The sequence below is a fragment of the Trichosurus vulpecula genome, chromosome 1, assembly GCF_011100635.1.
Source record: "Trichosurus vulpecula isolate mTriVul1 chromosome 1, mTriVul1.pri, whole genome shotgun sequence".
Lineage (NCBI taxonomy): Eukaryota > Metazoa > Chordata > Mammalia > Diprotodontia > Phalangeridae > Trichosurus > Trichosurus vulpecula.
The window spans coordinates 205,531,033-205,661,839 of NC_050573.1; the positions used below are offsets into that span (position 1 = coordinate 205,531,033).

Here is a 130,807-nt window from a genome sequence, read left to right on the forward strand (position 1 = left end):
GAGTTCATTGTATCTTCTGGATGGCTATTGGAAGGAAAGACATTGGTGGGGGCTCATGACCTATATTTTTATGAATGTGGAACCATAGAGTACTTTGATCCTGGTGTAACTGTCTGCTGCGGTCTCTGATCTGGGTGTGTTAGGAAAAGAGAAGTTCAGGGGTACATAGTCATATTTGAGCTACATCAGTGTAAACCATAAATTACTTAGGGAAGTTGTGGATGTCAGCAGAAAGATAGATGCAATGACTGTGGGAATTTTCAGACATGGTAGACATCCTTGGTATGCCAGCATTCCTGGGACTAACTCCAGTCTCTTCAAAGTACTGGCAGAATACTGGTGGAAATCTGGGACTCAATGTTCCTGATAATCCATGCTTTTTGTGAGGAAGCTTACTAGAAGATAGAAGAAAATGATGATAGAGAGGCATCTCAGGTGAACTGACTCTTCCTTTTCAGAAGGGAGTCTAAGGACATTAGACTTTAGTGATTCTCCAGTAGTCAAATAGTGGAAGAATTGTATGAAGAACTCAGCATGAGGACTGGTGGGATTTTTTGCATGCCTGGGATAAGTGATGTGCCCAATGGAGTACCACACAGAATCCACCTTATTGATTCATGATCATTTCCAGATTGGCCTCAGAAGACTGCCCTCTCTGAAATAAAAGGCTTAAGAAACTGTCTGAAAAACTGTTAACCAATGGCATCATCCTATGACTAGTTGATATGGAAGACTTGGAAGATCAGGATGTGTATTCAATACTGCATACTGAACAAGAGAACTAAGGTGGACCAGTACCAGTATACTACGGCATGAATCTAATTTATCTTCTATCAGCTTTCAATGGCAGAGGAAAACACAGAGAAGATAGCCTTCATTAGGATTTTGGCAGTTTGAGTATATATCTGAAGAAATATTGGGAGCATCAGCAACTGATGGAAATAGTATTTGAAAACATCAACTATCTGAATGGTTGGTGTCGATGGATGGCATCTTTCATTATCTTTGAGAAGACTCTGGAAGTTCATACAAATCAACATGTGATCTCTCTGAGGCATCATACAATGTTATCTGCTGATATTTGAACGAGTCACATTTGCCTATTAAATTATGGTTTAGAGCAGGGGTGGGGAACCTGCGGCCTTAAGGCCACATGTAGCCTTCTAGGTCCTTGGGTGTGGCTAAGTTTTACCAGAATTTTACCCTTTTATTAAGGGGATTTGTTCTGTGAAGTTTGGATTTAGTCAAAGGGCTGCCCTTGAGGACCTAGAGGGCCACAGGTGGCCTCAAGGCCACAGGTTCCCCACCCCTGGTAGAGTCTCAGAATATAGAAAAAGATAGAGAGACAAATAAACAGTAATCACATAATGGAGAGCTTGGTTGAAAGAGGCCAACTTCTGGTCTATGGCCTCAGCTCAATAAAATGCTAACAGAAACGAATAATGGTATAATTCCCAAGTTCATTGTCAAGATTTTTAGCAAGGTTATAGAGGAGGAATCTCAGTGTGCAGTACTCAAGATAGTGGGCAGATGAGAAGCCATTCCATACCAAATAGTTGAAAGAATGGATGATAAAAATAGCCCTAGAGAATGATCAGGGCTCTACAAAGACAATGCATCATTACCATCTATTCCCAAGGGCCATACCTCACCTGTCCCTGACCTGCTGACAATCCTGGAGGTTCACTACCTTCTGAGTTTCTAAAGATGTCTTTAACATTCATGAAACTTAGGTCCTATGAATTTATCCAACCATATTTACTCTAATCTCTTAGTTCTTCCTTCTGTAGCAGGCCAGAAAGGAGGGTTATACGGGAAAAGAAATCCTGGATGAGCACCTTTGGCTTAATTTGTGGAATGGTTTGTAATTTAAAACATTTTATCAAGCTTTACAATTTCCTCATGAATTACATTGTTGTTAAATTGTAAGGATTAATATGACTATGAGAAGCTACTTCTTAATGTCATAAATAAATGCTATCAACATGCCAGTGCTGTATAAATTATGTACAATGGCATAGCTTCTCATATTCTAAATAGTCACAATCTGGGAGACATAATACAGACACTTGTTATACCAGCAGTGAGCAAGACACATCACAGAGTATAAGTTTTAATTGGAGAATTTATTAGCCAGCGGCCGTCTGGGGCACAAGCAACCCAAATCAGAGCGGTCCTGAACAGAGCTCAAGGGGAAGCTTTTATACAGAAGCAGAGGTTCAGTGGTTAGATATTTTCTTAACTGTATGGGTGTTGCACAAAGTTTTTACAGAAAAAAGGTCAAAGAACAGGAATGTTAGCAAATGTCCATCTCTGCATAACCTTATCCTTTTAGCTGACAGGAACATTCATGTTGCCTTATTATTTTAGTGTTTGGGGGCAGGGGCCTTGAGGGACATACCTATAACAGGACTTGTTTGTTTACTTTGGGTGTAGGTCAGTTCCTTGTTCCTAAAGCCTGAATCTTGAGACAGGGTCTTGTGCTAATTCAGGTTGAAGCAAGAGGGTGGGGGTCCCTTGGGGGATTACAGGAATGTGTGGCAAGGCATTTTCTTCTTGGTACATGGATGTGTGCTGTAATGCAGGGAGGGGTCAACAACTGTCCTAAAACAGGGTTCTTTATTATAGATCTAAACTGCAATCTTAATTCCAAGTATCACACACTAAGAAATGGCTAAACAGACCATCGAGTTCTACATAAAAATCTTCCTCTTTTGACCCCCTACCTCTACTATTGATTACTTAGTTCTTCTTATTCTGGGCTCTCTCTAATGTTATTGACTAGACAGTTATATAAATTAACAAATATATTATTTGGTGGCTAATTGGTTAGAACATTGTGCTGATAAGGTCAATTTATAGTTAAAATCCTTGTCTGAGTCATTTAGCTTCACTGAAATCTGTGATTACAGACAAACAGCAAGCATCTTAATATTTACATACTACCAGCCATAAGGAGAGTGTGACTGGCCCAGTGCAAAACATCACCATTGGTCACAGAAACAACTAAAGATGAGTGACATAGTGATGGTGAGTCAATATCCTCATGGTATATAAAGGCAAAACATACATAATTTATGTCCTAAATGCCTGATCCCAGAGTGGGCCCTAGAGTAAATATGGCTGAATAAATTCATAGGATCTAAGTTTCATGGATGTTAAGACATCTCTAGAAACTCAGAAATAAATTGTGGCATTTTATTCAATTGAGTGTCATTTATTATCTAGTGTTTGACTAGAAGGCCCAGTCCAAATCTCACAAGCTGTCAAAAAAGAGCTTTCCTTACATTATAATTATAGGGCCTAGTACTATGTTTTGCACATAGTAGGAATTTAGTAAATGCTTGCAGATTGAATGTTATTATGGGAAATTAGATCAAACATAAGATTTATGTTATCTGGAGCATTATTGAGTATATGAAAATCAGATGCCTATGTCGAAATGGATTTGCTATTGGACTTTGAGAAGCTCTCTTTGAAGTATCAACAAATGAAAAACTTCTATGCATCACTCTGAAGTTTCTGCAGACTTAAACATGCAGCTAGATGACTCAGTAGATACAGCAGTGGGTTTGGAATCAGGAAGACCTGAATTAAAATCTGGCCTCAAACACTTAGCTGTGTGACCCTGGGCAAGTTACTTAACTCTGTTTGCCTTAATCCACTGGAGAAGGAAATAACAAACCACTCCAGTACCTTTGCTAAGAACACCCCTTGGACAATATGGTCTGTGGGGTCATGAAGAGTCTGAGATGACTAAACAACAAAACAACCAAATGGAAATTTGTTCAGCCTTATAATTCTTTGTTTAAGCAAATTCTAAACCTGTAAAAGGGTATTTCATAGTCTTCAGTAAGCAAATGTGCTTCCTGGTACATCAACCATGTATGTGAACAATAGGTCAGCTACCTCTTCTGGTTTTTTACTATTTGAAGAATTCAAATACAATAAACTTTCATGAAGTTTCTATTGTGTGCAGATTGATTGACTGCGGAGAGCTGTACTAGGTGCTTGGAGATTTAAAATATGTGATTCCCTTCTCATGGAGTTTATAGATGTTGAAGAAAAAAATTAATACTAATAATATATTCTGTGTTCTTAGGCTCAAGTCTGCCAGAAACAATTTTATTTAATTTATGTCTAAGCTATTTCTAGCAGAGAGGGGGAGAGAGAGAGAGAGAGAGAGAGAGAGAAAGAGGGGGAGAGAGAGAGAGAGAGAGAGAGAGAGAGAGAGAGAGAGAGAGAGAGAGGTCCAAGTTGACACAATTCCCTATGCTCTCTGACATGACCCTGCGCCACAAGAGGTTGTCAGGTAACATTTATTGGAGTCTTGAACAAGAAAGAGATAATTTAAAAATATAATTTGGGGTTAACATTCCAGAACTGCTCAGTTGCTTCCTGAACCAGTCCCCTAAAGGACTGAAAAAAGTTCCTTCCTATGATCAGTTTTTAAACCTTGAATATCAAAAGAAGACTGATACTCTTCTTAAGTGGGTCCTGGCACAAATCACTACAGGTGATGGGAAGGAAATCACACCATCTAGACAAATTTGTTTATCATACTTACTCTATTTCAAAGGAAGGCTCTAGCCTTTGTTCTTCCCACTTTCCCAAGTGGAAAAATCTAGAAAGGGTTTTAGGCTGGAGAAATAGTATTTCTTAATATTTCCAGACCAACTAAAAGCTGATTTAAATGTTTCCAGCACTCCTTGTGTTTGGGTATTGTATTTTAAATCCATCTACTTCTTTATAAGTTTGTGAGATTTTGCTAGTGAATACTTATAAAGTGCTAAACATTATGTGGGTATGTGGGTATGTGGGTATGAACCCACATACATGTTGACAAATATGAGATTTCTGAATTCAATAAATTTAACAAATCTTAATAAGGTCTGTTATATTTACAAGACACTTAACTCTGCTTTGGGTGTACAAAGATAAAAATGACAAAATACCTGTTCTCAGGAAGCTTACCTTCTACTAGGAATGGATATGGTGGAGGCAAATATGGTGTTTAGAGATAAGCAAAAAACAAGGTCAGGAGTGAAAGAAAGAGATTCAGGGAATGGGCTCCAGGAAAATGTGAACAGAGAGAAATACTTTGAGCTAATGGATCAGAGAAGGCTGTACAGAGGAGGTAGCACTAACCTTACCTTGAAGTAAGAGAAGCTGCCGAGCTAAGGGGCTCCTGGTGTGGCCTGTAAGAAGGAAGGGGACAGTCGGGAGGGAAAAATAGAGGAAGATATTAGGGTTGCTTTCTATTGTGATTTAGGGCATGCCATCTAAACTGTCTCTGCCTCTTTAAATGACTGGCTTTTTAGGGCTTGGTAGTCAGATATCTATAGAAGTAATTCTATCACAAAGATGTTCTTGGTGGAATAGATCTGGTCATATTTCCCTATCACCTCCTGCACTAGGATACCCCTTTTCTCTTGTGTCTTTCCCCACAGAGTTATTATAAAAACATTCCCAGAACTCAGAACTTTGTTTTCTAGAAGGGCTATTCACACTTCTGTAGGTGGGTCGAATGCACAGAAACTATGAAGTTATGAAAAACAAAACTTGGGCCAAGTCCAACCTGGGTCAGGTTGAACACTTAGCTAGAGTTCTGAGGCACTTAATTTGCATTATGGCTGTGGATTAACATTAATATTTCTTATTTTATTCTAAATATAGCTAGAAAGACTGATTTGGTTGCTATGGTTCCTCTGGCTATTTTCAAATGAAAGTCACTTATCCCCAGCTCTTAACAGTTCAACTCCACTAGACTCTACAGGTGCTATCTATCATCCTTAGAACCCAATTTCTTGCATTCTATTTACAACAACCCCCACATATACTATTATAGCCTTGCAAATTGCTACTTGCTATGATATGATACATTATTTCAACAGAGGGGAATTTTTAAAATGGTACACTTGTATATCCTCTAAAATTTTGTGGTGATTTCTCATTGTGGTATGGAGGTTCTCAAAGGTTATACCAAATGGAACCCAAGTTATAGCAGGAAGTACCAGCCTGAAAAGACATTTAATACTGGCCTGCTGGCCTAGTGACCATTGTATATTGGCTATCTTAGGACCGGACTAGCTAAGTATAGAAAGTTCATTATCAGAAGGATGGCCAACACCAGGAAGCAGACAGTCTCTGAGAGGAAGCATATATAGCTAGCCAGATGTTTTTTCTTTTGTGACTCCTTGACTGAAGCAGGGAATATAGTCAATGAACTATTGACAAATAAATTGTTTCTAAAATTCTTTTAGAATTTAGGTTATAATGCCCCATGCTAAAAAATATCTTTTTCAAGGTTCCCAGGATAGCCCATAGATGCCTATTTAGGTCACCATTTAGCTAATAATGTAGCTGAACTGTAATACTAATGTTAGAAATCTGAGTTGTGGGACCTGGAAACACAGCTGAGAAGGAGAAAGGAGAAGAGAAAGAGAATTTCCTTCTCATGAAAAGAAGACTGAATCTAGAGTCAGAAAGATGGGTTCATGTGCTGGCTTTGCCACTCAGTTGTATCACCTCAGACAAATCCCTTCATCTTTCCGAATCTGTTTCTTCATCTGTCAAATTAGAATAATAGATCTGGTCACTTAACTGTTGTTGTTTGTCCTTTGTTTTTGAAGAGGACCAAGGATATCACAGGCAATGTCTTGATTGGTGTGTGAATTGGATTTAAGTGAGGTAGAGTTGCACAAAGTTGTCAACTACACTCTCTCTTCCAATCATTGAATTCCAGTGGCAAGACAAAAGTCAAAATAACTGGTGATGGCCTGGGATGCAGTGCTGACCTTGGCATCTTTGATATCTAACCGAGCTCTAAGTGTTCCACAGTACCTGCTTCAGCCACCTTCATGGCTGTCGGAACAAATTGTTCTCATCTGCCTATTCCACGGGAGGAAGTCTTCACATGCTTGGGGTAGACATTCCCCTAACTCATTGACAGGTTTGAGGGCTGTTAGCTTACCCTCAACTTGGTTTAGCGGTCTGCTGAGATGATTTACCAGGGTATAGCTGATGTATGTGGTACCTCTTCTTGGAGCCACAGGTGAGAGTTGAGTGAGGAGGGGATACCAAAGGTGGATGAGAAGCCCTGAAAAGATGTTACAGTTTAAAAGTTCTGAGAGACATAGTTTCTGGATAATTTAATCATTTTATTAATAAGGCCAGTATGTTTATTAATAAAAGCTTGGTCATTTGGCCTTCTCTCTTAGACGAAAGACCCTCGTGATGGTAGGCTCACAGTTTATACGCCCTTTGAAGAGGAGGTATTCCTGAGGGTGACAGTCAACTCTCATTGGTTAACAATTAAGGAGAAAATGGATATTATAATGAGAGGCTGGATTATATTACTGGGAGGGTCCTGGGGTATGTGACTTGGATCACTCAAATCTTGGTTAAAGAGACATCAATTTCCATATCACTTGTCTGACAAAAGGGAGACTCAACACTTCCCAGACCTGAGGAAACACAATGAACAAGAATGCACCAGTTAACCCAAACTTAGAATTTCTTTTGCTGTCTGGTTAAATCTTGGCCTCCATAACTCTCTGCCTAAGATTTCCTACATTGGTTGGTTTCTGGATGAGAAAGTAGAAAAGGGGAAAAGCCTAGGTCCTAATGCAGATTTCCCACAAAAGACTTGGCAAATCCTCATACCAGTGGTGCTATTCTTCTTTGAACACCCCGTAAACACCTGGCACTTAATAAATAATGTTTGATTGATTAATCAAGTGAGATAACTCATTTAATACACTTTGTAATCCTTAAAACAGTTTAAAACTATAGCTAATGTTGTTATGGTTTCTGGGAGTAGGGGCTGACCCTGATGCAAATTTTAGAAATGGGCAAAGTTTGTCTTTGGCACCCTCCCACCTTCGTTTGAACACATGCCTCTCACTGCCTACTACCCTCTTCCAAATTCTCTTATACTTTTATAGAACCTAAGACTGTCATTGTGGCAACCTGCCTGGGACTGTCTTACCCTTATGGAGTAGTCCATATGCTCAAATTACTTTCCTCTAAACACCCCTAATCAAAACTCTCATTTCTTTAATGCAAGTGATCTCAAGTGGGAGGAAAGCAATTTCATTGAACTCTGTTATACCAGGGTAGCTTAATATTCCTCAGAACATTTCAGAGCCTCATGGAAGAAATTTGTAATCACTTAAAAGGAGTTTGGCCTATTCATTTACATAAGAAAGACCAAGTAGATGCAGAATGTCTATTACCCAGATTTTATCATGGATTTGGTAGACAAATTATAGAGCTTGTCCATCAGTATGTCTGTCTGGGATAGACAGTACAGAGGGACAATGAGTTGGCCTTAGACTTGAACATGAGGAGCAGGTAGGATTTCCTTCAGGAAAAGACAGAGCTCCTTTATTGACCCCAAGCTTGTTTTGAAAACAAAAGCTTGTCTTTTTAAACTTCAACATTCTATTGAGGTTTCTCTATGGCTGTGAGATATAGAATACATATGTCTGCAAAGAATGAAAAATAAAATCACATGAAAGGCACTAGCAAGGTACTTGGTGGATGTGAACGCAAGGTTTTGAGCTTCTGGGGCTAAAGGAATGATTGTCATTGACACTGTTATATTTATATCTACATACATATGTAGATATTTACCTAGATTCTTCCAACTCTAATCAAAAGGGCAAATTGAAAAAGAAGGTAGAGTGAAAAAGTATGTGTGTGTGTGTGTGTGTGTGTGTGTGTGTGTGTGTGTGTGTGTGTGTATACATATATATGTACTTACAGCTAGATTTCATAAAGAGTGGTTAAAATATAGGAAGAACAGCATTAGAAACTCACAAAAGTTCATAAGAAACAAAAATCCAAGAAAGAATCAAAGAATAAAGCATATGGCCCCAGACGTACAAATGCAAATGTCCAAAATGTAGGGAGAACAACCAAGATGAACTAGAGACACTAGCACAAGGAAGCAAATAATAGGGAAAAATTGTAGATTAAAGAGTGATTGGAGTAGTTTTGTATTAAGAGAATTCAGGAACCATGACTATGGCCAGGAATTATGGTTCTGATCATTTGGGTGAATATCAACAGAGGCAGAGAAACATAATATTATTAGCAGAATAAACTGTAGAATGTAGACACCTAGGCCAGGGGTAGGGAACCTGTAGCCTTGAGGTCACATGTGACCCTCTATGTCCTCAAGTGCAGCCCTTTGACTGAATCTAAACTACCTAGAACAAATCCCCTTAATAAAAGGATTTGTTCTGTAAAACTTGGATTCATTTAAAAGACTGCACCCAGGTTCCCTACCCCTGACCTGGGCAGAAAGAGCAAATATATAAAGAATTTAGGAAAGCAGTCATAAGCATGGCAAAGTAGTAATATAACAGTGGTGAGGTGTCAGTTATTTGGGCACCTGCAGAAAATTTCTCTCTGTTAAAAGCAAAAACAAGTAATGATTTTTTGGTTGTATTTAATGATAATTTCATCTTTCCAAACATGGAAGAATCAACACAGGGAAATTCTATACTAGATCTGATTCCCACTGATAAGGAAAAGCCATTTTGTAGGGTGGAAATGATGACATTAGGGTAGAAGTGGCCACTCTAGGATTTGTGATAGAGGAGAGAAAAGTTGGTCAGTATTTGTCATACACTCTAGATTTTAGAAGACTTCAAAGCATTCATGGGAAGGATAGATAGGATCCTGCGGTCTAAAATTCTATACTGAAAGTAATAAAATTAACAGATAGCTTTTATATGGTGCTTTAAGGTTTGCAAAGTGTTTTATAGATTTTATCCTTGCAGCAATCCTGGGAGGTAGGTTCTATTGTTTTCTCCATTTTATAATTGAGGAAACTGAGGCAGATAGATTAAATAATTTGCCCAAAGTCACACAGTTAATAAGTGTCTAAGACTGTATTTGAACTCCTGTTTTTCTAACTCCCGGTCCATCGGTCCATCTTTTTTACTAACTAGTTGCTATCATCTCATCAAGGATAGAAAGTTCTCAAGAATGATATTCTAATAATACAAAAAACCCTTAATTTTGATGAGGAGAAAAAATGGGAGTTGCCTAAAGAGAATAGTGGATGAACAAGGAGCTAACCAATCAACCAACTTAGATTTTTAAAAGACATGTGCAGAAGATAGAAGCAAGGCCAGATGTTGAAGGATATATCAAAATATGCCAGGATCCTGTAAGAAGGGTCAGGAGTGCTAGAGCTCAATAGGAGGTGAGGTCATAGAGGAAAGGTAAGACTAACAAAAAAGATGTTTTCTAAAAATCTACGTGGGGAAGGAGGAACATCAAGGAAGGAATAAACAGTTGCTTAGGGTGGATGAGACAATGTATGATTAAGAGAAGGTAGAACTACTCAAATTTTATTTTTCTTTTGATGAGCTTAGGACTAGAAAGATCAGACCAAAAATGGTAGTAATTCAGGTCAGCAATATGAACTCCATCCTAAGCTTCTGAAAGAGCTGGTACATATGGTTGTTGAGCTGTTGACTTGGGATCATGGATTTAGAGCCAAACAGGGCCTTAGAAGCCTAGTCTAATAGTGTCATTTTTCAGAAAAGGAAACTGAAGCCCAAAGAGATGAATTGACTTTCCTAAGATCACACAGGTAGTAAATAGTACAGCTGTAACTCAGAACAAGGTCCTCTGACTGGAAATGCATCACTCTTTTTTTGCTGTTAAATTAATTAATTAATTTTTAGTTTTAGTTTACAACATTCAGTTCCTCAAGTTTTTGAGTTTCAAATTTTCTCCCCCTCCCTCACCTGCACCTTCCCCCTCCCCCAGAGGGCATGCAATCCTATATAGGTTCTACATATACCTTCACACTAAACATATTTTCACAATAGTCAAGTTGTAAAGAAGAATTATAACCAATGGAATGAACCATGAGAAAGAAGAAACAAAACAGAAACTAAAACAAAAACAAACAAACAAAAAAAGAGAGCAAATAGTTTGCTTCAATCTGCATTCAGACTCTGTAATTCTTTCTCTGGATGTGAATCACTTTTTCCATCATGAGTCTTTTGGAGTTGTCTTAGAACCCTGCATTGCTTAGAAGAGCCAAGTCTATCAAAGTTAGTCATCAGAGATACCGTGTGTCTGTAATTGTGTATAATGTTCTCCTGGTTCTGCTCCCCTCGCTCATCATCAGATCATATATGTCTTTCCAGGTTATTATGAAGTCCGTCTGCTCCTCATTTCTTATGGCACAATAGTATTCCATTACATTCATATACCACAACTTGTTTAGGCATTTCCCAATTGATGGACATCCCCTTGTGGAAATGCATCACTTTTTCTACCATAGTGATCTATGAAATTGGAGAAATACTATAGGATTGGAGAAGGGCACAGTGCTTGGCACATTGTAGGCAGAGAAGTACTTACTGATTGATTTATTGAAAAGAGGTGAGCTGGTCTTTTTTGACAATGAAGAAAAGGTGACTTCTAAGGTTCTTTCCAGCTCTGTTTCTCTAATCCTATCATTCTAAGAACATTCTGGTTACATAAATGCAGTATAGATACCCATGAGATGTTAGTAGACCTAGAGGAAGGTCTCTATCACCCTGAGTAGATCTTCTCTGAAAGATTTATGGGAAGCTATGGCCAAACATCACACAGGATAAAGAAGCTTTGGTTGGGCTCCATACCATTGGAAGTAGTATCTATGTTAACATCACAGAGCTATTGAAGTTGTAAAACAACTCTTCAATCACTTTTTATTTTCTTGTGTTTGCTTAATGTCATTTCAGTAATTTTTTTAGTATAAAAGGATAAAGATGAGATTCTCTTATCCTGTTACATTTATGCTTTGTTTTGTTGTGTTTTTACAATTTTATGGTCCAAATTTCATCACTAACCAGGTAACTCCTGCTGATGAAAGCCTTCTGTTAATGCAGGTTGGCAACAGCTCTACAACTTAGAGTCTTAGAGAGGTGCCTGGAGCCCCTAAGAGGTTAAGTGATGTGCCCAAAGTCACACAGGCAGGATGTTCAATTCAGGACTTGAACTCAGCTCTTCAGGATTAGGGTCAGCTCTCTTATCTAATTACATCGAACTACACATGTTCTCATTTGTCAGTTGTGTTACCTATCTTGCAAGTGTTTTAGAGGATTTTGGTGAGGCTTTTGGATAAAATTCAGAAGGAAAGGAGAAATGTTAAAGAGATTAAGATAACACCATTTAGTTCTTTCTAATGTGCTGTTGTTGAGTGCTGGAAACGCAAAAGCAAAAAGGAAGTCAGTTCCTACCTTCAAGGAGTTTATATTTTAATCGAGGGAGGTAATGCATAAAATGAACTTAAAGGGGGGAAGGAGGGAAGTTGGTGAGGAAAGGAGAGTTTGTGTTCATGTATGGAGTGAGATGGAAAAGTCAGGAGGGTAAGGAGTGGAGCTGTAGTTGGCCCAGGCACTCCCTTACATGTGTATCCCTGGCAGGAGCTCACCATGGGGAGGAGAGTACTGGCTCCAGGAATGGAGACATCTCCAGGTTGAGAAGGCAACTGGGAGGAGCCGTGGAAAAGACTGGAGAGTCAGGTATCAGCTGGGGTACTATTCTCAAATAGAGGTTAAATGTTAAGTCTCTGGTTTGATGTTTATTCTAGGCAGCCCAATGTTTCCGTGCTGTGGCTGTCAACAATAGGAGAATAGAGTAATCTTTGAATGCATCGCTTTATACTACCTTGACGTGTATTTTCCATTTTGAAATAATGCAGTTGCCAGGGATTCAGCTTATGCAGAGTTTCAACGCTGAGGAACACGTTTGACATTTTGATTTTACTTATGTGTTCTACACAATTTGTCATAAACCTTTCTTTATTGATAAAGTGAGTGCACTTAATTCTACAAGTGCCAAATTTGGAAGAGGAAGAAAAAAGGGGAGTGTTACTTCCCCAGTCTCTCAGAGGTGGGGAACCTGCAGCCTCAAGGCCTCATGTGCAGTCCTTGACTAAATTCAAACTCCACAGAACAAATCCCTTTGACTGAATCCAAACTTAACAGAACAAATTGTTCACAGAACAAATACTGTCTCAAGGTCTCAGGTTCCCCACCCTGGTATCTAGACCAACCTCTCACTCATTCCTTTGCTTTTATAAGTCTTCCTGAATGAGTCCCTGGGCAGAGTTTTCTGGGCTATTATGTATTCTTTAAATGCTATATCAATAATAATTGAGCAGAAAAATAAGCCCCATGGCCTGGCTTTTCATGTGGAAATTTATGAGAGTTCGTAGAGGATTTGTGAAAATGTTATAGAATAGAGCAGAAAACCTATATGGTAAAAATGCTTAACTAAGAAGATAATGAACATTCAACCTTTCACAGAAAATTAAAAGAAAATCATAAGCAGCAGCTTCAGATCTATTCTATGAAAAATGTATATGCTAGACTTAATATATAACCTATAAAGGGGCTTCTGTGTGCTTTTGTGTGTGTGTATGTGTGCGTGTGTGTATATTTTTAACATTGCTTTCACCTCTATCATCTGAGTGGAGTCTTGTAACACCTACTCTACTGTCTTTATGCTCTAAAGAAAATGATGCTTGTAAAGGTCGCACGTTGCTTTCTCATAAGGCTCTGCAATAGCTATAAAGTCACATTGTGTACTCAGTTTATTTTGGGGGTCATCCCGTAGAGCAAGATGCTTCACTATTCCTGACATTTAAGACTACAATAGACTAGGCAGAATAATTGAACATATACTATAGAAAGCTATCTTTTATTGGTAAGAGGATAAAGTGACTGATTCTGTGGTATCTGTCACTGTGGTACTGAGGTGTTTGTGAAAAAAATACACGAGGCAGGTTTTAATAGGTCTGCCTTACATCATTTGCATGTGCCTAGCACTGTGCTTAAAAATATGGGGCATACAAGAAGTAGAACACATGGTTCCTTACTTGTAGAAAATGACAATCTAATTGGGAATATAAGACTTCTTCAATACTGTAATGGATTTTGTGACTTCATGGATGTGGGCTCTACCTTAAATACTGCAGACAGCAACCTACCTATGCCTTATTCTATGACACTTCATCCATAGCTTCACGTAATCTTCCACAGGGGTTCTGCCTAATGAGAAGGAGACTTTCCTCTAGGCTCATCAACATTCTTTGGGTACCAACTGTGTAGAAACATAATATATAAGGAATATATTGGAGATAATATCAGAGAAAAGGCACTAAGATTAAGGAAGCCCAGGAAAGACTTCTTGTAAAATGTGGGTCTTGAGCTAAGACTTGAAGGAAGCCAAAGAAGCCAAGAGTTAGAGATGAGGAGGGAGAGAATTCTAGGCATAGAGGACAGTTAGTGAAAATGCCCAGAGTCTGGAAATGGAAGTAGCTTGTATATAAGGAATAGTAAAGAAGCTAGTGTCACTGGTTCATAGAATACATAGAGGGAAGTAAGGTCTAAGCAGACTGGAAATGTAGGAAGGGCCAAGCTGTGAAGGACTTTAAAAACCAAAGAGATGATTTTATATTTGTGTAACCCTTGTCCCAAAGCCCATTGGAATGGGACTCTCTCCTATTTGAGGGGTGGGGTGAAGTTGGCAAGAGGAGAGAGAGCTACAGCTTCTTCTTTCTCCCTCTCAAAGCTGGAAGCCAGGAGCAAGTATCTGAATAACTTCTGCTTGAAGGGAGACCCTAGAACTGGCAGTGGGGAACCAGGAATATCCCTAATCCCCTCACCACAATCAGTAAATTGGGGTAATGAGTGAAAGTGCAAGCAGTGCTGGCAAGAGCAGCCAGGGAGTCTGTGTTACCAGGACGGATCCAGGTCTCACTGAGCTCAAGAAATGCATTCCAAAGAAAAATACTTCAGCTCTTAATGGCCAGTGGTTTAATATTGTTCCTAAAGACAAAGGAAACATTTAAAACAAAGAAAAGTAAACAGATTTCTATATTCCCAAAGGAAAAGTTTTCCGGTTTCAGTGAAGGATCTCAAGGAGTGAAAGGAAATACAGTTATCTCTTCTACGTTCCCCATCATGGTTTCAATATATCTCGGGTCTGCAAAAGAAATTAAACAAGAATTTTTGGGGAGTTTTGCAGAAGCTGCAGACTACATGAGAAGGCCAGGAGATGACACAGAAAAAAATTAGAAACTCGGAAATGCACAAAGTATAGGTATAGTATTGTATAATTTCAACATATTTTATCTTTTTAATACCATAATAATTCAGACTTCTTCTCTGGTATGAAGAGAGGGCCACAAATTTTTATGCAGAGTTTCCAGATCTCGAGGGTGCCACACTCTAGTCCCTGAAATATGAAAGGGATAACTGTACAAGATTATCCGTCATCCAGGAGGTGGGATTCAGTAAAAGTTTCTATTACGATCCAACTGATTGCCTGTTGGCCTGTGAAACCTTACTCACAGAGACTTTTTTTTGAAGTGGTTGTTTCTTCCTGGGTTTCTGCTCTTTCATCTCTACAACACTTCTTATAGCTTTCCTTTCTTCGGTTATGAGGATCTTCTATTTATCCTTCCAGGAGCTGAGCTCCTCTTCTAGTCTGTTCCCAAGACTCACTAAACCGATTGTTAAATGTCAGCAGGACCTTTGGATACCCAGGACGAGCCTGGTCTGTTATTCTTCATCCTTCGGTGTTGTTTCCTTTCCAATTCACTAAATGGACTTACAAGGGGATCACAATAGCCTGGTCAAATTTTTAGTTGAATACATATATCATTCAGCCTTTCAACAACCATGTGATGTAGGTAAAGCAAGTGTTATTGTCCTCTCGCTGTTGAGGAAACTGAGGCTCAGAGAATGTAAGTACATGATCACACAGCTAGGAAGTGTTAGACCATCAACTGCCTTTCTATTCAATGAAACCATCAAATATTTGTCACCTTCAGGTTTGGTGTCTCAGCTTTTTCTGATAATTGAACGGATCGAACTAGGTTCCTTCCAGCTTTAAATCCTTTCCCCCTAGATTTAAATTCCATGCACTGCTAAATCTGGGGGCATAGATTTTAAGTGCAGTTGAAGTTCAAAAAAGGGGTAGAGCTAGAATACTTTGGGAAGGCTTCACAGAAGCACAGCTTTTTTACATAACAGACAAATGCTCATTGAATTGAAATTGGATTGAGCTAGGACTTCAGGACTTGAATTGGGCTGTGATTTGAATAGGCAGAAATGAAAGAGGAGAGTACTCTAAGTGGGAGAAAGAACACAAGTCTTGATTTTCAAGGCAAAAAAAATAAGATTCATAGAATTTTAGAGCTGGAAAGAATCTTAATGACTCTTTAAAGACTAGACTTGATTTTTGAAATAACATAGTACAGACAGTAAAGTTCGATAATTTGTTCAAAAGTAATTTAGTGCTTCTAAGGAGTATAATTCAGCCCAGTACTATATCTATTACAATATGAGTCATGGCATGTTCATAGAACAGTAAAAAGAACAGTCTATCTAGAGTAAAGTGAGGCAGCTAGGAGGTACAGTTGCTAGCTAGAGTGTCAGTACTAGAGTCAGAAAGACTCCTCTTCCCGAGTTCAAATCCAGCCTCAGACACTTATGGGCTGTGTGACCCTGGGCAAGTCACTTAACCCTGTTTGCCCCAATTTCCTCATCTGTAAAATGAGCTAGAGAAGGAAATGGCAAACCGCTCCAGTATCTTTGTCAAGAAAACCCAAAGGGGGTCACAAAGAGTTGGATATGACTGAGCAACAACAAAGAGTATGTACGTTGGGAAATAATAGACTGGTGGGGCGGAAGGAAGCAGGACAGAGGTTGCCGGTTTCATAAAGTAGCAATTTGGTTTCTGAGGGTGGATGTGAGGAAAGCTGAGTGAAGGGCACTAGCTCTACTCAGCCCTTTTCAGTCCTGCTCCCTAGGTGACTTGCATTAACTTAGCTTTAAATATAGGTTTAAAGAATCTCTTCACCATAGCTCCACTCAGGGTTGAGTTTTGCTAAGTGTAACTCACAGGATGATTTTCAATAACTGGGGCTTTCAACCAAACGTATGATAAAAGTAAAAAGGTATTTTCTGCACCCAAGTTAAATAAGAGTTTAGATTGACAAACATTTGAGTAGTAGTAGAGTTCAGCTGAAAAGACAGCCTCATATGCTTAAGGGCTTTTCCATGGCGCTGGCTAGGGGCTAGGAACTGAAGTCTTAGAATCACGCAGGAGGAGATGAAATAGCCCTGGGCTTAAGACCTAAAAGGATTGAGATTCCAGGAGTAGCAGCCACATTTCTGAGAGATGCCAGCAGATGGCAGCAGAGAGCAGAGAAATCATCCTAGTCTGAGTAAAATTGGGTATCAAATGACCCTAATTCAATGGAGTGAAAATAGCTCTTAAAGCCGGAATTCACAAGACGGCTTTGGCTCTTTGAGGGAACAAGCAGCAATATCAGAGGGAGAGGATGCCACAGCTATTCCTTAGTCACTCCTGTTGTCTGACAACCACTGAGCAGCTACAGGCTACTTAACCTGATACACAGAGGCTGACCCGACTAGGCAGTAGAGGGGTTTCCTCAGCAGCCAAAGATGTTACAAGAGAAGCATTTGTGTAGAATCAAAGGATCAGAAAGTAAAATCCAAATAATTCCTTGACTCCCTCCCCACTATTTCTGCCTGTGCTTGTTCCACAAGCTGAGGGTAAGTGTAACTTGTGGCTCCGGACTAAAAGACTGGATTCAATACTGAAGGCTTCTTAACAATAACTCTGGCTAATCTCCGCCCCCTCCCTCACACACTTTTGTTTAACTCTGATGAGGTAGATGATGTTCGGAGTCAGGCTGTCCAGAAAGAATTCAGGGGGCAGAGGTTCTCCTAGTCGAGGACTTCATTGACACAAAAGCAGTGGGCTAGTCCTTAGGAGCACTGGCAGTCTGAAATAGGACAGGGGCTTACTTTTATACATAAGTTTTGGGCACTCAACTAGGGGTGGGGGCATGCTCCTACTATCCACGTTGGAGTAGCAGCAGTTAACCATAGGGAAGGATGTCAGGAAGGGGGAAGCACGTGTGTTGGGTACTTTACAAAACAGTTTAGGAATGCGGTCACAAAATAGGGAACTTTACTTACAACATTCAAGGATATGGCCACAAAACATAGGGATCAGTCACATACACAGAGAATAACAAGGTTTTCATGTCAACACATAGAGCCCCCTGTTCCTGGGCAGATTTAGATTTAGGCAATGCTCTCATTGTTCCTGGCCAGAAGTCAGCCTCATCAACTCTAAATGTTAGGAAACTTTACTTACTTCAAGCAGGGTGGTGTAGTATATGGCGTGCCATCAGAAAGAACTAGGTTCAAATCTTGTGCTGGTACTTACTGGCTCTGACTAAAAGTAGAGTTTTTTTTTAGTTGTGTCCAACTCTCCATGACTTAACTTGGGCTTTTCTTGGCAGAGATCCTGGTTTGCCATTTTCTTCTCCAGCTCATTTTACAGATGAGGAAACTGAGGCAAACAGGATTAAGTGACTTGCCCAAGGTCACACAGCTCATAAGTGTCTAGGGCCAGACTTGAACTCAGGAAGATGAGTCTTCCTGAGTCCAGGCCCAGCACTCTATCCAAGGTGCCACCTCGCTGCCCTGGCTCTGACCAAAAACAGGTCACTTGAGTTTGATTTTCTTCATTTGTAAAATAGAGATAATAATATTCACAACCCTGTATGGGGTTGTTGTAAGGCTCAAATGAGGTCATGTATATAAAGCATTTTGCAAACTTTGGTACAGATGTTGTCAAGTATTGTCATCTATTATAATATTGCATGAAGCAGGGGCTTTACTAGCTGGTACTGTGAGTTGTCATATGTAACTGAATCCCTGGGAGAGAAGAAGAAAATGGCATTTTATGGAAGGTGGGCTATAACTGTTCCTTTGCCAACCAGGCTAGCTAGTCTCTTTGTTCTTCACATACCTCTTACTTGTACTAAGTTCCATATATTTTAACTTCAACGTTTGTAGGAAAACTGAATACTTCTAGGCTAAAGCTAGTTAGTATCAAGTCAAATTCTTATTTTCCTAGGTAGATTTCTGTCTTGGTGGGGGGTCGGGGGGGGGGAGGGAATTAGCCAGAGTTATTGTTAGGAAGCCTTCAGTATTGAATCTAGTCTTTTAGTCTGGAGCTATGGTTTTGAGCCACAAATTACACTTCCCCTCAGCTTGTGGAACTGAAGCACAGGCAGAAATAGTGGGGAGGGAGACAAGGAATTATTTGGATTTTACTTCTTTCTCCGAGGAAAAAAGGTATTCTAGGACAGACCAACTTTGAGAGGTTAAAAAAAGGGGGGGGGGGGAAGGAGTGAGAGATTTCTATGGAAGTCTGGGGTAGTGCTTACTTTGGGTATAAAATCTAAAAGAGACTTCAATCAATAAGAGGGAATTAAGAAAGACTAATTCCTAGTTTCCTCAACATATGTTTGGAATATGACCCTATTTGGAGTTTTCTTGGTAAATATACTGGAGTGGTTTGCCATTTCCTTCTCTAGCTCATTTTACAGGTGAGGCAACCAGGGCAGGGTTAAGTGACTTGTGCAGGGTCACACAGCTAGTGAGTGACTGAAGCCAGATGGAGATGTCTTGCTGACTCCAGGCCTGACACTCTATCCACTAAGTCACCTAGCTGCCCTCTCCAATAATTAAAGAAGGAATTTAGGGTCTAAGGCAGGAGAAGGGGGAGGGAAACTTAGTGGCCTCGTCTACAGGGAAAGCTGGGTGGTGACCCAGAGATGCCTCAGACTCTTTTATCTTTATTCTGAACTTCCTTCTTTCTGTCAAGGTCACCACTACCCCTCCAGTCACACAGGTTTGCAGCCTTGGAATCATCCTTGGGGACCCCCTCTTTCTTACCCCTCACAGCCAATCAGTTGTCTGGTCTTGTCCATATCATCTCTCACATCCGCCTCTCCTTTCACTCAAATGTCCACAACCCTACTTCAGGTCATCACCATCCCTCACTGGGACTAGTGCAATAGTCTTCCAATTGGTCTTCCTGCTCAAGTCTCTCCTCCCTCCAATCCTTTCTCCACATAGCAGTCAAAATGGTGTTCTTAATGTGTACCTCTCTTATACCACCCCTCTCTTCATTCAATTTCATTGGCTCCCTATTACCTTTAGGATAAAAATATAAAGGTCTCTGTTTGGCATTTAAAACCCTTCATAATCTGTTTCCAATTTGCCTTTCCAGCCTTGTATGTTACTTCTAAATATACTCTTCAGTTCAGCCAAACTTGCCTTTTATACCTCACCCAGGACATTCCATGTTCCTTCTTTGCATAGCCTATGAATCCCGTGCTTGGAATGCATTCCCTCTTTGCCTTTGCCAATCTTAGAATCCCTGGTTTCCTTCAAAACTCAGTTTAAGTTCCAGCTTCTCCATGAGACCTTAACTGATCTCTCCAGCTGCTAGTACCCCCTCCTCCCAAATTACTTTGCATCTGCTTCTTTCTGTACGTGCTCTTTCTCCCGAGAGAACATAAGCTCCTTGAACACAGGTCCTGTTTTGTCTTCTTGTTCCCCAGTGTCTAGCAAAGTGCCTGGCACATTAAGCACAAAGTGACTTAACAAAAGCATGTCAAGTTAGCACAACATGCTGACTGACTGTCTGATGGAAAAGCTAACAGCAGGCAGAAACCAGAAATAGGTTTTGAATCAAGTCCCAGGGTTTGCTGGAGGAAGAAGTGGGGTACAGTGGCTTGGAGAACCACATTCCTAAGTCACGGCTTCACAATGTGCATTTTCCCCTCTTGGCACTAGACAGCATATGCCTCTCAGTCCCAGGTACTTACGCTTTGGACACAAAAAAATCAGCATCTTATCCAGGTGCTGCCGGTAGCCACTGAGCCAAAGACAGCTGGAGAGCAGCTGATCAGAAAACCTGGAACCCATTGCCTGGATAAAGGATAACGGCGATGGCCTCCCCAGGTCAAGGAAGGATTTCAGGGATAGTGAGTGAGTCATGTAGAGGTAATTCAGGCCATCCAGAATACTCATGGATCACCACTTAAGCTCCAAGCAGAATGAAACACATTATGAGGGATACTAATAACAAGTGACATTTACACAGCACTTTAAATTTTGCAAAATACTTTTCAAATATTATTCTCATTGAGTCGCTGCAATATTCCTGTGGGGCAAGTGCTGCTGAAACTGCTGTCTCCCTTTTCCAGATGAGGACAATAAGGGTATATGTGGCCAGATAGCTTTTGGAGGGTCATACTTATATGTTTGAATCAGGATTTTAACTTCAGGGCCAGGGCTTCATATTCACCGGATGGGATATTCATATTCCATTGGGTGGATATGAAGGGCAGAGTCTAGGATGGCCCTGGTCAGGGTCGGTGTTCACAGCCTAGTCCAGAGCTGCTGGTAAAGCTGAGTCTGATCATTGGGACTGGAGCAGGACAAGTTTTCATGACATTGCTTCTAAAACGGGTGAACTGCCCCGTTTAGCCCCACAGGAGAGTACCAGGAGGAATGGCTAGAAGTTACAAGGAGGCAAACTGAGGCTTAATGCCAGGAAAAACTTTAAAATTAGAGAGCTCTCATTTTAGATCTGGAGCTGGTTAGGATGGATGGATGCTGAGATCCCTTATAGCTCCACGATCCTGTGAATCTATGGCTGAGATTTAAAGGGCTCATAACCTGGAGTTATGTGAAAAGACTAAAAAAAATACTGCCTCAGTTGGGCATGTTGCAAATCACTAAGAGAGCTGCAAAATTATATGCCACCCCTTGTTTACACTCTCAGTTCATATCACAGACATTGACAGTAGCATCTGCTCCTAGCTCCAGGTTAACTACTAATATTAAATGCCCTGATGACAATTGTATTGTTTGAGAAAAAAAATCTAATTTTCATTAGTTCTGTACGTGGTCTTTCTGTGCATATGTGGATCAGTGGAGGTGGGGGAAGTGCCACTTTCTATGAAGGGTGGCAGATGCTGTAGTGTTAGCAGTCGGCTTTCTCTAGTATCAATAATAAAGCTGGCAACTACTGATACCTTGTACGCTAGCTTACTTAGGTATCTGTAGACTAGAAGTCTGGACCAAAGTAAAATGAAGCAGCCTGGATGGACTTTTGTTGGTGGGGGGAGGATTATATGACTAGACTGAAGGGACCATTTTCTCTTGGTAACAGGATCCTTTTGATTTTAATTGGCCCAGTCCTATTAAAAGGTTCAGTCCCCACCCCTCAATCCCCAAAGTGAACCTAGGAGAGAGCTAGCAATAGAGGGACTTGTAATTTCATCTTCCTCTTCCTTCTCCCTAGCTATAGAAAGAATTGGCAGCAGTATTAGGCTGTAGTGAAACTAGCAAGGGAAACATAGGTTGGAGTCTCTTCCCTGTGACCTGGCTAGCTTGGAGGTAGTAGGAACAATGGGCTCTCATCCTATTCCTATTCCAGGGGTGGGAATATGTGGCCTTCTAGGTCTTTGGGTACTGCCTTTTGACTGAATCCAGTCTTTACAGAACAAATCCTTTTATTAAGGGGATTTGTTCTGTGAAGTTTGGATTCAGTCAAAGGGCTACACTTGAGGACCTAAAGGGCCACAGGTTCCCCACCCCTGTAAGACTAACCTGATCTAGTGTAATAGCTGGCATTTGTATAGCATTTTAAGGTTTGCAAAGAGCTTCTTAAATATTATCTTATTTGATCCCCACAACAGCCCTGGGAGGTATATGTTATTACTATTCATAATTTACAGGTTAGGAAAACGAGGCAGACTGTGGCTGACTTGCTCAGAGTCACACAGTTGTAAGGGTTGGAGACCAGATTTGTACCTAAGAGTCTTTCTGACTCAAGGTCCAGCGCTCTATCCCCCTGTACCACTTAGCTGCCTGGTATTATTAGTATCATAGATTTAGACCTGGAAGTGACCTTAAAGGCCATCAAGTCCGTACTTTTCCTTCTCTTCATGGACCCTGGATCAGGTGTCTGTGCTCCTTAGTTATTCCTCTTATTGCAAACAGCAGCTTCTGCTTTTATGCTGTAGTTTATTCCTGTTTTTTTTTTTTTTTTTGGCTCTGGAGATTATGCGATCTAGGGCTTTTTTGTTGCTGTTTTTTGTGTATGGGGAAGGAGGGGATGTAAAAAAAGGATTGCTGTTTATCTGTCTGGTTTTCTTCCTGGATTTACTTACTCGGCTCTCCCTTTCTTTGCTTTTTCAGGATTTGGGAGAGCTGTTGGGTCATATGACCTTATATCATTTCAACCCAACAGGGCAAAGGGAGTAATAACTAATAATCTAATTCATAGAATCTCAGTTGAAAGGGACTGATCTGTACCTTAATAGGAATTTTCTTTACAGTGTCAGAGTTGGGACTTCAGAGGCAATCTATTAAATCTATACCTTAATAACAATCTCTATACCACTGCTGTATACTGGTCACTCTGCTTTTGCTAAAAGTTGGAACCCATTATGTCTTGAGACAGAACATTCCACTTTTTCATAGATGTAATTGTTGGGAACCTTTTCTTTATATCAAAGCAAGAGCCCAAATTTGCTTTCCTACAATTTCCTCCCATTGATCCTAGGTCTGCCCTCTGGGGCCAAGCAAACAAGTCTATTTTCTTTCCCAGATGACAGTCTGGACAACTGGATGACAGACAACAATGCTGTACTCAACTTCGTTTCTAGGCTAAGAATCCCAATTCACTTCTTTCAACAGGTCGTAATCTTCAGTCCCTTCATCATCCCGGTTGTCTTCATTAATTCCATCTTTTTACTTGAATGTGTAAGTGGTATCATATTTGTTGCACCGTTGTTATGGTCTCAATTTATAGAAGCTATTTTCCATAGTATTTACATTTGAATTGAGTTAGAATTTTCCCTAAATAGTACATGTGCTTTATAGTTCAGTAAGACTTTTAAATTGCCTCCCTCTCTCAAATAATTTACAGGGTTTATTTAGAGACTAAATCTTTATTGATCTCACCCTACTGGCCAAAAGCAAAAAGACTTCAAAAGTGTGTTGAAGTCTTCACAGGCACCATTAGGGGACCCTCTCAGAATCCAAAGTAACCCAAAGGACAATACCTATATAAAAGACAGCATATGCTTTATTTTGAGGCAAAATGATATTTAAATACTTCAGTGTCAACACAAATTTATGTATATGTTTCAAACTCTGAATATCACCCTCAAAGTGCTTTGAAGACCTTAAAGTACTATGTAAATGCTAGGTATTATTATTCTAACACTCTGTGATACTCCACATCTCTATAAATAAAGGTGGTCTCACAACCACTAATACGTATAATACTTTAATGTCTAAAATTTCTATAGCATTTGAAGATTTACAAAGTGCTCTATGTACCATAGCTTATTAGATTCTCACAATAACCATAACAAGTAAATAATATGAATATTATTTCCATTTTATAGCTGAGTAAAGTCTGAGAGAGGCTATCATGTATGATCACATAGATAATCAAACCCAGGACTTCCATGACTCTGAATCCAGTGCTTTTTCTCTCCATATTCAACCGCCTTTCTTACAGTTAAAACTTGGGCAAGTTTTATTGGTTTTATTTTAAATGTTTTGAAATAAGTATTGCCTTCTTTTAGCAAGGCTATATCAACATTTTAGTCACCAGAAGGCCAGCACTTGGATCTCACACTTTGCTCTGTACCCAAGATTTTAGGAGCAGATTTAGCAATCTTTATCCCTATTTGGGGACAGTCAATTCTTTCCCATTCCCCACCAAAAAATAAAACAAAAACCTTCATACAACACAGATTATTTATAATTAAAGGAACTGTTATTTACACTAACTTTATTTCCAAGGTCTCCTTTGGCCATATAAAGCAAAAGAGCATATTATAAAAGATGGCATATATGAAGAATACCTAAATATTATGATTAATTGAATATAGCATCCATTCGTTGTTAATTTTGAACAGCTTTACTTCATTATTAGTTGGTGTGCTCTAATTCCTAAGTTATTTCCTCATATTTGTCACACTGAACTCAGATTTAAAAATATACAGCAAGATAATTTACTTTTGACATCTTTTTTCCAAGTTTAATTTTATTTCGAAGGTTTTTTATAAGGTTGCATAACATAAGGAAAAGCACAGAGTCCTATAATTCATCTTCCATATTTCAGCAGCATAAAATTTTAATAAAAGAATATTCCTATTTTGAAAGATGGCATTGTTCTAGATGAAGCAAAAATAATGTCCATGAATAACAATTCACTTGGATAAAATACAGACGTACTTTATTTCATGATTTTCTGCCCAACTGAAGATCTTTTATATTATCATTCTAATGCAACATAAATCCCTTCATTATTAAACATCCTTTTTTATGTCCTATTCATAATAGGCTCACAAAGAGAACTGTGAAAAATCAGAATAGTTGTGACTCCCCACTATGTGACATAGTAGAACATATTAGAGTTGCTTATTCCTTTTAGTTAGTTATCTCAGGATCGATTATCTTCAATAACAATGGTTCTTCTAGGAAAGGCATCAACATCCACAAATATATAGCGAAATTCATATTTGCCACTTTCTGGGTTCTGAAAATAGGAAAAACATACTTCAAGGTGCTATTCTTTCCAGCAATGTCAATTTCTAAGAATTCCGTTATCACGTCATCCATGGTTATTTTCATACCTCTTTCACTTCAAGATGCACAGTTCCTTGCTTCCCTGGTTCTGAGCCTTCAATGTAAAATTTCAGTCGCATATACTTTAGCCCATCTTTTACATATTCAATATGACTGCCAAGAAGATAAGCAAATCATGTTTGAATGTGTTTAATTTTCATAATTACTTAACTTCATTACAAGCAAAGTTATCCTACCTGACATGCTGTCTTCTACCTCGCCTTGTTGACTCCCCATAGCCTTTAATACTGTGACCAAAAACACTGACTACCTATGGAAAAAAAAGAAAGTAGCTTAAAAGTAAATGGCTTTTAAGAGGTTCCTCATATAAAATGTTTCTTTCAGGAAGCTTGAGATTTATTCTACCCAAAATCAGTAAGCATAATCCTATTATGTCACAACTCCAGTCTTAAAGTAAAACAAAGACCTTGAAAGAAATGAGAAGAGTTGTTTTTGGGTGATTTTTAGTTTTTTAATGATTTTGATACACTGGCTTAAAATAGGTAACAATTTTATATAGTTTCATTACAAAGCCTCAATAAAAGTTGAAGTGAAAATTTATTTTCAACAACCCCCACTAAACACAAAAAGTCTCTGAAAACAAAATGTTCAGGCATTCAGATACTAACAGCAGCTCATGATGTTAAAATCAAATGTTCAAAGGTTTTAATGTGATTTAAAGAACAAAGTTTAATATAAGACACTATTAAAACAAAATACTTTAAAAAGCAAATGGTAGGGCAAGGTAGAAATCAATTAATATTGACATGTTTACAACAGATTAGGTCTAGATGTTTTAATAAACTACTTCTAATGGGAAATTCATAGTGAAGCAGCTATGCAGTTTTTAAACAGAGTTTTAAATTATGTTCCTTTAGAAACCTTTGCTAAGGCAAATAAATTTTTTCATCCAAAAATGCGAAAATATTCTTCCCTTAGTTATATTACTTCTCTCACCCCTCTAATACTCTATCTCTTTGTTGAGGTGGATATTCAGTTTCTTTGCTTTCTGGCATAAACCAAAAAAGAGTAATGTTATAACATGTATGCCCCAGAACTGTGAAGTTGGAACAGGTGCTTATTCATATAATTAACTTCAAAGAGCAATAGATTAAATACATCACAATAATTATTTCTTTTTAGTAACTGTTTGGCTTGGTTAAAGCACCAGTTAGTCTTTTAGATTATACAAATTCTCACTGTGATGTCAGTCTTAGCTTCATTTTATGAAATTCTGCTTTGCTCAACAACAGTGGACATCATCTAAGTGGATGAGTTCCATAATATAATCTTTCTAGCTACACTGTTATCCATACTGATTATTCATATTATTTATACTTAGTTCTCTATACACCAAAGACCCTCCAGGTTGTACACTGGCTTCTAAGAACTCAAAGATCAATGAAAAAGGGAAAACTCTGGAGAGGGCTCTAATTCCCACCATAAAATGGCTAAGATTGGGCAGATGGGGAGCGAGAGATGGCTTTTTGATGTTAATCTTTGGCCATGTATGATGATACCTTAATTGATGTCAATGATGCCAATACCTTTTTCAAGTTACTCACTCAAGTCTTAATCATCTCTCTGTAACTGAGCTATTTCTAGGAAGTAAGTAAATCTAGCACTGTAAGTGAAGGATGAATTAATATTTTTCTGCCACTAGTATATCGAGCAAAGTAATACTTTTGGGCACTAAAATGAGCTTTGGAAAAGTCAATACATCGCAGTTGAACACTCTGGCATATTTTAACCATATAAGACTACATTTTACATCACTTATAACTCTAGCATGAATTTTTGTTTGAATTTCACTTGGAAGGGCTCAAAATGCTTCCTATACAGGTTCATAGATACAGATATGAAAGGGATTTCAATGGCCATCTATTTCAACCTCCTCTTTTCTAACTCTAAACCATGCATTCTTCATTATACCACTCTGCTTCTAATATAGAATCACATTTTCCCCTTGGGAATGCAGTATTATAATCCCATGAAGTTAGGTTGCATTCAATTTCAGTCAGTACTAGAATCCTGTGTGACACGCCTTTCTTGTTTCCATTTTATTTTCTAGTTCATATGTGGTCACAGTCTTAACAACTAACCTCTGGATGAGATCTGCATTTTTCTAAGGCTTTTCCAAAAATCTTACTAGGACTGGACGAGGAGAAAAGTTCGTTGAAAACCACATAGAATAAGCCACCTGAAATCACAGGATAACCAGGTGAAAACAAAATAAGATCTAATTGAGGCAACAGGTAAACGGAGAAATTTAGAAATTGTACTTGCTATTTTCTCAACCTGTGACACCGATTCCGATAAGCACTATTATTAAATAGGTAAAATCTCTTCCAGCTTCTTTCACTGTAAAGGGAAAACAACAAAAGTTATACACGAACTATACACATACCAATAAATAAAATTTTGGTACTACTAGGAGTAGAAGGCCAACTAGGTGGCAAAGAGGATAGATAGAGTGCCAGGCCTGGAGTCAGGAAGCCTCATCTGCCTGAGTTCAAATCTGATGTTAGATACTTACTAGCTGTGTGACCCTGGGCAAGTCACTTCACCCTGTCTGCCTCAGTTTCCTCATCTGTAAAATGAGCCGGAGAAGGAAATGGCACACTCTAGTATCTTTGCCAAGAAAACCCCAAAAGGGGTCATGAAGAGTCGGATGCGACTAAAAGCAACATTTTGATCTGTGCCTAATGAAGCCTACAGACCCCTTCTCGGAAGAATGTTTTTAGATAATGGAGGGAAATGCTAAATTTCAGTTAGAGGTGGGTGAAAATAAAGATAGTTATCATGGTTGAAACCTGCAAGCCCCGCTGCTACAAGGGGGCCCAAATATCAGGGGTTACATGTGTGGAAATCAGCACTAAAGAAATTTGTTTTAGTTGTTAAGTTTTCAAAAAGTAAAGTCAGTCTCCAAAGTGCTTTACTTAAAACTGTTAAGACACCACGATGCCAGGTAAACGGCCGAATCTCCACACATTTTCAATGTACAAATACAATTCTTCTTTCTGCAGTTCTCATGATAACTGCTACAATATTCTGCCCAGAGTTGTGTGAATTGTAAACTATTATAAGAATACCACACTACATGAATTATGCAAAGAGGGCCTGAAAAATTGACTTTGGTAATTTGTTTGTTAAAGAGTGAAATAAAGTCTTGGCTTCAACAACTTAGTTTGTCATCATTTTCTGGTAATGCCACCCCCCACTGGATAGGCCAGAGACTCATTTCAGTAAGCAAGAATGGAAATTGGAAAGGGAATTTCGGCATCCCAACCGATTTGTAAACTGAACAGATGTGGGGAATGCCCTGTACTTTCCATGTGGCTTTCTCAACACAGATAAAAATATTCACTATACTTCTTACAAACAGGATCATTTGTGAAAAACGACGGAAGTTTCCTGAATGGATTAAATACATGTCTTGAATTCAGCTAGGCTACTTCTACAAGCAAAGGCATGGGAAAATATAATTTAATTTTAAGGAACATTTGATATTGAAAACTAGCTTACGTTCTGACATCCATAAACAAATTTGTACAGGATTAGTTCCTTCTTAAAAAAATAACTAGGATCGTACACTTCACTCTCATGGTCTGGAACACAGGTTGAGATGAGACAGTAGGTATACCTACTTGGTTAAAGGTAACCCACCCGTCTAAATCATGGTTTAGATGTATATAGTTTACTGTATTGTTCCAAACAGGTAACTCTCACCACACACCCAGGGTTGTCACCCCATCTCCCAATGGTTTCAGAAATGGAGAAAGCTTCAGGGAGCTTTGTTCATCTTCAATATTTGGATTTTCACAAATCCACTTTTCTGGATGCTAATTCTCTGGTTAGGTAATGGCTTTTTCCTTCATCTTTCAATGAATGATACTTTGTAGTACAGATGTGGAGCTGTGGCAGGGCCCAGACTCAAACCTAGGCCCTCCAGCTCCAAACCCATAGCTCTTTCCACTAAACTAGGGTGTCTCTCCAACATAGGGCAACCCACTTTAAGACCCGGTTCAAGTACAACTTCCTCCGTAAAACCTTACTTAATTTAATGAGTCTAACCCTTCCTAATCTCTCCCCTTTATCTGTAGCATGCCTTATTATAGTCTTACTTTCAAAAAGCCATGGTTGCCCTTTATCTTCTCACTCTGGAATTATTTTATGATGTGTATCCTGCTTCCCAAAGAGAGAGTGCTTTAGAGACAGGGAAAGGCTGCTTTTGTACAACTACAGAACGTAGGCCGCTGTTGGGCTCCTAGAGGGGGCTGCTAAATAATTCTTGAGTATAACTAAAATAATCACATGAAAATTAAATGGGAATATTTTTTCTTTTTTTTTTTGAGCTGGGTTCTAGTCATTTTTTTTCCTAATGGATAACAACAGTCTATTAAGTAGTAACTCCCTTCTCCCTCATTATTTTTTCCAGGTGTAATGGGGCAGATTATGATCAAAGATAATTAGAATTGAAAAAGACTTTAGCAATCTTCTGAGCCAGTGCACGGAGAGATTTCGGGGATCCCAGCACTAGGATGGGAAAGTCTTTAACTTCAATACAATGATTTTCTTTGTAATTCTGCATACTTTATCTGATGCGATTAAAAATATCATTTTGAGAATGGGTCCACAGGCTTCACCAGACTGCCGTAACACACAAAAAGGTTTAAAACACCTCCTAGGTCAACTCCCTCTTTTTACTGAGAAGCGGACTGAGGCCTAGGGAGATGAAGTGACTTGACCAAAACAACACCAGTAAGTCGCACTCCGGTAGGATTTTGATATTATTAAACGTGTGAAGCGTTCGAATTTGCCGAGGAAGTGTCTTCTATGACTCTGGTTGTGTTCGTATTCTATCTTTGTGTCAATTTTTCTTTCTTTTTCTAACATTACATTAGATTTAAAAGGCACAAGCAACTCACTGATGATTACCTCTCTGTGAAGTTGAAAGGGCAGGTCCTCCTCTCTGACTTTTCTGCAGAGACACTTGTTTGCTGCCGTCCTCTTCTGCTCTCGGGGGTTTGTTTCCCTGAGTCCAGATGCCTCTCTGAGTGACCCTAAGCATGCCTCTGGGTTGCCACACAACTTCCCTTTGCTCCAGGAGCCCCCACCTCAAACATGGCCACGTCCTAATACAGGCTTTGTTAAAGGGGACCCGCTGGAGCAAAAGCAGTCGCTTCCCAGGGGAGCTGTGCAGCTTCTCTGTGCACTGAATAGCTCGAAGTAAAGACGCAGAAATCATGCTGGAAAAAGAAGGTTCCCCGGCCGGAACGGACCACCAGCCACACTTTGCACGAGTTTAGAGTCTGCACGCCCGCTCTGACCACCTACCGCGGTCCGCAGTGACCCTTAGAACCACAGGCAGGGACGCAGGGTTCATAGAGATCTGTGAGCTGTAGCGGTTTCTAATTAAAATGAAGATTTCTACTTGCTTGCCTTTATGGCCTTCCTCTTACTCAAATAGAAACGGCAACTTTTACCCGCGGCAATTGACATTCATATATCCCCCCGCCATGGTATTTCCAAAGTTTCCTGGAAAATATCGAGGATCCCTGGGACGAGTAGTTTGCAGACGTCGTTATTGGTAGACTTACCCGCCGTAGGGAAGTAAAAACGGACTACAAATCCCACAATGCAATGTGTGGGAAGCTCAAATTAACCCTCTCGTCACCTCTCAGGTTCTCATTTGAAAGTGAAGTTGGAAGTATTAGAAAGGACTACACTTTAAAAAAAATTGTGGCAAGTTTAAAATTTTCTTTCTCCCCATTCTCTGCAGTTCAATTATGCACTTTCCCTTTAACCTCTTGCAAAATCAAGAGTTATATGGATATTTAATAACTATAAAAGGCAAATCTCCTAGTACCCTAAACTAAAAGGATTGTGTAAATTGAATCGACTTAATTTTAATTCCTGTTCATTTACTTTTTTTTTTCTGTGATTATGGGAAAATTACTTAGGTCTTTGGGTTCCCGTACTTCTTCCGTAAAATCAAGATAATGAACTTCACCAGATCAATCGCAGATTAATTAGCAGTAAAGCTTTCTGTTAATACTTTGTACTGACATAGCATTTTTACGCCAATAGTTCTCGCAGCGCTCATATAAGCACTAATCCAACGATTCCAGCTTTAACAAGCCTGTATTATTGGCGGTAACTTATAATCATAGACTGTTAAACGCTGGAAGAAACAGGGGAAGCCATTTAGCCCAACTCCTCGTTTTACTGATGAGGAAACTGAGGCATAGGCCTGCGTTTTGAATCTATCTGCGTATGATATATGAAATTCAAGACTCCCTCACGTTCTATCAGTTGTACTATTAGTAAGAATTGTTATCCTTTATTAGTGCTTTATTTAAAAACAACAACAAATGTTTTGCTCCAGTTTACAGAAGCAATTGCATAAAAATTCTCAAGACTCCTCATGATAAAGGGCACTGGTTTAGTAGAGACTAGAGAAAGTAAACTGCCAGACTGGAAAAGCTGCTGGGCGTAGGTTTAGGAGTGAAATAATTACGAAGATGCGTGAATGAATTAATCGACACTTTCCAGCCCCCACCAACGGCCAAGGCAAGATTGAAAGTTTCTGACCTCTAAGAGCTTACACACAACATAAGATGAAGCCCAAGCCTGGCAGCACAGAGGCGCGGCATCGTTCCGGAACGTTTAGGTGCGTTTTATATTTTTGCAGACATATGTCAGTTTCCCTAGAATTCCCCGTTTTGTAGCCCGTATAGTTGTGTAAAGTGGTTTTTAATAACTTTAAAATTTCCTTTCTGATGTGCACTTTATCCATTTTATTTGCCTGTTTGACCTCTCTCTCTCCCTCCTCCCAATCAGATTAGCTAATGGTTTATCGATTTCATCAAATTTTAAAAAAAACAAACCAAAAACCTAACAGCTTGGAGTTTTTTTTTCATCTCTTGTATGGTCTTTTTTATTAGGGACTGTTGGTAAGGAGCAAGGTCAGGACTCTCTTTCCCTCTCCTCCCACTACGCTCCCCATCCGTTAGTCGCTCCAGGGCCTCTGTCAGTTCTCCGTAAATTTGTCCTAGGTTCCTAGGGGGCAGCGACCTTATACACGAGCCATTAAACCACCCCCACCCCACCTTTCCTTCGCCAGCTCAGCCGCCTAGTACCTAAGAGCGACCTGCGCGCCACCGGCCAGCGGGCGGAGGAAAACGGCCCGGCCTCAGGCGGTGATGGGGCCGGGCGCCTGAGGAAGAAATTTCCGCGGAGGCCCGGAGTACTTCGGCGAGTGGCGGCGGGCGGGGGCCGTGAGCACGGAGTCGCTGACGGTCGTTAGAGCGGCGGCCTCCTCCTCTTTTCCTTCCTCCTCCTCCTCCACAGGGGGTAGGCGACGAGCCCCTCCCCTCTATCTGGGCTCCGGGCCGCCCTCGGGCTCCGTCCCGCTCCGGCCGGCGTTCTAGCGTCTCCATGGCGACCGGACGGGGCTGGATCCTCCGGCAGCACTGCAAGGGGCTGGTGCGGGCGGCCGAGGAGATCCCGTGGCAGCTGCGCCTCCCGCCCGTCGACGCCGCCTGGGCCTCCCCTCCCGCACCCCTCGACAGGGCCCCGGGGCCCTATTTCTTCCGGAGGCCCAGGTAACCTAGCCAGCGGGGAGAAGGAAGGGGAAGAGGGGGAGGGAGAGAGAAAGGAAGAGGGAGAGGAGGGGAAAGGAGTGGGGGAGGGGAAGCGAAGGGGAGCGGAGCGGAGGGGAAGGGGGAGGGGAGAATGAAAGGCTTCTCCTAGTCGGAGTTGGCCTCTAGGCCACGGAGACCTCCTGACCCCGGGGGAGAGAACCACACCCCACGCTTGCGCGTGAGGGGGACTGGAGCCTGGGGTCTCTCACCTCCACCTCGTAGCCTCCGGGTTTAGTGGAGGGGTGTGTCAGGGGCCGGAGGTGTGGGGAAGTTCCTACCTGGGGATCTTAGATCTAGGGCTGGAAGACATCTCAGGTGGTCATCCAGGACAGGAGGATACCGAGGCCCAGAGACATTAGGAGAGTGAATAGGAATCTCCCCTTTTGGGGCGTCTCTGTTGTTTCCTTTGTGCCAGCTATCTAGCAGAAGTTCCTAACCTTTATTTTTATTTTTGATGTCATGGACCCCTTTGGCAGTCTGGTGAAATCTGTGGGCCCCTTCTCATTATATTGTTTTTACGTTTATCTGCTTATCTATTTATTTCGTATATTTATATATTATTTTTAACATTCATTTTTTTTTTCAAATTTTGAGTTCCAAATTCTCCTCCTCCCTTATCCATTGAGAAGGCAAGCAATATATCAATTACACATGTGGAGTCATGCAAAACATTTCCATATTACCCATGTCCCCCCACAAAAGGAAAATAAAGTGAAAAAAGTATGTTTCAATCTGCCCTCAATTCATCAGTTCTCTCCGAAAGTGGATGGCTTTTTTTTTAATCATGAGTCCTTTGGAATCGTCTTGGATCATTGTATTTTTGATTGGAATAGCCAGGTCTTTCACAGTTGATGATCGTTACAATTTTGCTTTTGCTGCATACAGTGTTCTCCTGGTTCTGCTCGATTCATTTTGCATCAATTCATACAAATGTTCCCAGATTTTTCTGAAACCATTGTGCTAGTCATTTCTTACGGCATAATAGTCTTCCATTACAATCATATACCACAACTTGTTCAGCCATTCTGCAATTGATAGTCATCCTCTCAATTTCCAATTCTTTGTCACCATGAAAGAACTGCTATATTTTTGTACTTATAGGTCCTTTCCCTTTTTCTTTAATCTTTTTGGGATACCGATCTAATAGTGGTGGTATTACTGGGTCAAAGAGTATGTACAATTTCAGAGCCTTAAATTGTTTTTAAATGCAAAAAAAAGGAGGTTTACAAAGGAAAACAGTTATATTGGAATACAATTACCCCAAAACAACATCAACAAAAATAAGTTTGTGGGCCCCAGGTTAAGGCCCTCTGGCTAGTGTCTTTTTATTCTTCCAGCATTTTCAAATCACTTGCTGAACTCTTGGAGAAATCTCGAGGAAACTTGAAGAAATATACTTTTTATTTAATGGAAAGCTCCAGTAAGGCCCAAGGAATTTCACCATCTCCACATGACTGGACTGGGAGGAAGAAAGAGAGACCCTGGCTACCAGAAATCTGTCAGTGAGGCAAACCTGTGTTTCTTAGCATCAGTCAAACTCCAGGGAAGCTTATGCTGGTGACTGTCTAAAAGGAAACTGTTGCCCAAAGTCTTTTCTCTTTTCTCTGAATTAAGTTCTGTGCCATTCATTTGTGCTTTCTTTTACACCAAATACGAAAGGGATCTAGGCTGAGGAGGAACTTGGGACTTCTGCCTGTCCTCTTTTGACTTGTATTATTAAAACCTGGGGGAGGGAGGGTCTGAAATGCACCCATCCAAATCCTTATGTGATTCCTAATATGCAGAGCAAAAGAAGACATATTTAATAGATGACATTAATTCAATTCAACATGCATTAAGCGCCTTCCTTGTGCTATCTAGGTGTGGCTATGGGAGAATATGAAGACAGAAAAAAGCATGTGGATAATACAAAGACAGAAACCTAACGTTCTCTGCTACCAAGACATTTATATTCTACTGGAGGTGAAACAAAATATATACAAAATAATTTCCTTGGGAAAGGAGGAAGAGGAGAACACCAACAACTTGGGCCACTAGGGAAAGCCTTGTCTAAGAGGTGACAGCTGAGTTCAGCCTTTAAGGAAGGTAGAGATTCCAAGAGATGGAGGTGAGGGGAGAGATAGCATTCTAGGCATATGGGACAGCTTTTGCAAAGCCATAGAGGCAGCAGGTAGAATACCGTATATAGGTTGTAATATGGAGGATGTATCGAAGAAGAGAGATCATTTAGCTCTTCTGCGGTTTGGTTTTTAAAGCCTGTCACAGTCTGGCTCCAGCCTAATTTTCCATGTTTATAGTATATTACTCTTATTTCTGGGGTCTGCATTCTAGTCAGACTGGCCTGTTTCCTATTCAAAAATATGATGTTGCTTCTCCTGCCTCTATTCCTTTATAAATGCTATCCCCATGCCTGGAATGCACTGCCCTATCATTTCTGCCTCATAGAGTCCTTGGCATCCTTCAAAGCTCAGTTTGAGAGTTACGCCTTATAAAATGATCTATCTTGCTTCTTCCCAAACCCCAGTTGCTATCCTTATCTCCCCAGAAATAACTTGGTAATGTTCCATATACATGTTCCCCCTACCCCCACTAGAATGCATGCTCCTCAAGTGCAGGGATTTTTGTTTCTTACAGGATAATCAGGTGGTCATATCTAGATGTCTCAGCAGGCAGTTGATTATTGCAGGATGGATCTCAAGACCAAGATGAAGGTTGTGATGAGATTACTGAAGAAGTATGCAAAGAAAGAGAAGAGGGCTTAGGAGAGATCCCTGAGTGCACTCATGAGAAGGGGCAGGGAAATGGGTTGTGGTTCAGCAAAGAAAACTCAGAAGTGACAGTGAGATAGGAAAAGCAAGAGGTGGTCCAGTGTCAGATGCTACAGAGAAGTCAAGAAGGATAAGGAGGGAGAGGAACCATTGGATTAAACAGAGTTAACCTTGGACAGTGTAGATAAATGATGGAAATGCTCATGACATCGTATCAAAAACTACTATTAACATGCTCTTTGAATTTGCTAACTGCGCATTCAAATTCTGCTTTGCTCATTTCTCCCATTGTTAGTGCCTCCTCCTGAAATTGCCTTGTTATTTTGTATATGTGCACATGTGTGTTCTCCCTATAATTTTGTAAGCACTTGAAGGCACAGACTTTCATTTTTGTCTTTGTATGCCTAATACACAGTGCCTGAAAACATACTAGATGCTTATTAGCTGCTTGATTTACATGTATTTTTGTTTGATTTTTACAATAACTGAATAAGATAGTACAAATGTTATTTTTCCTTATTTTTATCATTATTGAAATTGAGAGGTTGAATGATTTTCCCTCAAATTACAGAGTTAGTAAGAGTATAGATTTAGGATTAGAACCCGCATTGGTAGCTTTTTTAGTTTGAGCAAGTAGGGCTATCTATCTATCAAAATTTCCAAATACTTTGGGAGATTACTGTATAACTTTAGTGCACCTTTTTGGTACAGAATATCTCTGAATAGAGGCAGCTAGATGGGGCAGTAGATAGAGTGCTGGGTCTGGAGTCAGGAAGACCTGAGTTCAAATCCTGCCTCTGACACTAGAAGTGTGGCCTTGGGCAAATCACATAACCTCAGTTTGCCTCAATTTCTACAACTGTAAAATGGAATGGGGATAATAATAGCTTGTACTTCTAGGATTTTTGCGAGGATACTGTGACTTAATGTTTGCAAAGAGCTCAGCATACTGACTGAGACATAGGCACTATATAAATTTTTTTTATGATGATTATGATTATTATGGTATGCCAATTCTGCACGATACAGGGGTATGTATCTCTTTACATTTGGTACTTTTATTTTTGCCCCTGCTGTTCCTTTTCTTTGGTCTTATTTATTTTTGAAGCTTCCTGTGTTCCCCGGGGGGTACATATTTGAAAGATTTGGAAAAGAAAGAAGGGTAGGGGTATAACCAAAGTAAACTTTTCCTACTGTTCTAGGTGACCTTAATGAAGACTTTTTCCACTCTGGAGGAGGTAGCTCTCACTTGGCAGAGGTGGCCTCTGAATCTGAATGCTTTTTGAAGTAAAACTATAATTAGAGTACTCTTTTTAGACAATGTCTGTCTTGTCTTTTACTGGCATTCTGATGGCTTGTCTTTCCCACTGGGTCAACAGATTTCACAGGGTAAAGGGGTGCATTACTTCCCGTATTTTCTAGTTCAGAGATAGTAAAATTATTCTGTGTTCTTAGCATAGTTATCAACTAGCCTCAGGAATTACAAATACCACAAACTCACTCTTTGACAAGTAGCATATTGAAAAGGCCACTAATAACTTGTTTAGAAGAAAAATGCCCTGGAATTCAAATAGGAAATGTGGATTTTAAATCAATTTGCCAAAGACTTTTTTTGGTGGCCTCTTTATACGGAAAAACAAAGATTTCTATATCTTCAACCTTTGAATACTTTTTAAGTTGAGTGAACTTAGTGACAATATAATATGATTAAAGTGCCTTTTATTATGTTTGGCACAGGAAGCTTGAATATAATACGTGATTTGTGTGTTCAGTTTGATAAAGGAAAGATAATTACTACGAATCATTTTGTTGACTGATTATTGTCCAAGCAGTTGGTAATTTTTAACATATCAAGACAAAATGGGAAAATTAGATATTAAGGAATGCATGATTCTCTTTTTAAAAAGTGTGACTTACGGGAATCCACAAATTTAAAAATGCTTAAAATTTCTGAAATATAGAAGAAATATAATAGAAAAAATTATAAAAAATTTTTTTTCTATTTGGTATAGTTCATTTTGGCATAGTGATATTTTAAAAACTAAGATCCAGAACCAATTTTCTTTTCTTCTTTATTGTACTTATTCACAAATACCAGATTAAAGGGTGTCACTTAAAAACATGAAGTGACTTATTTTTTCTTTCAACTCAGATTTTCATTTTGTATAGAAAATATGCTATTAATAGTGTCCAGGAGTCAAATATACATCTTAACCTTGTGGGCTACATGGACACACGCACTTAGAAGACATAAAGAACCTGCTGTATTGCTAATTGGCTAGCTCTTGAAATAGAGGGTTAATAAATTTTGTGCCATCAGAGATACATGTTTTTAATCGTACTTTAACAGTTAGGAAAGGATGATATGCTGGGAAGAATCTAGGAATCAAGAGACACTGATTTTAGTACTGCTTTGCTGCTAGTTATCTTTTCGCAAATTACTTTTCTTGATCCTTTTTTCTTTAAATGAAGGGGCTAGACAAGATGAGCTGTACATTTTTTTTTTTAGCTCTAAAATTCAGCTTTGTGTAAAAAGATCATTGGATTTGGAAAGGAAGTTGGATTTGAGTTCCAGTTCTGCTACTTACTTCTCAGATGACCTTGAGCAAGTCTCCATTGTGTAATTGTGAATTGGGACTAAATGGTACCTGTAGTACTTTCCTCACAGGGTTGTTGTGAGGAAGGTGCTTTGTAAAAAATGTAAAAGAACTTCGTATGTGAAATATAATTAAATTTGAAATGTTATTAAAAGAGGAGTAGGAATATTTAGTTCTTACTAAACTTTTCTACCTTTGTTGTACTTTATCAGTGCTTGAGAATGCTATCATGTATAGATGGCCTCATCCATATTAGTTCCATTTTGGAAATACTATTAATTAGGCCCTTAATTATTTATCATAACTATACTGTTTCCTTTATAAAAGAGAAACAGCAATTATTTAAAAATACATATTTACAAGGGGATATATACTCCAGTGAATTCCAGGGGCCATGTGGTGAAATTGTATATGAATTAGAAGTCTAGATTTGTATTTTTCTGGGAGATTCCCTAAAAGTGAAAAAGCAGGAAAAAAGTAAGCTTGTTTTAGTTTCCATTACATACAGGTAAAAATTGGTCAGTTTTAAAATAATTACTTCTTCTTCTGCCGTCATATAATTGTTACAGCTAGAGTTGGAACTGGTCAGCGTCCCAACAGACAACTGTGAATAAAAACATGTTGACAGGTTTCCAGTTTGATACTTTATTTTTATAGTTAACAATTTCTGTAGCTCTTGAAGGTTTACAAATTGCTTTCCTAATAGTAACCCCGGAGGAAAGTAATCGTATATAATCACTTGGATTTCACAGGTGAAAAAGTGATTCACTTGTCTATAGTGTCATAGATAGGGTTAGAGTAGGGATTTGAACCCAGATCTCTCTTGACTCAACAAGTATTTTTAAAAATGTGTTCTTATTTATTTCATTAAGTATTCTCTGTTACATATACATTTTTATATTCATTTTAATAAAATTTTGAGTTCCAAATTCTCTTCTCTCCTCCTGCTCCTCCCCTTCCGCTCCCTTGAGAAGGTATTTTATCAATTAATACTGTGAAATAATATAAAATATATTTCATATTAGCCCTTCAGCAAGTATTTTTAAAAGACCGACTATATACTGGAGACTATACTAGATACAGGAAATAGAAAAACAAATCATTCCCTGCCTTCAAAGATTTTATATCCTAACTTATATCATGCTATATTGTGTTAGGCCATGTTAGGTCAGCCTTACTCCAAATCCAGCATAATTTCCTTGATGATATCAGACTGCTAGGTTTGTTAGTTTATCCTCTGGCAGTTTTTATTTTTAATGAGTAAGTGAGAAAGTTTGCTTCTTCCCCTCCCCACTTAGGTATTTTGAAAACAGAAAAATCACCATTTTGTTGTATGAGGAACCCTGAATAAGCAGTTGTTCATCTCTCAGGGTGAGAACTGAAATGTGAGAATTGACTTTAGTCTATTATTTACTCATCTTGGAAGACAACATTTCATAGACTTCTTAGCTACAATATAGTTATGTGAATGACGTTCATAGTTTGAGTCCTTCAAGTTAATATTGTAAGAGCTTATATTTACATACGACTTTATAATTACTAAGCTCTTCACATACAATATGCTATCCTATTTGAGTTTTCTGTCAGTTCCAAGGCAGATATTTTACAGATGAGGATACTTGGGCCCAGAAAGGTGATTTAACTTGTCCCAATGTCACCCCAATAATGAATTTTAGGGCCATGGATTTTTAGTCCTGTTGGAATATTTTTTTCAACTATACTTAATATATATTGCCTTTTCTTTTTTTTTTGGATGCATCTGCAATCTCCATTTGGTAATTGTATAACTTTAATTTCTTCCGATTATTTTCAGTAAGGGATCAGATGTCATGCTTAATCCTAAGCCTTCAGAGCAGTCTACCATGTGTGAAAGACATTGTGCAAAGTCATCCTCAAAACTTTCTATGCACATAGAAGGGTAAGTAGCAGAAGTAGTCTGTCATTTTGATTGCTATTCCTTTTAGGAGGGAAGGAGATGTTTGGTGGTGGTGGTGGGGAGGGGGGGTATGATACTGTATGTATCAAATTGCTATTTTGGTTTTGAGCTTTTTAAAAATAGAAGGAGGGGTGTGGGATGAATGTACAGTACAGAGGGGTTGATGTGAGTCATCAGCCTGTCATCATTATCATTTAGACTAGTTTTCTGAAACTAAACCTTTAAAAGTAGCAACTAAATTTAATTTTCCTGTTGTTAAACTTCTTTTAACATTGTTCTCTCCTCTGAGTAGAGACCAGTGGAAAGGGGAGAAAGGGTAGCATTTTTGCTTTGGAAGCGGAATATTCTCTTCAATTATCTGACGTTGGATAGTTTGGAAGATCATCTTCCCTTTAGAACTTGTGCTTCAACAGCAGGTTTAGCCTTTTATAGATTTCCTTTTTGTGACCAGATATAATACTCTGTGAGATGTCTGGAAGCAGTATACAATTTTCTAATATGAATTAGAAAAATAATTGGATGCCAGAGAAGAAAAGCTAAGGACTTCAGTTTTGTATTTAAACATTGTAATCTAGTATAGATGTTAGTAACCTAATAATTGGAGAAATTCAGGAGATATTTTTTTTGTGATAGGTTTTTGAATTGCTATACAATAATATATGTTAGGAAAGAAAGGGGAAGGCATTTCTATATTCAGTTTTTTATAAGTGTTTTAAAAATATGTACTTTTAAGGTTTACTTTATTGGTGAAGAATAGATTTTGCTTACTTCATTATTTAAACTTCTTTTGTAAAGGAAGTGACCTTTTCCTTCCATTTCTCTTCTACCACACCATGTAAAATAATTAATCTGAGAGTATAACAAATTGTTGATATGAAGTGTTGAGTGAAAGGTGAGGGAAGGAAATAGGCATTGATTAAGCACCTATGTGATGGGCACTGTGTTAATCACGTTATAGATATTATCTCCTTTGATCTTAGGAATCCTAGGAACCCTAGGAAGTAGGTTCTGATATTATCCTCACTTTACAGTTGAGGCAGTTGAGGGAAGCAGAGATTAAGTACTTGCCCAGGGTCACATAGTAAGAGTCTAAAAGTAGATTTAAACTCAGGGCTTCCTGATTCTAGGCCCAATACTCTATCCACTATACCACCTAGCTGCCTCAAATTTTATAGAAACAATTGAAGGTAATTAAAAGCAGCCTCTTTGGAGATTTATTAATGTCTTGTGAAGGCTTTCTATTTTAGCTTTATTTGGAAATGACATATGATTAGTAGAACTATTGTTTGCTATAGCATTTCATGCTTCATTGCTTCTCTACTTCACATCCCTGCCTGTTCTGACAACTAGGTGAATTATAACAAAGTAGTGGTCACTTTCTGGTTTGTATTATTGACTTCTGTGCTAACTGAATCTCTTTGTTCCATTCTTTTTGGTTCTAAGCTGCTTACCTTTAAATTTGTGGTCAGTAGTTCCATTTATAAATACGTTAGTATGATCAGTAGGAACATGGTATTACATCTTTACTTTTTAGGTTAATGCTGAACTATATCTGAGTTACTATAGTGAGATGCAGATATAAGATTTGAGCTGTTTGGTCCATAATTTTAGTCTTTTCTGTATTCCAAACAACTAAGTATTTAGCCTTGATACCTGTTAACTACTTATATATTCCTGTGCAAGTTAAGTTTCTTTAATTTCCCTTAAGGGTACGGGGATAATTAAGAAATGATGTAAAGATTTGTGAAACCAGGATAGAATTCTGTTATTTACAGAAGTTAATATCATAACTGGTCAGTTCTGTGTTAATGAAATGTAAATGACTTAAAAGAGAGATCCACTTTTAGTAGGGGTTATTCCTTTGAACATGGCTAGAAGTTGAAAATGTTTTATTATAAGTCACTTAATTGATATGCATTGTTTTGAAATTGGTTATTCATTGTATTTATACATTCCATCCCAGAACCTGTTGTTACAACTGAAGTTTATCTGGTAACTTATTTGTTTACTTTTGTTTTAAAATTTACTTTATACTTAAATACAAAATAAGAAAAGAAAAAAAGAACATTGCCATGTACATGGCAGAACATCAGAGAGGATTCAATGTAAGGCAATATCTAGTAACTTTTAAATGAATTCATTTTTTATTAGAGTCCATCTTACAAAAAGTGTTCTGTTATTAATTCTTTAGCGGAATCTCATCCTCCTGATGGGGAAGTGAATAATGCTAAGTGTAAAAATTGGGTTCTAATTTTTTTGCTTGTATCTGAGTTTCATATCTATGTCTATATACATATACATGCATACACATATATGTATATATGTACACACATGAGTGCACAAACACACACACACACACACACATACACACACACAAACATGTGCGCACGACAATTAACTAACCTAAAAATGTAAATTTCCTGGTCTAAAAGGTTCTAAATTTTACTGACAACAGAGAAATAAAGTTTGAGCTAATTTTCATTATTTGGCCTGGTTATTGGCAAAGTAAATTTAATGTGTTAAGCCCAATTATGTAGGAAATTTTTAGCAGAGACGACCATCTCTACAAGTGACCTGAACCAAAGATGAACTGCTCTAAGACCACACACAAACCAGAAGCTCCATCTGATGTTTCCAAAGAACCAGAGGGACCTGACTTTTATTTGCTGTTTTCCTTTTTCCCTTTTCACCTTTTATCTGTAAAGTCTCCTTATCAAAAGGGATGGCCCCCTTTGACTTTGTCAAAGTGCCTGTCCATTTTTCTTCTTTCCCCTCACATTGTTTCCCAGTATAAGCTCCATAGTTAAGAACTCTTGATACAATGTTTGTGATATCAGTTAGCTATTCATTGGGGAGACTTTGTCTCTCAATAGAATCCAGTGGGGAAATGTGAGAAATGATTATGTCTCTCTTGTACTTAATAACTAATTATTGTACTGGGATCAAGGTTTTTCCCCTTTTCTACTTCCTTATCCAGAATTGGATGAGGATCCTTAACCAGTATTGGAAATTTTTTTAAAATTTTATCATTTTTATTTAATATTTTAGTTTTCAACATTGATTTCCACAAGATTTTGAGTTACAGATTTTCTCCCCGTTTCTACCCTCCCCCCCATTCCAAGATGGCATATATTCTGGTTGCCTCGTTCCCCAGTCAGCTCTCCCTTCTTTCACTCCACTCCCCCACCCCATCCCCTTTCCCCTTACTTTCTCATAGGGCAAGATAGATTTCTATGCCCCATTCCCTATATATCTTGTTTCCCAGCTGCAGGCAAAAAACAACTTTTTTTTTTAAGCATCTGCTTTTAAAACTTTGAGTTCCAAATTCTCTCCCCTCCTCCCTTCCCACCCACCCTCCCTAGGAAGGCAAGCAATTCAACATAGATCACACATATATCATTATGTAAAACTCTTCCACAATGCTTATATTGTGAAAGGCTAACTATATTTCCTTCCATCCTATTCTGTCCCCCTTTATTCAGTTTTCTCCCTTGATCCTGTCCCTTTTTAAAGGTGTTTGCTTTTGATTATCTCCTCCCCCATCTGTCCTCCCTTCTATGATCCCTCCTTTTTTTTAACCCCCTTCCCCTTACTTTCCTGTGGAGTAAGATACCCAGTTGAGTGTGTATGTTATTCCCTCCTCAAGTTGAATCCAATGAGAGTAAGATTTCACTCATTCCCCCTCACCTGCCCCCTCTTCCCTTCCCACAGAACTGCTTTTTCTTGCCACTTTTATGGGAGATAATTTACTCCATTCTATCTCTCTCTTTCTCCTTCTCTCAATATATTCCTCTCTCACTCCTCAAATTTATTTCATTATTTTAAAAACCATCCCTTCATATTCAATTCATCCTGTGCCCTCTGTCTATATTCCTTTCAACTCCCCTAATACTGAGAAAGGTCTCATAAATTACACACATCATCTTTCCATGTAGGAATGTAAACATAACAGTTCAATTTTAGTAAGTCCCTTATGAATTCCCTTTCTTGTTTACCTTTTCATGCTTCTCTTGATTGTTGTATTTGAAAGTCAAATTTTCTATTCAGCTCTGGTCTTTTCATTGAGAAAGCTTGAAAGTCCTCTATTTTATTGAACGTCCATATTTTGCCTTGGAGCATGATACTCAATTTTGCTGGGTAGGTGATTCTTGGTTTTAATCCTAGCTCCTTTGGCCTCTGAATATCATATTCCAAGCCCTTTGATCCCTTAATGTAGAAGTTGCTAGATCTTGTGTTATCCTGATTGTGTTTCCACAATACTCAGATGTTTTTTTTCTGGCTGCTTGCATTATTTTCTCCTTGACCTGGAAACTCTGGAATTTGGCAACAATATTCCTAAGAGTTTTCTTTTTGGGATCTTTTTCAAGAGGCGATTGGTGGATTCATTCAATTTCTATTGTACCCTCTGGTTCTAGAACATCAGGGCAGTTTTCCTTGATAATTTTTTGAAAGATGATGTCTCTTTTTTTGATCATGGCTTTCAGGTAGTCCAGTAATTTTAAAATTCTCTCTCCTGGCTCTGTTCTCCTAGTCAGTGGTTTTTCCAGTGAGATGTTTCGCATTGTCTTCCATTTTTTTCATTCCTTTGGTTCTGTTTTATAATATCTTGATTTCTTATAAGTTCACTAGCTTCTACTTGCTACAATCTAATTTTTAGGGTGATATTTTCTTCAGTGGTCTTTTGGACCTCCTTTTCCATTTGGGTAATTCTGCCTTTCAAGGCATTCTTCTCCTCATTGGCTTTTTGGAGCTCTTTTGACATTTGGGCTAGGCTATTCTTTAAGGTGTTGTTTTCTTCAGTATTTTTTTGGGTCTCCTTTACCAAGTCCTTGACTTGTTTTTCATGGTTTTCTTGCATCACAATCATTTCTCTTCCCGATTTTTCCTCTACTGCTCTTAACTTGCTTTTTCAAATCCTTTTTGAGCTCTTCCATGTCCTGAGACCAATTCATATTTTTCTTGGAGGCTTTTGATGTAGGCTCTTTGACTTTGTTGACTTCTTCTGGCTGTATGTTTAGATCTTCTTTGTCACCAAAAAAGGAATCTAGAGTTTGAGTTTGAGTCTGTGTTTGAGTCTGAGTTTGTTTTCGCTGCCTGTTCATGTTCCCAGCCAACTACTTGACCCTTGAGCTTTTTGTCAGGATATGACTGCTTGTAGAGTAGAGAGTACTTTGTCCCAAGCTTTAGGGTCCAAGCACTGCTGTTTTCAGAGCTACTTCTACTCCACCATCACTCCAGGCTCTGTCACAGCAGTGCTCCTCCTCCCCCAAGAACCACCAACCAGGAGCGCAATCCAGATCCAAGCAGGGCACAGCCAGGGAATCTGCCTTTGGGCCCACAAAGCGGTCCTTGCACTCCTGCTCTGATCCGCTGCTAGATTCCTCCCGCCATGTGAGCCAGGGATATGGGAAGCAGCTGATGCTGTAGCTCTGGAAGCAGCCTCAGAAGTTTCCTGCTGTTGCCACTGCCACCGCAGCACCACCTCTGCTACCCCCAGGGCTGGTAGCTGGACCACTCTGAACTCGATTCTGCAGTTTCCCTCTAACCTGCTCTTTGGTGTTTGTGGGTTGAGAAGTCTGGTAACTGCCACAGCTCACTGATTCATGACCCCAAGGCCTGTTCAGGCTGGCTGACTCCAGATCTGGTCTGTCCTGAGGTGGCCCATGCTGGGCTGTGCTCTGCTCCCAGCACCGTGCGATAGACCCTTCCTGGCCACCATCCAGGCTCTCCTGGGCTGGAGACCTGTTTCCCTCTGCTATTTCGTTGGTTCCGCAACTCTAGAATTTGTTCAGAGCCATTTTTTACAGGTGTTTGGAGGGATTTGGGGGAGAGCTTAAGCAAGTCCCTGCTTTCCAGCTGCCATCTTGGCTCTGCCCCCGGAAATTTTTCTGAAATACTTACCCAGCTAGGATGGCTAAGATCTAGTCAAAGAAAGTAAAAGAAGTTCTAAGTTTGGGCTAATGGGTACATTCCTGCTCTTTGTGTTTGCTTAGATAGGTCTGGTAAGTGTTGATTCTCTCTTTTGTCAGAGAGGCAACATGGAAATTGAGAAGTCTCTTTGACCAAGATCTGGGTGACTGAAGTCGTGTACCCCAAGATCCTCATTGTAATATAGCCCACCCTTTCATTATAATATTCATTCTCTCATTAATTGTTAACCAGTCAGAGTTGATTGTCACCCTCAGGAACACCTCTTTTAAAGGGTGAGCCCACCACTATGAAGGTTGTTTGGTCTAAGAGAGATGACCAAATGACCAAGCTTTTATTAATGAACGGGCTGGCTTTATTAATAAAATATTGTTACCCAGAAAAAATAAATATATTAGAACATTTTTAGTAAAGTTAGTGATCTGTGTCTTATGAGATGAGTTATATAAGGATTTTCTACTGAATTGTAGTTAGAATTATTTAATGATGGTACTAAATAATTCTATTTACTTCTTTTTCAAAGAGTTTTCTTTGTTTCAGATTAGCTTCCAAACTTCTTTGAATCATGTTGATTAAAAAAAACAACTAAATGCATTCAATATTTCCTAAAGAGACCTTCTCTGTGCTTCTTTGTGGTGTGGAAGTGATCCTGAAATCTTGAAGGCTGTGCTAGTGGAATTTAAGGTCTTGTAGTTTGTATTAAAATGAGAAGGCTCTGTTTGAGTACCAGTACCTCTGTAAGTATGGAGATACTTATCATTAATAGACCCACTAGGTAATGAAATTGGCCTTGGCAAGTCAGGGAATGAAGAAAAATGATCATCAGTTCTGTTTAGAACTTTTCTGCATTTCTAATGTCAGAAAAAGGGAAAGAGGAGAGCACTAAGAAGAACCCATTATAAAAACTATAAATATTTAATTAATTGTTGGTTCTTTTGATATGTCAACAAATGAGATGATATGCTATGGGAGAAATTGAGTTACAAAATTAGGCATTTCTGTTATAAACAAAACTGGAAGACAGCAAGTTGCTTTAGGATACTGAAAGAACCCACAAACTGCTACAACAAGCAAATACTTGATTTTGCCAAGCAGAGACATGTTAGCCAAAGGCAAAACTAGTTTATAGTATTAAGTCATTTGTAAAATATTATGGAGAATCTTGCAAGATTGTAATATCTCACAAAATAATGAAAAAACAGTGGAAGGACAATAAATTTTTAGGAAGTTTAGTGTTAGATCCAACCAAGCCAGACTATCTGAAGAACATTTTCAGATTAAACTTGGAAGGAGAGAACAAACAGATGGAAAATGTAACAGATTTGTCAACATTTCTGTAGTGACTTAGCAATGGAATTGTCACAGGTGAATTTGAAACTTAATGTACTGTTTGAGAAGTGGAAATGACACTTAAGAGGACAAGAATTGGTAAAAGCTGTTGGACCAGACCAGTTATATATAGAAGAAATTTGTGCTTTAGGTGACATAACTGTAAAAGCATTGATGATAAATTTATATGATATCTCAATGAGAAGAATGTATCAATTGATTGAAAATAATGCCACCAAAAAATATCAAGCCACACAATACAATAGGACCTCTTCAGTGATATTTACAACCATTCGATGTTGAACCATCCAGAAAGGGGAAAAAACCCCAACAAAAATTAAATTGTTCTGGTTATAATACGCAATTGAGTAGGAAATCCTATATGTTTGTCTGCAAATATATCTCTATTTGATAGAATTGATTAAATGAGAGAAGATTTGTAAAATGCTGAGAACAGTGCCTGGCATGTAGTAACACTATATAAATACTTATTCTGTCCATTCCTTTCCCTGTTAGACAATGACTGCAAATGAACAATGAACAGGAATAAAAATTGAATAAGAAGAAAATGTGGGCACAATTGCGTAGGAGAAATACTGTAACAGTTTTCATTAATCTCAAGATACTTCCTGATGCAAAACACACTCTTTTTAACTGTACTCTTCTGTCAGTGCTCAATACATGGAGCACCATAATATCCAAAGTATCAGAATGGTATGTGAGCCAAATGGTAATGGACACACACACTGTGGTCATAAGCAATCTTGCAGCATATTACCATTGAAGATTTAGGTGCAAAAAATGGCATGATAAATAGCGTGCAGAAAATATATAACAAATCAGTTTATCAAGTGTTTGTGTTTCAGGCAGCATGCTAAGTACTAAGGATACAAAGAAAAACTAAAATGAGTCCTAGCCTTTATGGACTTTAAATTGATGATGGGAAGAGCATATGTAAATAGGAACATGCAAGATAATTTCAGAGACTGAGGGACAACACTGATGAATAGCCAGCATTGCACTGGTACCTATAGAATTTTAAAAGACCTAGAGGAAGGGATGACTAGATGTGTGTTGGGTATATCACTTACGCAGAATTCATGCAAGGATATAAACCAGAATTGCATAGAATAAGAAAGTGTGGTTGGGATAGACCCAGTCTGTAAACTGTTGGAGGAGGACCCATATTAATGAAATCACCGTTCCATTGAAATATTGATAGGTTAAATGTACATTGGTGCATATGTGTATGTACATGTGTTAATATATATACATTTATATAAATATGTATATTTTTCCTACAGTGATGGAAAAAAATACTATTTCCTATCATTCACTGTAGCTTCTCACAGGAAGAGAATCTAGCTTATTTTCTCCAGTCATCGAGGTTCAATCTAATGAAAGTTTAAACAATTCCTAAGGAAAGTGAATCTCTCTGAAAAGCCAAGACAGAACTTTCTATAATAGCTTTCTGTAACAGCAATAATAGCTGTTAGCTCACTGATGAGAGTAAATGTGGCATATGGTGACTAGAATGTGGGCTTTGAAGTCAGCAGTCTTATTAGTCAACAGTTATATTTCTAGATGTCTACTACATGGCAAGCACTGTGCTAGGTTCTGGAATTACAAAAAACAAAAATGTAACAGTCTTTGACCTTAGGGAGCTTCTGTTTTATTAGTGGTAAACAGCATACTCACATACACATCTATACAAAGTAAATACATGGTATTTTGGCTCAATGGGGAGGTACTTAGAACCTTGAGGGAGACCTAAATTTAAGTCCTGACTGACACATACTGGCTATGTGACTGGGCAAGTCAGGGCACCAGATGACCCTATAAGAAATAAATTGCCAAATAGTCGCTGATATACACTGATAGAGGGAATTTCCTCACTACCAGTTATTCTACCAGTGCAATAAATCACAGGTCAGCAACAGTGACCAAAAGTACAGCTTTTCCTGCTTTGTTATTAGATAGGAGTACTTATTCTAGTGCACATTGAGAAAAATGCTTCAGTACTTCCAGGAAATGTGGTTTTGTTGTGGGACTGTGAGATTTGTCATGGTTGAAAAATCCATCACTCTTTGTTCAACCTGGTGATAGGCATCAGTGAATTTTTAACTAGGTTGGTTCTTGGATGACAGGTATCTAACCTGTCGCCAGATTGTTACTTGAAACTCTTCTAGCTGGTAGAGCTTGCCAGATCTTGTCCTTTGTTGGCTTAATCTTTGGCCGCCCAGATCATCTACATGCCATTCAAAGCAAACGGAATGAGCAAAGGGATAAAGGTACTAAGGTATAGGATATGTAATATGAATAGTGGTATGTTCATTTTGGCCAGAGTGTAGATCTTGAGGGGAACAGTTTAGCATGGTTCTAGATTATTGACAGTCTTGAATCCCAGGCAGGGAGAAGAACTTTTAACTTGCCTCAATAATCTGTAAAGAACCTTTGAAGATTTTTGGGCAGAGGATAGTACTGATGCAGTTATGAATAGGACTAGAGCAGGGAGGAAATTGGAACCACAATCACTCATGATGTCTTGGTGGACTAACAGTGTAGAAATTCCCCAACTACCTGGTGGCATAATAGTGGAAAGTAAGGAGAAATAAAATTGTTGGTATACTATAAAGTGGTTAGTATCATCCACTGCTTTAATTATTTGTCCTTACACAAGAGACACCTACAATTTTATGTAAATGGTTATCTCATTCCTGAAGTTTTGTCTAGAAGGACTCCTTTCACAACTGTAAAAGTATTTGTTTACCTTTTCTTGTTTCCTGTCTTGGAACAGGGAGTATCGTCTCAGTCTGATAACAAACCCTGCCAGCTGCATAACATATTCCTCCAGAAGTCCCTCTTTTCCACCTTGTTTGATTCTCCCTCCCTTTCTTGTAAAAAGTATTACTTCTCAGTCCTAAGTTTCCAAAGAATGCTGCTGATTTGCTGTGTACTCTAAGGAAGCCTAGAAAGTTATAAAAATCTAAAATATAAAAATCTGTGCATTAGGAGATTGAAGCTGCAATCATCAGTTTCCTTAGCATGCTAATACATTTTTTTTTTGCTTTCAGTTTGTCCTCCTATCTTTGACTGACAGGTATTATACTCCCTCTAATGGATACCCTCTACAAAGAAGTTACAATCCTCTTGGTTGAGAAAAGTCCCTGACAATGGCTTCTCAGGTTCTTTCCGTCTTAGATGTCCTGTGAAAACATCCTGCATTGATTGTATATTCCGAGCCTATACTTTAAAAAGAAAAAAAAAAGCAAAACAAAACCTCAGACTAGCATATTCCTGTAAGATAGTTGATCAGTATTTTTTCGTAATTAAGGTTTAGGAAAACACACATTTTCTCCTTTTGAATCACAATAGGGAGGCAGATGTGTGATTCGGGTAATCCTTTTATGTTGGTCAGAGTTCATGTTGTCTGGTAGTTTTGTCTTTTCCACTTTGTACTTATCCTTCTGTTTAAGGTTTACTTAACCTGTTCCTATGGCCCTCAATGTCAGGAACTCCCCACAGGCCATCATACAATTGTAATGTATAGAATCCTAGGATCTATCCATCTGGAAGGGACCTTGGGAGAACATTAGGCCCAGCTGGTTGCCTTAGCCAAACGAATGCTTAAACCGTCCAGAAAATCCGGTAGGAAACTGATTTCCTAAGCACCAAGAAAGTAATCTGAAAGGTTTGGGGGATACTCTTGAGGAGGACTGAATGAAAAATGGATAAATGTAGGAAAGGTAAGGATGGTCAAATGGTAAGTCTGTAATCTCTGATTGTAACTAGTATGATTTCAAATAAATTGGGAAAATATTCAACCATTTTCTGGTAGGCTTTAAAAAATAGTTTTCTTCATATTAGTCAAGGTTCTATTTTCCAGTTTATGATCCCATGAATGCTGATATAAACTGATACCCTTCTTGTGAGAGTCTCTGAAATCCTCTGAGATAGTTACTAAATTGTACTGATTAAAATGTGCCAAAACCAGTCAGTGGATATTTATTAAGAACCTATGTATGCTAGACACTGTGCTAAATGCTGGGAATTAAAAGAAAAAAAGTGAAATTGCCTTTAAGGAGTAAATTAGGGGAGACAACATGTATAAGCATACATTCGTACAAAATTAATGTTTAAATACAATATGATTTTCTTTGGAGAAGATATAAGTGTCTGGGGTAGGGATGAGGAAAAGTCCCATGTAGAAGATGATACTTGAGCTGAGCTTTGAAGGAAATTAGGGAAGAGTTAAGGAAGAAGTACATGAGGAGAGTTTCTGCAAAGGCCTGGAAATAAAAGTTGGAGTCTTGTTTGTGGAAAACACAACTAGGTTTTTTTTTTTTGGTTATGCTTTTAGGTCACTTTATTGGATTATTGAAAAGTTCATGAGGAAAGAAGGGTAATTATTTTAAAGGCAGCTAGTTGGTACAGTAGATAGCACTTATGCAGAATTCATGCAAGGTTATAAACTGGGCTTGGAGTCAGGAGGACCTGAGTTCAAATTTGTATTATAGTTGAGTCTTTTCAGTTGTGTCCAACTCTCTGTGACCCCATTTGGGATTTTCTTGGCAAAGATACTGGAGTGATTTGCCATTTCCTTCTCCAGATCATTTTACAGATGAGGAAACTGAGGCAAACAAGGTTAAGCGATTTGCCCAGGATCACACAGCTAGTAAGTATCTGAGGCCAAATTTCAACTCAGGTCCTTCTGATTCCAGGATTGGTACTCTATCCACTTCACCACCTAGCTGCCCATTACTATATCTGTGACTCTGGGTAAATTACTTAACTTCTGTCTGTGTGAGCAACTATAAAATAGGAATAATAATAACATCTGCCTCCCAAGGTTGTTGTGATGATCAAATGAGATAATATCTGTAAAGTTCTCAGCCTAGTGTCTAGCACTTAGTAGGATCTTGATAATGTTTGCTCCTTCTCCCTCTCCTTGAATTTTGCATTCATTTACAGTTGGTGGGAACTATTCTTAGTTTCTTTAGCTGAGAAAGCCAATTTGCAGATTAAAAACTAATATTTTTTTCCTGTCTACTTTTTCCTCAGTATGCCCTCTGAGATCCTACTGAAGATATTTTCTTACTTGGATGCTGTTACCCTTTTGTGTATTGGCTGTGTGAACAAGCGCTTCTATTCTTTGGCCAATGACAAGTAAGGAGAAAATCATAACAATTCAATGTTGTAATCTTTTATTAATCACCTATTATGTATAAAGGGCCTTGTGCTAGATCTTGGGTCTTGGGTCCGTAAACTTTAGAATCATGATCACTTTAATTAGGGGTAGGACACAGGTATCCATGATACACAATAAGAAGTAAGGGTTTAGAGACATGAAACAGACATCTGTGACATCCAAGGTGATGAGAGGAATGTCATTCCTAGAGGCACGAAGGAAGGCTTCGTGGTGGGGGATGGGGGGTGGGGGGGAGGAGAAGGGTAGCATTTGAATTTAAAGAATGGCTGTTAGGGTCTGATAAACTTAGAAAAGGTATTCCACATAGCAGAAAGCTTGAGCAAAGTCATAATTGCCGGAAAGTAAAAAGTATCTTACATATTTTCATATGCATGTCATAAGATCCCCTGGTATAAGGGACATATTGGAGTAGGGAGAGTTAGAGTGAGAAGACCTATTGCCTTTGTAGTTTTCTTTTCCTTTTTTTTTTTTTTTTTGGCCTTCAAAGAGCATACAATTTAACGAATTAGACTGGAATAAAATTTTATGGCACAGTAATACTCCATTATGTTCACGTATCTTAATTTATTCAGCCCTTCCTAATTAATAGGTACTCCCTTAGTTTAAGTTCTTTGACATCACAAAAAGAGGTGCATACCTTTTTTTTTTTTTTGCAAATCAGTCAATAAGCATTTATAAAGAGCCTACTATGTACCAGGTACTTCACCAAGCACTAGGGATACAAAGAAAGGCAAAAGACATTCTCTGCCTTCAGAGAGTTCACTATCTGTAGAGGGAGACAGCATACAAACTACTACGTACAAAAAAGTTACATGCAGGATGAATTAAGAAATAATCAATGGAGGAAGGTACTAGAATTTAGAGAAATTGAGAAAAGTTTCCTTTCGAATGTAGGATTTTGGCTGGGACTTAAAGGAAGTCAGAAGAGGGAGATGAGGAGGGACAGCCAGCAAAAAGGAGAGATGAAGAGTCTTGTTAATGGAACAGCAAGGAGGCCAGTGTCACTAGATGGCAGAATACATGGTGGTAGGGGTGGGGGGCAGGCAGGCCCATAAGGTGTAAGAAGACTGGAAAGATGGAAAAGGGCCAGGCTCTGAAAGGCCCTGAACATCAAGCAAAGGATTCTTTGATCCGGGAGGTAATAGGTAGCTACTAGAGTTTATTGAGCAGGAAGTCCCTTCCTTCTTTTTTGCAGGGAGTCCTTTCTCTCCTCTTTTTTTTTTTTTTGACAGGGGGTTTATTTTTCATTTTAAAAAATTATTTCACATCTCATTTTACAGATGAGGAAACAAGCTTAGAGAGGTTAAATAACTTATCCAAGACCATGCAGGTAATAAGTAGCAGAACTGGGATTTAAATTTCATTCCTCTGATTGGAAAGTCAGAATTATATTTAACGTTCCTGTGAGACAACTCTACCTACTTGCAATTGAAGGATGGGTCCCAAAAGGGATGGCTTTTATTGCTGATCCTATGGGTACTGTTCCTATTACCAGTGCCCTTCCAGTTAACAAGTCAGCAAACTTAATTAACTTTGTTAGCAACAACATTTATTAAGGTGGCATAGTTAGAACATTCCCCTTAAAAGTTTGGGGTGCACACTTCCACACATATACACACATCCGTGGACTCAACAAGTGAGTGGACTCAAATTTAGAATTTACCTATAGTGAAGCACATGTGTACAATAAGGGGTCGGGGTGGGATTAGTAACTCAGTAACACTGCTAACATCTCCTATTTTCAGTCCATAGCTGGTGCTTCTCCCTGACACTAGGGGTTGTACGCCATGGGTGGTGACTATTTCTCTACATCTGCCTGTCCACAGTGTACTTTCTTTGCTCCCAAATAGATTCTTTCTCTCCTACTTGTGCAGTCTGTCCAACATAGCCGTTTGGGGAAGGGAATAAATACATTCCTCTCCATTTCCCTTATCCTCAAGTTCAACGGGAATTACCAGTTTCCTCTCTGGTTTGATTCTTCTTCTGGCGCCCTTCTCTGTGTTACCCTGTCTTTGAACTATTAAAGTGTTGACATTTCACCTAGCTGTTTAAAGTACCTAGAAGAGTTATCTAGCTTGTTTATACACACAGTTTCCTTTCTTGACCCAATCAGAGAGTTTGATGCCTCATCAAAAAATCATAGGGTTTAAATTATCTTATTTATGTATTAAAACTTGCTTACAGGTAACAACTTCAGTTGTTATTGTATAAGTTGAGGAGATAGGGAATCTTATTTTCCTTCCTTTGCAAATACATTTGTCATTTCTGTGAAAGTTAAAGAACAACTAGTATAAAAGCAAATACCCTAAAACCAAATAGTGGCTAATGCCGTAGGAAGCTCTTGGAATGATTTCAATTCTTTGCATTCATATCTTGCTTTAAAAATCTATGTGCAGTTTTTTTAGCATAGTTAAGAAGATGAATAGTCATATTTCATAGTGTTTGTAAGAATTTAGTTGATAAGCTGAATCAAGCAATTCAGTGGATGTTTCTAAGAAGTGCCTAGAGAGGGAAGAAAAGGTACTGTGTACCATAATAAAATATCGTATTGATATTTTAAAACTACTTTTCCAAAACAAAGCTTAATGTATATTTTATAGAGATGTTTTACTTTGGGTGAGGTATCAATTTGAAACACAAGCGTACATTAAAAATCTACAACACCTTTTGTGAACTTCTGTGGAATAAGCCTCAGTACACCAAAGGCTTGACCAACTTGAATCTTTAACATTTTTTTTCCTCTCTAAGGTATATAAGTAGACCAAATGAATAGCCTCTAAGGTTATTGCCAGTGGTAAGATTCCATGAAAAAAGTTAAATCATTAAAAGAATACTTGATGTTAGGAATAGTTTTAAGTTTTTTTAAACTTTACATTTTTAAAAAGTAACATCTATCTGGGTTTGACCTTTAGATTAGTATGGATCAGAGCTGCACAACTTGGTAGTAGGTAGGGGCCAAAATTAAAATAGGCTAAACTCCTTCAAGCTGCGGATAGGTTTTTAGTGGCTCGTTTTCTGAGTAAAGGTATAATTAATGATTAAACTATTTTGCAAATAAACCATATTAAAAAAGGGAAATTTAAATTAATGTCAGTTAATTACACTTATTACTTAAGATTTTTATTTATCATGAAATCATTCCTCAGACTAGACAGACTGACGATGGTTGGTTGCTGCAGGTCACATGACAAACAGGAGAGAGTATGCAGTGGCAACCTACCTGGCAAGTTACATGACGGGCACAGTAATGACTAGTGGAAAGCGGGTTAAGCAGGGCATGGACAAAGCACTCCTTACATCTTTACTTTCTTTTACATCCTCTACGTTTTTTGAAGGTCACCCAAAATCCTTTGGTGAGCCAAGAGTTGTGCAGGCCTGGTATAGATCTTCCCTTGGTCTTCCACAATTCTGTGAAATGGATGAAATTTATCTTATTTTATTTTATTTTAAACTGGGTCTCCCTGTGTCATCCAGGTTGAAGTACAGCAGCCACTGCCATATCCACCCACATACACAGAAGCTTTTACTTGCAAGGTTTGCCCCTGCTTAGGCAGCTACTCCTAAAGGCTCACCATATTGGTACCAAAATTAATGGGATCACTTGGTCAGCTTTAGCCCTGTTTCAGTCAAAACTCCTGAGTTCCAGAGACCCAACAGGTTTAGCCTCCTCCAGCCGAAGGGATTACTGGCATGGCTAGATGAAATATTTTTCCCCCATACTTTTCACACCCCAACCTTCACTCTCCTCCTCTGGCGTATCTTGTCTTTTTACTATCCTGGGCATTCCATTCAGGAAGTAAGGTGAATTAATTAGTAAATTCACTCTAAGCTGACTTTAATGTAACAATCCATCTTAGATTATTTGCATTTTGAAGGAGGTCTGCTTGAGGAGGGTAATACCTAACGCAAAGGAATAGATTTTTAGAAGGCATCTCAGCACCTAGGTAATCATTTTTTAGTAGCGTGTCTTCTCTTTAATCTTCAAGCTGTATTTCAGGCAATACTTCTGAAGATAGGAACCTTGAAACCAAGGGACTTGGGTAGGCAGATCACTTAATTTCTATGAGCCTCAGTTTCCTTATCTGGAAAAATGAGAATAATACTATCTGTAATCACTACCTCACAGCATGGGAAGCTTTAAAGTATTGTGCAGTGTAAGTTGGTATTAATTGAAGTTTCTCTGTGCCTTGATCATCAGATGGAGTAGCTGAAGCTAAAGTAGCGCTTGCACTCTCTCTCTCTCTCTCTCTGCTCTCCTCCCTCTTCTCCCCCTCCTTCCTTCTTTCCTTCCCCTCCCCCCCTTCTCTTTTTGCTTTTGAATTCCCTGGGGTATATATACTTAACAGTGGGATCACTGGGTCAAATGGCGTGGATATATTAATCATTTTTTGAGCATGGTTCTGGATTGCTTTTCAGAATGGTTGAACAAATTCAGTTTTATAGTGAGCTAGTCATCTGATAGACCTTTCAACACTAACTTTCCATATCTTTTCAGATTTGCTGGTTGTGAGGTAAAAACTCAGGGTTGTTTTGATTTGATTTTCGTTTCTTAATTATTAGTGATTTGGAGCAGTATATCTTATAGTTAGATTTTAGTTCTTGGGGGAACTGTTTCATTTCCATGAACAGTTATCTAATGGGGGAATGTTTCTGCTTTATATATATTTTTGTTAATTCTCTCTAAATTTTGGGGTCGCAGCCCTAACAAAGAGATTTTATGCAAAGATTTTTTTCTAAATTAAATTTCCTTTCTTATTTTTGCTGCATTGATTTTGTTTGTGCAAAAGCTTTTCGGTTTTCGTGCAACTATTTTTTATCTTGTGATATCTTCTGTCCCTTGTTAAGAATTTTCCTTCTTGCCAGAGTTGCTAAAGCTATTTGATTTTATTCTCTCCTCATTCTTTGTGGTGTAACCTTTTATATTCAAAATGAAGATCCATTTTGAGCTTATAGCATAAAATGTTGGTCTAAACCTAACTTCCCCTAAACTCCTGTCCAATTTTCCCACCTTGTTGTTGTTCAGTCATTCAGTCTTATCTGACTCTTGGTGACTCCATGGACCTCAAGAGGCTTCTTAATTCCTCTTCACTGGTTATCGTCTGCATATCTGAGATTATTGCTGTTTCTCCTGGCAATCTTAATCCTGGCTTTTGATCCATCCAACCTAGCATTTTGCATGATATACTCTGCATATATGTTAAATAAGGTGATAATATACAGCTTTGTTATATTCCTTTTCTAATCTTAAACCAATCAGTTATTCCATGTTTCATTCTAACTTGCTTCTTGGCCTGCATACAGCCTTCTGGAGACAAGTAAGGTGATTTGGTACTCCTCCCTGTTTTAGGACTTGCCACTTTTTTTGTGATCCCCATAGTCAAAGGCTTTATTGTAGTCAGGGAAGCAGAAGTAGATGTTTTTCTTGAACTCTCACTGGCTTTCTCCATAATCCAGTGAATGTTGGCAATTTGGTCTCTAATTCCTCTGCTTCTTTGAAAACCAGCCTGCCCTTCTGGTAATTTTTGGTTCACATTGTGAAGCCTAGCTTGCTGAATCTTAAGCATAACTTCGCTTCCATATGAAATGAGCACAGTTGTCCAGTAACATTCCTTGGAATGTTCAAATTTACCAGACAGTTGCATTCATTTAACATGCCAGCAAGGTTATGCTTAAGATTTGGCAAACTAAGCTTCAGCAAAAAATGTGTGAACTGAGAATTTTCTCAGCAGTTTTTAATCACGTGGGAATTTCTCTAAGTAATTCATTCTTGTGTTTAGGCAAATATGTGACTATTGAGTTCAGTTACTTTTTTATTTTTACTTATCACATCTGTTTAATTGAACTACTTTTCTGATTTTAAACCAGTATCAAATATTTTGCTAAGTGCTTTGAAGTGTTGTTTTCCTTCATTTCTACTCCCCCCCTCCATTGCTTCCTTTCAGATGCCAGTGTTTCCTATTAAAATTACTCCTAGCTTTTGTTTTTAAATACATGCCTTTTATTAGTTTAAAAAATGAGCCTTCTATCTTAATATTTTAGAGAGTTTTTTGCACATTCAAGTGTTGTACTTTGTTAATATATCATGATAGCACATAATAGTTATGCACATATGTCCATGAATGCATATAGTATAATGCAATGTAATCTTTCCAGTTGCATGCTTTAATTTGGACAATGTGCATTTCTTCTCTTCCCTTTTCCTCAACCTTTACTACCAATTTTCCCTTTCTTTTACTTGATGTTGACACCTCATCTCTACTTCCAAGGAGGAGGGAGTCTGGAGTGCCTGCTATATTCTGATCTTTAGGTCCAGCTTCCTCTATTCATGGGATTAGGTCACTCTAGTTCCCTTTCTATGTCCAGACTTACCATCTATCCTGCTGATACATTGAGAGACCTTGGGTATGGAATTTGCCCTGCTTTTGAACCCAAAGGACCATCAGCTGCTTTGCAGCTGAATCCTCTTATATATTTTGTTTTCTCTCAATTAGAATATGAGTTCCTTGAGAGCAAGGACTGTCTCAATTTTTCTGTTTGTGTATACCCAGCACATGGTAAGCCATATGGCTTGGCATACAATAAGTACTTAATACTTCTTCATTCATTCATCTACTTTATTTTTCTAGTATGGCTAGGTGGGCCAATCCTTTTTAAATAACTATGGTTTTCACCATAAAGGCCTTTTGATATTCTGGGGCTTGATATAATTAGCCCAGTGTACTTATAGGAGCATTTGGAAAACAATTGATAGGAAATACTTCTTCAGTTTAGATTTTATGCAGGACATTTCTCATAATGCTGATGAACACTTAAGTGAGCAAAGGTTTCCTTCTGCCTTATTCCTCTCCTGACCTTGATACTTGGTGGGATGTTGATCAGATTTATCTCCATAGTCCATTCTTCCATTTAGAGCCCACTTCTTCATATCATCTATTTTCATGTATGGAATGCTAATATGTATTTGGTTCATTTCCTCAAGTAGAGAATTAAGTTGTTGGTTATTGAACAAAGATCATGTATTAAAGAGTACCAATAGTTAAACGAATATTTTTAGACTTTCTGAGGATGTATATATAACTCTTAGCATTCTTCACCCTTTTTTACCACTGATACAGCATGAAGTTGCTACAGATGACATGGGTTTGTTGTCCATCTTAATTTTGTTTCACGTGGCCAAAAATTTAATACGTATTGTGTATGGCCTTATTGTACATCACGAGCCTTTCTGAGTTAAGGTAGGTTGGTCCTCAAACAGCAGATGTAATTTGTTGCTGGTACCATGCTCAAGGGGGCATACTCAATAGAGTGCCAGCCTGGAGTCAGGAAGACTACTTTTCCTAAGTTCAAATTCGGCCTTAGACACTGACTATGTGACTTAAGTCACTTAACCCTGTTTGCCTCAATTTCTCATCTGTAAAATGAGCTGGAGAAGGCGATTGCAGACCATTCCAGTATCTTTGCCAAGAAAACTCCAAATGGAGTTATGAAGAGTTGGACAGACACAACAGGAAAAATGACTAAACAACAACCATGCTCGAAGTGTTACAGATGGCTTAGCTTTCTGGAGCTTAGAATCATGGCTATCCATGGGAGTGAAATTTTTGTGGAGGAAGTAGAGATAAAAGATGGATGTTTTTTACCCTTAAAAACAACAACTGTATTATGAAAAACTTGGTTTGGTCACAAAATGATTGTTCCTTGAGGGTAAGGACTGTTTTCATTTCTGTCTTTGTGTCCTTAACCTCTAGCAAAGTGCTTGGCACACAGTACACAATTGATAGGCTTGTTGAATTTATTTTAATTTATAGTACTTTAAGCATACATTTTTATTCAGGCATAATTACATGTTTACTTTTAAATACTTTTAAATTATTCTTACAAATGTAGATGAATACTGTTGAACTTTAAAGTGGTCTTTTCATTCTCAGTTTTTGCCAGATTGTGAGAAGTAGATTAAAGATTGGGTGTAAAAGATGTCACATTTTATTATGGTAAACTAAACATGTTGTATTTTGGGGACTTTGGATGATTCCACATTGCCAGGTAGATTCATCTTTAGAAAAGAAATTGCAGAAAATAAAAAGGATTCCTGAACTCACAGATTGTAATTTTTCCTCTTAATTTTGTCTAGTTGTCTTTTGCCATTTTTGTTGTTCTGTTGTCATTTTGTTGCTTTTTTTTTGAGCTCTTTTGTGAATCTCAAGGTCATGGGATCAAGAGAAGTCAAATTCTAACATTTTGTAACTCTGAAACCTACATAGACTTAGTCTCTTTCCTGAGATTTTGAGCAAGCAATTTACTAAACCCCTTGTTACTAATAAATAGTAATAAATGGATTGTATTGCTACTGTATGGTTTGCTCCTAGACCTTTGAGGGCTGGTTAGGAGGATGAAAACCTATCCATTTACTTTTTTAGTCTGTGGGAATTACAATGATCTGACACTGTAGTTTCCTGTTTCATAGCCAGTAAGTTAATAAATGTAATTTATTATATATATAAATAAATGTAAATAATAAATATAATTAAGTGCCTCCTGTGTGCCAGGAATTGTGCTAAGCATTGAGAATACAAAAGAAAGGCAATAGGCAGTCCCTGCCTTAAAGATGCTCATGATCTAATTGGGGAAGAAAATACATAAAAGGAAGCTGAAAAGCCAGGTTTTGGGGGAGTAGAATACTTGGCTCAGGGACGTGATGACAGTCCAGAGGATTACAGCTGGGTATAAAAGGATGAGATGGTTGCTCTGGGTGCCCTCCTTAAATGGAGGATCTGGGGAGAGCTCTCAACTGGCCACTTTCTACCCTCTCCAATTAGAGGGATAGAGGAACCCCAAGGGCAGTGAGTGCTGTGGAGGCATGAGTTTCAAAGTTTGTGTGATCTTGTGGAATGATGAGATTTTGGGGGGGCCTGATCAAAGTGTACAAGAGTTCAGCCAGGTGGGAGATTATTAAGCTTTTAGAAATCATTTTAAGGAAGTAGAGGTAAAGTATGATAGAAGACAAATTTTGCAATCTGGGTTTAAGTCTTGCTTTTGAAACATGTTATGGAATCATGGAAGAATCACTTAGACTCTCATTACTGCAGGAAATTTTCTGAAGATGCTAAGATACAGGTGAGTTGCTTGAATTGCTGGAGAGAGTTTCCATACCAGAAAAAACAAACAGGTAGCAGTTTATGATTCAACTCAATTAAACATTTATTGAGTACCTCCAGTGTTTAAAGACTGCACTTGATTTAAAAAATATTTGTAATCTAGACTATTTTCCCTTTTTAGTTAAAGCACAGAAAATTTCTCCAAAGTCCCCACAGTAAAGCAGAAACGGTACCCTTCTCCCTCACTCCAAAAAAATTTTCTTTGTTTTTGAGTTCCTCTGCTTTTTTCCTTTACATCTTCAGTACAAACCAACAGTTCTTTTTCCTTCGATATTGTGATAATTTATATCCTTATATATTATAGGAAAATCCATTGCCATAACCAACATTGATACTAAGAAAAGTGAGGTTCTATGAATTTATCATTGTCTACATATTGAAGTTACTTTTTTTTTTAATGCAGAGTTTCAATTTCTTTTAACATTTTTTCTGCCTTTAATCAGGTTGTGATCTATGATTTCATCAGTGTGGGAAGTCCTTCCACCTGTGTAGATTGCAACTTATTGCTAAGGTAGGCAACATGTTTTGGAAAGTTGTCTGAAGCTCAGAGAAGTTAGTATCAGAGGTACAATTCAAACCTAGCTTGTTCTGACTTTGAATCCAGTGCTCTAGCTATTATTCAGGGCTGCCTTTCACCTCTACTGGGACAATTGCAACAGCTTCCAATTTGGTCTTCCTACTTCAGGTCTCTTCCTTCGTCCAGTCCCTCCTCCACACGATTGTTGAAGTTATTTTGCTAAGGTACAGGTCTGAGCATGTCACCACCCTACTCAGTAAGCTCTTGCGGCTCCACATTTTCTCTAGGATCAAATATAAACTTCTGTGTTTGGCATTTAAAATTCTTCACAACGTTGCCTCTGCCTACTTTTCCAGTCTACTTAGATGCCCCTCCGCTCCACATTCTGCACATTCCGGTCATGCTATTCTACTGGTTGTTCCTTGTACATAATGTGCCATCCCTCATCTCTGTGCCTTTGCACTGATCTTTCCCCATGCTGGAAACACTCTTTCCTAACTTCTGTCTCTTGGAATTCTTACTGTCCTTCAATATTCATGTCAAGAATTACCTACTATAGGAGGCCTTTTGTGGTACTCCCAGGTACTATTTTTCCCCTTCAAGATTACCTTGTATTTCATTTGTATATATGTTTTGTATATCTATATATGAACATGACTTCCTGTTAAATGTAAGCTTCTTGAGGAAAAGGGTTTGATGCAGCACTTCTTAAACTGTGGGTCATGGAGGGGTTGCAAGTGGAAAAAGTTTTAGAAGCCCTACTTTAATGAATTCTTGCTCATTCATTGGAGGATTTAATTGTGGTTTAGTGGAAAGAGTACTGGATTTGGAATAAAAGGAACTGAGTTAAAATCCTGGCTTTTCCACTATTATGCTTGTGTCAGTGACCTTAGGCAAGTCACTTCTCTCTAGGCCTTAGTTTTCTTAACTACAAAATGAGGGGGTTGGGCCAGAAGGTATCTAAGAACCTTTTTAGGTCTGAAATTAATAACCTGATCAATGTCATAGGTGACTCAGTTATTGTGGGTTTGTCCTTGGCTCTCAATAATCATTTTGAGTGTCAAAGTGTTTCCTTGCTTGCTTTCCACTACTAATAGGAAAAGGGAACTTAACATTTATTTTCTTTAATTTTCCCCAGTTTTATTTGGTTCAGAATCTACTCCGCCTCTTTTTCACCTAAGAGATCAAACTGGGAAATGAATGCAGTAGAAAAGACAGCTGTATCTTTGAGCCATACATCACTTCATGACAAAGAAACTGGATACTGGAAGAAAAAATATATTGTGAAACAAATAGCAGCTGGAAAAACAGCTGTAACTCAGCTTCTCAAACCTGTAAATCCATACACAGGTCTGCCAGTGAAGACCAAAGAAGCCCTGAGGTAAGCAACAAATTACAGAGTGAGGATCACAGTTCTCTCCCATAGTATGAGTTTGAATGTTTAATGGTTGATTTAAGATTGGTGATATACTATGTAAGTGCAAAGAGTATTTAACTTAAGCTGATCAGATGTTTTGTAGAGATATTAGCAAAATGTTGTTCTTTAAGCTATAACCCATGGCTCAGGATGCCCAAATCTCTGAGTTTACATGAACTGGATCTGGTCTTGGGGGCCATACCAAAATTTCAGTGTCTGTTTCTGGCTTCTTATAACTCACCCCAAAGTTTATTCTGAGAAATCTCCAAATATAGTTTAGGTATAGTTCATTTATCGCTTTCTATAGATGCGGATGGGTCCCTAGATCCCATACAAATATTTAAAGTAACAAATGCATATAAGATAGAGGACATCCTTTATTTCATTCCACAGAAATGCAGAAGGTGTACAGGACTCACAGGATCCCATGAACATATTAAAAAACCACAGCGTTCTGGGCTGGTCCTGACTCAGGCTAGATTTTTGGTAGTTTAGGTTGGATATTAGAACAAATGAGATGTTTGTAGGTCAGTTAAAAGTTAAAAGGAGATTTAATTAGCCATAGCAGGAGAAGGATATTCAACAAAGATATTAAAGTCAGTTCACATTGATTCAGTTGGTCCATCAACCAAGAATCAGGAAGAGTGCCTGAAACTTGGCTTTTTTTTTTTTTTTTTTTTTGCCATGGTCATAAGGAAACAGCTTGAACCCATAGTCCTCTCACAAAACCAAATCTTGAGGATGGTCTCAGTACCTTTTAAAGAAACATATGCGTAACTCACATGGGGGTAGAAGTTCATTACTCATACCTTGAACACAGAGCACTCACAGTAGGTAGCCCAAAGGTAGTCAGCACACTTTTCCCTGGTGGGAACTCGTGTAATTCCACAGTACTTGAGTGTTTCCAACTCTGTCTGTACCAGGGGTTTTTAATCTGAGTTTCATGGACCTCACAGGGTTCTGTGGATAGATTTCAGAGAGGGTTCTGTGAACTTAGAACTTTTAGTATTTTGATGATAATTATATTTGAATATAATTGGTTTCCTTAGTAATCCTATGTATTTTGTTTTATGTATTTATAAACACAGGCTTCATCAGACTGCCAAAAGGGGGTCCGTGACACAAAAAGGTTCAAATTGTTTAAACCAAACAGATCGTCATAGGCCATTTTACTGAATTCCTTCTCCTGGAACACACCAAGGGGCATCTTAAAAGCAGCTATTTCATCTGAAAGTCATTGAGGCTTAGGAGTAGTCTTTTGTCTGATTAAAAAGGTGCTAACAGGTGTCCATATCCATGTCCATAGGGGGATGTGTGGATAATCAAAGGTTTGAAACAAGGGTTTGAAACAAAGGTTTCATTACTCTATAAGTTAATGAGATGATTAGAAAATTCTCCAGATCAACCCTTTATGGGTTAATAATGAGTATGATGTAGAAATAATACAGAGAACTAAAGGAGTCATATTACTTACCTCCAAGAAATGTGTTAAATCAAAGAAGAAAAGAATTGATGAATATGCATTTTTAGCTAAGCAAATCTTAGGAACTTTAATTTTAGCTTGTTGGAAACAGGAGTGCCAGCACTTGTGGCTACAGGAAACAAGGTCCCTTCCTGGGTAAAGACCAGAGCACAAGCCAAGATCGTACTACCTCGAATATACTGAAACCTCACAGACACTCAGAATTAGCTCTGAAACCAAAGCATCATGAAAAACCTGAAGATTGGGACAATGCCTCCTCCACCCTGGGAATAGAGACCCAACTGTAACATGAAGTTATAAGTCAGAAAAATAGGCTGGAAAAATTTAGCAAACAACAAAAAAAGACCCTGACCACAAAAGTTACATTGAGGATTGGGAAGAACAAGACACAAATTCAGAAGACAAGATGTTAAAACAGGTACAAGCAAATTCTCAAAGAAAAATGTGACTTGTACACACGCCCAATAAAAATTTCTGGAAGAGCACCAAAGGGGTTTTAAAAATCAGAGAGATAGAGGAAAAGTTGAGAAAAGAAATGAGGGTGGTGCGAGAAAATTATGAAAAGAGAATTAACAGCTTGGTAAAAGAGGCACACAAAAAATACTGAAGAAAATAACACCTTAAAAAACAGAATTGACCAAACAGTAAAAGAACTACAGAAATCCACTGAAGAGAACCCCTTAAAAAATAGATGATCAAATGGGAAAAAAGTTTCAAAAGCTTGTTGAAGAAAATAATACTGTTAAAAAATACAAGTGGGCAAGTGGAAGTTAATGGTTTCATGGACATCAAGGAAAAAATAAAACAAAATTTTGAAATATGTCATTGGCAGAACAAGTGACCTGGAAAATAGATCAAGGAGAGAGAATTTAAGAATTATTGGACTACTTGAAAGCCCCAATTTAAAAAAGGATCTAAACATCATATTTCAAGAAATTATCAAGGAAAACTGCCCTGATGTTCTAGAACCACAGGGTGAAATAGAAATTGAAAGAATCTGTTGATCATTTCCTAAAAGAGATCCTCAAATGAAAATTTCAAGATGTAGACCAATTCTAGAACTACCAGATCAAGGAGAAAATATTGTAAGCAGTCAGAAAGAAACAATTCAGATATTGTGGAGCCATAGTCAGGATGACACAAGATTTAGCAGCTTCTACATTAAAGTATCAGAGGGCTTAGAATATGATATTCTGTAAGGCAAAGGAGCTAGGATTACAACCAAGAATTATTTACCCAGCAAAACTCAGTATAATCTTTCAGGGGAAATATATATATATATGTATATATGTATATGTATGTATAAGCATATATACACATATATTTAATGAAATACAAGACACACATTCAAGCATTCAAGCATTCTTGATGAAAAGACCAGCACTGAATAGAAAAATTGACTTTCAACTATAAAGAGAAGCATAAAAGAAGAGAAGCATAAAAAAATGTAAACATGAAAGAGAAATCATAAAGGATTCAAAAAGATTAAACTGTTTACATTCCTACATGGGAAGATGAGACTTGTAATTCTTAAGAACCTGCTCATTATTAGGTCAGTTAAAATAATATATATGAACAGCGGGGATGGATGTGAGTTGATTATGATGGGATGATTTTTAAAAAAATTAAGGGGTGAGAAAGAGGGATGCACTGGGAGAAGGGGGAGAGAGGTAAAATGGGGAAAATTATCTCACATAGAAGTGTAAAAGGAAGAGCTTTTATAGAGAGGATGGTGTGGTGGTGGCAACAGACAATGCTTGAACCTTACTCTTCAGAATTGGCTCAAAGAGGAAATAACACACATACTCAGATGGGTATAGAAATCTCTTACCTGACAGAAGTAGGAGGGGAAGGGAATAAAAGAAGAGAGAGAGCTGACAGAAGGGAAGGCAGATTAAGGGAGGCAGTGATAAGAAGTGAAATAGACTTGAGGAGGGACAGGGTAAAAAGAGGCAAAAATAAGCCTGGAGAATAGGATGGAGAGAAATAGAGAGTTAGTAATCATAACTGCAAATGTGAATGGGATGAACTAACCAGATTTCAGAAAGTATTAAAAACCAGAATCCAACAATATGTTGTTTACAAGAAGCACATTTGAAACGGAGAGACACATAGTATGAATAGGGGCTAGAGCAGAATCTATTATGTTTCAGCTGAGGTTTAAAAAAACCTCAGAAGATCACAATCATGATTTGAGGCAAAGCAAAAGCAGAAATAGATTGAATTAAAAGAGTAGAGAGAGCTACGTTTTGCTAAAAGGTACCATAACTTCATTATCTATGGATAATGAAGTATCCAATGCTAGACATGTGCACCAAATGGCATAGTATCCAAATTTTAAAAGAAGTTAAATGAGTTAGAGGAGTAAATAGTGAAACCATACTACTGGAGGGCCTCAGCTTTCTCCACTCAGAACTATCTAACCATAAAATAAGAAAGAAATTAAGGAGGACGAATAGAATTTTAGAAAAGTTAAATATAATAGAGCTCTGGAGAAAATTGAATGGGAATGGAAAGGAATATACTTTTTTTTTTCCAACTCTACATGGCACCTTTACAAAAATTAACTATGTATGAGGTTATAAAAACTTGTAGAAAAATATTAAATGCATTCTTTTGAGACCATAATGCAACAAAAATTATATTAAGTAAAGGACTATGGAAACATAGATTAAAATTAATTCACAACTAAGTATTCTAATCCTAAAGAATGGGTGGGTCAAAGAACAAATCATAGAAACAATTAGTAATTTCGTTAGAGAGAATGACAGTGAGCAACATAGCAAAATTTCTGGGATGCAGCCAAAGCAATGCTTAGGGGAAAATTGATATCTTCAAATGCTTACATCAATAAGATACAGAAAGCAGATCAGTGGATTGGGCATGCAACTAAAAAAACCAGGGAAAACAAATTAAACCAAATTGGAAATCCTGAAAAATCAAAGGAGAGATTAATGAAATTGAAATAAAAACTCCATTAAATTAATAAAATTAGGAGTTGGTTTTATGAAAAAAAAACTAATAAAATAGATAAACCATTAAACAATATGATTTTAAAAAAAGAGAATGAAATCACTAATACAAAAAATGAAAAGGGTGAATTCACCACCAATGAAGAAGAAATTAAAGCAGTTATTAGGAGTTATTTTGCCCAATTATATGCAAATAAATTTAGCAATTTAAGTGAAATGGGAGAATACTTATAAAAACATAAACTGCCCAGATTAACAGAAGGGGAAATAGAATATCTAAATAAATCTATTTCAGGAAAAGAAATAAAACAGGCTATAAGCTTCCTAAGAAAAAGGCATCAAAACCACATGGATTTACAGGTGAATTCTACCAAGCATTTAAAGATCAACCGATTCCAATGTTAAATAATTTAGAATAATAGGTAGCAAAGGAGTCCTGCCAAACTCTTATTATGAAAGAAATATGGTGCTGAAATCTAATCCAGGAAGAACAAAAACAAATTACAGACCAATTTTAATAATAAATACGGATGCAAAAATTCTGAATAAAATACTAGCTAGGAATCTACAACACCATATTACAAATATTATATATTATGACCAAGTAGGATTTATATCAGGAATGCAAGGCTGGTTCAGTATAAGGAAAAACAATGTAATCGATTATATTGATAAGAAAAGTTTCATGATTATATCAAAAGATGCAGAAAAAGCTTTTGACAAAATACAACACCCCTATTAAAAACACTTGAAAACAGGTATAAATGGATTATTCCTTAAAATAAAAACTCTACCTAAAACCATCAGCAAGCATTATCTGTAATGAGAATAAATTTCAGGCTTTTCCAGTAGGATAAGGAGTGAAACAGGGATGCTTATTATTGCCAATATTATACAGTATTGTCCTAGAATTACAAGGCATAGAAATGAGAAGAAAAATAAATTGAAGGTATCAGAATGGGTAATAAGGTAATAAAACTCTCTTTTTGTAGACCATATGATAGTATACTTGGAAAATCCTAGACATTCAACTAAAAGCTAGTTGAAACAGTAATTTTTAGCAAAGTATCAGTATATAAAATAAACCCACTTAAATCATCAGAATTTCTACATATCACCAATACAACTCTCAAGAAGAGATAGTTTATTTAAAATAACCATGGACAATATAAAATACTTGTGAGTATACTGAGGAACTATAAATATAATTTAAAAATACTTTTTACACAAATAAAATCAGATTTAAATAATTGGAGAAATATTGTTCACAAGTGGGCCGAGCCAGTATAATAAATGACAATCTGCCTAAATAATCCACTTATTCAGTTTCATCTAAATTAAATTAACCAGAAATTATTGAGCTAAAAAAAAAGATGACCAGAGTTCATTTGGAAGAACAAAAGGTCAAGAATATCAAAGGAATTATTGAAAAAAACTGAAGGTTTAGCATTGCCAGATCTTATCAAAGCTATCTGGTACTGCCTAAGAGATGGAATGATGGATCAATGGAGTACAGTAGCAGCTATACAATACACAGTCGTAAACGATTATAGTAACCTTATGTTTGATAAAAGTAAAGATTTAAGTATTTGGGATAAAAATTCACTATTTGGTATACATTGTTGGGAAAATTGGAAAAGAGTCCGGCAGAAATTAGATACAGACCAGTATATGACACCATTTACCAGAAGGTCAAAGTGGATATATGATCCAGACATAAAGGGAGATATCATAAGTAAATTAGAAGAATGTGGAACATGATACTTATCTAATTTATGTATAGAAGAATTTCTGATAAATGAGATAGCATCGTGAACTGTAAAATGGATAATTTTGATTACATTAAATCAATGTTGCCAAGTTTAGAAAGAAGGAGAAAATTGGGAAAAATTTTTATAGATAATTTCTTGGATAAAGGCCTCATGTCCCACATATATAGAGAACTTTGTCAAATTTATAAGAATAGAATCATTGCCCAGTTGATATGAACAGGCAGCTTTTGGAAGAAAAAAATCAAACATATAGTGATATGAAAAAATGCTCTAAGTCATTATTGATTAGAGAAATGCAAATTAAAACAACTTTGAGATACCATCTCACACCTATCAGATGGGCTAAAATGATGGGGAAAATGACAAATGTTCAAGGGTGTGTGGAAAAATTGGGACACTAATACACTCTTGGTGGAACTGTGAATTACTCTAACCATTTTGGAGAGCAATCTGGAATTATGCCCAAAGAGTTATAAAACTGTATACCTTTTGGCCCAACAATACCATTATTAGGGTCTGTTTCCCAAGGTGATAAGAGATAAAGAAAACAAACAAACAAATATATATGTTCTATAGCAGCTCTCTTTTTGGTGGTAAAGAACTGGAAATTGAGGGTATACCCTTCAGTTGGGGGATAGGTAAGTAAATTGTGGTATATTATTGTGGTGGAATACTACTGTACTGTAAAAAATTATGAGTTTGATTTTAAGAAAACGTGGAAAGATTGCATGAAAAAATGAAGGTTGAAATGAGCAGAACCAAGAGAATGTTCTCAATAACAACAGCAATAGTGTTCAAAGAGTAAATGTGATTGACTAATCTGAGTTATGTTAATATTCAAATCAACCACAAAGGACCTATGAAGGAAGATTCTGTCCACATCCTTAGAACTGACATATGAAACTATGTATTGTATAGTTTCATACACATATATATGTAACTCAATGTAACCAAAAATATTAAAAAAGAGAAAGTAAGAAAGTCATTGAACTAATAAAATTAGGAGCTGGTTTTATGAAGAAGTCTGGTAAAGCAGATAATCCATTGGTTAATTTGATTAAAAAAATAAAACCAAATTAGTGGTATCAAAAATGAAAAGTGTGAATTCGCCACCAACGAAGAAGAAATTAAACCAATTCTTAGAAGCAATTTTCCCCAATTGTATGCCAATAAATTTAACAATCTAAGTGAAATTGATGAATATTTACAAAAACATAAATTGTCCAGACTAACAGAAGAAGAAATAGAATACTTAAATAACCCTATCGTAGAAAAAGTAATTGAATAAGCCATCAACGAGTTCCCTAAGAAACAATCCCCAGGATTAGATGGATTTACAAGTGAATTCTACCAAACATTTATTAATTCCAATATTATATAAACTATTTAAGAAAATAGGCAAAGAATGGAGTTGTGGCAGATTTCTTTTATGACATAGATGTGATGCTGATGCATAAACCAGGAAGAGGAAAAACAGAAAGAATTCCATAAATCAATTTCCTTAATGAATATTGATGCAAAAATTTTAAATAAAATACTAGCAAAAAGATTACAGCAATAGATATCACCAGGTTCATATACTATGACCAGATGGGGTTTATACCAGAAATGCAGGGCTGGTTCAGTATTAAGAACACTATCAGTATAATTGACCATATCAATAACAAAGCCAGCAGAAATCTATAATTATCTCGGTAGAAGCAGCAAAAGCTTTGGACATAATCAAAACATTCAAATTAAAAATGCTAGAAAATATAGGAATAAATGAAACTTTCCTTAAAAGATAAGTAATATCTATCTAAAATCATTGGCCAGCATTATCTGTAATAGGGATAAATTTGAAGCCTTCAGTAATGAAGCAAGGATATCTATTACCACTGTTATTCAATATTGTACTAGAAATGCCAGCTATAGCAATAAGAGAAGAAAAAGAAATTGAAGGAATTAGAATAGGCATTGAGAAAACAACTATCACTCTTTACAGATGAGATGATGATATACCTAGAGAATCCAAAGATCCAAGCTTTTAAGTTCTGGGAAAACTGGAAAACAGTTTGCCAGAAACTAGGTATAGACCAAGGCAGGTAGGTGGTATGTGGATAGAGCACAGGCCTGGAGTCAGGAACAGCCATCTTCCTGAGTTCAAATCTGGCCTCAGACACTTATTAGCTGTGTAACCCTGGGCAAGTTACTTAACCCTGTTTGCTTCAGTTCCTCATTTGTAAAGTGATCTGAAGAAGGAAGTGGCAAGCACTTTTTAACTTTCTCTAGTATTTTGCCAAGAAAACCCCAAATGTGGTCATGAAGAGTCAGAAATGACTAAATGACTGAATGACAACAACAAAAAGGTATAGACCCAACATTTCTCACTTTGTACCAAGATGAGGTCAAAATGGGTACATGATTTAGACATAAAGAGTGATATAAGCAAATTTGAGGATCATAGAATAGTTTACCTTTCAGATCTATGGATAAGGGAAGAATTTATGATCAAACAAAAGAGAGCTTATGGGATGTAAAATGAATAATCTTGATTGTGTTAAAATTAAAAGTTTTTGGACAGAAAACTAGTGGCTGAGATTAGGAGGAAAGCAGGTTACAGGGCAAATATTTTACAGCAATTTCTCTGATGAAGACCTATATTCTCCAATATATAGAAAACTGATTTACAAGAATACAAGTCATTCCCCAATTGATAAGTGGTTGTAGGATGTGGACAGGACTCTTAAAGAATAAGAAATGAAAGATATAATGGTATGAAAAAATATTCTGGCACTATTGATTAGAGAAATGCAAATTAAAACAATTTTGAGGTACTGCCTCATAGTTATCAGATTTGCTAATATGACAAAAAATGAAATTGACAGATTTGGAGGGGATGTTGAAAAATTAGGACAGCAATGCCCTGTTTATTGATTTGTGAACTGATCCAGCAATTCTAGAGAACAATTTAAAATTGTGCCCAAAGGATCATAAAACTGTACGTACTCTCTGACTAAGCAATACTACTAGTCCATACCCCAAAGAGATCAAAGAAAAAGAACCTATGTGTACAAAAGTATTTATAGAAACTCTTTTTGTGGTGCGAAAGAATTGGAAATTGAGGGAATGCCCATCAACTGGGGAATGGCTGAACAAATTGTGATACATGGTTGTGATGAAGTGCTATTATGCTGTAAGAAATAAGGAGCAGGCTGGTTTCAGAAAAAACTTGGGAAGACATACATGAACTGATACATAGTGAACAGAATCAGGAAAACATTGTACACAGTAACAGCAATATTGTACAATGCTTAGCTGTGAATGACTTAGCTATTCTTAGCGATTTAATGACCCAGGACAATTCCAAAGAACTCCTGTTGGAAAATGCTATCCACCTGCAGAGAAAGAACTAATGGAGTCAGAATGCAGATTGAAGCATACTTTTTTAACTTTCTTTTTTCTTTTGCAACATGGCTAATATGGAAAGATGGTTTACATGACTGCACATGTATAATAGATATCAAGTTACTTGCTGTCTTGAGAGTGGGGAGAGTCGGAGGGAGAAAATTTGGAACTCAGAATTTTAAAAAATAAATTTATTTTTGTTTGCATTTTATTGAGAAAAAAAATAATAGAAAAAAAGAAGCAAGATCTTGAAACCTGACCCACATTTGTAGAGTTGAATTAGCTCCTTTAATATACCTATTTGAACTCCACATTATAACATTTATATTTTCTCAAAGATAAATTCAAGCTCTTTAACTCCTTTTTCTCCCCAAACAGAGTATCTGGATTGAGTTGGGTGATTGTATTGAAGGAAAAAAATGGGAAAGAGTACATCATGGAGCAGGCTGAGTTTTCTGTGAATGACACATCTGTTACAGTTATGTGGCATGGGAATAATTGGCCACGTATAGACAAGCTGGCAACACTAGACTTATGTGGTGTAACACCAGTTTTTTTGGACCGCTATAAGGTCCCCACCAAAAATGGGTGAGTTTCATCCAGATTTATTATTGTTAGATTAGAAAAACTTGTTAGTGATAGTTGGTTGACATTAACTTTTTTAACCCTGAAGTGTAATTAAAGATTGCATCTGAAAAGTCATTGGCTCTTGCCTTACTGCTTGATCACTGCTGGAATAGAAATAAAAGGTGTCATTTTGTATATTGATGTATACTAATACCTCAGTTTTATACAACATTAAGCTGGTATGGTGGTACTAGTTCTTGTTCTGAATGATTTGAGAATTGGTTCTGGTGCTGGGTACTTTTGGGCAAATTGTTCTTTTTCTCTGTATGTCCACATATACCCTTCCAGAAGTAGACAGGAAAACTTTTTTTTTAAGCGAAGACTTGAATATATTTGGTAGTGTTTTTGTTTGAGTGGGCAATTTATATGACCCCTTTTAATATCATGTGTAATGCCATTAGCCTTTTAACAAAATATGTAGCTTTATAAGGTATATAGCCATTTCTGGAGAGTGCTTTCTGGATCATTTTCTTAGATTCAGCAAATGCTATATCACTTGAGAACATATATCATATTGTTTACAAGCTTTAGGTCAAAAGTACAGACGTGAATTTAAAAATGAATGAATGAAAATCCAACTTAAGTGGACATTGTTTTTGCATTGGCCAGGAAAGCTAGGTGAATGCCATTGCATGTCTCAAAATTGTCATAATATCTGTGATGATAGATATTAGACAATGACAAATGCTAGAAATTATTGGGGAAACACATTAGCTGTAATTTATTCCCATTGAATCTCAATGGGCTTTAGCTATTACTCGATAAATTGTGGTAAACATACACTAAAAACATTTTTCATAAATTTGTTTTAGTAGACATTTTTATTGCGTAAATATAAATGCTTTCATTAGGAAGGAATAGGAATACTGTTATAGATTAGCATGACAGGAAAGGAGAAACCATTGTGACCTCTTCCCCCCCCCCCTTTCCTACCTTATAATCACTTGCGGATAGCTAAATCAAAACTCTTTTTTGGCATGATTTGAATTTTTCCTCAGACCTATGAATTTTCCTAAATCACTAATATGTGAAGCTTGAGTACTTTGCCTTGTATTGCCCCAAATTTATGGGAAATACTTGGTTAAATATTCCCATTGTTGGTTGTGAATACAGGGCTAATTAAATGGTGTTTCTTTAGATAGGCAAAGCTTTATTCTCATAAAATCCTCAATAATTTCCAGTCCAGGACATCTAAATTTTGTACCAGGCTAAGAATTATTATCCATGTTCATCTGGTCATCTACCAGGTTAGCCATGTATATGTGTGTTCATGTGTTCCTAATCAGAGTTCTAGACAAGGGTTGAAAATTCGTTCCCCCTTTGTATTTCTCTCTACTGGAAGGCTTTGGCGTTCACTGAAACATGCGGTTTAAGACAAAACAAATACCCAGGCACTGTGGAGATTATTCAGACTTTTTTATCTCCCTGAGTGTTGCACTAATAATAATGTCTTCCTTGTTCCCCATAATCACACCATATATGCTCTTGGTAAATTAACAGGTACAGAAATGTCTATTTGGCATATGTGTGGGTAACATTACACTAACTGGCTTGATTCCTTGTCCTGTCTAGGTTACTCTGTCACTTAAAAAAATTAAGAAGAAATCAGGTAGCCCTGTAGGTCCTTAACTGTAGCCCTTTGAATCCAAACTTCACAGAACAAATCACCCTTAATAAAAGGATTTGTTCTGTAAAACTTGGACTCAGTCAAAAATCTGCACCCAAGGACCTAGAAGGCCACATGTGGGCTTGAGGCCACAGGTTCCCCTGGTTTAGGACAGTGGAACACAGTAATGAACACAGTAATGAAATGAACATTAATTATGTACCTGCTGTGTTCTGTCCTAGGATTTGGGTGAGAAATTTTTAGATGATGCAAGATCCTTATCCTTATAAGACTTATTGTTTGCTAGGGAAACATGACTAATACCTAAGTACAGAATGAAATAATATGTTTGACTGGGGAGGGAGGATAAAGTAAGACTTCCTAGAGGAGGCAGCTTTTGAATTACACTTTAAAGGAGGGGTAAGAATTGAGCAAGTATGGATGACATTTGAGGCATAGGGAGCTATATGAACAAATGCATGGAAATGGGAGCAAGTCAGTTCTGCTAAAGGATAAAAAACCAAAAATGTGAGCTATTAATAAATAATAATAGTAATAGTAATAATAGTTGATAATGACAATTTGTGGGGAGAGTTTTATGAAATAGGGAGGGAGCTATATAGCACCAGATTTGGGAAAGCACATTAAAAGAATATGTTTTCAGTGTGCATAATAGTGGGATTATAGGTTTAGGTCTAGAAAGGGACAATAAGAGGCCATATAGTCTTATCATTAGCATATGAAGAAACAAGCTTAGTTATTTGCCCAAGTCCACATGGGTATAATTGTGCCTCACATTTGTGGAGCACTTTCATGTTTGCCTAATATTTTCTTCACAACGACTCTGTGAGGTAGGTGGTAGTATGAAATTTAATTTTATGGATGAATAAACCAAGGCCCAGAGAGGCTAAACTACTTGCCCTGTAGTCATAAAGTTATTAAATGTCAGAGCCAGGATACCAATCCAGGTCACCTAATTCTAGGTCCAGTGGTCTTTCTACTATATTCCACAATGTACCAAAATGTCTTGATACATTAGTGGAGAACTTTCAGTCACCCTTTTCCTGTAGAATTTGAGATAGGGGTTAGCTATATAGCATGTTAGTAAAGCTTTTAGAATTGGCCCCTGAGCTAATGTCCAAACCAACATTTAGAAGAAGTCTTTTTGAAAAGATTCTGTTGCTTGCTAAGGATGAGGAGAGTCTTAGGTGATTATTATACTGTTTGCAATATATTTTATTGTTAAAGTTCATTTTAAAATCTGGCTAATGTTATTTGACTCACTTTTTCAAAATTTCTACTTTTATGTTATTCGTAACATTTACTACCAGTCATTCAAAAGAAAATTTCTACAATATCTGCTTGTATGAAAATGTTAAAAACAGGTTTTGTTTTGTAATTTGTTTTGAGTGTTACCAAGTCAACATTTGTAAATTCTATACTAGTAATGAATTTAGAAGGCTTTTTCAGCCTAACAGTAGTCTGATTTTTCATATAGCCAGCTTGTTTTATTGAAGAGCTAACTGATACAGTACAAAGAATGATGAAGAAGATAAACATGGTTTGAAAACCTGGCTCTTACACTTAAGAAGTGTTATCCTGGGCAAGTCGTTTAACATTACTGAGTCTCAGTTTCCTTATCTATACAATGAGGATAATCCTTGGGCCAGGGGTAGTCAAGAAAAACCATTTGTTAATCTTAAAGTATTCTACAAATTTGAGTTTTATTTCATTTTCTACACATGACTTTTAATTCATCTTAGATTTATTATTTTTCCTCCACTTGGTCAACATCATTTATGGAGTACCCTTTGTGACTAAAGCACTATGTAGTATATGTTAAAGGAAAGAGAAAAGATAATTTTGTCTCCCTTATCTTTTGACTAGGACATTGAATTGTAGAGAGAGTAAGAGGGGAAGATAATTTAAATGAGAAGTGAAATAAAGTTGATGGGCTGATATTTTCCCATTTGTCTACAAAAGTTAGATTTTTTTCCTCAATGTTGTCACCTATTGTAAAAGTAGATTTTTAATATCTTCTTAATTGGCATTCTTAGATGTGATAATTAACAACTCTGATAATACTATAACTCACTTCTGTCTTTCCTTGGTTTGGCATTTGATGTTCAAAGACCTCGAAGGCGTTCCCTAGTTGCTGAGTACAATCTGACTAACCTAACTAAATCCACTTCGATTGGCTCTGACAGACTTATTCGGACCTTCTGCCTAAACCCAGGGCTTCTAGTTGGTATATGGAAGGTAAGATTGGAGTTCTTTTTGTGTAGTGGAGTTCCATTTACCCCTGTGTGAAAACATCGGTATGCATTTGCTACTTAGAACAGGTCAATATTAGGCTTTATGAGGCTTATGTTATCACAACCTATACTCACTGTTGTAATGAGTTTTCCTGTATTCTCAAGGTTTTATTTTACTATTTACCACATGTGAACAAGTCCATATTTCTAGCTATAGACCTCTGACTTCTTTAGTCTTATGTTTCTAGTTGTCACCAGGACATCAAAAAACACTGACACTTGAATTTAACAAGTTGAAAATGTTTTATCTTCTCCAACCGATATAACATCGCTATTTCTCTTGACTCTTTTGACTCAAAACATTTTTGTCTCTTTACTTTCTTCTTTCCCTTAAATGCATTTTATCACTAAGCTCTGCTAATTCCTTATTTACAATGTCTTTTGGATTTTCTCCTTCCTTTTCAGTTCTACAGCCATTACTTTCCATCAGAAGTCATCACTATCCATCATCTTTAATTGATGGATAAATATCCCAGCTTCCTGGTTGGTTCCTCTGCCTCGCATCATTCCCTACTCTAATCCATTTTGCATACAACTACTAAGATAGTTTTAGTGAAACACTGTTGTTATCATGTCACATCTCTGGCTCCCCTAATCCCGATTAGGATTTTACATTGACTCATATCAAATCTAAACTTTTTACCTTGGATTTAAGATTTGCTACCATCTATACTCCTTTTGTTCATTATCTTACCAACTTACTTTGTATATAGACTACTCTGCGTAGACTTCTACTTCATCCAAGCTAATATTCTGCCATTTCTCCTACACCACCCTGTGACTTGCTTTAGTATATCCTTATCATTGCCTCATATATACTCCTTCCCCCACACCCTCCCATCTTTCCTTAAGAAATTAATGAGAACTCACTTCTATTAAGAAGCTTGCATGATTGTCACTTCTTACCTATTAACTTCTCCAGTTAGTTACTTCCTCAGCACCTATTCACTCTATTACTCTATATTGCATTTGTTCATATGTTGCTTAGTTTATGTGCTCTTCTGTTGTTTTATCTATGTGTGTTCCATTTAGATTTCAAGTTTTATGGTTTGAACCATTTTAAGGCTTAGGACCATGTCTTTTGCTTCTTTTATAATCTTCCTCTACTTACTCATCCATAGAGCCTATTTTGGTGCTTTCCATATAGTAAGCTCTCAGTGAATGTTGTTCATTGATCAGATAGGGCATTGAACATAATTCACCATTTTAGAAGAGAATTTAATCATTTGCCCTTCCCCCCCATTAGGTCAGTTTCTTATTCTTCATGAAGCTAGTTGATTGCTGGCTCTCCTTAAAGAGTTAGATTCTCTGGGTAAAAGAAACCACAACTTGAAGTATAGTCTTACATTTTCATACTTAGGTCAAACTTTTGTAAGTCTGAATACTTGGTTGATAAGGCTTTATCTCACAGAGGTTTAGGATTCTATGCCACCATTTTCATTCTAGGAATAGTGGATAAAAGGGATAGTGGGGGGTGGAGGGTGGAGAATCATGTCTCCTGTGGTTTTTATTACTCTTTCCCTCCTATCCCCATTTTGTCTTTATTTTTTCCCCTTGTTCTGTGGATTTAAATGACTTAGCCCCTGTCTTTTTCCTTTTGTCTCTTGTTTGGTCTCCTTTGTAACCTGAAGGAGAATCATCTTTAGAGGTGATTTGCAGGAAATTTAGTCCAATTCTACACACATTTATTATGTGGCTTCCATGTGTAAGATACTGTACTAGGTCTTGGGGATACAGCATAGTCCTGGTTCTCAAGGGATTTACAGACTAATGCTGGGGTAGGAAGATGGGGACAAAACATGCACAGAAATAAATATGTTACAAAATAGAATGTGATAAGAGCAAAGGATGGTTCCATATAAGTGCTATGAGAAATTTGAGGAAGGAGGGATCATGTTGAGCTGGAAGAATTGGGAAAGGCTTAATTGAAGGAATGTCAGCAGAATTGAACTTTGAAGGAAGAGAAGGATTTCAATGGATTGAGAGAAATGGAGGGAGTACCTACAAGTCATGGGGTCTGTGCAGTTATACAGAGGTGAGTAAAAGACAGGAAGAGATTGGGAAGCCATTAGTAGACCAGTTGGGCTTAAATTCAGAGGGCAAAAGGAAGAATAGTATGAAGTAAAGCTGTAAATGTAGATGGGAGCTAGACTGCAGAAAACCTTGAGTTTCATTTCTGAACAGTGGTAGATTATTTTGGCAGCAATGTTTAGGATATATTGGAAGGCATGAGGGACCAGAAGTAGAAAGACTAGACTTTTAAAACTATTCTAAAGCAAGATATAATGAGGCTCTGAATTTAGGATGATTGCAGTGTGAGTGCATAGGGAGAAGGCAAGAGATATTATGGAAGTAGAGTTAAAGTAATTGGCAATTTATGTATTGGGAAAAGGAGGAGAGGCGTAAAGATATCTTAAAGGTTTTTGAACCTGAGTGACTTGGATATTAGTGCGGTCATTAACAGAAGCAGAAAGTTGGGAGGAGAAAGTTTTTTGAGGGGAAGACACAGACTGTGAAGCTCTGGTTTGATATTCAAGCAGAGATATCCATCATGCAGTTAGAAATATAGTAGTGGAACTCAGGGAGGAGATTAGAGTTGGTTACATAATCTTGGGAATCATCCGCACAGAGGTAATAATTGCAACTATGAGAGTGAATGAGAATACTAAGGAAGAGAGTTAAACTTTTTAACTGTCTAATTACATTGTTAACGATGATGATTACTGGGGAAATTAACTGTTCATGTTAAAGTTTTTTTAGCTTTCTATTTTCTTTGTAAAGAATACTAATTAAACTTTTTTTTGAAAAGGCCATATTTTCAGTGTTATCTCGTGTGTGTGTGTGTGTGTGTATCTGTCTGTCTATCTATCTGTCTATCTATTTATCTGTCTGTCTTCCTAGTCCCTTGTTCCTTCGTAAGTGCCAGGTTGCTGTAGGTTAAATCTTTATGGGTATCACATATAATATAGTGTTTGTGTGAATGGTGACTTTCCTGTCTGTTAGTATAATGTATAAGTCTTATTAAATAGTAATTCTATATTAGCAGTAATAATACACTAGCACTGTACCAATCTTGTAGTAGTAAGAAACAGCATTTATTGGCAAGATTTATATGCCATTTTCTTTAAGAAGACCTCATGAAAAATTAAAATAGTCTCAGTGAAAAATGTATTCTTTGTAATTAACTTTCCAGAAAGAGAAGGAAATGGCTTTTGTTATGGCGAATCTTCATTTTCATCTACTGGTGGAGAGAAGCACTTTAGGCTCAGCCACTGTGTACGTACTGAATTCTTGTTTTTCACGTTTTGTAGAGTAAATGTGAAAGAGAATCAGTTTCAAATCAACTTATGCTAAGGATCATGACAAAGATCTTCAAACAATTGGCACAGCCCAGTAGCATGTAGCTGGTAAAATTACTGGGTTATTCATGAGCACATTTCTTTTATTTGTTTGGGGCTAAAAATGTGTCATGATTTTAGATGATTAAAGGGGAAATAACTTCCATTATAGCAAGAAGTTGTCGTTTTTCTCAGTCCTCCTTACTGAGAGAAATCTTTCTTCTCTCAGAAATGATTTGTGATTTATCTGCTTTATCAAGTAGGACTTAATTTTTCTGAGTTGCAATCTTTTTACCTAGTTTTAAGAAATAGAGCTGCCTTTGGCACATTTTTTCTGCCTGAAGGTATTCCTTTATTGCTGATCAGAATGCTAAGAAAGGGATGGAGTTGCCTTTAGGTAGTCAAGAGTCCTGGGAGTGTATTTCTAAACACCATGGTTCAAATATATTCAACCTGGGTGGGGTTTACCCATGCATATTTTATGTCTTTTAGTTGCCCACAGAACTGATACCTTTTAGTGGTTTGGAGAAGTGGAGTTAGCAAAGGCTATGTTTAAACCTCATGTAGTTATGTAATGTTGAGAATTATTGGGAAGTCTGTTGTCTTTTTATAGTAGTGGTGGCAGTGATGGGGTATGTGTGTGTTTTTAAAAAATAAAATTATAGAATCTCAAGGGCCCAAAGTGACCTTTGTGTTTGACCTTTGATATTGTTTGTTGAGTTACATGTTCGTGTGTATTTTTTCTTTAAAGCCCTTATATGCTGCCGCCTCACATTCCTTTTCTGGATGACATTGACCAACAATATGGACTACATGGTTATCAGCTCCATGTTGACATGCACAGTGGTGGAAGTTCCTACCTTTGTGGTACCTTTCGTAATCTCTTCAGCAGGAAAGGTGAAGTTGATTGAATTTTAATTTTACTTTTACATTTTTGATATAGGAGGGTTTGGTGAACAAAGGTATAACTAGAAGTTTTTAGGCCCTGTCCAATAGCTATCCATTTCTCTTAACAGGTGACCCCTTTTCCCTTCTGTGATACCTTTTCCCTTCTCTAAGCAATTCCTAGTGGTAACCTATATATCTTGCATTCCCAGGATATGTGCTATTTGTTTCTGTATTTCTCTTTGCCTCCTTTTAGCATCATAACTATCCCCAACATGGTACCCATTTTATTATCTTCCCACTGGTGCTCGTACTGTGTTCAAATCCTTCTCTTCCCCTTATCTCTTGAATTCCTTGTTGGTACGGGAACAGCAGAAAGAAATTTTGGCAAGAGGGATGTTGGTGAGAAGCATCATCTTATGGCTGTGCTTCTTGGCCTGTATCCTCCTGCAGCCTTTCAAGCCTGGGCTGACTACTTAATATTTAGTGCCAAAGTGCTTCCTGATTATGTGGTAGGCCCTAGAGCTGGGTTGTGCAAAACAGTTATAATGTCTGAAATGGTTGGTGGGTGTATATATATGGCATAGTGATGGGGGGGAAGAGGACAGGATCTATGTGAAATGGGAAAAGGAAGAGACTGGTGCTGTCTTTTCTTATTCATTACATCTGAACCAAGCCAAAGCCAACAGCCAAGCTTGGGTCTAGCCGTATAAAGAGAAAGGGAAAGAAACTTGAGGCAAGGAGCAGAAGGGAAGGGAAAAGCTGGGGATCTTTTGGTAATTTAAGTTAGAGGGAAAGAGAAAATAAAATAAGACCACTGGGTTAAGTCAGAGGAAGGGGTAGAGGTGTGGGAAGGGAGCAAGAGGAGATGATGGATGGAGTAGCTAGGAATGGAAGGAAAAAATTTTAGGAGCTGGTAGATATGCTTAGGTAGAATGGGTAAGGGCAATAATAATTCATAGCAGCAGTGGTGAAGGATTGAATAGTAACTCACATTTACATTATGCTGTAGCAATTCATTTTCCTTTGAAGCACCTTGCATATACAACCATTGGGGAGACCACTTGAAACTACTTTTCTAGACTAAATATCCCCAGTTTGTTGAACTGATTTATCAAATGGCATGCCCTCAAGGCCTTTTACTGTCCTGGTTGTCCTCTGGATATTTGCAAGCTCATTTATGTCTTTCCTAAAATGTGTTACTTAGACTAGAATATGTTATCTTCATATGTAGTCTAAACAGTGATCAATATATTGAAACTTACCAACTTCCTTAGTTCTTGGTATTATACTTTTCTTCATTCAGTCTTAGATCATGTGTTTAATTTATATTAAGTTAGCAATCTACTAAGTACTGAAATCTTTTTTTAGATACGTTCTCCTATCTAGGCATATGACTCTCCACTTTATATTTGAAAAGTTGATTTTTGAATTTGAGTATAAGAGTTTCATTCCTAATTAATTTCATCCTACTCTATTTCTCACAGTATTCTAGAGAACCTCAAGATTTTTTTGGATCCTCCCTGTCATTCATTGTGTTAGCTGTTTTTCCTAGTTTTGTGTCATGTGCAAATTTGATAAGCATTCTACTTACATCTTCATGCAAGGCATTGATAAAAATATTAAGTAAAGATCCTTGGGGTGCTCTACTAAACCTCTTTTCCCTAGTGTTTGAACAATCTGGCTAGCAGCTTCTGTGGGGGTATAAGATTCACCCACAGCCAGCACCCAGAAAGCTGCCAACAGCACAGGTTCTTCTGATCTGATTAATTAAGGAAAGCAAGGTGAAGGGGTTGACAAGCTTACTTTTAATTCAGCATTCAAATATCATTCAGTTAGTTCAGGGGAAAAAGCTAGCACCCTGAACTTCAAAACAAAATGCAAACAAATTACAAACATCAACAGACTTTGTCTGACTCAAATCCCAACACCAGAGTTCAACAAAGTTTCAACATCCGGGTTTACAAGCTGGAGGGCTCCTTAGCTACAGCTGCCCAGAGTCTCCTCATCAACACCATCTCCAGAGCCCCGCACAAATGGCTCTGTCCTCCCTTCTTATAGGGCTTCAGACATCAAACATCATCTGAATCACCAGAGCTCAGGCTCTGGTGATTGGTTCTTGAGTTGGCCCCTCCCCTTAGGACCCTGGGAGGTTCATATCTACATGGATTACGTTAACACCTAATGGGGTTTGGGCCTGGGGCTTAGCACCTAGTAAAGCTCACTGAGATAAATTGAGTCACTCAAAGAAAACAAAGGCCATTTTGGTTACACCTAGTTAACATAGAATGCTTAATGTCTACTCTAGCCATTTTGCCAGTCCCAAATCTATATCACTATATAACATCAAAAGACGTTAAATTAGTGTGGTATGACCTGTTGTTGGTGAAGTCATGCTGGCCTTTAGTGATTATTGCTTGCTTCCCTTTCTAAATGGTTACTAAGTTCCTATTTAATAGTATGTTATAGAATTTTCCTAGAAATCCAAATCAAGCTTACTGACCTATACTTTGCACACTCTGCTCGTATAATCAGAGAATTTCAGAGTTAGAAGGGACTTGAGTGGCCATCCATTCCATCCCATAACTGAAAGGAATCCCCTAGCTTTAGCATACCTTACAAGTTGTCATTCATCATCTGCTTGAAGACATTTAGTGAAAGGGAACCTACTACGCACTGAAGGTAGCCTGTCTCACTTTTGGACAGCTCATTTGTTAGGAAATTTTTCCTGAAATCATACCCAAATTCCCATATTTGTAATTTCTGCCCATTTGGCCTGGTTCTGTCCCTTGGAAAAATGGTTTATTTCTAATAAAAAAAATCAGATCACTTGCCCTGCTCTGGTCCTACAGCGTTTCCTGTGTTCTCCATGATCTTTCTGAGTCTAATATCTTGTCTTTCCATCTTTTCTCTCTTTCCCTTAAACCTATTCTTTCCCCTTGCTACAATGACAAAGTACTCCACCTTTTCCTCTGTGCTTAGTCCATCATCCCTGTTAAATCCCTCCCTTCATAATCTTTTACCCTGTAGTTAATCAGGTCAGTTATGCATTATCATCTGCTTTTGATCCCCTTGCTTCCCTGTCTTTCTGCTGCTCATGCCTTTTTAGCCCTCAATATTTCATTATTCCCTATTCTTCTTAAACTCATAGGATCATAAATCTAGAACTGTACAATATAGTCCACTGTCCTTATTTTACAGGTGAAACTCAGAACTCAGCCTCAGATTAATAGGCCCAAGGAAGTTAAGTGACTTTCCAAAGGCCAAATAGATCTGGTAATTATGAGGAGTTTCCTCTAAGTATAGCGTCATATCTTTTTTCAGTGTTCTGCCCTATCTCTTTTGTGTTGGCTGTAGGAAATCATGCAATCGTGCTAGCTGGGTCCTTACAGATATGTGTTAGGTAATTTTAACTGGACCTTCACTGCTACACAGTAATCTTTTATATTCTTTCCTAATTGACCTTCTGTCATACCCTGCCTTAGCACCCGTTCCAAATTTCCAAAAGGAGAGAGCATCTCTAACACATGTCAGAGGAGGGACTTTTCTTATGCAAAAAAGAAAACTGGGAAGGTATCTTTGGAGCTAATATACCATTGCTCTGGTCTGGATATAATATTCCACTATCATCTACTTAAAGGAAGAAAAGAAGGAAGGAAACAAGCATTTATTAAGCTCCTACTATGTACCAGACACTGTGCTAAGCACTTTACAAATATAATATTTGATCTTCACCACAACCCTGTGAGGTAAGTGCTATCATTATCCCTGTTTTATAGTTGAGGAAACTGAGGTAGGTTGAGATCAAGTGACTTGCCCAGAGTCACATAGTTATTATGAGATTGGTCTCAGGCTGGATTTGAACTCAGGTCTTCCTGAATCTAGGCCCAGCATTCAGTCCACTGTGCTGCTTAGCTGCCTGAAAGAATATGCTTTGAATAAAACTTTTAGATATGTAAGTCTTATGCATATATTTTCTCTTCCTCTTTATAATTCAGAGAGAAGATTTTAAATCCTTTGCTCCTTTGTCCTCCTGCTACTCTGTCTCTTGCCAAATCTTAATCCTGAAGTACTGCCTCTTCTCTTTAGCCACTGAATGCAGCTGACAGAAGTCTCTTAACTGTGCCGATTGGCTATTTTAGAAATTCACATATTGCAACCTAGCTACATCATCCGAACCATCAGGTTCCATCATAGATTCCCTGTCTCAGTTCCTATAGAAGCTATTTCAAACCTCATCTTTCCTACTCAAGCCCTGCTCCCTCTCTTTTTAGGATCTAATGTCTTTTCTGAAAAAATGAAGGCGATTGGATTTGAACTTTATCTTAACCCATTCTCTTCATCTGAAAACCCTTGGATATCTCCCACTCTTTATTCATTTCCCCCAGTCTCTAAAAAAAGAGATGGTCTTTTTCCTTGCCAAGGCCAGCCATTCTATATGTGCATTTGATTTCATTTCCTACCATTTTTTTTCCAGTAGAGTGCATCCTCATCCCTCCTTTCTCTTGAATCTTTAGCCTTTTTCTATCTACTAGGTCCTTCCTGTTGCCTTAAGGCATGCCCAGGTCTTCACCATCTTTAAAAATAAAACAAAAACTTCATTAGACCTCACAATCTTCAAGATATCATCTTACATCTTTTCTCACTTTCATAGCCAAACTAATTGAAAAACTGTAACAACAGTATTCACTGCCTCAACTTGTTTTGCTCCCACTCTTCAACATTTAGCTTTCTGTCTTCTAATCTCATCACTCAACTGAAACTGCTCTCTCCAAAGTTACTAATAATCTCTTATTTGCCAAATCTGATAAATTTTTCTCAGACCATATTCTTCTCTCCCTATCTCCTGCATTTGACATTATTAATCACACTGTATTGTAATTCTCTCCTCCCTGAGTTTTTATGACATTGTTTCTCTGCCTACTTTCCTGATCACTCCTTCTTAGTTTCTTTCGTTGGCTCATTGTTTGTAATATTGGCATTATTCTGTCCTCTCCCTCTCTCTTATCCTGCATATCAAATCAATCACCACATCTTTTTGTTTTTGCCTTTACAACATCTCTTAAATCTTACTCCTTCTCTCTAATTACACAGCTGCCACTTTCGTTCAGGCTTTATCTCTTGCCTAGTTCCTAATTGGACTCTCTGCCTCAAGTTTCTCCCCACTCCGGTTCATCCTATGCATTGCTGTTATCTTTAAATGCAGATCTGAGCATGTAAGTCTCTTACTCATTGCTTCTAGGATAACATACAAAATCCTGTGTTTAGGTTTTAAAGCATATCACAACCAGGCCCCAACCTATCTTTCAAGTCTCATTAGATCATTACTCCCTTCCAGCACTCTGTAAATCCATCTCCTTTCTCTGTGTTTTTTGCATTGGTCATCCCATATGCCTAGAATATGTTGTGTCCTTCCCTTGCCTTGTAATGTCCCCCCTATATTCTGCATGAGATCTCTCTATTCCTTTAACTACTAATGCCTTCCTTCCTAAAATACTTCATATATATTTATTAACTTTTAATTTATGCTGTATAGATTTTAATATATGCTTCCCCATTATAATATACACCCCTTTCAAATAGGGCATTATATCCCCAGCAGCCAGTTAGTCAGTGAACATTGATTAAATGCCTACTATGTGCTAAGTACTGTAGGCACTGGGAATACAAAGAAAAGCTTTGACAGTTCCTGCTTTCCAGGAGTTGATAGCCCGCAATGTCTGACACTTAGACATTCCATAAATACTTGGTGATTGATTGATAATTATTTGTTTGGAGGATCTTTTGATTAAATGAAGGAATTAAAATGGATAAGAGAAACTGATCAAATCTTTTCCTCATTTTTAAATTCAAGGAATCTTCATTCCAGTTGCTGTAATAAATGGACTTAATTTAATCCCACCTGTTTTTTATTGCCAAACTCCTATAAAAAGTTTCTGGTTAATATTTGCTTACTTCTCAATCATAGGATCATAGGTTTAGAGCTGGAAGGGAACTCAGAGGTTATTAAGTTCAACTCCTTTCATTTTGCAGGTGTAACTGAGATCCAGTGATGGGAAGTGACTTGCCCATGGTTATACACTTAGAAGTGTCCAAGACGATTCAGACCAAGGTCTTCCTAATTTCAAGTCTGGTGCTCCCACTACTATACCACAACGTGTCTCTTCCCTTACAGTCAGATTTCTGATATAGCCTCCCTTCCTGTTTTTAAAACAGGTTTTTTTTTCATAGGTTCTTCCTGATGCCTTAACTGTTAAATCCACTGGCCTTCTCTTAGTCTATGTACTTCTTGACCTTTCTACTGTTGCATATGTCTTCCCTCTTGGCTTTCTACTATTTTTTTCTCATTCTCATACATGTCTGACAGCTATTCCTCAGTCTTCTTTGCTGGTTCACCATCTGTCTCCTACTTCTAATTATGAGTATTCTTCAAAATTCTATCTTTTCTATCTTTACACTCTATCAGTGATTTTAGTAGCTTACTTTGTATTACCCAAATTGGTGGATACAACCCTCATTTCTTTGCTGTATCATCAAGATGCTTATTGAACTTCTCTAGCTGAATTTCCTTTCAGCATCTTAAACTCAGAAATTCCAAAGTTGAGCCCATCATCTTCATTCTCCTCTCTCCCCTCCCTTTAGCAATTTGTGCTTTCTCCAAACTTTTGTTTTCTGTTGAGGGCAGCTTTATCATTCCAGTCATGCAAATTTGCAACTCACATGAATGTCACTCCATTTCAGGGCTTCATTATCAGTTATCTGGAGTATTGTAATAGTTCCTTAATTGGCTGCACTACTTACAGTCTCTCCCTTTTCCAATCCATCCTTCACTTGGATGCCGAAGTAATTTTCATAAGGTACAGGTTTGATCATGTCACTCCCTTGTTCAATACCATTAGTGGCTTTTTATTAGCTCTTCGAAAAAATATAAATTCCTCAGTCTGATTTATAAAGCATCCTACAATCTGGCTTCTCCCTGCCTTTCCAACCTTATCTCACATTACACTGTTATTATCAAATTTTACCACTAACTTTTCCTTTAATTCAACTCCACATTCATCTTCTATGCAATTGAATAAATTGTACCTGATATTTAGAATACTCTTTTTACTTATCTATAGCTCTCAGGTTCTGTATCTTCCCTTAAGGTTCAGCTCCAGTGCAACCACTTCTGTGAAGCCTTCCCTCATCTATCTAGCTGTTAAATGTTCTTCCCCTTCTCAGATTACATTATATTTACTTGTACATGTTGTATCGCTAGTAGAATGTTAGCTTCTTGAGAACAAGGACTGTTTCTTTTTATTTTCTTATTCAGGCAGCTGTCACACTGCTTTGCCACGTAGTTGATTGTCAAATGACCATTAAAGTGAAATTAATAATTTGCCTGAGAGTTGCATAGTAACTTGGTGGTATATAACCTTCTAACTAAGCCATATGCTGGTTTGGCATTTGGACTTTTTCTACATTTTTCAACATGACTGGGAAGATGTATTCTCTTCTATGCATATGTATATATCTTTCTCTCACACTTCAAACTTCTCAAGATTAAGGGGCTGGCTTGTCTCCTTAATTTGCAGTTTCATTTATAGATAAATGCATATTTAAGAAAGACTGGTTAGAAAACCAATGAGATATTGTTAGGAAGATTGAGGACTAGAAGGATAATTAAATGAAACAAGGTGGCTTTTTACCCAACCAGGAGCCTTTTTAAAAAAAGGAATTGAAAAAGAAATTAAAGAAATTGATCCCAGACTTCAGCCTAATTCAGTGCCTGAGTTCAAAATACATTTCCTTGAAGTACAATTTGGCTTTTGTGAGAATTCAGCAGAGGGCACTATTGCTATCAGACTTTTAAAAACACAAATAGCGTCCTACAGTTTTTGAGTAATTCTCATGTGGTTCTGTGTATATTTGGTATTTAGTAACCTCCTGCTGTGTCGTTTCATTTGGTGAGTTCAGCACTCTGTATAATGTCCTGTCCTCTCCCCGCCCCCTTCTAGTGCTTTGTTATAGCGTTAGCTCAAATAGGGATTTGTCTAAATAATTGATTTTTGATAGAGCTTTGAGCTCTATCTTTTTTGTTCACCTAGGGAACAAACGTGTGTCTGCAAAGAACAATAAATAACAATAAGCCACATTTCTATAGTTTTAAAAAAAGTTTTGCCAAGCATTTTCCCCACAATTTAGTGAAGTAAGTAGTACAACTAATATTTTTATCCCATTGATGTTGTTTTCAGTCACGTCCAATTCTTCGTGAACCCAACTGGGATTTTCTTGGCAAAGATACAGGAGTGATTCGCTAGAAAGTATAAGAGGATCTAGGTTCAAATCTTACCATGGTGACCACTTTTGTCCCTTTGGGCAAGTCACTTAATCTCTCTGGGCCTTAGGTTTCTCATTGGTAAAATGAGAGGGCTGAATTAGGTGAGCTCTTAAGTCCTTTCCAATTCTAAATCTGTGACCCTATGAGCCTCCTTTTCATCTGATTATGATGTGCTAGAACTAGACCATTGGGAACACTTGACATTGTCAAAAGTGGCTAGGCTCAGATGGCGGTGCATAAGAGAAGAACATGCTTTTAAAAAAATCAGTGGCATCTGGATTGTTTATTTTATAGTTCATTTTTTTCTAGCATTTTGTCTTTGAATAAAGATGCTGAGGATGAACTTGAAGAGAACATAGTCCCTTTTTCATTTTTGAGGGGGCAGGAGGCAGAGGAAATTTTTCAGGGGAAAAATTGATAGTCTTAACTTATAGAGTCCCTGTTTCCTATCCACTTCAGATGAACTCAAACTTGACTGGTAGACAATGTAAATATTTATTCTTACCTGTTTGTGCATTCAGTATTTTATATATAAACAGCCATAATGTAAATGGAAAGAACAACCATCACAAAATAATAGGTAGTGAATTTGCAAAATTATCAAAAACAAGCATGGCCATGAGTTAAGACATACCTACTCCTTTTCAGAGCTGGGAGGTATGTGGGTGTGGAACATTGTATATGTTTAAAAAATTTTAGATTCATCAATTGATTTTGCTGATCATTTTTTCTCCTCATTCTTTTTTTTTCTTTTTAAAATAATCTTTGTTATATGGGATGGTGTTTCAACACAAAGGGAAATTTTGGTTATGTTAAAAATAAAACAAAAAAATTATTTAAAAAAAGTCTATACTGAAATGGTAGCATAAGAGCAGTAGTGATACAATCTCTTTCCCATACACCTGGGATGTTTGGCTTGTCTTGGCTTTGTCTTAGCTTTGAGACCTTTTGTCTTGGCTTTGAGGCCGTTTGTACCCTGAACCACTGAGTCCTGACGTCAGGCTCTCTCCTTTCTACAACTCAACTCCACAGCTTCATGCCCTCTACTGGTTGCTGCCATGTGTTTTCACGTGCAAGATGCCATTGATAATTAGGGGGCATAGCTCATCTTTTCCCTTACATCTTTTAGAGAGGGTGGTTCACTATTTCAGTTGATTCAGAGTTGGCTAGAATGCTTTTTAGAGGCTACCAGGTGCATGGCTAATCCTGAGCTAGTCGCTTTCATCCAGGGGCCAAAGCCGTGTGTAATTCTGTTGGAAAGTTTTTAAGTATCAGCTAGTCCAATCATTATATAGTCTTTATCAGAATTTAAAATTATTGTTGGCAGGTCATTTTTAGTATTTTGAAATCTGGGAAGTTGACTTCAGCCAGAAATTCTTAGAAAAACCCTTTTCTTTAACTTTAACTTTTACATTTCTTGGCACACCAAACAGTTCTGAGCTGACAGAAATTCTGATCACTTGTTCAGAAATGTGAAGGCTGATACTTCTAGATGAATAGTGTAAAAATGAGATTAATGGTATTTAAGGGTTTCTATGACTGCAACCTGACCTCTTAAATTGGGTAAAGGTATTTGGATAGCAAAACACATTTTGGTGTAGCCAACTATCTTTGCAGTCGAAGAGGCAATATTCATTAAAAATAATCACAGCATAGCATATTCTGATGTTTTATAGTATTATATAGCTTTATAGAATTTTGTTACACATGTAAATAAAATATGTTCCTAAAGACATTCAGGAAACCATTTTAACTGCCTGCTGTGTGTAGGTATCAGAGTTTCCTGGCTTCTTCACTTTATACATTATTTAATGACTTTGAACCCAGAACCAGATAGTTCATAGGCAGAAACACAGAACTCTTGCATATTAAATTAGATGCAAATATTTCTTCTGTAGTTCAGCATCTTCAATGTTACTTTTCAAATATGGGATAAAGAAATTTATTATTGTTAATCTTTTACTCTTCCTGATGCGAACATGCAATCAGCCTTTGCATATTAAGAGATTAGAAGGACTCCATTCCTCCCCTCCCCCCCAACATTTCCTGTTTTCTTTGAGCCTCTTGGAGTCTTTGATAAGGGATTTTAAAATTAAACAAACAGAAAAAACACAAATATTAGGTAACCATTTTATTTCTACCTGACTCTATTCAATTCCACTTAATGGTATTCCTATGGTATATAGAGTATTTTACCAAGTATCAGGGGAGATTTCAAAGCTTCAATAAGATATAGTTCTTGCTATCATGGAGCTTACTATCTCAAAGACAGAGCCTTAGAGATAACAGGGTATCCCAAAAGTCTTAGTTTTTAAGCTGCTGAAACTTAAAATTTCACTAAGATGTTTGGGACACCCTTTATATACTTATTGGCTAGGAAGGTAAGTTCTATCTTTTTTTAAAGTAGTTCTGAGTTGTATAAACTTACACAGAAATATTTAGAGGAAATGATTTTTTTAAGGGAGTTTCATAGTGAAAGTAAGAATTCTTTTTAGATGGTTACATTTAAGAAAGACAGATTCTATTTTCATTTGATCCCAGAAGATAAAATATTACACAGGCTATCCCTCATGTTTGTTTTGCTTTTGCTTTAGGGTTTTTGTTTATGTCTTATGCTTAGTACATCTTGCTGTTACCAACTTTTGATTTTAAATCTAGACAACTTTTGTATTTTGAAAAAAATTTTGGTTGTCATGGGTAAATTTTACTACCAGAAAATCTTTATCTTCATTCTATGAATTTGTGCTTTCATCATGTCAATTAATAACCATCAGTTATGGTTTTTATTGTATCATGTCATCTAAAACAAGGTTTAGGGTGGGAGGAATACAAGTGTCATTCTTGGGATAAGGCAAAAATGATTCCCTAGTTTTTAATTTTCAATTGGATATAAAATCTTAGACTCATAGCTTATGAATTAGAAGAGACCTTGGAAATTGTCTAGCCTACAGGTATCAAACCTGTACCCTGTAATCCACATTGCTGCCTACAGCTTGTGAATGCAACCTGAACCTGATTAAAATGTAATAGGGAAATATTTAACAAAAAAATAAAATAGAGCATAGATAATGTTAATATGTGCTTTTCTAAGTTAATATGTGGCCCATAGGGATCCTTGTATATAGGTTAGTGGCCCCTGTTTCTATTTGAGTTTAGTACCACAAATCTAACCTGCCCTTTTTCTTTTACAGGTATGTAAACTGAGGCCCAAGTGAAATGACTTTCCCAAAGTTAGAACCATATCAACAGTTTTATCACCATATTCATTTATCTTTAGCAGTTATCTAAGCAAGGTTTTCAAATGAATACTGGCAATTGGACAGTACTACCCTTTTAGTGAAAAACTGGTTTACAATTTCTCTCTCTTCGTCCTCCTTTCTGATCTTAGAACCCATATACTCCTTCCTAAAAGTCTTTTATCATCAGCATGTCACCTTAGAAAATCAGTTGAGAAAATACCAAATATAGTGAAGTTGACTCAGGCATAGAGGGAGACCATCATGTCTACAAGCTGGTTTTTTATATAACTGACAAGAAATCTGAGCTTAGCTAGGATTGCCATTCATTGTGATACTGTAACATTTCTTTACTTGGAAATCTAGTATTTATTTATTTGTTGTTGTTGTTTAGGTGTGTCTAATTCTTCAATGACCCCATTGGGGTATTCTTGGCAAAGATCCTGGAGAGTAGTTTGCCATTTCCTTCTCCAGCTCATATTTACAGATAAGGAAACTGAGGCAAATAGGTTAAGTGACTTGCCTGAGGTCACACAGCTTAGTAAGTATCTGAAGCCAGATTTGAACTCACTAAGATGAGTCTTCCTGGTTCTAGGTTTGGCATTATCCACTGTGCCATCTAGCTGCCCTAGTATTTATATAGCACCTAGTACTTATTTAGTAGGCTCTACACATAAATTGACATAGCTACTCTCCTATTATGGCATAATTCGTTTCTAATAGCCTCTATCTGTTAAAATCATACATTACAATGCTATTCCATTAGTAACAGGTTCAGGAAAACAGCTTGGGTTTCCTTCTTGGTCATCTTTTCATTCCAATCTACAGATATATTACTTGCATTGAAAAAATGTCAGTGAGTAAGTTTTATACTTACCAAGATTTAATTTGCCTCTTTTCATTTCTGTTTAAAATTATTTTTCCTTTTAAAATTTGAACAAACTTCTTTGATTTAAAATTTTTTTTTAACATCAGATATTGTGGTTTTGTATTGATGCTGCTTTTAGGGTTTTTGGGGGGGGCAGTCTCTTTTTTTTAAAGTTTGTGATCACTGAATCTGTAGTTTTTCAGAAGCTGCCTCTTTTTTTAAAACTAATTACAGCAAAAACAAAGAGCTAAGAGCAAATCCATGTGCAAATATCCCTTGCCATCTAAATTGTGCTTTTAATCTCTCCTATATAGGAGACAGTGTAGCTAAATAAGCATTTTCTCTCAGAACTGCTAAGTCTATCTCTTATTTAGGAAATGGGATTATTCAGATCATGGCTATGGATATCATTGTTCATGTAAGAGAATGTTGCTGTGTATGAGTGAAGTGGCTATCTAATTCTTGCTTCTGGTCTTTTTTGTATTAAGTTCAAGGGAAACTATGAAGCTTTGATTTAGTGGATATTGGAGGCAGTTTTGCATTACAATAGCAGGAATAAACCTATAGTTATCTAGTCAGTTTCTCTGTTTTTACATAACCATTTAGTTGGATTTCCATTATCATTTTGGTCTCATATCTTGTCTGTGAATTTTGAAAGGAGCAGGATCTTAGAAGAGGAGAGGGGAAGCAATCTTATTTTTTAGGACTTTAATATAAAATGGATTAATTATGCTGTCAAACATTTTTTACCATTGGACTTATCAGAGGTGGTATGCATCTAAGTTGGTGTCATTCAGTTTGTCTATATTATACTTCGTTCTTTTATTCCTTTTCTCTGTAGGGAAAAAGCTGTTCTTTGCCTCATGAACGTTTGTAGAGCTGACCAAGGCCTTTGATACTGTTAGTCATGAGGGCTTATGGAAAATTACGTCAAAATTTGGCTGCCTGGAGAAGTTCATCAGCATTGTATGTCAGTTTCATGACATCATGCTTTCCCAGGTTCTAGATAATGGACAATGCTCTCGTACCTTCCCAGTCACCAATGAAATGAAACAAGGCTGTGTGCTTGCTCCCCTGCTTTTTAGCATGATGTTTTCAGCCATGTTGTCAATTGCTTTCAATGAGGATGAACATGGTGTGAAGGTCAGCTACCATACTGGTAAATTCTTCAACTTAAAAAGGCTACAAGCCAAGACCAAAGTAGAGGGAGTGTTGGTGTATGATTTTCTGTTTGCAGATGATTGTGCACTCAGTTAAGCCTCTGAAGCTGAGATGCAGTGAAGTATGAATCAGTTCTCTGCTGCTTATGCTCATTTTGGCCTAACAATCAACACCAAGAAAATACAGGTGCTCCTAGCCACCACCACACCATCCATATATAGAACCATCAGTTACAGCAAATGGAGAAGTTTTGAATTCTGTGGATAGGTTCGCTTACCTTGGTAGTGTACACTCCAGGGGTGTACACGTTGATAATGAGGTTGACCCACACATAGCTCAGTGTTTGGGAGGCTCTGAAGGAAAGTATGGGAGAGAAGAGGTATTAGAGTGATTACCAAACTGAATTATAAAGTGTTATATAAGACACACACACACACACACATTCTTTCCCCCTAACTTTTTTTGAAGTTTGCTTTATCTTTGTCAGGATCCTTTGAACCATTTTTAACTGATCATGGCTGCATTGAAGAGCATTGTGGAAGCCTACTTGTTTCATGCTCTGTACCATAAGCTATACTTTCAAGGTTTTCTAAAAACCAGGACTTGATGCTTTGCATCTTAAGGCAAGCTTTATAGGACAAGTCTTAGTCTTAATGGAGGCTTTCAGAACATAAGTTCCTTCATTCTACTTTGAAGGCATTTATGGCACTTTCTCTCTAGTTATTCCTCCACAACTTTAATTTGTGTGGTACATTCATAAAATTTTGTTTGTTCATTCCTTCATTAATGTTCCCTTCATATTGGCCACTTTGATTTATACCAGATTCTTCTTCATAGCTCACCTATTTCTACTTTCACAAAATATCTTAGGATTTGTATTACCTGTTCTTTCTCTTGCCCACTGACCTCCATTAAATAAATAGTAGACCATTACTTGGCATGTTTCCAAAGATGATTAGGGAAAAAGGAAAAGAATCTGTATGTTCTAAAATGCAGCTCTAACATTGAGCTCTAGCAGCTCTCTTTGTGGTGGCAAAGAACTGGAAATTGCAGGGATGGCCATCAATTGGGCAATGGAAAGTTGTGATATATGATTGTAATGGAATACTGCTGTGCTATAAGAAATGATGAGCTCAGTGATCTTAGAAAAACATGGAAAGATTTACATGAAATAGTGAAGAGTGAAATGAACAGAACCAAAAGAACATTGTATATAGTAACAGCAGTATTGTTTTAAGAATGACTGAGTAAATAAGTTATTTTGACCATAATAAATATTCAAATTAACTATAAAGGACATTTGAAGAAAGATACTATTTGCATCCAGAGAAAGAACTGATAAAGAGATGTATAGAATAATTTTACACAGAAATACACACACACATTCCTATATCTGTCTGTACACCCACACAAACTTACTTGTGTCTAATGTCTACCCATGTGTCTAATGGTACCCATCTCTAGAGTGGGGTGCAGGAGGGGAGGAAAAAAATTTATGTGATAATTTTGTTGTACATGTGAAAGAAATAGCAAGTTGTGCATGGTAGATTTGCAGTTTCATGTACAGTCATCTCTTTTTAATTGTATTATGTTATAGAAATGATGAGGTGGTGGGACATGGACCCCAAAAAGCCCTAAGACCATGTCTATGGAAGTAACCCAGCCACACCCCCTTGTGAGAAAATTTTCCTTTGTTGCAGGCCTGACTCAGTAGTTCCTTTATCAGAACAAACAGAGGGGTGTCTGGCCCAAGGATTTTTGTCCCTGGCTGGCCCACGATGAGTAGTACAGCAGCCATACTTGTGCAGTTGCTTTTATGGCCCATCAGTAGCCATTGTGTTCTTAATACTTCAGCGTGATAGTTTGCCATTGACATCCTGAACTTCAGCATTCCTGACATGATTTTTGCAGGACCATGCCACACTCTTATTCTTCCTCTGTTACTTGGTCTTGCTTCCATCTTCTGTACTTTTCTTTTTAAAACCTAAATTGGTGAATTCCTAATGCATCTGTTACTCTTTTCAGGTAAATTCCAGTTACTCAGTTTTTCTCCTGACTGGAATTGTTTCCATACTTGAACTTCTCTAATCCCCTCCTGGGCTGACCTAGGTTTCTTCTGGATGCTTTGAAATCTGCTTTCCCCACATTTAGACTGTTTTCAGATTTCCTCTTCTCTGTCACAAATTCTAGGAAATGTTCACTTCCTTCCAGAGTTCCCCTCATTTCTTCTCCAGCAATCAGCTCCTCTCTAATGCTGAGTATCATCAGTTCCAGAGTAGAATTTCTCCTTGCTGGCTCTTCCACCCTTTCAAAGATGAAATTACTAGTAAGCTGCTCTGCTTTTGGTACAGAGAAAGAGAATTCCAGCAGATGTATGGATAATTGAAATCCTCAATCAGTACTATATCATGCCACTTTGCTAGACTTGTGGCAATCTGTTTCTCAAACTTTTTAGTTGTGTACTCTTTTTGTCCTGGTGATCCGTAGAATATTACAAAGACAAAATCAATTCTATTTTTCTTCCTCTGACTTTGATCTATTCTCCCTCAAACTTTCCCCGTCTTATTCTTTGATTTCCTCACATGAATATACCTTCTTAATACACAGTGCTTCCCATCCTCCAATCTTTAACCTGCTCTGTTTCTTTTGAATAAGGTATGCCCAATCATGGGTTTCATTCCATTAAATCTCAATAATACTCATGAAGTAAATTTGCTTTCTTTTATTACAACCTCTGGTTTCTTTTGATAAAGGGGAAGCACAGGTTAGTAAAAAATGGGAAAGATGACATCTGAGTAATGATTTTAAAATGAAATAGTTTGTACAAAGCCTGCTTCAACTGCTACCATAGCATGAAGGATGATACAGACACAATTCATGACAATCATTCCTAAATTTAGAACCAATTCAGAAAAGGTTTTGTACTATAGTATGTGTGGGAGGTGGCCTGTAGGTGGTTCAGTGGATTGAGTGTTAGGTCTGGAGACAGGAAGACCTGAGTTCATATCCGGTCTCACTGGCTGCGTGACCCTGGGCAAGTCATTTAACCACTGTTTGCCTTAATCCACTGGAGAAGGAAAAGGCAAACCTCTAGTATCTTTGCCAAGATAACTCCATGAACATTATTGGTGTGTTATGATCCGTGGAATCACGAAGAGTCAGACATGCTAGAACAACAACACATGTGGGAGAGTATTATTTGGCCCTCCTAGAATGGGAAGGGATAAAGAATTTTAAGTGAAAACATAGATGGTGCTGTTACTGTTGCCCAGCTTTTCATTTTGGATTTTATTTGAGATATTTTTGTGTTTAATATATACTTCTTAATATCTCATGTCATTTGTTACAGTGTCACACTATTTTACCAGGAAAACTTCCTATAGTTTTTTTTTTGAACACATACTTATTGACTGTTACATGCAAAGCATCGTGCCAGTTTGGTGGGGAATACAAAGAATTTTGAGTCTTGAAGAGACTGTAGAGATCAACTAATTTAATACCCTTAAGTCATGGATGGGAAAGTATGGCTCAGGGAAGTTGTCATTTTGTCTAAGAGCACAAATCCCAAGACTAGGACTCAGATCTCCTGGCTTCCCAGTCCATTGTTCTTTTTGATGAGACATCTTTTAAAGAGATTTCCCTGCTTTAAAAACTTTTGACTACTGATTCAGGAAGTCTTTAGAGTGCAATAAATTATTTCCCTTTCCACTTTGGATTCTAGGAATAGAGAGTGATTTTACTTCTTCCTTTAAATAACATATTATGCTCTCATTTGCTAGTAGGACTATTTGGTAATTCAATTAAATGAACATTTATTAAATGCCTATTATGTACAGAGTAATGTGTGAGGAATTGGGGAACTCAAAGATAAAAATAAAACAATCTGTTCCTTAAAGAAATTACTTCCTGTCGGAGGATAGAAAGGGGTGGAGTACAGCATATGCTTTTCTCTTTGGACAGTGTTAAGGAATATTTCAAATTATATCCCATCCCTACCTCATTTTTTTCTGACTCTTTTCCTTGTGCCCCTGTATATCATCCACTCGTTGGGCAAGAACCTGTGTATTCAGGGACCTCCTCTCAGTCTTTTTGACATCTGCATGGGTATCAGTGAAGCACACAAGGTTTCCATCTGTTATTCTTGCTCAGTTTATTTAACTGGTCTCAGTGATACTCTCTTTATGAAGCTTTTGGCACACAGTTCTTTGTTAATACTATATTATACCTGTTCCCACCCACCATGCATCTTTCTATTGACTTTTGGATGGTCTGTAACTTCAGTTCTTTGAAGGCCTAATTGGTAACCATATAGCATCACTAGAAAAATATCAGTATAGGGGAGATGTCTATATATGTATGTATATATGTATATGTGTATGTATAGATCTATAGCTATAGAGAAACATATCTAAACTTTATTGTAGCCTTCGGGGGTGGGGCTGGGGGAGTGGAAAAAAGAACAAAGTAAAAAAGTGCACAGCAGAGAACAAAAGAAACTCACAAGGAAGCAAAGAGAAGATGGACGATTCTCAAAACAACATGTATTATTTATTATATAGGCTTTCTTGAGATGAAAATCTATTGTTAGATATTTTGAATCCTCTCTTATGTTCTGCTATGCACATGACATGCCTTTTTTTTCCTTTCTTTGTATTTAAGTTTCATTATTTAGGTTTATGATATGTTTTGTTTCTTTTCTCTATTCTGTATTTGTGTTCTGGCCCTTGAGTCTAAAATAAAATTAAATTTAAAAAAAAAGAAAAATATCAGTATAAAAAGGGATGGGTGTTTGTCTTGGGGGAAATTTGGGTGTCCTCAAAAGCACTGGGCAGTTTTCTAAATGCATTTAGTTTTTTTCTCTTCTAAGAGGAAGCTTTTGATTTTTTTTAAAAAAAGTTTGAGAATATATATAATATATATATATACACACATACATAGATAGATAGATATGCTAATGGACTAGAAATATGAGCTTTCTATCCAACTGCATATAATGGTCTGGACAATAGGTAGTCTACATTTACTCTGCTTTTTTAACTTTATGGATAGTTTATGCTATTCTTTTGAGTGATTATACATCCCTTTTGGGAATATTTATGGTGTTTCAGGGCTTAATGCAATCAGCACATCGTCATCTGCAAATAGTACCTCATAGATACTATTGGTGTCAAACTCAAAACAGATTCTTGTGATCTGCATATTGACTTAGAAAACCACAAATTAACATTATCTGTCTTGTACTATATTTCTACTTATTTTGTTAAACAGTTCCCAATTATATATTTATTTGGTTCAGCTAGCACTTGAGGCCCTGTGAATTTGACACTTCTTTTCTAAAGGACCTTGTCATCTATCCCTCTCCATTTTGAATTCTTTGCTAGATATCCTGTGTGACAGTGGCAAACATTTTTCAGAGCATATGCTTGCCTGCCTATTTTATGTTTTGTTTGATATTTGCAAAAGAATTGTCATTGAGGAGGATTATCTCTGTTGCAGAGCTAGGTCATGCAGTGGATACAGTACTGGGCTTGGAGTCAGGAAGACTCATCTTCCTGAGTTCGAAAGTGACACTTACTAGTTGTGTGACCCTGGGCAAGTCACTTAACCTTGTGTTGGCTTCAGGTTCCTCATCTATAAAATGAGCTGGAGAAAGAAATGGTAAACCACTACAGTAACTTTGCCCAAAAAAACCCCAGATGGGGTTAGAAAGAGTTGGTTATAACTGAAAAATGACTGAACACAAATATCTTTTATTTTTTCATGAATTAAATAAATTTTTTGATATATACATAGACATCATGTTGAAAGAGATTTTTAAAAGTGGCAAGTCAAATGCTTTTTTATTGTCAACAAAGAGTAAACACAGATGAATCTTACATTCTTTGCACCTTTTAGGCAATTGTATGACTGAGGGAATGTGGGGTGTTTCAATTTAACTAGCATGTAATAAGTAATTACTGTGTACCAAGTGTTTGCTAAATAGTGCTGGGAATGAGAATACAAGCAAAATGAAAAACAGTCTCTGCCCTCAAGGAACATATAATCCCATTGAAGAAGACAGCACATAAAAGGGAGCCAGAAAGTATGTGGGGGTGGGGGGAAGGGAATGATAAAAGGGGGCATGCAGAGGAGGGGGGAGGCAGGAGATAGCTATGTGAGAAATCTGGAGAGTAGTAGCAGAGCTTGGGTGTAAATACGCAGTGTAAGGAACGTGGATGATCCCTTCAGAGGTTTTCAGTTGAGGGACATATTCTAACCAGAATGTTTCATGCCAATTATTAGTAAACTAATATAAGCATCAATATCCATATGTGACTAATAGAGCAGCAGCTCCTTATATACCCATTTTTACATTTTTATAATTTTTAAGTTATACTTTTAATGTATAATCATTATCCTGACTTTAAGTTTTTGTTTTGAGGGTCTCAAAGGCAGCCCCAGTTCATGATTGTGTTTTGGGGAGGGCTCGATCTTTATCATGTATAACAACCTTAGGCATGGCCTTGTAGGTTCCTTTGTCTACTTTATATAAAACCGTGGTTGTGGGGGCTAGTAGACTAAGTAGTTTAAAATATCATCTTCTCCCTTGGAGCCTCCAAATGGAGGTTGCACTTGGGTTTATAGCACATAGCCAACAAGGCTAGTTCTGTGGACAGGGTCTTAATCTAGGCCTTAGTTCTACCCTTGAAAATGGCTCTTATGGATTAAAGGCACCTTGCATTGTAGGGTAGGCTAAGGGTTCATCATATTTTGTATGCAGCAAACATACCCACAGAATCCATCTTTGTTTGGAAAATACCCATATAATAGAGTGGAGTGATTTTTCTAGATGGCAGTTAACAACATTTCATTGACATTTGTGGATCTCCTAAATGAGGAAAGGCAAGGATCCTATATATTCTCTAGAATCAAGCAGTGTTCACTTTACATTCACAAAGAGATAGAAAGCCTGTCTTTATGTGTACTACAGGATGAGTTAAAGAATTCACAAATCTGTTGGCCAAATAGAGAAGAACTGAATCATACACCAAACAAGGGTAGTAATTGAGGATTTTATGTCATCCACAAGCCTTTGACTATTGTTTTTTGTTTCATTCTCTTGACTTGAAATCGCTGAGTATCAAATAATATGTTAAATTACTTTTGAATCCTGGCTATAATTTCTTGACTCCCTCATAGACTGTAATAGGTGTTACCACATAAACTGCAGTTTTTATTTATAGTTGCTAATGTTGATGGGCTAAAAATCTTTGTGATTCTTAATATCCTCTACCCTACTTTACACCATTGTACTTAAGAAGTAGAAGGCAACTCTATAGGCATGTAGACTGTTGTGTATTTTGTTCTTTTTCATGGTTTTTATGGCTAGAGAATTTATTGTCTAGTGCCTAGCTCCTTGGTGATGTTTCCCTGACTGGCCTTCAGAAAATGTATAAAAACCGTTTTGGGGAGTGTACTTGCAGCCTTTTCCTAAAATGCAGGTCTGATTGATTAGTGGCTCCCTGTCACTTCCAGGATCAAGTACAAACTCCTCTATTTGATGTTCAAAACTTCTTAAGCTAGGTCCTCTTCTTCAGTGTTCTTACACTTTCTTCTCTTCTAGGTATTCTTTGATCCAGTGATACCTGGCCTCCTTGCTATTTCTCAAACAAGACACTGTATCTCTTGGCTCTGGGCATTTTATCTGGCTGTCCCTCATACCTACAATATTCTTCCTCCTCATCTCTACCTATTGGTTTCCTTTCAGTTCCAACTAAAATTCCATCTTTTACAGGAAGCCTTTCCCTATCCATCTCAATCCTAGTTCTTTTTCTCTTATTTACTTCCTATTTATCCTGTAATGTAGTTTGTACATATTTGTTTGCTTCTTGTCTCTCCCTCCCTTAGATTGTGAGCTCTTTTGAGGGCAGGAAACTGTTATTTGCTTCTTTTTGTATCTATAGCACTTACCACAGTGCTTGGAACACAATAGGTGCTTATTAAATGTTTATTAACTGACTGATTGGTCTCTCTAGTATTGTAGAATCTGCGAGATTTTGTGCAATGTTAGTGTAGTTATTAAGAACCTAGAGTCACCTCCACATTTGGAGTGTAGGACTTTTATGTGTGTATAAATGAGTAGAAGATAATTTGATGAAGGGGAAACAGTTAAGAGAGATGGAGGGGGTTTTATGTTTTTATGCATGCAGTAATAATTTGGAGTATCAGGGAAAGCTTCACTGAGGAAATAACATCTGAAGTGAGCCTAGGGGGAAGATAAGAATCTTGAGGAGAGAGTGCGTCCCAGGTAGAGGGGTAGCAGAGATTTCAGAAAGGAAGGATACTGGGGGCTAAGTATAGGCAACAGCTATTTCTATGTTTCAGTTTTTTTGAAACAGAATTCTGACAAGAGAGGCGTTATCAAATAAAGCTATAAAAGTAGGTATGTTATGGAGATCTCCAATGGCAAGAATTTGTATTTTGTCTTAGAACAAGGCTTTTTAACTGGAGGTCTGGAGGTCCATGAACTTTTTAAAAATATTTTGATAATTATTTCAGTATAATTGATTTCCTTCATAATCCAGTGTATTATTCATTTAAATACATTATTCTGAGAAGATCTCTATGGGCTTCACTGGATTGCCAAAGGGGTCCATGATATAAGAGAGGTTAGGGAGCTACTGAATTTTTGAGCAGGGAAGTGACATGATTAGATGGTTGCCTTAGGAAGATTATTTTGGCATCTGTGTGGAAGAAGTACTGTAGAAGAGGGAGACTAGAAGCAGGAAGACCAATTAGTTGGCTATCACAGTAATTCAGATAAAAGGTAATAATGGCCTAAACACTGTGGGAGTAAAAAGAGGAGGACAGATTTGATAGGTTTGTTCACATGGAATCAACAAGATGTGGCAGTTGGTTGATTTCTCTATCCTTTTGCCATTTCCAAAGGTGACTCCAAGGTTAGGAGCCTAGGTTGCTGTGAGAGTTGTGGTAACCTTGACACAAATAATGAAATTGGAGGAAAGGCAGGTGAGGGGCAGGTGGAAAAGAGAATATCAGTTTCGGACATTTTTTGTGAGATCACATTGGGGATAGACAGCTGATATGGGGCCTGGAATTCAGAACAGAGATTAGGGTTGGAGGTATAGATTTAGAAGTCTACTTCTTAGATGTGACACTTGAATCCTTAGAAGTAGATCCATGGCAGAATGTATAGACTAAGAAGAGACGAGGGTCCAGGACAGAGCCTTTGAGGGCCAGTCATCTAAAATAGTGCTTTTTTTTCAATTTATTTATTTTTAGTTTTCAGCATTCACTTCCATAAGTTTTAAATTTTCTCCACTTCCCTCCTCTCCCTGCTCCCCGAGACAGCATACAATCCAATATAAGCTCTCTATATACATTCTTATTCAACATATTTTCACCTTAGTCATGTTGTATAGAAGAATTAGAACAAATGGGTGGAAACATGAGAAAGAAAAAACAAAACAAAAAGAGAGCTAATAGTATGCTTCGATCTGCATTCAGACTCCATATTTCTTTCTCTGGATGTGGATAGCATTTTCCATCTTGAGTCTTTTGGAGCTGTTTTAGGTCCTTGCATTGCTGAGAAGAGCTAAGTCTATCAAAGTCAGTCATCACACAATGTGGCTCTTACTGTGTACAATGTTCTCCTGGTTCTGCTTACTTCACACAGCATCAGTTCATATAAGTCTTTCCAGGTTTTTCTGAAGTCTGCCTGCTCATCATTTCCTATAGCACAATAGTATTCCATTATATTCATATACCACAACTTGTTCAGCCATTCCCCAATTGGTGGGCATCCCCTCAATTTCCAGTTCTTGGCCGTCACAAAAAGAGATACTATAAATATTTTTGTACGTGTGGGTCCTTTCCTCATTTTTATGATCTCCTTGGGATACAGCCCTAAGAAGTAGCATTGCTGGGTCAAAAGGTATGCACATTTTTATGGCCCTTTGGGCATAGTTCCAAATTGCTCTCCAGAATGGTTGCATCCGTTCACAACTCCACCAACAATGCATTAGTGTTCCAATTTTCCCACAATTTATCCAGCATTTACAATTTTCCTTTCTCGTCATGTTATCCAATCTGATAGGTGTGATGTGATACCTCAGAGTTGTTTTGATTTGCATTATCTAATCAATAGTGATTTAGAGCATTTTTTCATAGGACCATAAATATCTTTAATTTCTTCATCTGAAAACTGCCTGTTCATATCCTTTGACCATTTATCAATTGGGCGATGATTTGTATTCTTATAAATTTGACTCAGTTCTCTATATATTTTAGAAATGAGGCCTTTATTAGAGACATTGGTTGTAAAAATTCTTTCCCAATTTTCTGCTTCCCTTCTAATCTTGGTTGCATTGGCTTTCTTTGTGCAAAATGTTTTCAATTTAATGTTATCAAAATTATCCATTTTGCTTTTCATAATGTTCTTTAACTCTTGTTTGGTCATAAATTCCTCTTTTCTCCATACATCTGACAGGTAAACTATTCCTTGTTCTACTAATTTGCTTATAGTAAAAGCCTTTATATCTAAATCATATACCCATTTGGACTTTATTTTGCTATGCGATGTAAGATGTTGGTCTGTGCCCAGTTTCTGCCACACTATTTTCCAGTTTTCCCAGCAGTACAACAGTGCTTTTTAAATTATGGGTTGCGACCCCATTTGGGGTCATGACCCAAACACAGTTTAAGAAGCACTGAAGGGGTTGTGAATGTAAAAATTTTAAGAAACCCTGATCTAAGAGAATGGGGGATGAATGATTATCCACTAAAAGAATAAAAAATAGTCAAATAGGTAGGCAACAACATAGGAGAGACTAATATCACCGAAGCAAAAGGAGACAGTTACTCAAAGAGGATAGGTAGTTAACGGTGTCCAAAGCTGTATAAAGGACAAGAAGGAGAGACTTTTCCATTTGAAATAGTTCTTAACCTTGGACTGAGTGATTTCAGACCAATGGTGGAATTCTAAGCTGCATTATAAGGGATTGAGGAGTGAATGGGAGATGTGTAAATCGCTCAAGACAGAATCTCTAGACCATTCTTTTTTTTTAGAAGTTTAGCTCTGAAACAGGAAGGATGTCGTTCACTTGAGGGGATAGTGGATACTTAAAAATATTGTAATTGTATTACAACTTAATTGATTTCCTTTGTAATCATCTATATTGTATTTTATGCATTTAAAAACATTATTCTGAGAAGTTCTTAGTTTACTAAATTGTCCAGGGGACTGTGACACTGGAAGGGTTAAGAATTTCTGTTGTAAAGGAACAAATGTGAGGCCAGAGCAGGTGGGACAGAGCAGGTGGGGTGATGGATTGGGAGAATAGGAAGGGACAGAGGGACTGAAGTTTATAGTGAGGAGGAGGTATGAAATTGAGGGAGAAATAAAAAGACAGTAACCTATTCTCAGAGAGGGAAATATCAGTGGCCAAATTAGGGTAATAAAAAAAAAATTGAGTCCAAATCAGTAAGCAGAGGAAAAAAGAAATAAAGATCAGACTATTATATTAGAACAGGAGTGAGAAGACGTGGGTTCAGCAGTACCAGTGCTGCCACTTACTAGCTATATGATCATGTGCAAATCATGTACCTTTGCTGGACTTAACTTTCCTTATCTGTAAAATGAGAAAGTTGACCCCCAAAGTCCCTGCCAACTCTTAACATTCTATGGGAAGTTGGTTGGTGGTTGTCCTTTGTTCTCGATGAGGACTGAAATGACATTTCTATGCTAGAGTCATGTTTCAGTGTGTCTGTGACCATGGCTGATCAGACCAATGTGAGCTCAGAATGCTCTGCCACAGGTTGGACACAAATAGTCTGTGTGAGCATTTGGGGTGGATTCTCTAAATTTTGCATTTCAATTCTGCTTTGCTCATAGAGCACAGCACCTTTCCTGATGGGGCACTGCCTGCTGAGTGATCCTGTGCCAATATCTCCCATGTCACACAATCAATTCCAAAATTTTAAAGAGAGACCTTGAGAGTGTCCTCGTATTGCTTCTTCTGACTACCATGTGAACCCTTACCCTGTGTGAGTTCTCCATAAAATAGTCTTCTTGGCAAGTATATGTTTTGCATTCGAACAACATGGCCAGCCCATTGGAGTTGCACTCTCTGAAGCAGAGTTTGAATGCTTGGCAGTTTAGTTCAAGTAAAGACCTGGTATGCGATGTCTGGTATCTTATCCCTCCAGGTGATCTTCAGAATCTTCCTAAAACAATTCAAATGGAAGCGTTTTAAGTTTCCTGGCATGGCTCTGGTATACTGTCCAGGTTTCACAGTGTACAATGAGGTCAGCACAAGGACTCTGTAGACCTTCAGTTTGGTAGTCAGTCTAATACTTCTCTCATACTTTCCTATGCTCTCTAGGTAGTGTATCTGACTTTGAAGAGCTTGAAAACATTGTAGAAGAGATTGCAGTTGATGCAGCAGGATATTGGAAGCTAGTATAGGTTTCAGAATGGGGAAATTATGTAATGAAAATAGTGGCATAGGAATTACTGTGGTGCCTCACTGTGGCGTGGAATTGACCCTTTTATTATTATTTTTGGGGAAGCTGTGTCAACAGAAAGTAGGAAAATGCTGTACATGTGGGCCAAGGACCAACCTAGGTAATTTTGGAGAGGCTCATCAAAAAAAGATTGCCAGCTAAGCAATGAAAGTTCTGAATATAATGATTAGCGAAGATTATCTGATTATTTTTAGTGGATCTGTAATGTATGTTGATGAAAGGAGTATACACACTGATGAAATAATGGAGCTTTTGAATAAATATTGAAGTCTGGCCACATGAAGGTTAGAAATGAGAAGAGATGCAGGTCAGGGAGACCATCTAGGACACTATTTCAGTAACCCATGTGAGATGATATGAGCCTGCACCAGAATAGTGAAAGTGGAGATGGACAGAAAAGAAGTGATTCTGAGATTAATTAGACAGAATAACTGCCAGGCAGGACAGATTGGTTGTAAGGAGTGAAGAAGAATCAAAATCATTTGATTTTTTTATAGGTTGGTAGACAAAAAAATGGTGATAACCATTGACAGAAAAGGGAGGGTAGCATATTTAGTGGGAATGACAAGTTCAGGTTTAGATGCTATATATATATATGGCAAATCCAAACAGAAGATGTCCCATAGGCAGTTAAAAGGATTGTTGTGATGTTGGGGAAGCTGTTAGAGCTCGGCATGGGGGATTTTTTTTTGTTAGCCCATTAAATTAAAAGACTTCAAAAATACTGATTCTGTGCAGAGAATTGTGTTGGATGTCAGTTTAGAAGGAAGAGGTGAAGCTAGGTTTGTGAATGAATTCTCCAATGAAATATGTGATAAGAAAGAAAATGTAAAGACAGCCTATTTTCGGGAGCATTAATGCATACTTAATAGCTCACTTTCATTCACTTAAACTTGTGTCTTTAAATACTTCATAATGTAGGTAGGAAATTCAGTAGTCTAAGTACTATGAGGTCAGCAATGGAAACAGTATATGTAAAACAAAACTATTATAACAACATCAAAAACTCAACATGAAATAAGAAATCTGATTCACTACTAGGTGGTACAGTAAATAGTTAATTGTTTATATATCTTGGATACCAAGCCTGGGCCTGGAGTCAGGAAGACCAGAGTTCAAATGTGGCTTTAAACACTTATTAACTAGGTGACCTGGGCAAATAATTGCTGTCTGCATCAATTTTCTCCAGTGTAAAATGGGGAAAATAACAGCACCTGCCTCCTAAGGTTGTTGTGAGATTCAAATGAAATATTTGTAAAGTACCTAGCACTTAATAGTCACTTAACAAATGCTTGTTTCCTCCCTTTCTATTAGTTAAATATTTTTTTCTTTGATTTTTCTTCTGGCTTTCATGTATGTGTACATGTAATGAATGCACTATGTAGCTTTGAAATTGAAAAACTTTTAAACTATCATTCCCTACTGTAAGCTATTACAGAGTAATGGCGAAAGAAGTTTTGACCTCTAAGAGAAAACATTGTTTTAGCTGTGTGATTCTCTAGTAATAACAAAATAAAGACATTCTGTGATTACTAAGGGGAATTAATATCTATTAATTAAGACAATTACCATTCAGAAACTGTTGTGGTTTTTAATTATGGCCATTTTCTGCAATCTGGTAAGTACAAGCAACATGCAAAAATGAGTGACCGTTTCCTCCTTTGGCAGCAGTCTGTCATTACACATCCCTGCCCTGGTCCTACTTCGTCCAGGATCTCTTGATTTTGTGCATGGTTGTGCAGTAATAGAGCAGGGCAGAGTCACATCTGGTTCATTCAGAATGTCATTGTTATTTCTCCTCAGGAGGCGCCACTGCTTTACAGGTTTTCTCTTTGCTCCCATTTGGCCTGCTGAGACAACAGTGTAGCTGTTGTTTGGCAAGGGTCAGGGTTTATCTGGCATCCTTTCTTATGCCTGGGGAAAGGAGAGGTAAGCTGCATAGTTCTTGCTAATTACTCAGCAGCAGCAAAGAAAGTATGCACAGCCTGTGTCTTTGGACTAGAATGAAGACTTTCAGATAATTACAGCTTGACTCATGTGGTCTATACTGTTAATGTCTTCCAGCAGTGCACAGAAACATCTGTCTTTAAAGCTACTATCTCCCTTAAAGCAGGCCATTGTGTCACAAGGGAGGCAAACGGGGAAGCAGTGGATTCTATCTATTAACTCCCTTTTATTTGTGGAATAGTATATGTGGTCACCACAGTAGGGCTTTGACTAGCCATACATCTATACATACATCATCATTTTGGGGCTCTGTAGCTTACTCCTCTCTCTGTTCATCTGTTCACCTGTCCTTTGCCTTAAATAAGCTAGGCTACATGTTAATGAAGTCGGGGTCCAAAGGGAATTTAATATATCTTGCTTTTGTCCTCTATTACATTTTGGCATATTTTGCCTAGTAGACATATCACTTAGCTTCTCTCAGATAAGTTTCTTTTTCTTTGGGGACCATGTGTCTGTCCTAAGCTAAAAGGTGTGCCTAAATGGTAGAGCTGCTTGAACCTGGAGCCAGTTAGAGACATAGGGGAGTGCTTTTCTAGTTATGAAGACCCCCAGTTTCTATACTTAGGATTTTTGCTTCCTTCCTTTGCTTCCCATTTGCTTCTCCTTAGCCCCTTTCCTGAGGTTCTAATGAAAAAGGCAGGTGGAGGTGCCATTTAGTGACTTGGTGGCCTTACAGTTCAGGGTTCCTCAAAGACCCATTTTCCAATTATCTCCAAAGTGCTGTCTTATCTGCTGTTATAGCACTTCAGCTTTTTGGAACCTTGTTCTTGTTAGAGTCAGATGGGCTGTCTGTCCTCTTCCTTATTTCTTCCACGAATACCCTACCCCTGCACAGAGAGTGCAGCCAACTACAGCCAGGTCAAGTAAAAAAATTTTCTCCCCTTTTAATCACTCAGCCACTTTGTTTTCTGTGGCTTAGCCCTAGAGTTCTGGATGGTGCAGACTAGGAAGGCAAAAAAGTTTAAAATTTTAAAAGGATATGCCTGTTGTTACCAATCCTTAAACTTCATTGCAAATTATGAGGCTAGGGGATGAGGATAAAGTTGTAAGTATACTTTTTTATTCAGAAAATAAAGCTGAAAATATTGTACTATATTTTAGGGTGAGGACAAAGATTTAATTGAAGGTGCTTTATGTAGAATTTGAATATTTTTAGTAAAAGTTTAGTTAAAATCATTTAAAAATGTTTTAGTTTCTTTGAATAAAAATGATTTTTATCATTGAATATTTACTTTTTAAAAATTCCCTGGGTATGTATCTTAATGAAATGTACTGCTTACACCTATGACTAAGGTGCTACTTATTTATTAATTTATAATTTATACTTGTTGCACTGTGATTATGTACAAGACAAGATGGTAGGCACTGTCAGACAATAAGCATTTATTTAGTGCCTATTCTATGTGAGGCACTGTGTTAAGCACTGGGGATACAAAGAGAGGCAAAAGACAGTCCCTGCTCTCAGGAACTCACAGTCTAATGATGAGATATATAAAGATGAAGAAGACCATGCTGACAAGGAGTTTGTGTCTTTTAGAAAAGATAAAACATTGTATGTAGTTCTAACAGCTCTAAGTAAACTGTTCACTCTAAAAATTGGCAATTGATAAAGATGGACATTAACTCTGTCACCAAACGTTAGAAAACTGTAACCTAAGTAAAGCAGTTGCCGTATGTAGGAGTCCCCAACACACCCAGAAAGCCACTTATCCAGCAAGCCCTTGATTTCCTTGCCAAGCAGAGATCAGATGCAGTCAAGGGCATCAGCAGTTAGAATACAGATTCATTTGCAGATTGTTTGGAGGACTATGACAGAAGATTCCAATCAGTATCACTTCATGAAAGGGTGAAAAGCTGTGGAGGGAAAAATTGAGTTTGCAGAACAACTGGCATGAAATTCATAAAAAAACAATTAAGCTCTAAACCAGGCGTGCACAACCTGTGGCCTGTGGACCACTTGCAGCATGCCAGAGGATTTGGGGCAGCTGGCAAAAAACGTAGAGCATGTGGGCTGCCCAAAATCCTTTGGTGTGCTTATGGGCCATAAGCATCCCAGGGGCCACAGGTTGTGTAGGCCTGCTCTAAACACTGTAGCAAGCACTGGGGATAGAAAAAAGGAAAAACAGTCTCTAGCCTCAAGAGACTGAAATTCTAATGGAATTTACATTGATCAAATCATTCCAGAAGTATTTATGTTGTTTGTCCTTCATTTTTGAAGAGGACCAGTGACATCATGGAGTGATGTCCTGACTCATGAGTGAATTGGATTTAAGTGAGACAGAGTACAAAGTCATCAGCCTGACTCTCTCTTCCACAGTCATTGAAGTCCAGTGGCAGGATAAAAGTCAAGATGACTGGTGACAGCTCAGGATGCAGTGGATGACCTTGGCGTTTTCAGTGTTCGACCAAGCTTTAAGTGCTCTACAGTGCCTGCTTTAGCTGCCTTCATGGCTGTTTGAAGAAATTGTTCTCATTCACCCATTCTTTGGAAGAAGTCTTCACATACTTAGGGTAGACACCCCCTTAACTCATTGACAGTTTTGAGGCCTCTTGGTTACCCTCAACCTAGTTTAGCCTGACTGCCAAGATGGTTTACTGAGGTGGATGATGTACATATATATTTATTTAATTTAAGGGAAAACACCATTGAAAGAATTAAGGATTCTGATCATTGCAGTCACTAATCATGAGAGTATAGCTGGTGGAGAGGAAGATACTAAACAATTGTTTTAAAAAATTAGGGAGGATTTTACCAAAAAAGAGGACATCAAAATCTATTAACTCATGTTTCTCCTTTGTATGAGAGCTTTGATTTCTTGGTATTCTTGATGAAAAACAGGAGAAGGAAACAGGTAGTGTTCCCAGATGATTTTCTATAACAGACTGCATCTATACAGCCACAAAACAGATTGTAGAGAATATAAATCTGTAGAGGATGTAGATTGTATTGATTAATTACAAAATAGTATATGACTTGGTAGAAAAAAATTTACTCTTAAAGGTTCTTATTCCAATAAGATCTTTTATGAATATATAAAGATGTTAAGATCCTTTGATTGATGCAGCCAGAGAGGACTTTTTTTCAATGACTTTATTATCAGTATCCCACAAGGAATATAATGGAGATATGTGCTTGCCAAAAGTGTTCATTGCTGTCATGGAGAATGTCCTACATGGAGTCCAAATAGAAAAGAGATTACTTATTGGCTATGGAATATTCTAGGTGTTTCTATTTATAGATAACTTTGTGCTGATTATATCAAGTCCCAAGACAACAGGGCCTCATCAGTGAGAGTCACAGCAAACAAGACCCTAAAAGAAATGTACCTGTCTATCATAAATGAAACAGGAAGTAGAAGAATCCCTGTTACTCAGATTATGTGATGCAGTTGAGTGAGTATATCACTGAGTTAGTCCATCTTTACATGCATCTTGGACAAGCATTGCAGATGGATAATAAAGCAGACCCAAAATTGAACAGAAAAATGTGGATTGATTGAATTTAGGAAATTATGCAGCACTTTCAACAATATGAAGCTGTCTCCAACAAACAAACTCATCTTTTCAACATCACTGTTCTCATGATGATGTTATGTGGTTGTAAATCACAGAACGTGAACACTATGATCTCCAAAGTACCAGAATTTCAGGTGACACAAAGGCCAGTGGAGAGCTGCGTCAAGGGTACAAGTAAATACAGTTTTAATTCCAAACAGTGACTTAAATAAAGAGTAGCATATTAAAAAATTATCAAGAAATTATACCAAAATAACCAAACGAATCAAAATAAAGAAGATTGATCAGTGATGTAATGAGAGAAAAGGATGAGATAAAAAGCTAGACAGCATCAGTACCCACAACATGTTAAAACACTTAGATTTTAAGTGAGTTGGACTAGGTCAGGGACTCTCAACCTTTTTTTGTCATGGCCCCTTTTGGGAGTCTGATGAAACCTATGGACCCCTTCTCCAAATGTTTTTAAATGCATAAAGTAAAATTCATAGTAGACTACAAAAGAAATCAAATATATATCAAAATACAGTTATCAAAATAGTTTAAAAAGAAACACAAAGTCATGGACTCCCAAATTAAGAAGGCCCGACCTAAAGGAAGCTTTTCAGATCCTTGAGTATATCATCTTTGGAAGACTTACAGGCAAGATATTGACAAAATTGCACTGGAAGAGAAGGCTGGTTATGGATTGTGCTTGTCACCTTGAAGGAGCTAGGTGGCACAGTGGATAGCGCACTAGGCTTGGAGTCAGGAAGAACCAAATTCAAATTTAGTCGCAGACTAGCTGTGTAACCCTAGGCAAATTATTTCACCTCTGTCTCAGTTTCCTTACATGTAAAATAGACACAATAGCACTGATTTCCTAGATTGTTGTGAGGATTAAGTATTTGTAAAATGCTTAGCACAATGCATGGCACAGAGTAAGTGTTTAATAAGTCCTTCCTTCTATGCCTCACTCTAAAAATGAGGGAGCTAATTATATTTTCAGTGTGTGCATTTATTTACATTTTGGAAAATACGCGATTGCTACAGACCAGGGCTTGATTTATTGTTTTGTTGATTGTCTAGACTTAAGAAAGTAGTGGAGAAAATGTTAATAATGCATGATTGTAGTGTTCATGTTCTGTGATTTATAACCACATGATATCATCATGAGAACAGTGATGCTAAAAAGATGAGTTTGTTTGTTGGAGACAGCTTCATATTGTTGAAAGTGCTGCATAATTTCCTAAATTCAATCCATCTCCATTTTTTGTTCAATTCTGGGTTTGCTTTATTACCCATCTGCAATGCTTTGTCCAAGATGCATGTAAAGATGGACTAACTCAATGATATACTTGCCCAACTGCATCACATAATCTGAGTAACAGGGATTCTTCTACTTCTTGTTTCATTTATGATAGATAGGCACATTTGTGTGTGTGTGTGTGTAATATATGTATTGTATGTATATATGTGTGTGTATGTATGTATGTATAAATGTTAAGTGCCACGAAAGAGAGCATAATTGTTATGTGACTACAGATGAGGGAGAGATCATTTCTGGGGACCAAAAATAAGAAGTACTACAGGAAATTTCTTATACCTTATCCATACCTCTTCTCTTTGAAATATCTGATCTATTGATATAGTGTAAGGCTATATTTAGGTTGAATTTTACAGGATCATTTCTAGCTTTTGGTTAAAGCTTCATAGCTTACTTGTATGCTCTGTACCTTTTTCATTTTCTAATCACCTAGTTCTGATGATGCTGGTTTTTAGCAATCTTATTGCCTAGTGGCCATTTCTCTTATTGCTGCTTTACAAAACCCTTATTTGGTTTCTTTCTGAGCAGATCCTTCAATCACAAGGTGACTTTATCTATTGTTATTTTCTTCCCTTATTTTTGTAGATATGGAGCTGTTTCCATATTTTCCCACTCTTGTCAAATCAGAAAATTGTATTGTTCTCTTAGGAGTCCTGTAGTTGCTGACTAGTGATGAATAAGATAAGTGATATCCCTAGAAACCACTTTTCCAGGTCTCTGAACTCTCACTCTAAGGATCGCATAGAGAGGGATATACCAGCTAATACTAGTTTGAGGGAGTTAATTATATTTTCAGTGTGAGCATTGATTTACATTTTGGAAAATGGCAATTGCTACAGACCGGGGCTTGATTTATTGTTTTGTTGATTGTCTAGACTTAACAAAGTAGCGGAGAAAATGTTAATGCAGATTAAACTTCAGCATATCGTGTGCCAATTTTTTTTTCCTGGAGAGCTGCTTGTTAAACATACACTATCACACTCATGCCCTCAGTTGACCCAGACAAGGCTTCTAGCAGTTTTTCCCATTTTGTCTTAGTTATACTAATGTTCCTACCTTAGATAATTTAGACATAACCATATAAGATACTTCTGATTATGAAAATAACATATTAGAAAAAAGATCTAGGTAAAGAGAATTTGAAAGCTAAGTAATGACTAATTCTTGATATGTTAATATTCAGTAATTATTTTAAAAATCTTTTCAGATTTCATTAAAAATGGATATATGAAGCTCATCGTTATAAGTTTTAAAAACAATGCACAGCATTTACCTCTTATTGGAAAAGTTGGCCTCTGTTGGAAAACAGATGTTTTTGCTGGTTGTATACAGGTAATTGTTTTTTAATCTTCTCCAGTCTCTTCAAGGTAACTGGGTCAGTGTTTAATAAAAATGTTCATATTTGCCAAGTCTCTACTTCTGTTCTCACCAAGTGTTACAAAATCTTATGCATAATAATACATTTAGAGCCAGAGGGACCTTAGAGGTCATCATTTTATAGATGAGAAAGCTAAGACCCAGAGAGGTGAAGAAACTTGCCTAAGGGTTACACAGGTATCCTTAGGTAGCAGGGCTGGGATTTGAACTCAAGTCTTCTGACTCTAAATCCAGTGCTCTTTCCACTGAAGCCTCTCACCTTTTGAGAGGACTAGAAAGGTTTTAAAATATTGTGCTGCTCCCCCCATCATAGTTCCAGAGTTCCCATTTTTTATTATTTCTTGTGCCTACCTATGTTCTCAACCCCATCTTTAACTTTGTAACTGAATTCTGAGGTGTATAGTGGTGCTTTGAAAGATAATGATGAGCTTGTATGTAGTTGAAACAATAATTCTACTTGCTGCTACTGTGGCTGTGTGAGACCAACAACACCAGCACACAGGAGGGCTGCTAGCACGGATTCTTTGATCTGCTTTTCTAAGGAAAGCAACTTTAAGGAGTTTACAATCTCACTTTAATTAAACATACATAGATCGTTTACTTAGTTCAGGGGAAAAAGTCACCACCCTGAACCTCAAAGAAAACACAAACAGAAATTACAGAGATAATATAAACAGATCAACAGACAGGTTTCTGTTGGACCATAGCAGTACATACATAGTTACCAGAGAGAGAAGTACCAACATCTGGGTGTTCAAAGCAGGGGTTGGGGGTGGGGGAGGCTCCTTGATGGCTACCCAGAGTCTTGTCTGGTCAAATCACATGACACTTCCAGTGAGTAAGCCCCCAAACAAAACCTCTCCTCCTACAGTTCTGAGAGTTCTCAACTCTCAAGTCTCGATTCTGAGTTCAATGGCTATCCTCTGGGTATATATACCCTTTTTCAGGGCCCGAGGGCTTCACACCTCTGGGTGACCTAATTAGGGTATGGGCCTTCTACAAACAAAGGCAAGACTCAATCAAAGGCACTTCATTGCCTTGGTGGTGAGAACCACTCCAAAAGAAAAAACAGCAAAAAGTCCCACTTTGCTTGCCCTTATAGTAGTATGTAGCTTCAGGCTACTAAGCAATAGTAATTCCATGTTATGTTTTTACTCCCTGCTTTCTTAGTCTGGGAAGAGTAGCAGCCAGGAAAAGAAAGTAAAAGATCACCAGAGACCCTCAGATCAGAACTTTCTCTTCCACAGGGGAAACTGATTTAAAGAGTTATTAGTCTATTTGAATTACTAGGCTTCTTTTTAGGATACAAATACATTTTGGGAATTTGGGCCGTTGGTGATTCCTTTCCTTAGTCCACTTCAGTGAAAAAAGACTTTGTTTGGCTGAGACTTGGAGTAAAAGAGAAGGAAAAGGTGAAAGGAAGTTCCTGGGATTCCACTTTTTTCTCTTTCTTTCTTATGGATACTGAAGGAGTCTCCTACTATTCACAGAATCTCAGGGTTGGAAGGGATCTCAGAGTCCAAACCATACCTGACCTCTACAACATCCCCAGTAAGTGGTAAAGTAACCTCCACTTTTAAGACCTCTAATGAGGGAGAGCTCATTATTTCCAAAGGCAATTTATTTCACTTTTGGATAGCTCTAATTCTTAGGACATTTTCAATACATTCATCCTACAACTGCTTCTTTGCAACTTTCACCCATTTTCTTAGCTTTGTCCTTTGGAGCAGAGGTATCAGAAATATAGCCCACAGCTACATGCAGCCCATCCAGTTCCTGGATGCCATCTGAAACAAGTTAAAATGTAATTGGGAAATACTTCACAAAATAAAAATACAATAAAACATATATAATAGCACATTTTAAAATTAAGTCAGTATGTGACAGAGCTGGAATTTATACCTGTTCCTGACTGTAAGTCCTTTTTACTACACTGGGATTAAAACTGAAATTTCTTTTTCCTGAGATTTCCTGAGATTAACATTTTATGTGGCAGATTATATCTGTTGGACCTGATCTGTATAGATCAATATAAAGGATGAAGTCATTTCTAAGCATACTTTAGAAATACTTATGTTGATTCAAGTAACAATGACAATATATGTGTTTGTTTATAAAAAGCAGTCGTTATATATATAAGTCAATTAAAAAAATACTCACTAAGTACCTACTGAGTGGTAGGCACATTGTTATGTTATTTCAGAAAATGAAGGGCCAGGTAGTTACTGTAAAAGGTAAGTAGCCTACAATCCAGTGTAGAATCTGATATTTTATCTGTTCTGTTGTTCCATATTCATTGGTCCCTTCAGTACTGTCAACTTTGGTAATACCTCTCCAGTATTTGCACCTTTTTTGTTTCTATTTTAAATGGAGAAACATGTTCCATACACAGATGGGAATATTAACGTTTCTAAATAAATGGGTGGGACTTGGCATCAGCTTTAGTTATTAAAATATATAGTTAAATTAAGTTTATTTTCAGTTAAGAAAATCTAGAAATACATGGATTGGGGGATAATAGAAGATTTGCCTTGCTTAAAGCCCTTTTAAGTTATGGACTGGTACTCTAGCTAATTAGTGAGGTGATGCTGCATTGGATGTGTATAGACAGTAAATGATATCTAAAAATGGAATTTCTACTTTGAGCATTTGACTCTCCACGTCTAAGTGCCATAGCTTGCCCAAAGATAGACCTTTGATTCTGACATATTGCATGGAAGGTGGGACTGTTTGTGCAGAAAATTGATTTTAAAACTGTTTGCACATTTAGTTTTGACTGCTACTTAGCTGCGTTAATGTTAAAGTCTTATATTGATTTTGGGCCAGAGTTTAAAAAACCTAGGCTTTTATTTGGTACTGTTAAGACTTATCTCTCCTATGGTCCCTTGGGCATGATAGGCACTCAAATATTTGTAGAATCAATGAGATTTTATAGGTATTCATATTGATTATACTGATTTGCCTCTAAAATTGGGCACTTACCCCTCAAAAATAGGATGCTACCAGCATGGTTCCCTATCCACTGGAAATTAGCATGCAGAATTTGTATTTTCCTCCTCTGTGGCTCAGTTGTTTGTACATAAAGATGAGAGAAATGGGAGTGGAATTGGAAGAGTTAAGAACAACTGAAAAGTAGGTTGAGAAAATAAAATTCAGTTCTGGAGTGTGGCAGAGGATATTAGTATACTATTAAAGTAATTATGCTGTCCCTATTCAGTTTAAGGAGATATTTGGGGGTGGGGGTGGAGAAGGAATATATAATTTTAAAATGCCTTAAAATGACCAGAAGATTTCCCTCCCAGTTTCTCTGAGATCTCTCTGCTTTCTCAAAGGCCTATTAAAAATTAGATCGATTCTTTCATTCCTGATATGTTACATGCAACAGTACACACCTTCCAAATCATGCCTGAAAGAATTATTTCTCCTGGACTTTCATGATGAGTGGAGCCAGATTCCATATCTGTCTCCCCCTGTAGAGGTGGTCTCTACAAGGCTCTAACTCCTCTCAGCGTAATATTTAATATTCATTAAATCTGATATTAGGTTGAGGCATTGGATTAAATAATCCTGGAGCTAGAATACAAAAAGGATCAGAATTTTAGGGATTAAAGGGACCTTTAAAAGAATCTAATTCAGCCCCTTCATTTTATAGAAGAGGAAATTGAATTCTTGAGAGGGAAAGTGACATGTCTAGAGTTACTCAGTGGCAGAACTGATCTTAGAAACCAAATTGCCTGTCTCCTAAAGATGTCTCTCATTCTTACTAAAGGAATTAAATACAAATCTTCAGTATAGCAAAGTTGAAAGCAAAATATTTTTGAAAGTTTGGAATGTCTTGAAAATGACTGCCCTAGATTTTGATTTAGAAGCTTCTAATGTAGAATTTTCTCAGTAACTTTCAGAAGTCTGGGCTAATACTATATAATTAAGTACTAAATGTGTGTTACAATTTCCTTTGTCTTTATTTTGTAGAACTGTTATATGATGGATGTAACCCTTTTGGATGAAACAGAGAAACCATTTTGGTGTTTCAGTTCCCCAGTTTGCATGAGACCTGCTACCAGACCTTCTGACTTTTTTAATTACAGAGGACGTCACTTTTACGTAACCTACATAGACTCAGTAGGAAAAGTGAATTTGGAGCTGGTCTGGATGGAGGAGACAGAAGAATACTATGTTGTTAGCCTGGCTCTTTACCTAAGAATAGAAAGAGTAAACAGTTGGTTTGGAACAAACTACTGACCATCAGCCTGGCAGGAAATTATTTTGTTTCTTATTAGTTTTTTTGTTGTTGGTATTGTTAAGTTAAAATAAAACTTGTACCATGATTGCAACAGCATGTCTAGTGCCTTTCATGTGGAACAATATAAAGTATGGTTATTTTTGTGTTGTTTCTTTGGATGATTTATGAGATATTAAAGCATATAAACAATAAATATCACAGTAAAGTCTTCCTGTAAAAATTGTGATAAAGGAAAGATATTTCTATTTGTTATCATCTGGAATGATGATATAATGCTACATAAGTAAGCATGGTTTATCTAGTAGCATGTAATCACTAGTGCTATACATGTGTTTTCTAAACTGGTAAGAATTCAAAACATCAGGATAATATTTAACTATCAGTTTCACTAAGCTCATTAGGATTTGAAGGTGCTTTATGGTATTCAGCGAGTCATATTAGTAAATGTAATCAGGTAGATGAATGGCCTAACTCACGGGAAGAGAGGTCTCTGAGATCATTGGAAAGATTATTATTTAAAAGAACAAGTGGCCTTAAGAAATTATATTAGTTTGAAAAAAGAGGAATGTGGTCGAAAAGATTGCCTCTGTCAAGTAAAAAGATCAATATAAAATACTTCTTGTAAGTGAATTAAAGGTGCTTTAGACCTCAAAAATTAAATAAATGAAAGAAAGGCGGCACACATATGGTGACATTTTATCTTTTAAGGTTAATTCTAATTTTTGCATTTAACTAATATGAATAGTTTATTCACCTTGTCTTATTTTTACCTATTCAAAAAAGTGCTCTCAAGTATAATTTTTTGGCATCATGCTGTTCCTTCCACTGAGACTTAATTATACTTCCCACTTTTATATTAGATTTGCTGAAGTAGTTAGTTGAAACAAATACTGCATTTATAACTTCTAAATCTTATAACTCTGGAGATATTTTATTAAGTGTGATAGATAAATGATCAGAACATAGAATCATTGGTACGGTGATTATCCTGGGTTCTTTTAAGGCTCTGTCAGTGAACACACACTCTGGCAGATCTTAATAATATGAGAAGTTTTTAAACTATGGCCCTGATAAGAGCCTTTGTATCTGTTTTCCAAAAATCAGTCTACATAAGTGTAAGATAGGGCCATCACTAAAAAGTTAGTCATCAGGTAATAGGATTTGAGACACTGCAGTTTGAGGTAATATGAATATCAATGAAATAGCATCTTTTAAAGTATCTATTTAAAAGTATATTTTGCTCATAAAGAAAGTGTGGATGTGTTTCACACCTGGTGCTCAGTAAGTGACTTACGGCAGTGCTGTTTGGGGATGACTTTCCTACTAAATGGTGTGGATGCTGAGGTGGACAACAGTGTGGGATTTAATCCTGACATATAAATGAGCCTTCTCAAGTACTGTGCTCTTAGCTAATAAAATAAATTCTCTATCCAGCCAATCACAAATAGATCAATTGAAGAGGTCAACCAGTTGACTATTTCTAACAGTTTTGGGAAAGCAACTTTTCAGCCCTCTCTCTTGTATCTTTCATTCTCTGCTCTGATTCCAACCCCCCTATTACTCCCCCCACCCCCTGCCACACTTTATCCTACCCCTTAGGTTCTGTGATTTAAATGAAAATTTCCTTACTTCCAGCATGTGTGTATTACATGTGCATATGCAGAGGGAAGACATATCTACATAAACACACACACACACACACACACACACACACACACGAGAAGAGACTTCTGTTGAGATGTATATGCATATGTATATATACAAACCTATACATAGGCACATATATGCATGTGTTGTGTGGTAGCTAAAGCAGATGCTGTGGAGCACTTAGGGCTTGGTCAGATATGGAAGATATCATCCACTGCATCCCAGGCCATTGCCAGTTGTCTTGACTTTCATTCTGTCACTGAACTTTGATGACTTGAAGATAGAGTGAGTCTGATGACTGTACAATTCTGCCTCACTTAAATACAGTTCATGTGCAAGTCAAGACATTACCCATGATGTCACTGGTCTTTGAAAAGGAAGGATGAACAAAAACAACCAGTTTGCTTCTAGCCTGGGCTTCACAACCATTATTGAGCAAATCAGTCTGTGGAGAAGGGGTCCACTTTTGTTGCCACCTCTATCAACTGTCACCGTTAGGTAGTTAAGCCAAATAGCTCCAGGAATGGCTGCATCTCCTCAGACCCTCAGTCCTGCTTCCAGCTCAACTTCCACAGCTATTTTCTCTGGAAGCAGCCCTGATAGAGATTCTGCAGGTCCTGGAGTAGCTGAAAGCTACTGAAGATCCAGAAAAATAAAGTTCTCATCACCAAAGGCCTTCATGCTGTCGGATGGTTTGACATCAGGAATAGATATGATTGCCATATCCATTTGCATTTCACAGAGGGGAAACAGGTCAGAGCAGGAAAATAGAATCCAGGTATTCTGTCTCCTGGTCCAAGGCTCTTTATACCACTGTAGCTTTATTGAAAGCCTTTGATTATGTAAGTGACATAAAATTTTGACAAATGATATTAAACATGACAAAGAATATGTATTATCATTAGCTTTGCTGCAGCACTCTAAGGACCATAGGATCTTTCCATCTGACCCGTAGCTGAAACCTTTATGAATTGTCTCCCCAATCAGAATATGAACTCCTTTAGAACAGAGATGGTCTTGCTTTTTTTCATTCATTCATTCATTCATTCATTCATTCTTGATTGCCTTTTTTGTTGTTAGAAATATATCATGATTTTTTCCTCAGCCACTGTATATCTTTAACTTTTTTTAGAGATCTTGAAAACTGGTATATCCACACTCTCCAAACTTTCTCACATTCAGCACATGTTCTCTCTGTACACAGACACCTGTTCTGTGATGTAGATGCTTTCCTGTCTTTTTAAACTAGTGTTATTTCCACTTCTTTTGTAGCACATTGAGGGGTATGATGTTCGTTCAAATGTGGTGACTATCGTCATTGGTAGAGAAATTAGTTATACAGTGTTATGCAGTTATATAGTTATCATGCCCAAAAGGCTGCAAAACTCTGCATACCCTTTGACTCAGCAATACCACTGCTATGTCTGTATCCCAAAGAATTATTTTTTTAAAAGGAAAATAACCTATTTGTATGAAAATATAGCAGCTCCTTTTGGGGTCGCTAAGAACTGAAAATTGAGGGTATGCCCATCAATTGAGGGAATTGCTAAACAAGTTGTGGTATATGAGTGGGATGGAATACTATTGTGCTATAAGAAATGATGAGCAGGTGGATTTCAGAAAAACCTGGAAAGACTTACATGAACTGATGCAAAGTGAAGTGAGCAATACCACGAGACTATCGTACACAGTAACAGCCACATTGTGCGATGATCAGCTATGAATAACTTAGCTCTTCTCTGAAATGCAGTGATTCAAGACAATTCCAAAGGACTCATGCTGGAAAATGTTATCCACATCCAGAGAAAGAACTGATGGGTCTGAATGCAGATCGAAGCTTACTATGTTTACTTTAACATTCTCATATTTTCCCCCCTTTTGGTCTATTTCCCCTTTCACAACATGACCCACCTATTTAAAATTCTTACCTTTTTAAGGAAGGGGGAGGGGGAGAGGGAGAAAATTTGGAACTCAAAATTTTTTTTAAATGTTAAAAATTACATGTAATTGGAAAAAATAAAATACTGTTTAAAATAAAAATCATAAGTTAGTGGTCTGGCTATATACATGGGCCACTAATTCAGGAAAAAAAATTATACACATTCAAGTTATATAATCTATAGATAGATTATGTGCTATGTACGTGTATACACACACATATAGACACATGTAGATTTAGATCAATTTGCTACCCCTACTCCCCTTATCTGTTTATTGTACTTTCAATTTAACCTTTACATTCTCTTGACATGATCTGATTTAACTGGTTCTTACATCAAACTGCGCTCAAGGGTGAAAGAAATAGGGGCAGGAAGAGCTAGCCTGGGACTGAAATTCTCTCTTACGCTAATAGGAAACCCCAATTTTCCATATGGCCCCACAAATACCAGCAGGTTTCTGTGGCACTGCCTTTTTATGGACAGAAATAAGCTTCCCATGTGAAATCAATTTAAGGATTGTAGCAACATGAAAACTAAATAAAATGAGTACTTGCCAGTAAACTGCAAATCTTATGTGTCCTTCAGCAAGCAGGCTTCATTTTCCTCATTTGTAAAATGGACTGTGATACAGTATGGCATAGTGAATAAAGTAGGTTATACTGTGTCAGTAAAAAGTGGGTGAAAGTCACACCTCTGACACATACAAGCTATGTAAACCTGAGTAAGTACTCTCCCAAGTCATTTTGTAAGAATAACTTGTAAAAGTGTTGCCATTTATCATTGATAGAGGAAATTTCTTCATGGGCAGTTCCTATACTAACAAAATCATGGATCTAGATCAGGTGAAAAAAATTTATATTTTAGACTAAATCATTCAATCAACAAGCACTTATAAAATGCTGAAAAGACAAAAGTGAGGACTCCCTACCCTCAAGGGACTTACATTCTACTAGGGGATAGCATATATTCACAGATTAATAAATATACACTGGATGCAAAATATATGCGAAGTGATTGGGGAATAACAATTGTCGCATTGCGGAAAGGATCTTGAGAGATCTGGCATCTAAGTTGAGGGAGTTGGTGTAGGCAAAGAGAAGGGTAAACTCATTCATTTTCCAAGATAACTGCTGATGTTCCTTCAAGGTGTAAATCTATGTCCCTATTAATTGCTGATGAACTTTTAAGTTGTAGGTCTTTATACAAAGTGATTTCTCCATATGTGGATGACTATCTGGAATAAAAAAGAAACAGGCTCAAGGATTTCATTGTGTCCTTATTTTGGTGATCCAAATCATCCAAATACATCCAAATCAATGGGAATTCTTAGAAAAAAAGCACTTATTCATGAACTTATCTGAATTTTTCTGAGATGTAAGTATTTCATTTTCTTGGGATTTAGTTCACATTTCACCAGGCAATTTTAATTTTTAAAAAGGTTAATATTCTGACAATATGTGTTATTTTGTCACTGTCAAGGACCTGGGATGAATACTCAAAAACAGAGGAGTCCAGGACAGAAACTTATGAGAGGTGCATGATTAAAACCTTAAATCAGAATACCAGGCAAAACAGCGAGAGTAAAGCAGATAATAGCCAAGGTCAGAGGCAGGGTCAGAAGCAGTGGGTGAGTAGTTATTCATACTCCAGACAATCCTAAATTAGGATCACACATCAAAACAGGAATTGAATCAGGAGATGTTCAGGGTGTCAGAATATCAGAGCAACACAGGCAAGCAGTTTTAGATTAGACAAAGGTTTACTGGGTTTTTTTTTTTTTGCCTCTCCTTAGAGAATAGTTGTGATGCGTGGGGTGGAGAGGTCTGCCTTTGAAAAAGATATGGTTGGAAGGTCATTCCACACTTAATCCAAAACCCACACTTAGCAGCCAGGGTCTGTAAAATGCGTTAGTGACGGGAAACCTAGATCGGGTCACTTTTTTTTTTTTTTGGAGGAAGGTAGGGCAATTGGGGTTAAGTGACTTGCCCAAGATCACACAGCTAGTAAGTGTGTCAAGTGTCTGAGGTCACATCTGAGCTCAGGTCCTCATTATTCCAGGGCTGGTGCTGTACTCACTGTGCCACCTAGCTGCTCCCACTTGACTTCTATTAACTAAAATCCCATCTTTTAATTCTGGGGCCTTCCTCGGTTAAATGATTTATCCTGTATATAACTTACTTTCAGTATATTTGCATATTATCCCTCCGGTTAGATCGTAAACTCCTTGAGGGCAGGAACTGTCTTTTGTCGTCCCCCCCCCCACCTTAGCACTGAGAGAATTGAGGGGATTAGGACAGCAAAGAGTTAATTGTGGGAGTTAGGGGAACCATACTGACTCCATCTTGTGACAACTCTGGAGCTAAATCAGTTCCTTTTCTAGTCAATTATGGGTTTAGTCTTGTGAGAAAAGTTTATTCAATTGTGAGAATTGGGAGAAAACGTAATATATTGCATTGTCTGAACCTAACCTCTGCATGCTGGGAAACTGGACCACCTCTACCGGCTGTTTAAAGACTCTTAACCAAGGACCTAGGTTATACTAACCAGAAACTTCCATTAGATACAAAGATTGATGAAAGGAGTTTTTTCATAGTTGGACGTTTCAAGCAACCCATTTGTCTTATCTGAAAACTAGCCTGTTACTGATCAAGCAGTTGTTGTTTCCATGTTCTTTTGATTGTTTGCACACTGGGGGTGTGGGACACCTCTTTTTCTGAGTTGAGGGAGTTGCACCTGTTTTACTCTTCCCTCCCAACTTGGCAAGTCTCTAATCTTTCCTCCAATTAAAAATCAGATTGCTTAATGTGTTGTTTTCTTTTCATTAATTTTCATTAATTATTTCATTAATTATTTGATTGATTGTTTCTAATACAAAAAGTCTGTCTCCCCATTTGGGCCCAGGCCTGAGCTGAGGATGACTGGTTCCAGTTGCTGGTCAATTGCCATGCATGGCTTAATAAACTGATATGCTCAGAAGATCGAACCTTTATTTTCTCACTCATTTCATCCTTCTCCCACCATAGCACAGAGTCTGGCACACAGTAGGTACTTAATGAATAAACATTTATTGATTGATTGGCAAGGCATTGAACCTTGGCTTAGTGATGCCTTTATTCTCTGTCTCAGGTCAGGAGTCAAAATCAGACAAACAATTCTGGAGATGGAGGTTATGATATTTAGTAAATTGCAGAATGTGGCAGCATAATTTTGCTTATACTTGCAGCTTCAAATTGGCTCAACTAGGATTATTTGTCTTTAGGCCACTGTACTTTCCAGTGACAGAATGCTAGCATTGCTACAGATGCCCATAGTTGTTATAAATGAATGAATCAAAAACATCTTTCTGTGTGCTTATAGTGTGGGTAGTCCCCAGAAAGTGATGGCTTCTGTACCAAAATATTGAACATGTAGTTGACCTTACTAGCCATGTGCCAAACTGTATGTTCTTAGCTTTTCCAGCCTTGCCCCCTAGGATGCCATTAAGATAAATGTCAATTCAGAATATAGAGGCCAGACAACAGACCTAGAAAATGTTATTACTTTACTTTTTCTATGTGAGTTATAGTATAGTGGAGAACCTACCCACTTTGGTTGTTTGTGCTATCTTAGCCTTGATAAGGTGAAGTAAAAAGAAGGTGGAAGATTTTCAGGAAGTAAAAAGAATAATGATAGATAAAAATGAGGTAGTTGTAGATTTTGAAGGCAGATGAATTTTCAAGGTCTGAAATATTTTGAAAACTTTTGGGATACCCGTTACAACAGTCTTTCCACTTGCTTCCTGTATGATCTTTTGCAAATCACTTAACTTCTCTGGACCTTAGTTACTCATGTGTAAAATGAGAGGGTTGGACCAAATGGCCTCCAAGATCCCTTTCAGCTCTAAATCTAGTATCCTAGAGACAAAATTTCCATGCTTTCTACAACATGTTTCATTCTGGTAACTTATGTGTTATGAAGAGGGATGCTATTAGAGAAGGTCAGTGCTAGCGTTTCTTTCCCTCGGATATTAAATATGGAATTATGTATACAATTAATTTTTCAGACAATTTTGGGAATATGAAAATAAGCTTAAGTTTTTCCTTTTTCTCTGAAAATTTCTTGATTCTCTTTTATGTTAGGGATATTCTATATTCCTGTACCTCTTACACCAGCATTTATAAGTTCAATTCATTTCAATAAGCATTTATTAATCATGTACTACGTGCAAGGCACTGTGCTAGCCACTAGAGATACAAAGACAAAAATCAAAACAGTCTGTGCCCTCAAGGAGTTTACACACCGCTAAGGGAATATAATTCACACAGAGATAAGCAAATACATAGTATATATAAAATGACACACCCCAATAATCAAATAAACACTGATTATAAGAATTTCATCCAGCACTTTAACCAACGTAAACTAATTGCCACAGAAGAAAACTGCCTTGACAAACATCTGACTCACTTGCCAAATGGAGAAAGATGGGTACCAAAAGCAAAACTGGGATGGAATAGAAATTTGTTTGTAAAATTTTATGAAGAAGGCTGATAGACGATTATGAGCAGTATTATCCCATAAAACAGAGAGAAGCAGTGAAGGGTAAAACCATATTAAATAAAGTGCAGCAAGGTATCCAACTAAGCAGTCACTCCCAGAGAATTCAAGAATGAAAATGAAAATATTACAAAAAGAAGAAAAATGGAAAAGATAAGCAAAATGGGATTTTTCTTATTCTTAATTTAAAGATAACATTTCCATTTACAAAAAAGAAAAAAGAGGGTTATATGTGAAAGCATGAATTTCTATTATGTAAAGCTTGCTTTTAAAAGAGCATATAAGTTCACACGATTTCTTTCAAAGTCATCCTGCTTGTCTGTGTTGTACTCTGAAATAAAGCAATAATGGCTTGTGGTTTCAAATAGTTTTGGGGTTTCTTAATCTACTATATTAAGGAAAGATGCATTTATTCCTCTGCTTTTTAGTGTTTTTTTTTTTTTACAGAAATGAGTGTTGTATTTTGTCAAAATATTTTTTTGCATCTATTGACATGACAATATTATTTTGGTGGCTTTTATTATCTTTATGGCCTCATATATATTTACAGTTTTCCTAATATTGAAGCAATTTTGCATTCCTGGCATAAATCCTAGCTGGTTATAATGTAAAATCTTTTTTAACATGTTGCTGAAGCTTTCTTACTAATATTTTATTGAACATTTTTGCATTAATTTATATGTGTTTTCTTTATCTGGTTTGTTCTTCCTACTTTAGGTATCAAGGTCATGATATCATGACCTTGTGTTGGAAGGAATTTGGTAGGATCCAGTATCTTCCTATTTTTTAATGCAGTTTAATAATAGTGGAATTAATTTTTTATAGTCTTAATGGCATTTGATTTTAGATTTATATGCTCCTATGTTTTCTTTAAGTATTAATTTATAACAAGAGTTTAAAACTTTTTTATGTCATGTACCCATATGGCCTTTTTTCAGAATAAGTTTTTAACTAATTTAGGAAAATTCTAATTTTCAATTAGAGGCTAATAGAAATAAAGATAATTTTTTTTCTGCCCAAATTCACTGATCTAGTAGAATCTATTCACAGACCCCTTGTATCACTGACACAATATTCACAGCACTGACAGTGTCTATGAATATGTTGGTGTAGTTCTGAATCACAAAATATAACAGAGTCTCTATATGGAAGACAGAACCAAAACATTTATTCAAACACCAGAAAGCCAAATCCAGCAGAGCAACAAAGAAATCCATACACAATAACAATGCAGGGGGCACTGCCATTTTCAAGCCCTCCTGCTGCTAGGGCCTTCCCACCAATAAAAACTCATAGCTAGCTGCTTCCTCTCTCTCCCTCAGCTCTAACTGCTCTGACCAACTTCCTCTGTTCTGCTCCACCCTTATTGTCCCACCCTTCCTGCTCCACCCATCCTGTTCCACCAGTTCAGCAAGTTCCTCCCATCACAGGCTTCACGTAACTTAGGCTGCCATGTGACTTAAGCAGGTCACATAGGCCTATTAATGGATGGGAAAGATCTTCAAATTCACCTTACCATTACACCCCTTGAGGATCAATGGATACCAATTGAGGCCCCCTGATTTATAGATTGTGTAATTTCCTTTTTCTGAGGTTGAGTTATTTAAATTTTCAATTTCTTTGTTATTCTGGATGGATTATATTTTTATTAATAGTCA

General features: G+C 37.4%; 2 protein-coding genes across 4 annotated transcripts; one reads left to right on the forward strand and one right to left on the reverse strand.

The window, feature by feature from the left end:
* Positions 1-24,976: 24,976 nt before the first annotated feature.
* On the reverse strand, positions 24,977-31,120 carry TIMM21 (translocase of inner mitochondrial membrane 21). The gene is made up of 6 exons (XM_036752369.1): positions 30,519-31,120; positions 27,879-27,941; positions 27,683-27,780; positions 25,778-25,851; positions 25,589-25,694; positions 24,977-25,491 (listed from the first exon to the last, which is right to left on the reverse strand). The coding sequence occupies exons 1-6, from the start codon at positions 30,826-30,828 to the stop codon at positions 25,396-25,398; spliced, it is 747 nt and encodes a 248-aa protein (XP_036608264.1). The 5' UTR covers positions 30,829-31,120; the 3' UTR covers positions 24,977-25,395.
* Positions 31,121-32,735: 1,615 nt separating this feature from the next.
* FBXO15 (F-box protein 15) lies at positions 32,736-121,117 on the forward strand. 3 transcript variants are annotated; one of them, XM_036752345.1, is made up of 10 exons: positions 32,736-33,187; positions 40,405-40,509; positions 52,846-52,950; positions 63,804-64,046; positions 74,075-74,284; positions 78,062-78,188; positions 81,438-81,520; positions 82,334-82,479; positions 116,614-116,738; positions 120,756-121,117. In XM_036752345.1, exons 1-10 carry the CDS (start codon positions 33,021-33,023, stop codon positions 121,023-121,025), a joined length of 1,581 nt encoding a protein of 526 aa, XP_036608240.1. In that variant the 5' UTR covers positions 32,736-33,020; the 3' UTR covers positions 121,026-121,117. The 3 variants fall into 3 exon arrangements, with proteins under 3 accessions (XP_036608240.1, XP_036608248.1, XP_036608253.1); XM_036752353.1 differs by lacking the exon at positions 32,736-33,187 and adding an exon at positions 34,564-35,333; XM_036752358.1 differs by lacking the exon at positions 32,736-33,187 and adding an exon at positions 34,595-35,311.
* The last annotated feature ends 9,690 nt before the right edge of the window (positions 121,118-130,807 follow it).

Excerpts from the sequence above, each read along its gene's own strand:
- TIMM21 (XM_036752369.1), bottom strand. The coding sequence starts at position 30,828 with ATGATTTCTGCGTCTTTACTTCGAGCTATTCAGTGCACAGAGAAGCTG. Across the intron at positions 27,781-27,878 it reads TATCGGAATCGGTGTCACAG|GTGGCTTATTCTATGTGGTT; the intron begins GTTGAGAAAATA and ends CTGTGATTTCAG. Across the intron at positions 25,492-25,588 it reads TGCATCTTGAAGTGAAAGAG|AACCCAGAAAGTGGCAAATA; the intron begins GTATGAAAATAA and ends TCCTATTTTCAG.
- FBXO15 (XM_036752345.1), top strand. The coding sequence starts at position 33,021 with ATGGCGACCGGACGGGGCTGGATCCTCCGGCAGCACTGCAAGGGGCTG. Across the intron at positions 40,510-52,845 it reads CTTTCTATGCACATAGAAGG|TATGCCCTCTGAGATCCTAC; the intron begins GTAAGTAGCAGA and ends CTTTTTCCTCAG. Across the intron at positions 74,285-78,061 it reads AAGGTCCCCACCAAAAATGG|ACCTCGAAGGCGTTCCCTAG; the intron begins GTGAGTTTCATC and ends TGATGTTCAAAG.